The following is a 144,179-nucleotide window of genomic DNA, read 5'->3' on the forward strand; positions in this document are numbered from 1 at the left end:
CGGACCTCCAAGAGATGAATGGAGTAACACACCAAGGAGTGGAGGATGCAGTTCCAACAGAGGACCAGAGGGCCCCTAGATTCCATTGACCCTTCCCTTGAGTTATTTCTGATGAAAGTACCTGGACAGGCTTGGATTTATTAACCTCTCTCCTGGGTGGGGTAAACTGAGGCCGAGAGCCCAGAGAAACCAGATTTGAGAGGACAACTGAACTTTGCGTGCACGGTTGACATTTACTCTTTGAAATACTTTGCCACTGAGGAGGGCGAGAGCCTATGTTATGTTTTCAGAGCAAACTCTGTCTTTCTTTGTCTCTCTGTCCCATACCGGTCTGTTTACATCATTCTGTGTCTCTGTCTCCCTTTGTTTTAGTGTCATTCTCTCTCTCTGTGACCATCTCTATCCAGATCTTATGTCTCTGTCTCTATCTCCCTTTCTATTTCTGTGGTCAATCTGCACCTTTTAACCTCAGTTTTCCTCTGTATATGTCTTTCTCTTTCTGTGTCTACCTCTAGTTCTGTCTCTGGGTCTAGAGGTCTGTTTCTGTGTCCACCGGTCCATCTGCTTCTCTTCCTCCCTTTTTTTCCCTACCCCCCTTTCCTTTCTTTCTCCTCCCTCCCACCCCACCACTGAGACTCCCTTTTAGCACAAGTTAAGACTCCCTTTCTCCCCTTGCTGGCCTAGCTCTGTGATCTGCAGTATTCTCCCACAGCTCAGAGCCATTTCATGAGATTCAAAAGGCACATTAATTACTCTAATGAGGTCAGGAGAGACCCAGAATCCTGTCATTTAGGAAGGGGAGGGAGGAAGGGACTGGGGGGGGATAGAAAAAACATGATCTCCAAATAATCTGTTCTTTCCCAGCCTTCCCCCATCCTGCCTCCTCCGCCTCTTGCTTCTCCCCCCAAATACACGGAAGCGGGGCAGATTCTTGCCGAGGTATTAAACACTCCTCGGCGGCCTTTATTTCCTGCTCCCTTTGCCTGTCAAAGCCGCCAGCACATACACACCAAACTGTCAGAATTAGTGTTGAAGTAATTGGTGAAGCTCTCCAAGGTTAATGCACCATTAGCGAGGAAACTCTCACACAGCTAAAAGCCAAGAAGAGACAGCCTGTCAAAGGAGCATGGGAGATTAAAGACCTGGATTCCCAGTCGAAATTCGGTTGGGCACGTGTGTGGATGTGGCAGCCTGATGCTGGCTCTCCTGTCTGCCTCCCCCCCCCCCCCACACTCAGGCCCTTCCCAGGGCTAACAGCTGGGGGGAGGGCTGGGGGCAGCTTCTAGGGGAGGGGGCTCCTGGGATGGGCTTCTGAGGCCAGGGGGATGGATGATGGAGTGTGTCTGAGGAGCAGGAAGAGAGAAGCTGGCCAGGACCTGGGGATGCAGAAAGTCAGAGATGAAAGGGACTTTAGAACAGAGAACCTGAAATGTCAGCACTGATGGACTTTGGAATATAACACCTGGAACGGTAGAATGGGAATGTCCCTTAGGGCATAGTAGCTTGAATGATGGAAAGAACCTTAGCGCCATGGAAAGTTGGAGTCAAAAGGCTCCTTAGAAAAGAATCTAAAATGTTAGCCCTGACAAGGACTTTGGAAGATAACACCTGGAATGGTAGAATAGGAATATCTCTTAGAACATAGTTACTAGAATGTCAGGTGGGGAAAAAAAAACTTAGAACCTGGAACATGGAAAGTCAAAGTTGAAGGGGTCCTTAGAAGAGAATCTAAAATGTTAGCCCTGAGAAGGACTTTGGAATATAATACCTGGAATAGTAGACATAGTAGCTAGAATGGTGGGGGAAAGAACCTTAGCACTTAGAACATGGAAAGTCAGAGTCAAGATTCCTTAGAGGAGAATCTAAAATGTTAGCACTGATGGAGACTTCAGACATAGCACCTGAGATGGTAGAATGGAATGACCCTTAGAACATAGTAGTTAGGGGGTGGCTAGGTGGTACAGTGGATAGAGCCCCGGCCCTGGAGTCAGCAGGACCTGAATTCAAATGTGGCTCAGACACTTAATAATGACCTAGCTGTGTGGCCTTGGGCGAGCCACTTAACCCCGTTTGCCTTGCAAAACCCTAAAAACCAAACAAACAAGAACGTAGTAGCTAGAATGTTAAAGCCAATGGAGACTTTAGAACATAGCACTTGGGATAGTAGGGTGGGAATACACTTGAGAGTACAATACCTAGAATGCCAGATGGGAAAACATGAAATGGCAGTGATGAAAGGGACCTCAGAACAGAGAACCTAAAATGTTAGTGCTGAGGGGGATGGTCGAACGCAATGTCCTTTAGAACATAGTGGGGAAAGAACCTCAGTTTATCTTGAATATGGAAAGTCAAAATTGAAAAGGATCTTAGACCAAAGAACCTAAAATGTTAGTGCTGATGAGAACTTTAGAACATAGCACCTGGGATGGTAGAACTGAAAAGTCCCTTAGAATAATAATAGCTAGAATGTTAGATGGAAAAGAAACCTTAGTACCTAGAACATGGAATATTAGAGTTGATTAGAACAGAGACCCTAAAATGTTAGAGCTGATGGGGACTTTGAAACAGCACTTGTGGAGAAGCAAGGAGAGAATTATAGGAACTGATGCTGAGTGAAGGGAGTAGAACCTGGAGAACATTGTACATATTAAGAATGACATTTTGAGTTGATCAACTTTGATGGACGCAGTTCCTCTCAGCAGTTCAGAGAGCTGGGACAACCCTGGGGGGCCTGTTATGAACACCATCCACCAAAACAAAACAAAACAGCAGCGACACAAATCACAGAATCTGAATGAACACTATGTTTTGTTTTAAATTTTTCTCTTTATTTTCCTTCCTATCTCATGGTTTTCCTTCTTTCCTCTTGGTCCTAATTCTTCATACAGAAAATGACTGAAATATAAACGTGTTAAACATATACATACAGTGTTCACTAGACTGTTCACTGAGGGGATGGACTGGGAAGGGAGGGTAGAAAAAAATGTGCAACTTATAAATATGCACGTGGATGAATGTTGGAAAACTTTTATAACACGTAATTGGAAAAATAAAATAAAATCTCAACAAAAAAAAAAAAAGAAAAAAGAAAAAGAACATAACACTTGGGATTGTAGAATAGGGATGTCCCTTGAAAAGCCAGAGTTGAAAGGACCTAGGACATAGAACATCAGAGCTAAAAGGTATCTTAGTACAAAAAATGTGTAAGCTAGAAAGTCTTAGGACTTTCTGGAACTAAAAGAGACCCTAGAGCAAAGAATAATAGAACAGGAAGGGAGCTTAGAAAATAGAAGATCAGAAGTGAAAAGGACCTTGAAACAGAAACTGTCAGGGTTAGGAAGAACCTTAGAACATAGAATGTCAAGTTAAATGGGATACTTTTCTTGAGTGATTGTTCAATTGTGTCCGATTCTTCACGACCCCATTTGGGGTTTTGGTAAAGACACTAGGCTGGTGTGCCATTTCCTTTGCCAGCTTCTTTTTTACAGATGAGGAAACTGAGGCAAACTAGGTTAAATAACTTGTTCAGGGTCACCAGCTTGTTCGTGTCTGAGGCTGGATTTGAACTCAGAAAAAAAGGAGTCTTCCTAACTCCAGGCCTAGTGCTCTATTCCTGTATCACCCTGCTGCCCATGAATGGCATGCTTGGATATAGAATATCACAGTTGGAAGGATTTTGCAATGTGGTATACAGCATGTCAGAGCTGGCAGGATCTGATAATATAAAAATGTTAGAGCTTAAAGGAGTCTTAGAATGTTTTTAGGATAGTAAAACTGGGAAGGGGATCCAAACCCTTTCATTTTATAGATGAAGGAAAGGAGACTCAAAGAAATAAAGTGATTTGCCCACGGTCACACAGATAGCAAGGCAGTGTTAATCTGGAGACCAGGTAGCCAAGGTCAAAGCTCTTTCCATGTGTCCTTGGAGACTGCCTGGTTGTGAACGGTTATGAACCAACTTCTCCTCTGGGACTGAGTGCTGGGTGAATGACCCTTGACTCAATAAACCTTGATGACCAACAAGAGTAGTAAGGAAGGACAAGCCTGCTGACTTAAGTGAAGGGGCTGACTCCTCTCTTGCCCTTCCATGAGCCACTGACCTGTCCTGGCACCTTCACTATGTCCAACAACAGTAATTATGACCATGGCCTAGGTGAGACATTCCTGAATCTCATGTTCCCTCCTTTCTTTTTTCCTGAGCCCTTCCTTCATTGACCTGAGGATAGGGGCAGGAGATCAAGGTGTTCCTCAGGCTTCCAACCTAGGAGTCATCCTGGACTCTTCACTGTCTCTCACTTTCTCTTCCACTCTATCATCAAGGTCTGTTCCTCCTGACATCAGGGCCAGTGCTCTATCCATTATGCCACCTAGCCGCCCCTCTTTCTTTCTTTCTTTCTTTCTTTCTTTCTTTCTTTCTTTCTTTCTTTCTTTCTTTCTTTCTTTCTTTCTTTCTTGTAAGGCAATGGGGTTAAGTGACTTGCCCAAAGTCACAGAGCTAGGTAATTATTAAATGTCTGAGGTCGAATTTGAACTCAGGTCCTCCTGACTCCAGGGCCGGTGCTGTATCCACTGTGCCACCTAGCTGCCCCATATCGCCAAGGCCTGCCATCATCTCTCAAAACACATCCCCTTGTTTCTCACAACACTGCCACTCTTCTGGTGCAGCCTCATCTGCCCCAGAACATTGGACACTGCTACATGGAACTGTATCAAGGCAGATAGTACCTCATATCTGGACTACTGCAACCTTATTGGGGGGGCGGCGGCTAGGTGGCGCAGTGGATAAAGCACCGGCCCTGGAGTCAGGAGTACCTGGGTTCAAATCCGGTCTCAGACACTTAATAATGACCTAGCTGTGTGGCCTTGGGCAAGCCACTTAACCCCATTTGCCTTGCAAAAAAACTAAAAAAAAAAAAAAAAGAAATAGCTTATTGGGGGTGGGGGCGAAGGATCTTTCCCCACTCCAAACCACTCTCCATTCAGTTGCTAAGGGGATTTTCCTAAATTATGTCTGATCATGTCATTTCCCTACTCAATAAACTTAAGTGTCTCCCTATTACCTCCAGGATCAAATATAAAATGCTCTCTGGCTTTCAAAGCCTTCACAAACAAGGCTCATTCTATCTTTCCAGTCTTCTTCCCCTTTACTCCTAACACGTTCTTCAATCCAGTGATGCCTGGCCTCCTGGCTGTTTCATGAACAAGACAGTTGCTAGAGTGGGCATTTTCATTGGCTGGTCCCCATGCCTGGAATGTTCTCCCTTCACCACTTCACTCACTGACCTCCCTGGCTTCCTTTAAGTCCCAAGTAAGATCCCACCTTCTATAGGAAGCCTTCCCCAACCCCTCTTCATTCCATTGCTTTCTTTTTTTTTTCTTTTTTTTTAGTTTTTTTTTTTTTTGCAAGGCAAATGGGGTTAAGTGGCTTGCCCAAGGCCACACAGCTAGGTCATTATTAAGTGTCTGAGACCGGTTTTGAACCCAGGTACTCCTGACTCCAAGGCCGGTGCTTCATCCACTTCGCCACCTAGCCGCCCACCATTGCTTTCTTTCTACTAATTATTTCCTATTTAATCTGTATAGATCTTTCATTGTATACATTTGTTTGCATGTTGTCTTCCTCAATTAAACTGTAAGCTCCTTGAGGGCAAGGACGGTCTTTTGCCTCTTTTTGTATCTCCTCCCCTCCCCTCTCCCCCTCACCCCTCCCCTCCTCATCCCCCCCCCCAGTTTAACTCAGTACTTGGCTTAATAAATATTGACTGATTGATTGACTGACCTTCAGGAATTATGGGAAGTAGGGCCAGGAAAGGAGCCTCTCACCCCCATTCTCCAAATCTCAGTCTTTCCTTGACCAAAGCTGAAGAGTTTCCCTTCTAGTTTTTTCCTGTTCTTCGCCTCTATTCCTGGAGGATTGAGTGATACTGAGAGTGACATATTTATTTTTACTGGTTTGATAACTGAGCTTCACCGAGGCAGGGAAGATGGGGGTGGCAGGGCCCAGGGAAGGGGGGGGGGTGACAGAGATGGAGAAAGAGCTGCTCCTTTCTCTTTGATTGGATCTGCCTTGATACAGTTCCATGCAGCTGCCTCCGTTGTTCCCCTGCTCCCCAATCCAAGTTAATTGAGATCTCTTAAGTACAGGTGCCACCGAGGCGAACAGGTGCAGGGACTGTATGCCTTTATCAGGAGCTGATGCAGTCAGAAAAAGGAGGAGAAGGGCAGGGGCAGGGTTAGGAGGGTGGGGGGTAGTGGGGTGGAAGGGGTAATGGCAGCGAAGTCAGAGATGAGGCAGGATGATCTGACTGGTACAAGGAGGCCAAGACAGGGGTCATTCAATTGGAGAATGGAGTGTCAAACAAAGCATCTCCAAACAGCAATGTCAGTCCTGGGGGGGGGGGTCCTTAGAACACAGGATGTCAGAACTGGGAGGACCCTTAGAATGATGAATGTCAGAACTAGGAGGGTCCTCAGAACCCAGAATGTCAGAGCTCAGAAGGGCCCTTAGAAACTAGGGTGTCAGAGTTGGGAGGGCACTTAGAACACAGGATGTCAGTCCTGGGAAGACCTTTAAAAAGATGAATATCAAAGCTGGAAGGGTTCTTAGAACACAGGATTTTAGCACTGGGAGGGCCTTTAGAACACAGGATTTTAGAACTGGTTGGGTCCTTAGAATACAAGATATCAGAGCTAAGAGAACTCTTAGAATGATGAATCTCAGAGTTGGAGGGGTGGCTCTTGCGACAGAGAATATCAGAGCAGTGAGGGCCCTTAGAACATAGAACATGGCATAATAGAGCTGGAAGGAACTTTAAAGCTTGGAACAAAGAATAAGAATGGAAGTGTCTTTGGAACAAAGAAACAGTTGGAAAACACCCTAGAAAACTGAATGTAGGGATAGGTAGGAACCTTCAAGGTCATCTGAACTTCTGACTTCCCTGACTGAGCTTTAGCTCCAGTCCCCAACCTTACATCTATAGATTCTAGAATGGAGCAAGTACTTTCAATTTGCATGGGAAGAAACTAAACTTTAGAGCAGAGAAGTGACTTGTCCAAGGTCATACATAGTTAATCCCTGTTGGTGCCAAGGGCTCAGCTGCAAGCTGGAGTCCTTGTACTCTATGACGGTAGCAGCTAAGAAAACCTGGCTTTACCCAGGTGGGAAGATATTTTTTCCCCCATTTCCCCCAGTTAGATCCCTCTGTCAGGTCCAGTGGGGGCAACTGCAAAGTGGGCTTTGTTCATTAGAGAGGAGCGCATGCCCTCTGGTCCCACTGCTTCCCCTGAGCTCAGCCCATCAGCCTCAGCACCACACTGGGGTTGGTTTCAGGATTGGAACCAGATCTTAGATTTAATTATATCTTTAGGTTTCTCCATAATTACGATTTCCAGGCACTTGACTCCTTCCCTGTTGCAAACTCCATTCTTTAAAGTTGGCGGCTCATAAAACCCGTTTGAAACAGGGGAGAACTTCTGATTTGGTCCAATTTATTCGGTAATGAGAAATTTCTCCCAATATATTTTTAGCTTCTTCCTCTGGCAAACTCACTCCTGGCCCTTTGATGACTGGGAAGGTGTCATCAGCAACATCCCTGGGATTTTCCTTCCATCCATTCCCCTTCTCTTTTTCTTGGATTATTTCTCCCTCCATGACAGACCCCTCTCCTCCTTAGGAAGCCATCCTAGCATAAGGTTGCTTGGGGTGTTTTGGAAATCCAGGATGAGAGCCTAGAGGGTCCTGGGAAGAACAGGAGGGGGAAAAGCCAGAGTTAATGAGGTCGAAATGATGGGGCTGATGCCCAGGAGGAGATGGGTAGCTAGTCCTTGGCCCAGGACTCAGTCTCTGATGCTAGCCCTCTGATTTAATCACAGCACTGATTTTTTTTAGGAGATGAGGCAGAGAATTTGTCTTTTCCCATCACTAGAGACACAAATCAATTCAATTCGATTCAATGAGCCTTTATTAAATGTCTTCTTTAGGTCAAACATTGTGTTAGGCACTAGGGACTCCAAGACAAAAAAAAAAACAATTTTGCTCATAAGGATCTTATATTTTATTGGGGAAGAAGCAGCCTTATCCAGATAAATCCAAATATGTACATATTAAATACAAAGCAAGCCAGAGGAATGAAGGAAGGCCGCTTGAAGGAGGAGGCTCTTAGGATAAACCATAATTCAGACCAGATGTGCTAACACTGGATCAGGAGCATCAACTTTGTAAATAAGGGAGGGTACTCAGCTATACATAGCAATCATAGTTATCAAGGTCCTTTAAACTTTGACAAGTTCTCCTTTCATGCCAACCCTGGGAGACAATCAGCAGTGTTAGTTATAAGAAGTTACTATCCTCATTTGATAGGAGAAGAAATTCGAGCTCACAGAAGAAAGCAGTTTGTTCAAGGACACACAATGATTATCAGAGGCAGAGTTCGAACTCAAGACTGATTTCAAATTGAGTGTCTTCTTCCTTCGATCAGAAGCCAGCGGTTACCATGGAACTGAAGGGGCAGTGCCCTTGGTCATTTCCCAGATATTAAGTCTGCCTCCTAATGAGTAAGAGATCAGATATCTTGATAGTTTGAACTTAGGGGCTGAGCCCTCATGGTCCACAGCAAACTTTGGCTACAACTGGAGTTAGGGAGGTTGTTTAAGTTTTAACTCCTTTAAGACTCAGTTTCTTAGGGGTTGCTAGGTGGCACAGTGGATAAAGAACCGGCCCTGGAGTCAGGAGTACCTGGGTTCAAATCCGGTCTCAGACACTTAATAATTACCTAGCAAGCCACTTAACCCCATTGCCTTGAAAAGTCTAAAAAAAAAAAAAAGACTCAGTTTCTTAATTTGTAAAATGGACTTAATAGTGCCTGTCTTACAGGTTTACTGCAAATGGGATCAAAGGAGAGATACTGTATCTAAAATAGTTTGTAAACCAAGTTTTTGGCAGCTAGGTGTTGCAGTGGATTGAACACTGGACTTCTGACAGAGCCTTAGCCCCAGCCCTGAGCTACAGCTAGAACCTCCAGAATAGGGTTAGAGCATTTTTGATTTGCACAGGAAGAAACTCAGCCCTCAAGCAGAGAAATGACTTGTCCAAGGTCATATATAGTTAGTGGTGAAAGGACTCAGTAGCAGGGCTGACATTCTGTGACAGGCAGCAACTAATAAAGTCTGCTTTTCTCCTGGTGGGAATAAAGACCTGAGTTCTAATTCAGTCTCAAGATACTTATTAGCTGAGTGACCCTGGTCAAGTCACTTAGCCTCAGTTTCCTCATCTGTAAAATGGGAGTAATCATAGCACTTCCCAGAGTTATTGTGAAAATCAAATGAAATAATATTTGTAAGTCCTGCTCAATAAATGCTAACCATTATTATTATTAACAAAGGACTATATTAGGTTGAGCCATTATCATTGTCCCCATGAATATAATATTGTATTGTTTTGTCCTCTTTTTATTTCACCAGCCCTTAGCAAAGTGCCTGTACATGGTAGGTACTTAATAAATATAGGTTGATTGCTCCCTGGAATTGTGAATTAAATATCCACCATGATACCCACCTCCTCCATGAGCTAGAAGCACATGGCTCAGCCAGCTTTTATCCCCTTAGAAATGGCACATTGCTTTATGTGTCTGTCTGTCTGTCTGTCTGTCTGTCTGTATGTGTGTGTACAGGGTTCTGAGCACTCATGGGAGTCCTGTCTTCTCTCAATAGAAGAATTTCATTTCCAGACTCCTCAAAGAAGCTCAGCTTAGTCTGAGAAAGCCCATCTATCATCTTCTTTTATAATTATAATCCTGATCTTTATTTTTTTATTTTTTGTTTTTTTGCAAGGGAATGGGGTTAAGTGACTTGCCCAAGGTCACACAGCTAAGTAAATATTAAGTATCTGAGATCAGATGAGAATTCAGTTCCTCCTGACCCCAGGTCCGGTGTTCTATCCACTGCGCCCCTAGCTGCCCCCTGTCCATCATTTTCTTCCTAAATGGTCAGTCTTTCTCCTGTGTGGTCACATCTGCCGCCCACTCCCCATGTGACCTTGGCCAAGTCACTTTCTGGGCTCCATCAGCTTCATCAGTAAAATGAGGGAGATGGACTAGATAGCCTTCGAGGTCCTTTTCTCTGGGCTCTAACTGCAGAGTAAGATAGCAAGTCCCTGAGCTGTCCATCCGGGGGTGCTGAAGGGACAGCCTCAACCAGCCGCCAGCATCCATCTGCTCGACCATCCATGGTCTCAGCCCTGCAGACAGAGAGATGCCATCCTCTTGTGGCCAGAGGAGGGCGCCCGACAGGTCTCATTGTGATGCAGAATCCTCATCTTCGGTTCTGGTGCCCCCTCCCCGTCTCCCTCCCTGCGGGGCTGGAACGATATTAACATAAACCTCCTTTTTTCCTTGTTTTCTATTCCCACTGAAGGTCAGAGCGGAGCTGAGGTTGGAACAAAAACAGAATCTACCTCCAGCTTTTAACTTTTCCCAACAACATGGCTTGAGGGAGTTTACAGGGAGAAGAGGCTCTGGGAGGCATGGAGTCCCAGGAACAGCCTAGAGAAGCCCCCTCCCCAAATACGAAGCTAGAGCCTGCTTCTCTGACCACACCAGGGAAGGGCCAGGTATGCAACAGGGCTAGCCCTAGCAGACCCCCTGAGGTGGTAGGAAGGAACCTGCCTGGAGCCTCAGGAGCCCCAGGTCAAGTCCCAGTTCTGCTGATTGACTGTGTGACCTTGTACAAATGACTTACCAGTACCATGCCTCAGTTTCCTTCTTTGTAAAATGAAGGAGTAGATGAAGTGATTAAAGACTAAAAAACCACCCCCCCCAAAAAAACTAAAGACTGTTGAGTTTTTTAGGTAGTGCAGAGACTTGTGTTCCAATTCTGCTTCAGACACTAGCCATGTGATTCTGGGCAAGTCACTTCTCTTTTAGCCTCGGTTTCCTCATTTGTAAAAGGGAGATTAATAATAGCACTACTTCCCAGGTTGTTGCGAGGATCACGAGATCATATTTGTAAAGTGCTTTGTAAACATTTTGGGGATTAAATAAACAAATAAAAACAACATAATATACATATATACACACACACATACATATGTATATACATACAGATAGACACATATATCAATATGCCATTTCTAAGGGGATAAAAGCTGGCTGAGCCATGTGCTTCTAGCCCATGAAGGAGGTGGGTATCATGGTGGATATTTAAGCTTACCTTTCTTCTGTCTGACTGGTCTTATCCATCTGAGGCATTATGCTGTATCAGACTATTTTTCTAGACACTCTCCTCACTAACCCTCAGTTTCTTTGTCAGTGAAATGGGACTAGTAATCCCCTGTCCTCTTCTTTAGATTGGGAAGATTAAATGAAAGAGTGGCTGGAAGGGCTTTTTGTAAACAAGTAAGAACTAAGACTCCATTGGTGGAGAGAGTTTTCTCACTGGAAATTACCCCACATCCATGAAATCGCATATCTATATAAAAAAAAACTGCACATACCTACACACACACACAACTGTGTGTTTTGACCTTTTCTAAGACCCTGGGCATTGTCAAGAGTTACGATTTTTATATTGATTAATATGATAGGTATAATGATTTTAATAATAATAATTTAGTTTCCAGAGATTCTTTTCACAGGAAGACTCTGGGCCTGGGAAACAGTGAAAACAAAGTAGTCATTTGTTTTAATCATGACAGGTCCTGCCCTGAACAGTGTTTGCTTGTGTTAAGTGAAGTGAATCAGTATAAACTCTATCGTACACCCCCAAAACTACGCAATCAACCCAGCCATTCCCACAGGACTCCTGCTTGGATGTAAGCTTTGTATTAACCTGCATGGTGGGCTTGTTCTGGAAAGATCACTCAAGCCCCAATCTGATTGTTCTATGATCCACCTTCCCGCTTATGATCACGTATAAAATGTCTGTCTCCACCACAGCAAGGTGGAGCTCCAAGGAATGGAGTCATCCTATGATTTGAAAATCAGTTCCTTGCAAAGAAAGTAATTAAACCACTACCTTATTACTGGTATTCTGTCTCTGGCCTGCTTCGTAAAGATTTGGTTAACAACATAGACATTTTAATGAATGTTTGTTGAGAGAAGAAATAAATGAATATATACTGTTCTTCCCAGGGATCTCAGCTTTGGGAGGGGTCTCAGAACATGGAACTTTAAAGCTGGGACAGCTCTAAACCAATTTGTCTAATTTCCTTAATTTAGGGGAAACTGAGGCCCAATGCCTTCTACTTTTGGGAAACATTTACCTCTTCAGAGAGAAGCCAAAGTAAGGACATCTGAATGTGGTAGTTGCGGGTACCAACAACAGATTAGTGGTGGGAAGGGGCTGAATGGTTTTTGCCACACCGACTCAAGTCTCCCCCCTCCTCACTGGGGTTAGGAGGTTTATCTGTGACTCTGCCTGATCAGAGCCTCTTCCCCACATCCTCTCCCATCTACTTGCCTCCCTGTCCCTAGAATCCTAGAGAGAGGGTGCCAGTTCCAGGGTAGGGATCTGTCCAAGAAGCCTGGGCTGATGATGGAGTCATTAACTTTCACTGGCACTCCCATAGACTCCCCAGGCACCTCCTGCCCCTGACTGTTTGATCTCCAAGCACCAAAAGTACAGCCTTGGGCGCTGACATCCTCAGCCCCTCTGTCGCCATAGGAACCAGCAGGAGGGGTTCCCGCATGGCCCTGTCTCAAGAGGGGTGGGCTGGAGGAAGGGGGGGCATGAATGAGCCTGAAAGAGAGGAACTTCTGTCACAGATAAAGACAAAGGCAGAGGTTATTGGTGTCAGAGAAGTTGCAGACAGAGGCAACTCCGTTGCTTGCTGCTTTGCCTCTGTCAGTGGGAGGGAAGGGGGGGGACATTTAAAGCAAAACCCCTCTACTGCTCTTAGATAACCAAATATGACAGCTGGGAAGAGCCTCAGGACATAGGGATGGTAGAGCTGGGAGGGCCTCTAGGACAAAAATGTCAGAGCTGAGAGGGGCCTTAGAATAGAAAATGTCAAAGTTGGAAATGCCCTTAGAATAATGAATGTCAGAGTTAGGAGAGCCCTTAGAACTCAGAATGTCAGAGCAAGGGGGACTCTTAGAACCCAGGATGTCAGAGCAGGGAGGACCCTTAGAACCCAGGATGGCAGAGCAGGGAGGACCCTTAGAACCCAGGATGGCAGAGCAGGGAGGAGCCTTAGAACCCAGGATGTCAGAGCAGGGAGGACCCTTAGAACCCAGGATGTCAGAGCAGGGAGGACCCTTAGAACCCAGGATGGCAGAGCAGGGAGGAGCCTTAGAACCCAGGATGTCAGAGCAGGGAGGACCCTTAGAACCCAGGATGTCAGAGCAGGGAGGACCCTTAGAACCCAGGATGTCAGAGCAGGGAGGAGCCTTAGAACCCAGGATGTCAGAGCAGGGAGGACCCTTAAAACCCAGGATGTCAGAGCTGGGAGGACCCTTAGAGCCCAGGATGTCAGAGCAGGGAGGACCCTTAGAACCCAGGATGTCAGAGCAGGGAGGACCCTTAGAGCCCAGGATGTCAGAACTGGGAGGGACCATAGAACCCAGAATGTGAGAGCTAGGAGGGCCCTTAGAACACTGGATATCAAAGTTGGGGGGACCCTAAGAATCCAGAATATCAAGGCTAGGAGGGTCTTTAGAACTCAGAATGTCAGAACAGAGGAGGAATTTTAGTATTCCTTTCAACAAGAAATAAATCATCAGCACATATGAGGCAGTATGCTAGGCTCTGAACAAGGGTCCCCTCTACAGTGGACTTAACAAGGGATTATTCAGCCACTGCTAGAATCCCTCTAGGGAAGTTAAAACCTGTTCTCTTCATTCCACTTTGAGAATAGCTCTAATTATCATAGGATCATAAGTCAAGATCCAGAAGGAACCTTAGAGGGCATCTGACCTAACCCACTCATTTTACAGATGGAGAAAACTGAGGACCAGAGTTTCAAGGACTTGCCAAAGGTCACATAGGTTTCAAATCCAAGTTCTGAATCCAGACCTATTATCCTTCCCACTGCACCATGCTGCTTCCCCAAGTGTTCCTTTATATTTTGTCTAAATTTGTCTTTTTGCAACTTCCTCCACTTATTTCTAATTCTATTCTCTGAAGAATCCCTCTTCTACAGGAAAATCCTTCAAATTCTTGAAGACAGCCAATATTCCTCCTAAATCTTCTCACCCAGTTTAAAGATTCCCAATTAGTCCCCCAGATGTCACAGATCTTTAAGGGTCTTTAAGATCCTTTGCTGCCATGCCCACCCTCTTCTGGAGGCTCTCCAGATGATTAACACCCTGCCCCCAAAAATGGCACCCAGGACTGAACCCTATAGTCTAGATCATACCATCTGGTCATGAGCAGCAGGGTACAAGAGGGTTATTGTTTTCTTAGTCCTGACCGGACTCAATTCCTGGATTAATTTGGCCTTGGACAGCTTTACTCTTGGCTGACATAGCTTACTGTTGACTCCACCCTACCCAGATTTTTCTCAGATGACCCACTGTCTAGTCATGCCTCCCCCTTCTTACACTTGTTGAGTTGATTTCATGAATTGACACCTAAGACTTTACATTTATCCCTATTAAATATAATCGTATTAGATTTGGCCTGTCAGGGTCTTTTACAATCCTGACTCTCTCCTCCAACAGGTTGGCGCTCCCTTTCAGCTTTGTGTCATCTGAAAATTTGCAAAGGGTGCTATCTAAGCCTTTAGCTGAGACATTGATAAAAATATTCAACAGTACAGGACCTAGTGCAGATCCCTGAGGGCACTGCAATAGAAATCTCCTTCTAAGTTCAAATCAAACCCTTAATTACAACTATTCTTTGGCACCAGCCACTCAATCAGCTCCCAACATACCTAATTGAGCTATAATCTAAGCTTTATCCCTCTATCTCTTCCACAAGAATAGCATGATTTTATCAAACACTTAAAAAAAAATCTAACAATCTCCTGCTCCAACACAGCTAGTAATCCTGTCACAAATGGAAATAAGGTTAGTCTGGTATGACTTGCTCTTGATGAAACCCAACTGGTCTACTTGTGATCAATATTTCCCTTTTTACTTTTCTAAGAATCATAGACATAGAGGTGGAAAGGATATTAAAAGCTAACTAGCACAGATGAGGAAACAGACACAAAAAGAGGAAATGTTTTATTCATGGTCATACAACTGGTAAGTGACTGAGTTGGGATTTGAACCTAGAACCTATGAGTCCAGACTAGCATACTTTTTACTGTAAAGGGATCAAAGACAAGCCTACTGGTAGACTCCTCTCTTTCACCCAACCACACCTTTTTAAAGTTTCACAACTTTTGCCTTTCTTCCTCTTAGCCCTCAGTGGGGGCAATAGAAGTCATAAAGAGTTGAACCTGGCTGAACAATAACATGGAACTGGCAGAAGGGGAACGATGAGACAGATGATTTGCTATTAGAATCAATAAACATGGAAAATGATTAGAGATCCAGGGTGAGGTAGAGGAAAGTATCATGATGATTCTAAGTTTATGAACTATAGTGCCTGGAGCAATGAAAAGAAACGGGAGTTTGAAGAATATGGACTATCAGAGCTAAGAGAAATCTTGAAACACAGTTCCTAGAACATTGTCTTTTGGGAGGGTCCTTAGAACCCAGAATGTCAGAGCTGGGATGGTCCTTAGAATGTGCAATATTAGAACTGGGAGAATCCTTAGAATTCAGAATGTCAAAGCTAGGGTGGGGGAGCTTAGAACTCAGGATGTCTGAGCTGGGAGGGCTCTTCGAATATCAGAGCTTGGAAGACCTTTAGAACACAGAATATCAGAGTTAGTGGTGGGAACTTGGAATTTAGAATGTCAGATCTGGGAGGGCCCTTAGAACACAGGATGTCAGAGCTGGGAGGGATTTCAGAGATCATTTAATTCAATTCTTCATATTATAGATAAGGAAGAGAAAGAAGTGACCTGCTTCAGTTCACTTAGCAAGTTTGTGGCAAATCTGGGTCTTGAATTCAGCTCCTTCTTTTGATCCCCTCTTCTTTCTTCTCAGTGTCCATCTTGCATCTGACACTTAGCACAAGAATCTGGAAACAGTAGGCTCTGGATATGTGCTTGATAATGAATTGCAAAGAAATAAATGAATAATAGCTTTGAAAACTTCCAATACCTCCTAATAGATCACCATATCACCTCACTCCCTCAAACCCTACACAGTGAGGAGTATTACAAATGGCCTGGGCCTTAACACTGGTGGAGTGGAGAACAGGGTGTGTGTGTGTGTGTTTGTGTGTGTGTGTGTGTGTGTGTGTGTGTGTGTGTGTGTGTGTGTGTGTGGTGCATTTCTGAGCATAAGTTTGTGGAGCCAGGAATAACAGCACCCGGGGCAAATACAGTTGGGAGGGGTGGGAAGCCAGAGCCCCAGAGGCCTCTGCTGAGAAGGCCAGCCAAGTGTTCCTTTTTCTGCCAATCCTGGGTGGAACCCCGTCCCCATCTCACAGGCCTGTGATGTGATGGTGGCTGCCTAGGGCCAGGTAAAGGAGTGATAGGGGGTGGAAAGTAGTGGGGAGGGGTGTGAAGTGAAGGGAAGTAAAGCCAGGAGAGACTTGTAAAACTCAGCGACCTGACCTCAGGAGGAATGTGTACCTGTGAGCCTCAGCAATGCTGAGCTATGCATCCAGGTGTTTTTGTGGGGCCCACACTATCTTTGTGGGCTGGGTGCCACATAGTTGTTTAGAAATGTGTGATGTGTGTGTGTGTGTGTGTGTGTGTGTGTGTGTGTGTGTGACTGTTTGAGCTCCTGCCTCTCTGTGTGTTTGAGTGTGTGTGTGTGTGTGTGTGTGTGTGTGTGTGTGTGTGTGTGTATCTTATAACCAGCTTCAGCCCGGGAAGTGTAATGACGGCCCAGGGGACGCTCCCTATCCCCGGCAAACATGATGCTGTTATATTTAGATGAGGCGATTGCAGGGCCCTCCTGGACACACAAAACTGCCTGGTATTTTTCCCCCTTTTCTTTGAGTTTTAATGATTCCATGATAGGTTGTCCTGCCAACTGAGCAGCCTTAATGAAGTCCTCTGGGAGTTTCCCTCTTTGCCCCTTGACCCTTGGGGAGGGCACTGGATGGAACCCACCCCAAAGGTAGGTCCTAAATAGGTCACCCCCTGGCCATTTTGGGTTTTCCAATGGTACCATCCCAAACAGGGGAACTCCCAGAGACTCTAGGATTCCCAGTTTCCCCTGTTCACTATGCCTTCTGCAATATGATCCAACAACAGTTCAATTCCATTGCTATCCTAAGAGAATGTTCAACTTTGAGAAAAGCCCTTACCTTTTATGGACCTCAATTCTTGCTCTGTAAGATGAAAGAGCTGGGTTAAGTGATCTCTGAGGTTACTGTCTGGCTCTGAAATTCTGGTTTCTAAAGCCCTTCCTAATTTTGACACTGTTCTAAGGGTCAGTCCAAGTCTGATATTCTATGTCCTAAGGGCCCCCTCTCAGCTTTCACACGCTGTTTTCGAAGGGTCCTCCCAGCTCTGACATTCTGTGTCTTGAGGTCTTCTCAGCTCTGACGTTCTAGATTCCGAGGCCCTGATATCCTGTGTTCTAAGGGTTCTTCCAGCTCTGACACTCTGTGTTCTAAGGGTCTTCATAGCTCTGACATTCTGTGTTCTAAGAGACCCTAATGTCCTTTCTTTGTAGTCTCATCCTTTCCCCAGGTCTCTGGGATTGAAATCTGAGTTCTGTGTATAGAGCGCCTCTCTCCACCACCAGGGGGTGCTCGAGGACCAGGTGAGTCTGCCCCCTGGCCAGGCCTTGATTCACATTTCAATCAAAGAACAAAGACAATTAGAAATGGATGGTAGTTAGAACATGGAACATGGAATGTCAGAACTGAGAAGACCCTTATCACACAGAAATACAATTTCAGAGCAGAAAATCCCCTTAGAGCATAAAATATCGAGGCTAGATAAGATCTTAGAAGCTTCTAGTCTAATACTCTCATTTTACAGGTGGGGAAACTAAGGAAAGGATGATCTAGTACCTTGCTCTGGCCTTTAGAGAAAACAAGACTAGCTTTGTATTATTCTTCAACAACATTGTCAAGTCTTAGAAAAGACCCTTATTGCCTCGCGTAGACTGGGAGGCTTGTCCTCTCTAAACTAAAGTTGCCATCGTGAGTGGGGAGGGCAGAGTGTCTAGGACAAGTCTAGTAATGGCAGCAGACACCTAGGTGGGGGCATAAACTATGGTGGGGAGCAGACACATAGGGAAGGAAAGTCTTGGAGTCTAATATCATCCACTCTGGCAAACAGACAAACTGAGGCAAGTGTTTCAGGGTGAAGTTTTCCCTTGGTGCCCCCTCCTTCCCAACACGGTCCATCTCATCTCTTCTATTCAGAGCGTGAACATCTCAATCTCCTTCTACCCACCTCACCTAAAACTCAGGGGGATCATTTAATAAGCTCCTTTAATAGACTTGGAAGGGGCAGAAAACCAACAGTCTTTACTTCCCCTGACTTTGAAAAAGGCATCTGTTTGGGGGGGGGACCCTTGGGACCTACTGTAAAACCAGCCTCAGACTGCTCTGGCTTCTGGACTCCCCGAGTCCACCTGCGCTGTCCTAATCCTGGGGCATGGAAGCAGCTCTGGGGGCCTCCACTATCCAGGACTAGGACCTGGATAGGAACTCTGGCAGAGGTGGTGAGAAAACACCTTCACATTCTCTCTGGTGGGCTGGTTTTGGGGGGTGGGAAGCAGAGGAGGGGGAGAGAAGTGAGAGAAAAGAGCCCCCCCCCCCATACTCCAAAACCCTCTCCTACCAAGCACAGGCAGGGGCTTTGATAAGGCAGGATGACGATAAAACTCGTATTCTGTGTCAGACACTAAGGATTTACAAATAACTCACAGCCCTGGGATGTAGGTACTTTGATTATCCTCATTTTATAGGTGAGGAAACTGAGGTACACAGAAGTTTCCAAGGTCACATAGCTAGTGCCTTCCTTACTCTAGGCCTAGAACACTAGGTATTTAGCTAGTTCCACTTAAGTGTCCTAGGTTCTAAGTAGTCAGCACTCTGTATCAGAAACCTTCTTTTGAGTTATTGCCTTTTACCCCCACCTCCCCCCCCCCCCAGAAACATAAAGTTGTTCAGGTTCTTGGAGGCAAAATAAGATGATTCTTTCTCTCTCTCTCTGGGACTTCGTTGTTTCCTTTTGTGAAATAGGCAGGATGATACTCTCCCTGCCTCTGTTAGGTTAGGTTAGGTCTGTTAGCCTGAGATGACAAAATGGACATACTCAAAGATTTAAGCTCAAATATTGGCCTGTATTTGTGTGACCATAGGAACATCACTGCCCTTTCTGAATCACAGTTTCCTCAGTTGTAAAAATAAGATAACTTAAAATATTAATATATTATTTTATATAAAATATAAAAATAACTCTGACATCCTGTGTTTTAAGAGCCTTCCTGACATTCTGTGTTCTAAGGTCCTCCCAGCAATGACATCTTATGTTCTAAGGGCCCTCCCAACTTTGACATCCTGGGTTTTAAGGGCCATCCCAGCTCTGACATCTGTTTTTTTAAAAAACTTTGTTTTTTTTTTTTTAAATTTATTTATGGCAATGGATTAAGTGACTTGCCCAGAGTCATAAAGCTAGGCAATTATTATTAAGTGTCTAAGGTCAAATTTGAACTCAGGTCTTCCTGACTCCAGGGTCCGTGTTCTATCCATTGCACTACTTAGCTGCCCCAGCCTTGCTCAACTTTGACATCCTATGTTCTAAGTGTCCTCCTAGCTTTGATATTCTGGGTTCTAGATGCCCTCCCAGTTCTGACACTCTGTGTCCTTAGGACCCTGCCAGTCTTGTATTCTGTATTCTGACCCTTCTCCCAACTCTAAATTCTATGATCTTATGGAAATTCCCAAGGGTTTGGCTCTGAAGGGGTTAATCTTGTTGCTGGCCAGTGAAGGGCTATGAGTCTGTTCAGAAAGAGTCCATTAGGGCCAAGCCTCAGTCCCTTCTGGTATCTCCCCCACCCCCACCCCAGTCTGTGGGAGGCCAGTGGGGAGAGTGGAGACCAGGCCGTGGGGGAAGGACCTATGCTGGGTAATGCAGCTGTGGTTACTTCTGGCTTCCTGACATCCCTGCTGGTTAATGGACTTGTCTCTCTTCTTGTCTCCTCCGTCCCCCCTTCCCTGCCCCTGCAGCTGCCCCCTCCTAGCTCCGCACACCCAGAACTTGGCAAGGAGCCCTTTGCTTCACCCGTGGCTTTCTTGAGCAGCAGAGGTCTCCCCCCCCACCCCCTTTGAGTGTGAGTGTGGGCAGGAAGGGGGCTATGTGCTTTGGTGATGGGGAGATGCAGAGCTGCTTTTTGGGAGTCCGGGGTCCTGTGGCAGCCACCCAAACCTTGACCTTTTCCCAAGTCAGAGCCAGGCCTGTTCTTCCTGACCCCCAGATAATGCTGCCCCTCTGACTCCCCTGTTTCAGCCTGGGCAGCCTCACGTACCTGTGTCTTCACCTGGTGCCATCCTGGTGTCCTCTATCAATCAGACTAGCTAGCCCAGGGGCAGACAGAAGGGTTGCCTGCGGTCAGATTCTGGGCCTTATTAACACCAGGGTCCTAGGGGAGCTAGCTCTCTGGCCCTTTCTGTAGGTCTTTATGGCAGATGGGACCCAAGACTGGGAGCTGGAAGCCTCGGTTGGAGCTCTAGCTCGGTCACTAATTTACTGTCAACTATGTTCCATCTGTATAATTAGGGTGTTGGACTGGAAGATTCCTAAACTCTCTTCTCATTCTGACAATCTGTGGACATCTCTTCAAGTCGTTGCTGATATTCTAGGATTATCGAACTCCTCAGAGTCATCTTGCCATCACAGACCCATCAATGCTCTCCTTACATTTATTGATAAAACCCTAGGACTGGGAAAGTTTAGGATCAGAGACTATATCACTATTTATGGGGCTTGGGGAACAATGGGGAATGGCAGAAGAAGCCAGAAGGTTGAATCTAGGCAGTGCAGTGGAGACCTAGAGTCAGGAAGACCTGAATTCAAATTTTGATTTAGATACTTACTAGCTATGTAACGTCTGCTAAGCACTTGACTTCCCCCAGCCTCAATTTCCTCCTCCATAAAATGGGGACAATCATAGCTCCTATCTTGCAGGATTGTTGTGAGGATAAAATGATCTGAAGGGGCTTTGTAACCCTTAAAGTGGCGGATACAATTACTAGCTATTATTGTTCTTCAGAATGGTCCCACAGACTGAACTGTGGATTCCTGGTGGCGCCACTCTGGGAGAGTTAGGATTTAGGACCCGCTGGTTCCTGGGAGGGAATAGAGATGCCTGTAGTTCACCACCAGGGGACATCTACTCTGCTCTTGACTTGTCAGAATTCCTATTTTGGCTTCTAATTTCTTCTTCATTCATTCCTTTGGTTTTTTACAAGGCAATGGGGTTAAGTGACTTGCTCCAAATCACACAGCTAGGTAATCATTCAGTGCATGAGTCTGGATTTGAACTTGGGTCCTCCTGACTCCAGGCCTGGTGTTCTATCTACTGTGCTGCCAGCCGCCCCCATTTATTCCTTTATGATAATTACTCTACCACCTTGGCTCCACCCCCTCCCCATTTATTAGAAAAACTATAGTTTGCCAGCACGTAAGGTCCCTGAAGGCAGGGGTTGCTGTCCTCACTATGTGTTGTTGTTCGATTTGCCCAAGGTTCCACCACTAGTAAATATTAAGCATCTATGAGGTTGAATTTGAACTCAGGTCCTCCTGTCTCAAGGGCTGGTTCTATTCACTGCGCCACCTAGCTGCCCCTGTCCTTTGTTCTCAAACCTTAGACAAACCTCCCTATGTGGCATAGCACCTAGCTTATAGGTGCTTTAATTAGTGCTTATTGATTCATCATCCAGTCATTCTTAAATTCAATTCTTCCCTCATTCATTCAATTTAACAAACATTTATTAAGCCCCGACCATATATGTATACATAGCACTGTGCTGGATAGAAACCCAAATTTAGTTTGTCTTCCAAGTACCTGAAGTCTTTGAAGTGGGAAATGACTTATCCACAGATAACCAAACACAGTGTTACTAGATTGTATGGCTACAATGAAGATACTCTGATAAATAAGAATAGTCTCTGTAGCCCTTTAGGACCCCTTCGGAGAGGGATAAGCAAAGTACTGTGGGAGATTCAAGGCTATTATCAACCTGAGGATCATGGTGGAGGAGATCAGGGCAGGCTTCCCAGGAGGACTGAATTGAGAAGTAAATTAGGGTTGAACTGCAGAGACCTTGAATGCTAGACTAAGGAGTTTGGTCATTATTCAAAGAAATCATGAAGGTTCTTGATGGGGGGGGGGTGATTTGATCAGACCTAGATTTATTTGCCTTAGTTTCCTTTTCCCTCCCCAGGGGAAACTCAAATCAATGTAGTCAGATATTTATTAAGTACCTACTGTGTATAAAGTCTTATGCTGAGAGATGGAGGAGATACAAAGTCTAAAAAAACCCCACATGGGTCCATATCCTCATGGAGGTCACAGTCTAGGAGGGGAAATAAGACATACAGATAATGCTAATATACAACATTACATGGTTAACATGCATTATCGAGGGACAAAGTACAGTAAGGGCCCAGAATGGGGTAGGCTAGGAGGCATCAGGGAGGGAGGGCTTCTTGGCTTCTTTTAAAGTCTTTCAATCAGACTTTAAAAAATGGGTAGGAATCCAACAGATGAAGTTAGGGAAGGGAGAATATTCTAGGTTACAGAAATAGCAGGAGCAAAGACAGGGAGATAGGATAAAGAATACAGTAGTTTAGCTAGAGAGATGAATTCATGGGCCTGAGATGGATGGATTTGGATGTGGGGAGAAGGATAAAGGAAACCAACCATTGCCCACCACCAAACTAGAGTCCATTCCCATTCTGTCTAGAGATTTTCTTAGCTTCTCTCTGCTCTATCCATCAGCCTATCAGCCTGCTCTATCCATCAGCCTTGGATGTTTCCCTACTCTGTCCTTTAGGTCTTTTATCCACCTTTGCCTCCTGTTCAGGAATCCTCTTCTCTCCTGGGTCTGGGGTGGGGGGCACTCCATTTGTCTGCCTTAGAGTCTCCTTCTTCCATATTCCATTGACCTCCTTGGACAAGCCTACAGCTGCATCCCCACCCCAGCTATTGAGGCTTTCTGTCCCTTGCAGGCAATGAAAACAAACCCAAATGATAGACAAGTGGACAGTTTTATGATAGTTTTGCTGCTGACAGGGAGGGAAGGGGGGGAGGCAAGGAGGCAGGGAGGGAGGCTGCCTGGCAGTGGCAGCCTGTCTAAGATAGATTTTGACAGGAGGAAGAGGGGGAGAGAACCAACCCTGGTGGTCTGTAGTGGGGGGCTATTGCATATCCCAGAATGCCCTTCTGGGCCCTGGCTACGGTCTCCTCCCACTAGGAAATCACATAGATTTTTTCCATTCCTCTCTTCCCCACCTCTCCCATTCCAGTGTGTGTTTGTTTGTGTGTGTGTGTGTGTGTGTGTGTGTGTGTGTGTGTGTGTGTGTGTGTGTGTGTGTGTGTGTGTGTTTGGTGGGGGGAGAGCAAGCTTCTGCCCCTAGTGTACAAGGGAAACAAAGGCACCTTCCTAAAGAGGTCCTACCCATAGTGGGAATGGTGGGGTGGGAAGAAGACAGAGAAACAAGGTTGAGAGGAGATGATCTGGTAGTGAAAAGAGTGATGATGATGATGACGATGGCCTTGGAGTCAGCCGATGGGGCTCCTCTACACTCTTTCTTGTGACATTGGGCAAGTCATTTCCACTTTCCGGGACAAAGTTTTCCCATCTTCATTGGGAATTCTTGTACTTCTATGCCACTGAGTCAGTGTGAGAGGCAGAGAAGAAAGAAGAGAGGATTTGGAAACAGAGGCAGAGAAGGGATGAGACCCACAGAGAAGGGATGAGACACAGAGGATGAGGGCCAGAGATCCTGAGAGAAGGAATGGGAAACAAAGAAAGCTAAGGGCTGGGAGGAAACATAGAGGGGATGAGAGGCCCGATGAGAGGCAGAGAAGGGCCAGAGACACAAAGGGACGGACTGAGGGACAAAACAGACAAGGGGTGAGAGGCAGAGAGACGAGATGGGGAGGGAGGATGAGAGCCTAGGGAGCCCAGCTGGGGGGAGGGGGGCAGAGGCACAGTTAAACGGACTGGGAGGCGGGTGGGAAAGAGACGGGAGGATGTGCCCCCAGAGACAGGGACGGAGCGGGCCCGACCTGCCACGCTGGGTGTCGCACCCAGTGGGGGTGTGCGCCGGGGTCCGAGCAGGCTGGGGGGTGATGGAGGGGCAGCCGCCGGCCCGGCCCCGCCTCTGGGTCTGGGGGGGAGGGGAGGGGGCGCCAAAGGCGCTAACACTGCGGCCTTGGCGCAGAAGGCGCTGGGCCCCAAGGGGAGGGGAGAGGAGGGGCGTCCGGCCCCGGGGTGCAGCCGCCGCCCGCGGGGGAGACCGGGCCCGGGCGAGAAGCCCCCTTCGCGGGGCTTGAGGAGCGGGCGCAACTTTGCGCGCCGGGAGGACCCTCGCCCCCCCGGCCGCGCGCTCCCCAGGCCCCTGCCGGGCCTCGGCCTGTCCGCGCGCCCGCTCCCATCCTCAGGCCCCGCGAAGGGGGAGGGGCGGGGCTTGGCGGGGGGTCCGACACCCCCTCCCAGCTCTCCCGCCCGGTTCCCTCCCTCCGCCCCCTCCCCCAGGCCCCGGCCGGACCCGGCCTGTCCAGGCGCTTGATCCAATCCCTGGGCGGGAGGGGCGGGGGGTGGTGGGGGGGGAGGAGGGGAGGGGTCCGGGCGCAGGGGCGGGGCCTGAGGGGGCGTGGCCCCGAGGGGAGGGGGCGCTCGGCCGGTCGCCCCCCGCCCCAAGCCCCCAGCGAACCTGTTGTGGTCTTGGCGCCCAGCGCGCCCCTCGGTTCCCTGCGCCCCGGACGCAGCCGCCGCCGCCGCCGCCGCCGCCGGGTGGGGGAGGAGGAGAAAGAGGCGGGAGGAGGCTGGGGGAGGCGGCCCCCGGCCGGGGCGGGGCGGGGGCCGGGGCCGGGCCGGGCCGAGGGGGAGAAGAAAGAGAGACAGGCGGGAGGGGGAGGAAGGGGAGGAAGAGGAGGAGGAGGAGGAGGGGGAAGGGGAAGGGGAGGAAGGGGAGGGGGAGGAGGAGGAGGAGGAGGAGGAGGAGGAGGAGGAGGAGAGGAGGAGGAGGAGGAAGGGAAGGAAGGGGAGGAAGGAGGCGGAGCGCGGGTCGGGGCGGCTCTGGGACTCGCCAGGATGGGGCCGCCGGGGAGGGCGCAGCGGGCGATGGGCGAGCCGGGCGCAGCGCCCCGGGGGCTGTGAGCCTCCCCGCCCGGGCCGGCCGCTGCAGCTTTCCCGGGGGCGGCCCGACGGGGGTCTCCGCGCCCCCTCCGCCCGCGCCGCCGCCGCCTCCAGGCCCCCTCCCCCGCCCCTCCGGAGACCATGGGCGCCGAAAACTTTGTCTCCGCCTGACTTCTTTCCCGAGCTGACCGGGTCGGCCGCGCGCAGGGTTGGTCGCCACCTGTCGCCGGCGGCCGCCCCCCCCCGCCCCCGCCCCCCACCCGCCTGGACCCGGCCGCCGGCCCCGGGGGGCCCCGGCAGCGCGGACTCCCCGCCCGGCCCCGGCGCGCCTAGGACGGGGCCGGCCCCTGGGCTGGACCGCGCAGCGCGCCCGGCTTGAAGGGCCGGGGCCCCGGGGCGCTGCCAGGCCCGGCGGCGGCGCGGGAGCGAGGGAGCCCGGCGGCGGCGCCCGGCGGCCCCGAGGAGCGGGCGGAGGAGGCGCCCCCTCCCCTCCCAGTCCCCCCGCCCGCCGGCCCGAGCCCCTCGCCTTCTAGCTCTCGCAGGGGCGCCCGGAGCTCGGAGCTGGGGGGAGGCGGCGGCCGGGCGGGGGCGGGGGCGGAGGAGGAGGAGGAGGAGGAAGAGGAGGAGGAAGAGGAGGAGGAGGAGGGCGGCGAGCCGGCGGCCAGACCGCGAGCCGAGCCGAGCCGAGCGGGGAGCGGAGCGGAGCCGCACCATGCTGCAGCCCGGGTCGCTGGCGCTGCTGCCGCTGCTCGCCCTGGCCTGGGTCCGCGTGGGCACGGACGACGCGGCCAAAGTGATCTCCGACCGCTACGCCGTCTACTGGAACCGGAGCAACCCCAGGTGAGCGCCGGCGCCCCCCCGGCACGCTCCCCTGCCCCGGGCGCCCGCCCCGCCGCCTGGGACCCCTAACTTCCACGCAAGTTTTCCTACCCGGGCCGGGGGGGGGCAGGGGCTCCCCTCCCTCCCGAGTTTCTCGGGCTCCTGGAGGCCTCCCCTCCCCTCTTCGTGGAAAAGTCCCCCGGAGAGCCCCGGGGTCCGGGCGGAGCTCTGCAGGACTTCTCCTAGCCCAGGCTCCCCATGCCAGCCTCCCAGCCCCAGACTCTCCTCCGCTGGAGCCTCCCGACTGGGGGGGAATCCGCCCTTGGGGAAGGAGTTCATAGCAACCGGGCAGGCTCTGCCGGGGGCCAGACACACACACTCCAGACACACGGACACACAGACACACACACGCACACGGGCCAGCCTCAGAATGCCCAGGCGAGGTTGGGAAAAGGTTGTTTGGGAGCCAGCGTGTGACGAACGGGAAGAAACCTGAAGGGTTTCCGAAGGGTTCCTGGGGCCGCTTCTCGAGAGCCAGACCTCCTCTTCCAAGGCTGTGGTTCTTGCGCGGGGGGAGCCCCCTTGGCCCTTGCCGTGGAAGGGGTGGTGGTGCAGCTTTCTGGGAACTGGACTGTTTTGGATCGCTGTGGGCCAGGTGACAGTCTGGGTTGGGAGGCCTTTGGCAGACATCCTCCTGCCCAGGGTATGGGATATCCTGAGGGTCAGTGCCTTCCCCACCTAGTTTCTACTAGAGTCGACTGAACCTTTAATGGGAGAGAAAGGAGAAGGGTTAGGCTGGCTTCAGTTCAGGGATTTAGATTGGGGTGGGGTGCGGTTTGGTCTAAAGGCTAAGAGGAACACTGGTACCAGGGGAAGGAATCAAAAAATTTAGATCTGGAAGGGACCTTAGAAATGCTACATCTCTCGTTTTCCCCGTAAGGAAACAGTTACAAACAGGGAAATGACTGGCCCAAGGTCAGGTATCAGCCCCCATTCATTCTCAGGTCTTGCCCCTTCAAATTCAGTATACACCACCTATATTGGCTGCGGTCAGAACTGCTCAGTCTCCCAGTCTGAACTTTGGGTCAAGTTCAGCCTTTCTTCTTGTTTCAATTTGTAGCCACTTTCTCTCTGCCTCTCCATTTTTCTGTCTTAACTTCTCCCTTCTGTCACCTTTATTCCTTCTGGGTCCTTTCTTTGCCAGGCCCAGACTTTAACTGTAAATGGTGGGCACAGGCATCTGAGAACCAGGGAGGCATGACTCTGCAGTCTGAGATATCCCCCAAAAACTAAAAGGAAAGCTTTCTGTGTTGGCAATTAACATCATGTGATTACTGGAGATCTTCCCCTTGGGGCAGGAAAATGGGTTATCTGAATTCTGGGATTCCTAGAGCTTGGGACAGCATCCCCCCATCTGTTTCCAGCCCTTCCTTCTCTTTCTTCAGCTCTCTGTGTCCAATAAACCCTGAGCTGGGAAGCCTCATCTTCTTTCCACTGGGCTATAATGTCAACACCAGGTTTCCAAGAAAGTTTTTTTTTTTTCCCTCTTGTTTTCTGGGTTTCTCCCTCCTTCTACCTTCTCCGATTCAGCACATTTGTTTGTGGACATCTGGCCTCCCGGCCTCAGCTGGCTTTGGTGTGATTCTGGAGTTTCTGCCGCAGAGGCCGTATCTTCTCTGCAGCCATCAAAGTTACTTTCCTATTCTTAATAATTTTGGGGTTTGGGGTTTGTCTTTTTGGGGGGGGTGAAAGAGGTTTGAAATCTCCCTGGAGGACCCATGTTCCCATTGTGGGCTGGCTGTGACCTGAGAGAGGTGTTCAAAATCCCCAAGCTATGGAGGGGCTTCCTAGGAAGTTGGGGGGGGGGGGTTGGTGAGGGAGAGGCCAGGGCTGTGGATCGGAAACATTTCCTGCCCCATTGAGCTGAGCCTGAGAAGGGGGTTGGATTGAATATGCAGATCTCTCCCTATTAGATTTTGGACCCATGTTGTCATCCTGATCCTCCTCGACTGCCTCTCCTTCTCCTTGAGCTTCAGGATCGGTGCTAATATATCAGATTCCTCCCCAAATCCACTAAGGGTGTTCCCCTCCTTACGTCGGGATCCTGGTTGTTCAGCTTACAAGTGTGGGCCGTTAGCAAGAACAGACAGAGGGGGAGAAATATAGGTGAGTCAAACTGTGCACTGGGCACCCTGGGGCATCCCCCCATACATGCACACCTCACTTCTGCCTCATTCTCCCCTTGCTTCTGAGTCACTTAGGGGAAAGATTCAAGTCAGAGACAGGGTCTTTAAAAAAAAAATCATTTCCCATTTGTCTCCCGCCAGTCGACTAGCTTCTTTTCTTCCTGGAGACATCTCTAGTGGAAGTTGGTTGGAAAGTTTCCTTTTGGGGGTTTTTTGGAGCGGAGACTCCAGTGTATCATCGGGGACATTGGGAGGGCAGACCTGCCCCTCCCAGTAGCCCCCTTAGAGGTACCCTTTCAAGGAATCCTCGAACCCCTCTCCCCTAGCTCAGATCAATTTCTCTCCTGCCCATTCCTTCCCTTCCCTTGTTTCCCAGGCTCAGCTGTGAGTCCACTGACTGGGTGCTCAGAAGTTGGGGGGCCAGGGTGACTCCTGCCTTTGTCCCTCTCACTAGTGCTGAGAGCGATAGCTTTCCCGAGGGGTCGAATTCTGTCGCGTATGGAATTTATTATCTCTCTCTCTCTCTCTTTCTAGTGGTAGTGGTTGGGAGGGGGCGCGGGCTGTGGGGAGCAGAGAAGGAAGGGGGATTTTTTTTCCCTCCCCCCTTCTTCCGAAGTTTTTGGTTACAGCTTCAATTCCTTCCCAGCTCGCTGGCGTGGCTGGGCCTTTTGTTCTCACAAATGCCAAACATATGCTGAGACCCTTAAGTAAGGAAGAGACGGGACTTCTCTGTCGGCTGCACGATCTATCAAACTTGGGGATTAGGGGCTGCTGAAATCACGGACCATGTTTGGAGGCCTTCACGTCACTTTGGGTTACAAGAGAGACAAGTAGCCATTTGGAAGAAGGCCCCAGAATCACTCTCTTCCCCCACCTCCCAATTCCTGGTGACTTCCTGGCTGGAGGGTCCCTTGTTCTGCTGCCTCTCCTCGTCGGCTGTTTCAGGGCTGCCTGCCTTGGCACGTGCCCCCCCCTCACTTTTGCCTCTGCCCTTTAGGTGTGGCATTCTTCCCCGCTCTGTCCCCCCCTGTGCTGAGACTTTAGGGGGTGCAGTTAGTGGGGCTTTGTAGGGCAGAGAAACCCCAAAGCTCTCCCTTGCCTTTGGCCCTAGCTCCAGCTGCCACGGTATGGCCCGGTTAGCTTCAGCTAGATGGATTCTTGGTCGGTTTTCTATTTCTGCTAGCTAAGGTCCCGGTTTTTTTCTCCTCTTGGGGTCTGCTGCCTTCTTTCCAGCTGAGGAGTGACAGAGGTCACCGTATTTCTAGGGGCAGGGCCAGTGGTGGTGGTGGGGGGGTGTAGGAACAGGGGGCTGAGTTTCCTCGATCTTTTAAAATGTGTGTGCGAAGGTTTCCCAGCTGTGACAAATTAGAAATAAAAAGATATAATCCCGAAAACATGTGGGCTTGGCTCGCGGGATCAAGCTAATATTGTACGGTGTGAGCAATTTGCCTTCGTTACAGTAATCCACGCTTGATAATTGTACCCAAATTAAAAATCAATTGTCAGATTGGAGGCAGGGGTTTGCCTTGTCCGGAGATCGGCAGTCTTTTTAGGGAGCTCTGACGTCCCTGATGGGTCCTCAGGGGGCTGTTTGGAGCTTTCAGCAGCCCCAGGTGATAGGTTCTCTCTGCATCCCCCACCCCGGCCACAGTGAAGAGACAGGACTTCCGTGGTCCCGCTTGGGGTTGCGGGCCATCCGCTGGGGAGGCCGACGGGAAGTTGTGGCTTCGCTATCCTGAGACAAAAGAGACACAGAAAGACCTGACTCCCTGTGGAAGCAGGGCGAGGTGGAGTTGACTTTTGAATATTTAGGGGGTATCATTGTCACTTTGAGTTATGAAATAGAGAGATAGACCCATAATAACCTAGTTCGGAGACCCCCCAAATAGCTGAGGGTGGGGCAGGGGACTGTCTCTCGGGTGCATGGAGGGACCTTTTTGCTCTGACACCCCATCCTTGCTTGAGCTGTTCCTCTTACCACTGACCTCCACACCTCGCTCTGGTCATTCATTAAGATGGTAAGGGCAGATAACTTGTTCCAGTCCCTGATGCTGGCTGGTTGGCTGAGACTTTGGTTCTTCAGCAACCTGGAGAATTAGATGAAGGCCTGGCCAAATAGCCCAGCCTTCCATCTTCCTGGTAGTTAATGGCATGGGGAAGGGTTTGGGGGATTGGGGACGATGGCCATGGGGCAGGTAAACACCTGGGCACCTCTAGACTTTGACAGTAGCCAGCCAGCTACTTGGAGCAACGGCCAAGCCCATCTCTAAGCATCTCTAAGGAAGCCAAGGGGAGAGAAATAAATATTCTCTTCTGGTTTCCGTGTTCCATTGTACCTGCATATAGGTAATAAGTATGTGGCAGTGTTTCCTGAATTACATTTTTGCCTGCTGTGAAATGCATTTCCTGTGCGTGCCCGCCTGGCCGAGGGAACACTGGTATTTAGACAAAGATAGGGACGTGCCCGTGGTACAGTTTGCTCGGTCTGGCCGATCACAAATGGTACTGGTGGCTCAGGGGGCTGAGATGTCGCCGAGGACTTGCTGGCTACCTCAGGAGGGTTATCTTCTAATTGAAGTGATCTTCCCCTTCTCCCCCTCCCATGCCCCCCCCCCCCCCCTGGCCCCAGCCCTCCTCAGAGTCTAGGAATCCAGTCTTAGCTCAACCAGGGACTGGTGGGCAATGATGAGAAACATCAGGGTGCTGTCTCCAAGGGCCTGGCCGCAATGTCCTCATTGCCTCCTACTCATCTGGGGTGATGGGACAATGACTATTCTTTGCTGCCAGCTGCTTCCTGCCCCCCAAGTTCTCTGGACAGAGTGGGAGAGGGGGTATCTGTGGAGAATGCCAGATGATGGTTCTTGGTGGGAAGCTGGAAGAAAGAGGGTTTGAATGAGTGAGGTGGGAAAAGGTATCTCTGGAGGCAGGAGATGAGGTGTGGTGTCCCTACCCTGTCTTTTTACTTCCCTAATTCCCTAGTCCCGGGGTGGGGGAGGTCAGAATTTAGGCTTTCAGGATTTGGGGCTAGAAACCATTGAGTCTAGCCTTGTCATTTTACAGAGGGAGGAAACTGAGGCTGGAGACATCAAATGGCCTGTAAAGTCTCATTGCTAGTAAAGAGCCAAGCTGGGATTGAATCCATATTACCTGCATTTAAATCTGGGGCTGTTTCTACTAAATCACTCTTAGAGCTTGAATGTCTTAACAGCCCTATGCCTCAGTTTCCTCTCTTGGAAAATGAGGGAGTTAAACTCAATGGGTTCTGTGGTTCTTTCCAATTCTAAATGTTTGGTCCTAGTACTTAGATAAATTATTGGGAGCTGTGTGGTTATGGGGGTTAGATGACCTGCACAGAGGGTTGGGGGGCCGCCAGCTGTTTTCTATCCTGTTCTTCTCTGTTCCTTAGAGCTAGCTCTATACAATGGGGTGCTCTGCTCTGACCACTGAGAAAGAATCTGGGGCTCTTCCTGTCCCCCATAATGACTGGGACATTGAAATCAGGTGACTCTTGGTAGCTGATGCCCCACCATTTTCCTTGCTGTGAGGGTCCAGAAGAGGGAATTTATGTGTTTGTGGAGTGGGGGTGTAGAGAGGATGGTGGCACAAGGCAAATGATGAGTCTGAGCCAGGCAGTCATATAGACCACCCATCAGGTGGGGATTCAGAGCCGGGGAGAGAGGGAGAAAGGGGAGGTTATTCTTGTTAGAAGGTGGGGAGAAGGACCCCGAGTGTCAGGCCAAAGCCCTTTGACTTTTGGACTACAGAAAACATTAATAAAGGAGAAGTTCAGTGGCACCCACATCCTTCTAGGGTCCCCAAGCCAGGTTCTTTAGCCTATTTGGTCATGGGCAGCGCCTGCTTGGAGTGAGGGTAGGGAGATACTTGTGCTGAGGATTTGTGTGATCTCAGCCGATCTGAAGCTTCCAATCCCGTCGTCTCGCCACTGTCTGCCTGGCTGCATGACCCCATTTCCTTCACCTCCCTGTCCATCTCAGCTCTTGGGATATATAATCCCCCCCTGCCATACCTTCTTTCTGAGACCTCCCTACCTTATTTCTCTGTGGCCCAGCCTTAGTATATTTGTTATCTTTCTTCTCACTGTGTCCTTCCAGCCCGGTCCTCTCCTCACTGAGGTCTTCTGGCCTAGTTAACATCTGGCCAGAAGCAAACAGGGTTCATGCCTTTAAGCAGATTGCTACCCAACCTAACCTCTTTCTCCTCTCCTGCTCAAGCTATCTTCTCAGAGATTCTCTGACAGCTGCATGTTTAGCATCCAGATGTGGGCTGATGGTTGTGCATCATTTTGACATCTGGCTGGAACCCTAGGGGCAAAATGTTGCCATTTTTAGGGGGAGCTTTGCTCCTTATCTCTACCAAGTGTCGTCTTCCACCTCTTTCTTCCCACTTGTACAGAGGCTTATTTGGGGGGGAGGGGTATTCAAGGAGTGGGGTTTGTTTCAGGCAAAGAAGGGAAGCAGTTATGAATTTGGGAAGAAGAGGGGAAGGATCTTGATGGCAGTGGGTCTTTGGACCAGACAAGAGCAAGGACTGATTGACTTAGCCAAACTAACCAGACTGAGCTTTGCCAGGGTAAGGATGGGTGTTCCTGGTGGTACCAAAGGGATTCTGGAGGGGTACCATATTCTGCAAAGGAACAAGTGGCCCAGTTTCTTGGAAAATGGCGGAATCAAAACTGATTCTCCTCTAAGATGGCAGAGGTACCAGGTGCCAGTTGGCACCATTTCTTCTCCCTGTCCCCCCGTATCTCCCATTGAATCGACATTCTTCCAGGTTCAGTGTGGTTAGAGAGGTGCCCCTCCTTACCTTTCCCCCTTTTACCTGTATGTATGTTGCATGTTAGAGTATTTTAACATGTGTAATTGTGTGTACAGTGGTGGGTGCATGGTAGATCTGAATTTCACCTTCCGCCTTCTGGAAATGTGGGGGGAATTAATGAGCTTGGAATGGCACTCTCTCTCACCTGCTTTTAGGGGGCCTGTGCTCTACTCAGTGGCAAGGGGAAGGTCTCCGGTCCTCCTTGCTGAGCAGGGTCCAGTTTTACACAGAACGTTCAAAAGAAGGGAAGGCGGCTTCCTTGACGCGGAAGGGAAATAATGACTTAACAAAGTACCTGATTTCCCCTCTTCTTCTGAACCCTTGGTCTGTGATAATGGAAGTTTTGGGATCGGCTTAAACTCATGAAGACCCAGTCTTATGGGGAGGTGGCCCTGGCCCTGAGAATGATTCTGGTCTGAGACCATCATTCCTGTCTGATGTGATGTTACTACAGAAGGGGACCACTTTGCAATTGGTGGCACATCATCTAGGTGGGCAGCCACTATCACACATTCAATTACATGTGTTAAAAATACTCTAACATGTAATGCACACACATACAAGGAAGGGAAAGATGGGGTCTGGGGCATCTCTCTAACTACATCAAACCTGGAAGAATGCTGATTCTGTGGGAGCTGAGGGGACCAAGAACGGAGCAGCTAGGCGGTCCAGATGGTAGAACACCGGGATCAGGAGTCAGGAAGACCTGAATTCAAAATTAAACTTCAGGCAACTGTTTGACCTAGGGCAAGCCACTTTACCTCTTTTCACCTCAGTTTCCTCATTGGTAAAAATACGCATAATAAACAGCATCATATCCCCAGGGTTGCGGAGAAGATTAGAGGAGCTAATAATTGTAAAGAGCATCGCACAGTGTCTATCTTGCACATAGTAAGATAACTGTTCCTGTTAACTATTATTATTAATTATCATTTCAGAATTTGGGCCTGGGGCAGGTAGAAATACTTAGACTGGTTGGGAACAGTGATGAAGGAGGGCAGCATCATTTAGTAGACAGACCATTGGAGATAGCAAGGCATGAATTTGAATTCCACTTCAGACATTTGCTGCTATGTGACTCTGGACAAGTCATTTCCTCTCTTTCAGTCTCAGTTTCCTCATCTGTAAAACTCACAAGGTTGTTTTGAAGACTAAATGTTATAATGAATATAAAACCCTTTGCGAACCTTACATGTGTAAATGCCAGATCATCTCATGTTTTTGACAAGAGTTCTGGTTGTGGTTGGATAACATATTATCTGTTATTATTATTGTTATGGTTATTATTATTGTTATTAATTATCAGCTATTTAGGGCCTCAGATAAAGTCCTAGGTATGTTTATTACTTGTGTGACCGTGAGCTAAATTTCCTTCTCTCCTCAAATCTCAGTTTCTTTATAAAATGAGGGATTTGGATGTCTTTGATTGCTTTCCGATTCTAGAACCCTTCCAGCTCATTTTCCTGGGCACTTTGAGAAGACCCTCATGTTGGACTGGGGTCTATACTATCCATTCATTGACTTTCATAGGTTACCAACTCCTAGAGGACCCTGAATTCTCAGGAGGAGGAAGAGGAGGAATTCTGCCTGACTCCAGACCTGTGGGGACATAGGGGTGACTTAAGCAATTCAGAGGAGAGGTAGAAGAGGGGTGTCTGGAATTTCTCTAAGGAAAGGATGACCTGGCCTTCCCTGATGCGGCTCCTTCTGATGAGTGAAGATATTGGTTGGCATTTGGGCCTGGGTTGCCTTGATTCTGGAAATTGGAGTTACTGTCCATCCAAGTAGGGTTACCCTCTGGCTTTTACTGGATGGAAGATCTCTGAGGGAGGGAGAGTGGACTTTGACCATTTGGCCAAAGGTTACTAGCAATTATAGCCTCCTCGCTGGAGAGGCGGTAGTGCTCATAGACTTTGACCCTTCGCTCAAGGTCAGGCAGGAAGAACTTCTTGGAATCAAAATTCTAACCCCTAGTTCCTCTGACTCCAGATCTCTCTCTCTCTCTCTCTCTCTCTCTCTCTCTCTCTCTCTCTCTCTCTCTCTCTCTCTCTCTCTCTCTCTCTCTCTCTCTCTCTCTCTCTCTCTCTCTCTCTCTCTCTCTCTCTCTCTCTCTCTCGGTCTCTCTCTCTCTCTCTCTCTCTCTCTCCCCCCATCATATTTTTGATATGGGAGTCACCTTGTCAAAGAAGAAAGGTTCTGACTGATGGCAGAGGTTGTTGAGAAGGAATGGGTGCTAGACAGGCTGGAGGCTGGTGATGATGACCTCCAAATTTTCTTTTAGCCCTGAGATCCTACAAATTGGTGATTTTAATGATTCTTGCTTGGATTGTATGTAGTATCCATCGTCCCCTCTTCCAACTCCTCTCTTCTATGTGCTCTTCTTTTCAGTGCTGAGGCTCTATATTGTGATCGGGTCAGTCTGTACTTGGATCACATCTGGAATGTGGGGATGACCCCCTCATCCTTTGACTGTCTTTCTGCTTAGCCAAAGAGCCTTGGTCCATTCCTGAGCCCCTGGAGCCAAACCTTTCCTTTGGGATGATGAGGCTATTTCAGGAGAATGGATCTCAATCCTCAGTGGTTGAGGTGGACAGTGGCTGGCTGCTTTCCCATGAATGAGGGTCTCCATTGGGCAGGTCCCTAAATGGAGATAGAAATAAAATTGATTAGAATATCAGGGAAGATTCCCCTCTAACCATGGATGCCGTTTTTGTCCCCGAGCTGTCATTCTCTCACCAATGTGAACACCCTTTTGAGAGGGATCTCTTGCTGAGTTTTTGCATTAAAAAAACTCACATGTACAAAAAGATTTAAAAAAATAAACCAAACCCCTACCACAATCCAGTGTTTAAAGGGATTTTGAAATCTTATTTTCTCACTATTCATTGGAGAGGAATTTTCCTTGATAGAAAAGGAAGATAGAGGGGGTCTTGGATTTCTTCTGACCAAGAAAGGTTTTCTTTTCCTCCTCTGTCTTTGTTGTAGGAATTTGTATCATTTATGCAAAGAGTCAAAATATTTTCAACATTGCTCAGTGGTAAGGATGGCACTGAAGAAGGAACCCTGAATTTGGAGACCTGAGACTTGGATTTTAGAACTTGACTCTGTTACTTAGTAGTTTGGTGATCTCATTGGACCTCAGTTTCCTCCTTTGAAAAGTAAGGGGGTTACTAATAATTGCTAATATCTCTGTTTTTTATAAATTTTACATGCTTTTTAGAAATGGTGATTTAAGAGGGAGTGTTTAGGAGATCAAATGGAAGTGGGGTTCTTGTGTGGAAAGGGGAGAAGAGAGATTTCTTGGGTCTTCAGAAAGTCCTGTGTGGAGAGGGCAGCAATCTAGGGCATGGAAAGTGTTCTCTAGGGTCTCATTCTGAGCTAGCAACCTTGAAGCATCCTGAGTTTCAGATCAGACAGGACCAGGGAGGGAAAGCTGACTTTAAAAGGGACCCTTCATTGAGCTAGAGATGTGAATTTCAAAGGAGGAGGACATTTGCAGAGGGATGAGAAGGACCAACTTGCAGGATGGATACTGGGTCTCAGGTGTACTTTCTTCCCTCTTCAGATTTTTCTGACCTGATCTCAGGTGGTTTGTTCCAGAACTGTGAGAATGGAATTCTTGGAGACAGTCTTCTCATCTCAAATAGGTAGGGAGCTCGGCAGATGAGTTCTTTACCCTGGATGGGACTGCAGAGGATCCCCTCTAAAGGAGTGGGCCTTCTGTGTTAGAAAGGGAGTCAGGGGTGTATGAATACATTCTATCTGACCCACTCATCATCCTCTTTTCAAACGGGGGAGAGCAGATGGGCAACTTCCTTGTTCAACACTGAATGGTAGCCTTTCAGGAAGTACCCGCTCCTCCTGTGAGTGTATGCAAACATGTATGTGAGGGTATGTGTGTGTGATGGAATGTATGAGGAAATATGTATGTTTGTTTAAGCACCTGCAAGTGTTGATTGCATATTCTCATGTGTATGTACATGTGTATGTCGAATGTTGGCTCTTGTTCTACAAGACCAGTCTTTGGCCCATCCTTCCCATCACACACTACTGGACCTGGGCAGGTGGTGAATAGTAGTAGTATGTTCCTTTTCCTGAGGAGGAAGCCTGGGTCTGAAAGGTGGGAACAATCAGTTTTTCCTTCACTGCCACTTTAAGACATCCATGGCATCATTCACACCCTCTTCCCCCCCAAGAGGGTGTGAGGAAGTGAGATTGAGAATGGAAAAGGCTTGAACCTCTCCCTACTTTCTCTGCTGGCCCTGGACACTGTGAGAGGTGGGCCCAGGCTCCTTGTCCTTGCCCTACTTTGACCTGCTCCTGAACTACCCGGAACCATTGCCATTCTTCTTTCTAATGCTGGGCGGCCGTCATGCTTGGGATCTAAGCATCCCATAGAATTGGATGACCCCTCAGAGATATCAGTCCTAACTCTTTTGGGGATGTATCCATGTACTGGATTAAAATAATTGTTTTTACATCATCCCAAGATCTATCTTGGAATAAAATTTAAAAAGGAAATAAATAATGGAGAGAAAAAAAGAATAAAAAAAGCATTTCAACAAATGAAACTAACATGTTAGGTAGTCTTAAGAGATTTTGCAGTGATCCATAGCCATAGTCCCACACCCCCACAAAGAAATGGGGAGATATGTTTACTTATCTCATCTTAGGGGCCAAACTTGCCAACTTCCTTATTTTAAAGATGAGAAAAAAGACCTAGGGAGAGGAAATGATGCCCAGGGTTTCTTCAACTCAACCAAAATACAGTGAAGCTAGCTTTAGAACAATTAAAGCAGGGTGGGGCCAAGGATGCAGGTAGGGATGTACCCGAAGAAGCAAATGAGAACCAGCATTCTGAATCTGGATCAGAGAATTTCTTCCTTGAAACCAGAGTTATCAATTCTAGGGATTGTTATATTATTGTTAATTTTTTAGAAGACATTATATTTTGTGCCTTTTGTAATCATATTACAATCATTTCTGTTTAATGTTTCTCATTTCCCTCAAAGAAAAACATGAGAAAAAAAGAAACAAAAAAATGAGAGCAATTGATAAATGACCTCATCTAGGTTGAATAATGCTGTCCTTGTGATCATTCTTTCTCCAAATCCTGTGGACGTGTGTTTTATCCGTTCTCCTGGACCAAGATTATTCAGCTTTCGACTTCCTTTTCATATTCTTTTCTTATTGTTGTTGTGATCCCCACATTGATCATGCTCCCCATTCTTGCTTTGACTTTGCGTCGGTTCATATGAATCGGCCTGTGTTTTTTCCGAATCTCTCACCTTTGTTATTTATGACCTGCCAATGTACCATCTAATACCAGAGTTTGTTCAGCTGTTTCCCCTGTCACGGGCACCCACTTGGTTTCCTGTCATTTGGTACCGCAGAAGGTGCTGACCGGGACGTTTTGGTATAGATAGGACCATTTGTCCTTCTTCTGACCTCCCCGGGGATAAATGGCAATTAGTGGTATTGAGTCAAAAGATCTGAACAGGTAGCATACCTTTGGTATGGTCTCCCAGGGCTTGCCCAGAACTGACACCTCAGGCCGTTATTGGGCAGAGTTTGGACCCTCTGCACTCACCGTGTAGCTTTGGATCCAGAACACAAGTAAGTCATCATACATGTATTGACAAGGAATTATGAATTTTTTCCTCTCTTCCTTTTCTTCGACCTGGCGCCAAAAGGATTCTAGACCCTAAAGTTGTAAACTAGTCCAGTTTTTCAACATGGGGAGAAGGAAGATTGGGTTTAGGTGGCTGTTCTGGGTGGCGGCATTGCCAGGGCTGGGCAGAAGACAGTTAGCTTTTGGACTAAGAGGGATCCTGAGAAAGACATGAGGAACTCCCCAGCCTTGTGCACCCCCACCCCCCCAAAAACTTCTACTTGGTTGGGGAGGAGTTCAGACTTAGAAAAATGGCCCATTGATGAGGAGGTGGGTGGACACACAGCTCATTCAGACCTGATGAGTTAAGGATCTGAGAACCTGCAGTTACCACCATTCTCCCTACCTCCTGCCCCCATCTCTGTCTTCTCAGTCACAGTTTCAATTCTAGTGGACACACCCCACCTTGCTTTTGGTTATTGGTCCCTGACTTTGGGACTTGGCCTTGAAGGTGGGGAGGGACCTGGGGAAGGAGAAAAGGGGAGGCAGGGACCAGACCCTGCCTGCTTCCCCATAATCTCCCCTTTTGAAAGGACTTTTTTTTTTTTGATCTGGGAACAGAGCAGAAGGAAAAAAAAAACTATCTCCTTTCTCTCTTCCATTCCTTTCTGTTCTCGGCTTCTTTGCACAAATGGGCCCCCCTGCCTTTGTGTCTAGAACATTTCTTCTCTTTCCTCTTTGCCGTTGGAAGCAGGCAGGAGTAGAGAGGTTTAATCCATCCTTTCGTTGGTGCTTTGTTCCCTGGTCCTCAGCACAAGGGGCTGCCTCTCCCTCGAGTCCATTATCTCCTGGGGCCTGTAATCCCATCCCTCCCTCCCCATGGTAGGCGCCTCCTTGCTCTTGCTCCTTGATACTAGTGCACTTAGACTCCGACCTCCCCACATACCCCAAAGCCTGAAATGTACTAGATGTTGGGAGAAAGGGGACCTGGTCCACTTCTCCTATCCCCACAGCTGGTATCTGGCATTTTTCTTCCAGGTTGAGGGCAGGCCCCTCTCCAGAAATCTGAGAGGTCTGGATGATACCCCGATTTTCTTGTATTTGTGGATGCTTTGTGTAGGTTCGAGCAATAATTGTCATTAATATTATTATTGCGTAGATAACATTCCCAAGAGAGAGCTTAGAGAGGAATATTATCTTGAAATGATGAGAAGCTTGAGCCTGAGATTCAGAATCGGAGGACATGGGTTTGCCTCCTGGCTCTGCCACTCATTGCTAGTTGGATCCTGGACAAGACAGTCGATCTATCTGGACCCTGGGTTTTGTATCTGTACAATGGGAGAGGATGAGCTGGGGTTGGACCAAGAGGTGATCTTTAAGATCTCTTTCTGCTCTAAATCTAGGATGATAACATGATGAGAGCGTGCAGAAACAGCAAGGCATCGCTAAAAGAGCTCTGGATTTTAGAGGTCCAATGTCTAATTCAAATCCTGGCCCTGTGGATTGCCTTGGACACATCAGTACCTTGCTCCCTGCGTCCCTTTCTTTCTTGGGGGAAAAAAAATCAATCAGCGCCCATTTTATTTGATGTTTGTTAAGTTCAGAATAGAAATTTGTAGGGGTGGCTAGGTGGCGCAGTGGATAGAGCACCGGCCCTAGAGTCAGGAGTACCTGAGTTCAAATCCGGTCTCAGACACTTAATAATTACCTAGCCATGTGGCCTTGGGCAAGCCACTTAACCCCCTTGCCTTGCAAAAACTAAAAAAACAAACAAACAAACAAAAACCAAACAAACAGAATAGAAATTTGTAAATGAGAAAAGAAATGAAAACATTAGTACTAGGTTCAAGGAGTACAGAGACAAAAGCCAGGCCCCTGTCCTCAAGGAGCTTCTACCATCCACAGGAAGATACAATATAGACAGAATATTTTCAAAGTAGATACAAGATAACCGTAGTTAGAACTGAAACTCAGAAGAAGCAATGTGGGTATCTCCTTACTTAGCTCACTTAGAAACCCACAAATTAATATTATCTGCATCGTGCTGTATTTTTATTTACCATTTTTACCATATACCAAATACCAAATATTTACCATATTTACTATTATTACTATTACCAAACATCTACCAATCACTCAATTAATTTCCCAGTTACTGAGTTAATTAATTTCCTTGATTAATCTGGTTGGGGCATTCCATTTTGACAACTTCTTGCCCACATTTTACAAAGCAGGAAATTGTGGTTCATTGAGGTTAAATTACTTGCCCAAGGACACACAGTATAAGGGAGATCTCAGTCTCCCAATCCAGTGTTCTTTTCATTATACTGCCCTGGCTACAGTCTTTAATTGGGATGGAGGGAGATCCATCCCTTAGATAACATTATTCTACATCCACATATCAATAATAGATCAACGTCCAGTGTTGCCACCACATTCTACCTTCCCTTTGTTGGGTCCCCCCGCCCCCCCCCCCCCCCCAGCTCTGACATCCTGAACCATAGGGTGACCCTTTTTGGTTTGACAGTGTCTTGTCATTGCAGAAAATGGGGGGGTGGGGAGTACCTTTTGCTGGTATCCAGGTCCCTCCCCTTCCAACTATTCCTCCTTGGGGCCAAGCTTCCCAGGGTGGGGGGGGGGGGGAGAAAGAAAATCTGTGTTTTATTATTCTCTAAACTGTGTTTTATTTTTAAAAACTATTTATCTGAATGCTTCTTCATTGCATTGCAGAACTATTTCTTCCTCTCCCCCGAGTTGATTCTCAGTGACAAAGGCAAGACTTTTGAAGTTTTAGCTTTTAAGGAATGCTCTTCATACCCCCTCTTCTCCAGAAAAGGGGAAGGGAGAGAGAGAAGTAAACATTTTGTCACTATTTTATTATTAATTTTGATTTATCTTTTTGATAGAAAGGTGAAGTAGAAAGGACAAAAAGGAGAGACTTTCTGGAACCTTCTGGGTCTGCTTGCCAGGAACTAGGATGCTTTTATTATAGATATATGACAGAGAGAGAGAGATTGAGAGAGAGAGAGAGAGCGAGAGCGAGAAGCAGTATTTATAAAATCTTGAACCTCATTTGAAAGGAAGCCTTTTTGTACTCTGTCTGGTGTACCATCCTGACTTAGTGGATCCACGGTTATTTACTTCTCAAGATCCTTCTTTGGTCCAGTCAGTTGGAGGATGATCCATGGAGGTAGTTTGTAGGTCACAGGCAGGCCAGGGGAGAGGGATGGTATCCCTGGGTCCTGGCCTTTAGAGCATGACTGTCTCTGTTCAGGGTGACCCAGAGCTAGAAGTAATCAGGTCAGGTCTTTCATTTTACAAACTGGAAAACTGAGGCTCAGAACAAGATAATATCAATAGAAAAAGATCTTAGACCACAGACTATCCGAGTTGAGGGAGCCTTTAGAACATAGGATGTCAGGCCAGGGATCTGTTCACTAGGTTGGGATCTCTCTGGCATCTCTCACTGGGGGCTCTCAGCTCATGCTTCTATCAGAATAATATTGTTGTTTTATTATTTTTAGTAAGGTTTTCACTCTTTGGACCCTATCTAGGATTTTCCTGGCAAAAATACTGCCATTTCCTTCTCCAGTTCACTTTATAGATGAGGAAACTGAGGCACACAGGGTGAAGTGACTTTTAAAGCTAGTGAGAGTCTGAGGCCAGATTTGAACCTAGGGCTTCCTGACTTTAGGCCCAGGACTTTATATACTGAGCCTCTATTTTTTCTACTGTCCTGGACAAAATCATACTTGGAGCTGGTGTTTTTTAAGTAGAGACTTGGAGCAAGTATCCCTACCACTCACAGTGGAAAGGTGATGGCTACCTTCTTTGGGAGTGTCACCAAGCTTGGCTTGAGGGAGATCCCAATCTGGGGCACAGCAGGGAGCTACACCCATATCCTAATCATGGGTCCTATAAAGTGCTCCAGCCCATGGGTGTTTGTAAAACTGACCCATCCTTCCTTTATGAGATGCATCACTGTGGCAAGATGAAACTTGGCCCTTGAATGAGCAGGGGGTGGGAAATGCAAGGCACCCCTGGATCCTGACTGTTCTGTAGGCTTTGGAGCTTAGAAGGGATCTCTAGGACTTATCTAGGCCAAATCTTTTATTTCTCTGAAAAGGAAAGGGACCTGTCCATGATCCTGGAATTTGGAATTTGAACCATTGGATTTTAGGATCCTAGCTCTAAAGCTGAATAATGGATAGGATTTCATAGGACCTTTAAACCATCTCCATTTTATAGAAAAGGAAATGGACACCAAGAGAAACGAAGACTTTGCTCAATCAAGATGTGGTGAGATTGGAATCCAGGGCCATGATGGAAGGGATCAAACTGGCCTCAATGGCCAGTGGTACTCCCAAGCATCTCAGGGCAGGAGATGTCACCTCCTGACCTTCCAGGGGCCCATCTCTGGAAGATTGTTCTGGAAGAGACCTGGGCTGGGACTATCTTTGGAGAGTGAGTCATGAGACTACCCCTCATGTCTTTCCTGATTCATTTCCTGACCTTGGCCATGGTGTGATACAATGGACAGAGTCCTGGGTTCAGCTTATGAGACTGATTCTTCTTAGTAATATAACCTTGGACCAGTCTTTTAATCTCTGGGGTTTCCAGTTTCCTTCTTAGGAAAAAGTGATGATAATAACTATGTTCCTCCCCTCATTGCTATTGTGAGTAAAGTGATCATAAATTTTTAACATTAACACCTTAGAGAAAGGGGATCTGGGGATAGCTCTGGAAAAGGATCTTGGGTAGCTTCTAGTCTTTTTTTCTTTTCTTTTTTAATATATATTTTATTTTACTAGTCTTTTCTTTAAATTTTTTTTATTGGTGTCTCTTGCTTTTTACATTCCAGACTTTTCTGGATAAAAATCCTTTCTCTACCTACTTCAGAATAATAATCAAATCATCAACAAAACATTTGTATTTAGCACTTGCTGTTTGCTAGACACTGTGCTAAGCACTTTAAATTATCATCTCCTTTTGTCCTTATGACAATCTTGGGATGTAGGTGCTGTTATTATTCCTATTTCATATTGAGAAAACTGGGGCTGACAGAAGTGACTTGTCCAGGATCACACAGCTAGGAAGTATCTGAGGTCAGATTTAAACTCAAGGCCCAGCAGTGTTTTCATTTGAACCACTTAGAATGAAATTTTTCTTTATGAAAAAGTTATCCCTCCCTGGCTCTCCTCTCCAAAAAGGGCTATTAGACAGCAACTACATTCATCTGATAATGCATGTGATATTCGGCCTTGGTAGCCCCCAGCCTCTGTGATGAGAATGTAAATCTGTCATTCTGTCTGAGTGCCCTTCCAGCCCCAGCTCCTCTGAGCATCCTGCCAGTGGGCTGAGGAGTTGGGGAGTTGGGCTTCCAAGGAGCTCCAGGCAGCAAGGTCTGGTCTGCTCTGTATCCTGATTGGGCCAGTAAGAAGGAAGGAAGAGAGCCTGTGTTTGCTGATTTGGACTAGGTCCAGTTCTCCTTCCCACCCCTGCCCTCCAAGAATTTGGGGAAAGGGGAAAAAGCCCTGCTGTTGAAATCTCAGGAGAGAAAGGGAGAGGAGAGAAACAGAGTCTCTGCCAAACAGAACTTGAACCAGAGCCTACTATGCCCAGGGCTTCAGGGCCCCACCTTGGGCACACATACCTCTTGCCCCACCCTGGACACATACCAGGAGATCCACCAGGAATGTCAGAACTTTGAAGCATAATGTAAGAGAGTTGGGGGAAAAGAGGAAGGCAGCCCTTAGATTATATTAGAACAGAGAATGTCAAAGCTGAGAAGGCCCTTAGAACATGGAATGTCAGTGCTGGGGAGAACCATAGAACAGAAAATGTCAGAGATGGGGGGGGGAATCCTTTCAGAGGTTATTGTTCAGTCCCTCTCCTCTTGTACAGAAGATCTGAGACCTAGATAGGAAAACGGAATTATCCAAAGTCTTTTTGCCAGCAAGGAGCCAAGCTGGATGTGGATCTCAACCAGAGGTTCTCCCCAGTGCTGTGCCCCAGAAATCCGAGGAGCTTCTGAGGTCAACTTCCCGCTTTACCTGCTTTATCCTGGCAACCACAGTGTGCGTTATTGTTAGCTTTATAATATATAAATGCAATGTGTGCTATACATAAGATACATTTATTGTTATCTATGTATATTTGAAATCTCTGTCCTGGGAATGTGACCCCTCTCCAAAGGTGCTGGTGGGCTGGAGAGAGATAGAGCTCTGTTAGGACGGAGGACTACTATTTTCTTCCATTTGTTTATTCATCCAACAAATAGTCACAGTAACTGTCATTTCTTTAGTATTTTTATGTTTGCAAATCATTTTACAGTCATCATCTCATTTGATCCGTGCAAAAATCTTGGGAGGTTCTGATTTTTTACAGATGAGGAAACTGAGGCTAAAAACAGTTACCTGACTTGCTTCGGGTCACACTGTCCAGCTCTTTTGTACTCTAAATTGAAGGTCTCTCCACTCTGCTCTGCCACACTGTGCCCATTCTGTGCAGAGCCTGGTGTTGGATCTTTGAGGAGGTACAAAGTTTCGATGACGTTATGCCCTTGTCCTCATGAAGCCCACAGTGTCCTAAGGGGATAAGACAGATGTGTCTAACTACAATATGTACTCTTACATTAAAGAGGGGCAAAGTAGTGTGTCAGCTAAATGAGGTTACATGGGGGAGGCCTTGGCATCTGAGAGTGTTTCCTCTGGCCCTATCTGCCACACCTTCTTCTGGCAGGAAGGTCTCAGAGCAGGCAAGGGCCCATCTCCACTGGCCTGGGATGGGAGTGGCCCAAGAAAGATGAAGGGCATTTCCTGTAGAGCGTGGCCTGTGCTAGTCTGTCAGCTGGCTGCCTGGCCAAGGTGCCTTTTCTCTTTGATGAGCTCAGCCTTCCCCTGGGACCAGGGAGGATTTATCATAGAATCAATGGATTTAGAGGTAGGAGGGCCCTTAGAACAGGGAATGCCAGAGCTGGGAGGGCCCTTAGAAGAGGGAAAGTCAGAGCCATGAGGGCCCTTAGAACATGAATGTCAGAGTAGGAAGAGCCTTAGAATAGAGAACGTCAGAATTAGGAGAGCTTTTAGAACAGGGAATGTCAGAACTGGAAGGGCCTTAGAATACGGAATGTCAGAGCTGAGAGGGCTCTTAGAACAGGGACTGTTGGAGCTGTGAGGGTGCTTAGAGTATAAAATGTTAGAGTGAGGAGAGACATTTGAGTATAGAGTTGTTGGTTTTTTTTGTTTGTTTTTTGTTTTGTTTTTGCAAGGCAAATGGGGTTAAGTGGCTTGCCCAAGGCCACACAGCTAGGTAATTATTAAGTGTCTGAGACCAGATTTGAACCCAGGTACTCCTGACTCCAAGGCCGGTGCTTTATCCACTACGTCACGTAGCTACCCCTGAGTGTAGTTTTGAAGCTGAACGAAAGTTGTAATATTAAAGGGGAATTGTTAGTTCCACTACTTACCCATTTGATAGCAGAGAAAACTGAGACCCAGAGCGAATAAGGGAGTTGACTAGGTCTCACATAGGTAGTAAGTGGTAGTTCTGGAATCTCAATTTACCTTCTTCCATTCTAGTATTTCCATTATTCCTTGCTGCTTCCTCATTAATAGAAACCCAATGTATCTAGTGCTGATCCTGCCATCTGAGTTTGTGTGGGATTTAATTTTCTTTTGACATTTAGAATCCTTTCTCTAAGGGACTTTGGGCAGTGGTGGAATTCAACGGGCTTGCATTGGCAGAACCGATACCTAATAAGTTCGGCAAACCAGTTGATAATTTATTTGAATCCCACCACTGGATTCAGGGCAAGGATAAGCTGCTCTTTGAAGGCAACAGAATGGAGGAGATTTGACTAATGTCTCGCAGTGAGCCATTGTCCAAGAGGAGGCTTGACCCCAGGTCTCTGGAGTCCCCGTTCTTTGCTCTCATGCCAGCACATGGTGCTGGTCTTTTTCCCAGATGGAGCAAACTCGGGGTGAGAATCTGTTTGTTGCTTATATCTGGGGCTCTCCGAGGGCCCAGAATCTGCTTGGGTCCAAGAGTCTGCTACAGCTTAGAGCCTTTGGGGATGATTTTTTCCCTACCTTTTCACCTCCTTTTGAATGTCCAAACAGCAACTGATTGAGAAAACACACGTTGAGAAAAAAAGCAACTCTGAATTCCCTATGACTTTTAAATAAATTTGCATTTTGTTAATCACAGGAGCATCTACATACATTTGAAAAATAGTCATCTATATATGCAAGACATTATTTTATTCCATCTACAGAAGAGATGTTTGCTTATTTGTTATACTGAGTCGTGCTGCATATTTTGTTGGAACAGAATAAAGGTCAAAATGACAGAGCTTGGTATGCATATGGAATCAGGGATTCCATGTGATACCTCTGCCTTTGGAACCCCTCACTCCTAGTAATCCATGACCCACAGCTGGGGGAAACACTGGCTTAGTGCCCTTTGTGGCTGTGCCCACTGACTTGGCCTGGGAGTCATGAAACTTGGGTCCCATGTCCAGTGATTCCTTGCCTGTGATCCTCCTGCTTCTCTGGGTCAGTTTCCCCATTTGTAAAATGATTGTTACATTGCTTGACTTCTAAAGTTCTACCCATTTGATTCTATATTCTAATTCTGTGTTCCCTGTGCTTTGAGACTCTTCTGAAAATGACATTCTAGGATCCCTTCCAGTTTGGACATCTTGTGTTCTAAGGACCCTCCCAGCTCTGACATCCTATGTCCTAAGAACCCTCTCAGTTTGGATGTTTTCTTTTCTAAGGGCCTTCCTAGCTCTGACACTCTGTGTTCTAAAGACCTTCCCAACTCTGATATCCAGTGTCCTAAGGACCCTCTTAGATTAGACATTTTCTTTTCTAAGGGCTTTCTAGGCTCTAATATCTTGTATTTTAAGGACCCTTTGAATTCTGATATCCTGTGTTCTTTTTTTTTTAAAGGTTTTTGCAAGGGAATAGGGTTAAGTGACTTGCCCAAGGCCACACAGCTAGGTAATTATTAAGTGTCTGAGACTGGATTTGAAATCAGGTACTCCTGACTCCGGGGCTGCCCCTGATATCTTGTGTTCTAAGGGCCCTCCCAGCTCTGACATCTTATGTTCTAAAGGTCCTCTTAACTCAGTCATTGTTTTGTTCTAAGGGCTTTAACAGCTCTATCATCTTGTATTCTAAGGGCCTTCCCGGATCTGACATCCTATGTTCTAAGAGTCTTTCCAGCTCTGATATCTTATGTTCTAAGGACTCTTCCAGTTCTGAAAGTTCAAAGATTTTCCATGTTCATCTAATACAACCCATAATGGATTGATGATATAACTGACAAGTGACCATCCAGGCTCTGTTCAAAGACAACCAAGGAGAGGGAGCCCACTGCCTCCAGAGGTAGCCCATTCTCTTTTTTGACAGCTCTAATTGTCCAGGAATTTTCCCTGACATCACTCTTAAATTTTTCTCTTTACCACTTTCACCCATTGCTACTAGTTTTGTCTTCAAACAGAATTTAGTTATCTCCCTCTTCTACCCCTTTTAAATACTCTTATGGTAGCTATCTTCTCTATTCTTCCTCAAATCTCTTCTTGACATTGAGGGAACCCTTAGTTCCTTTAACCAATTATCTGCTATGGGTTCAGGCCTCTTTACAGTCCTGCTTGCCCTTCTCTGCTTGATGAACCCTCTCTAATTTCTTTGTTTTTTTTTTAGTTTTTTTTTTTTTTTTTAACAAGGCAATGGGGTTAAGTGGCTTGCCCAAGGCCACACAGCTAGGTAATTATTAAGTGTCTGAGGTCAGATTTGAACCCAGGTCCTCCTGAATCCAGGGCCAGTGCTTTATCCATTGCACCACCTAACTGTCCCTCCCCTCTCTAATTTCTTAAATGGCAGTGCCCAGAACTGAACATGATATGAGATGAGGTCCAATGGAGAAGGAGGACGATGGGAGTTTCCTTCTTCCTGGATGCTGTGCAGCCTTGAATAGGAGAGATGTTGTCGAGGGAGGAACAGCAAGATCTGACATTTCATGCTATAGTGTGGGGTGAGGAGGAATGAGGAGTTAAGGATTATGCCAAGGCTGCCAACCTGTGAGTGACTGAAAAGATGGCAGTGCCTTCAAAAAATAGGGAAGACTTGGCGGGGAAAGATGATGACTGTTTTGGACATGTTGAGTTTAAGACCCAACAGGCTCTTGACAATGTTTGCCTGGAGATGGGGGAAAAGATTAGGTTAACCTTTCTAGCTGGCCTATCAGACTGCTGACTCATATTCAAACCATTAGTCCACCAAAATTCTCATATAATTTTCAGAGGAATTGCTGTCTAGTCAACCATGTCTTTTTAATCTTCATTCGTGAAGACTATTTCTTGAACCCAAGGATAAAACTGTACATATACTCCTATTAAAGTTTAATTCAATCCTTTGTAAGAATTTTCTTGGTTTGTAAGAATCTCCTTGGATTCCTTCCAGCATTGTCACTGGCAAATGTGATCGTATGGCTGGCTATTCCTTTATCTGAATTCTTGATAAAACATTAAAACCTAGAAATGATCCCTAGGGCACTCCACTAGAGACCTTCCAAGATGACAGAGAACTATTATTAGTAGCTGTTCTACATTCTGTGTTTCAGGGTTCCTCCCAGTTTTGACATTCTGTGTTCTAAGGACCCTTCCAACCCTGACTTTCTGTGTTCTGAGAGCCTTGTCTCCCAATTCTGACAGTCTGTGTTCTAAGGGTTCTCCCATTTTTGACATTCTGTATTTAACATCCTGGGACTTCTTCATTCTAACATTTTGTTTTCTAATGTTCTGTCTGTTTTAAGGTTCCTCTCAGCTTCCACATTTAAGGTTCTGAGATTCATTCCCCTTCTCTGGCATTCCATGATTGAGATAATCTATGCCTTACACCTCTTGCTGGGACCTGGTTTCTCCACAGCTGATGGGGAAGGAGAAAAGGGACCCTAAGGAAATGGTGATGCTAGCCAGTGTTGGGAGCTGCCTCATGGAGAGAGAGCCAGGCCTGCCTCCCTTCTCCCCTTCCCCCTCTCTGAGGTGAGGTCACAGCTTCAAACAGCTGTGGGACCACCCGGCCCTAGCCTCGGGTCACTGACCCCTGCATGCTTCTACATGTTTCCTGCCTGGGCCCCCAGGCATCATAGGAGGCGGGGGGCGTGGAGGAGGGAGGCCCTGCTGCCTCTGGGAGGAGATCCTGCCATTTGCAATAGGGGACCCTCCTGGCTGATGGGAGGCTGGGGCAGCAGCAGCTGCCTCTGATCCTCTGACCCCCGACCCCAGCCCTGTGGGGTGCTTAGATAGCTCCCTGGAGGTAGAGAGATGGAGGGAAGGCTGGGCCAAGTTATTCCATAATGGGAGGGGGGGATGGCTCCTTAAGGAAGTAGGGAACAATGTAACCTCTCTCCTTCCTTTTCTCTTTCTCCCTCTTCCCTTTTCTCATTCTTCCTTTCCTTTTTTCTCTCTTTTCCTTTTCTCTCCTCCCCTTTCTCTTCATGTTTCCCCTCTTCTTTTTCTCATTTTCCTTTTGCTTTTCTTCCCTTCCTCTCTCAATCACCCTTTTTCTTTCCTTTCCTTCCTTTTCTCTCTCTTCTCCCTTGTTTTCTCTTCCTTTTCTCTTCCTTCCTTTTCCTTTTAGCTCCCTCTTTTTTCTTTATCATTCTCTTTATTTCTTTATCATATCTTCTTTCTCTCTCTCTATTCCCTCCCTTCTCTCTCTCCCCCTCATTCTCCTACTTTTTCCTTTTCCTCTTCTCCCTATTCTTCTCTCTCTTCTCCACACTCTTCCTTTTCTCCCCTCTTCTCCTTTCTTTTTCTTTTCTTTTCCTTTCTCTCTCTTCCCTGCTCTCATGTTTCTCTCCTCTCTCCATGACTCTGTAGGTGAGTGTGAGCCAAGGAAAGGACTGGAGAGAGCCAATTGTTTGGGATTAGGAGCTTAGAATGTCAGCAGAAGAGACTGGAGAAATTGCCTTGACTAGCCTCCACATTTTACCAAAGAAGTTCCTGAGACCTAGTTAGTCATTCCGGGTTTTCCACATCCTGCCCATACCCTGTTTTTCATCCTTCTCTTCAACTATTACTTCTAGCCTTTATGGCCACACTAGATGGCTTTCAGTTCTTGGGTTTGGAAAATTCCCATCTTTGAGTTGGCTGAATTCTTACCCATCCTTTGGCTGCTTTCTCTCCAACCCTTCCCTTCTCCTATGGCTCCCCCAACACCCCTACCTTCCATCCCCATGAAACCTCATAGAGCACTTTACACCTCTGATGCAGATAGACTGAGTATTGAGTTTTAGAGACACTGTGAGACCTACAGAGAAAAGCAAGCAGGAGAGTCCCTGTCCTCAAGAAGCTTACTTTCTAATTGGGGAAAGACAACAAAAAAAGAGGAGCTGTTAAGTCTGGGGTGGGGTAGGGGGAGGAAAGGGGATCTAAGCTGGGATAATGGAGTTGACAAGGAGAAAGATTTCAGAGAGAGAGAGAGAGAGAGAGAGAGAAGGCCCCTCTCCAAATGGTGGTCTGGTAGTCATCAGTAAGGAGGTTAAGACTTTGGGGAAGATTCTTTGGGTGGCTATGGTGTTGAGAAAGAAGATTCTATAGGGAGGGCAGTTCCCTATAAAGGAGTCACTTACCAAGTGTATCTTGGGTATTCTGGCAGCCTGGGTTTGAGTCTTCTCCCATTGGTAGACTGTAAACTCCCTGAAGGCAGGGGAACATCTCTGACTTTATTTTCTTATTTCTGTCTCTCTCCTCCTCCTCCTCTCATCTCCCTTCTTTCTCTCGGTTTCTTTCTCTTCTTCTCTTTCTTCCCTTCTCTCTCTGTCTCCTCTCTTCCCTTTCCTCATTTTTTTTTTGCTGCTTCTTTATCTTTCTTCTCCTCCCTATCCTCACTTTCTTATTTTTCTCATATTTTATTTTTATATTTTGCATGATTACAAATGTATACCTTATCATTGTTATTGTCTTGGGAAAGGGAGAGAGAATGAAGGATAGAAAATTTTACAAAAATGAATGTTGAAAACTATCTCTACATGTAATTAGAAAAATAAAATAAAACATTGAGATTTTAAAAATAAAATGAGGGTATTGGACTAAAAATGAATATTGAAATTGTCTTTATATGTAACTGGAAAAAATAAAATGCTATTAATAGCATTTAAAAATAATATTAGTATTAAATAATATTTAAATAATAAAATACTATTAATAGCATTTTTCCAATTACATGTAAAGATAATTTTCAACATTCATTTTTTAAAAATTTGAGTTCCAAATTATCTCTCTCCCTCCCTCACCACTCCCTCAAGACAGCAAGAATCTGATATAGGTTATGTATGTGCAATCATGTAAAACATATTTTCATATTAGTCTGACCTCATTTCTAAATCTCCCTTAGTATCCAACCCTGGACTTTGCACATAGTAGGTACTTAACAAAGATTTGAATTGAATTTAAACATCATAAAGAACATCAATGGCAGTCAAGTCTCTTATTCTTAACCCATTTTGCCCCCCCCCTCCAATTTACTTTTTCTAGGTGTAATGGAAAAGTCACTGACTTGGGGACCTCAACCCGATTCCCAGCTCTACCCAGTGTGCCCTTGAAGTTGTCACTAATTGAACCTCTCAGGGTCTTTGTTCCTTCCTCTGTAAAATGAAGGATCCCCCTCTGATCTCAATTTGGGCTCCAGCCCAGGCTCCTTCTAATGAAGCCCCAGGCTCTGCTCCCCAGCTGTTCTTAGTGCCTACCCAAGGTGTTCGTAAGACATGGGCTCTCTTGAGGGAGGGGGTTGTAAGTAGAAATATTATCTCCATTTTACAAATAAGGAAACTGTATATCAGAGCTAGAATTTGAATTTGGATTTGATTTCCAGTCTTCAGGCCCAGAGCTCTATCCATTTTACCTTTTATTCCTTTATCATTATTGTTCATACAGGTCCAACTCTTTGTGAACCCATGTGGGTTTTTTTGGCAAAGATCCTGGTGTGATTTGCCGTTTCCTTCTTCAGTTCATTTTACAGAGACCAAGGCAAACAGGGTGATGTGACTTGCCTGTGGTCACACAGCTAGAGAAAGTGTCAGAGGCTGGATCTGAACTCAGGAAGATGAGTCTTCATCCGGGTCCAGCAGGAATTCTAACCACTCCATGCCTAGCTTCCTTTTTACTTGAACCATTATTCTGGACTCCAGCCAAACAGGTCTCTACACCCTTTCCATCACCACCACCTCCTCCCCTCTCCCCCATCCCCCACCCCCACCCCCACTATGTATATGTATCTGTCTAGCTATTTATCTTTCTATCTCTAATGTTTGTCTTTCACAATGTCTTCACTTGTTAATATGCCCCCTGCCTGGAATGTTCTCTCCTTCCACCCTTCTCCTGTTGATATCCTCCCATTCTTCAAGCCGCACCTCAACGGGAGACAGAGATAGGTTAGATTTGATCTCTGCTTTCCCACCTAAGACTCAGAGCTTGGTGAGGGTGACAAGATGCCTCCAGATTATAAGGTTGGGGGAGAGGAGGCTAAAAGACACTGAACTGGGAAGGGGAGTATCTTTGGTCACTTCTGACCCCTAGCTCTTGGGATTCCCTTTATTTTAAAGATGAAGAAATTGACCCAGATAATCTGGACTTCTGTTTCCCTATTTGTAAAATGAGGGGGTTGGGCTGCGTGTCCAAGAACACTCTTTGCCCTCAGCCTTTTGACTCTCTCTTATCTTTCAGATGGGGAAACTGAAACTCAGAGAGGAGAATGGTCTGCCCAGAAGCTCAAGAGTAGTAGTAATAACTAGCTTTTATATAAGGCGGACGGGAATAGAACTCTGGCCCTGGAGTCAGGAAGACTCATCTTCCTGAGTTCAAATCTAGCCTCAGACACATTAGCTTTTTGACCCTGGTCAAATCGCTTCACTCTGTTTACCTCAGTTTCTTCATCTGTAAAATGTGCTGGAATAGGAAATGGAAGATTGTGCTAGTATCTTTGCCGGGAAAACCCCAAATGGAATTATGAAAAGTCAGACAGGATTGAACAATAAAGTTTTAAGATGTACAAAATGCTTTCCATAGGTTTTCTCTTTTGATCCTCACAATGAGCCTGTATGGTAAGTACTATTATTATCCTCATTTTATAGATGGGGAAACTGAGGGAAGTGAAGTTAATTGATTTGCCCAGGGTCATTCACCTTGTAAGTGTTAGAAATGCGTTTTGAACTAGGGACTTCCTGACCTCAAGCCCAGTTCACTCTTCACCTCCAGTGAAGAAAGTTGTACTGCAAGAGAGGGGAACCCAAGTCCATTTGTTAATATCATCGACTTAGAGCTGAAAGAAACCTCTCTTAATTTTAGAGATGAGAAAAACAAAACCCTGAGATGTTTAAGGGACTTGTCCAAGGTCCTATAGGTAGTCAAGGGAGCTGGTATGCTGGGAGAGGTGGGGTTCCACCTCAGCTGTTAGAACTTCAAGTCTAGCTTTCTATCTTCCACACCCTGATTCTGGGAAAGGATAGGGCAAGAGGGTGTGAGCAAAGAAAGTGGAATGTCCACCCTAACTGGTGTGTATGTGTGTGTGTGTGTGTGTGTGTGTGTGTGTGTGTGTGTACACATAAACTATAGAGAAGGAAGGGCTTTTAGGCATATTCTACTCCAACCCTTTCATTTTATGGAAGAGAAAACTGAACCTCTGAAGTGGGAAGGTTCTCATATTTAATCAGAATGATAAGGGCTCTCTACTTTTTTCTGGTTTTCTTCCAATCTCAGCTAAAGCCCCTTCTTCTGTAAGAAGCCTCAGTTTCCCTTCATACTAGTGCCTTTCCTCAGAGTGTATCTTCAGTTTACCATATATACACATATGTGGATATGTATATGCATACATACAAATATAACATATTTATATAATATTATATAAAATACATATATATTATATATGTATATGTATATTCACAAATAACAACCCTGAAGTTAGGAGGTCCTGAGTTCAAATTTGACCTCAGACACTTATTGGCAATGGGACTTTAGGCAAATCCTTTGATCCTGACTGCCTCGCATCCAGGGCCATCTCCAGTCATCCTGATCCTTATCTGACCATTGGACCCAGCTGGCTCTAGAGGAGAAAGTGAGGCTGGTGACTTGGCACAGTCTTCCCCCTCTCAAATCCAATTCATGTGCTTGTCATGGCATCACCTCCCTGATGTCAGGGTCTTCTTTGAGAATGAAGGACAAATGTCATCATATACATACCTACATATAATAAAATTTATACAAATATACACCTGCACACATGTATAATATATACAGTTATACATGCATATATAATTATACACACATACATGCACACTATGAATTTGCATATCTATATATGTATATATATATATATATATATAAAATAATATATACTCCCCCCCACTTTCTCTCTTTTTCTTTTTCTCTTTCTTGCTTGTACTTAGATGTTTGCATGTGGTTTCTCCTGAGCTTAGCAATGCCTTTGCTGAATAAGTGATTAATAAATGCTTGTCACTTTGGCTCCAGATTTGCAAAGCAGTCTTTTTCCCTTTGCAATGACTCTGCAGGAATTATGAGTATTGCTGTTTCACAAGTGGGGAAACTGAGACACAAAGTAACCTGCCTAGAATCACTTAGGTAGTAGGGATTCTGATCTAGGGCCTCTATCTTCAAGCTTGGCACCCCGCTGAGTTTTCATCAGACTCTGGTGAGCCATGAATGCCAGGGTTTGAAGTTGGTGAGGGTTGAAAGAGTTGGAGATGGTGAATGGGGTGGGGCAGGGTGGGAAGGAGGAAGGAAGCATTTTTACTGGGGGACAGACATTCTTGGTTCCAGAATTGTTGGGACCCACAGGGAGTTTGGCTCCCTATTGGGAGATTAAGATAAGATAACCCAGTTTCACTTGGAGAATGAGTGTGCCGCATCCTCCCATCCTGGGACCTCCCTGGGAGGGGACAGAGTATTGGTGACTCAAGGGGAACAGGGTTGACTTTTGCTCTGGGAGGGGCAGATTCAGAAAGTAGTTATAGAGTTAAACCTGGAGAGGACCTTTGAGGGCCTTTCAGACCACTTCTCCTTCACTGAAAGGAAAATTTTAATAATTTTTTTTGTTTTTAAATCACTTTAATTTCCAAATATATTCCTCCCCTCCCCTTCTCAGAGAGCCATCCCATGTAAGAAAGAATTAAAAAAAGCAAAGAAGGGGGAAAAAATAGTTCAGCAAACCCAACCAATGCATCAACCAAGTCTGACAGTGGCTGCTTGTATTCCCCTCCTACAAGTCTGTGAATTTGTGCCTCCCTCCCCCTTCTCTTTGGCAGAACACCGTTCCTCTCTCCTCCCCTCCTTATTCTGCAGCTCCAAGCCAGTCTAGCTCAGTCAGCAGTTCTGAAGCTGCCGACCCACTATGTTCAAGGTTCTCCAAGATGCTGGGGCAAAAGAGATAAACAATCTCATCTTCATGCACCATTATGTCCTTATTGTTTGTGAGAATTGCCTTGAGGGAGAGCTGGTTTTGAAGCCAGAAGGAGCTGGGTTCAAGTTCTTCCTTTGACATTATTGGCTGTGTCACCCTGGTGAGTAACCCACAGAGTTAATCTGTCAATGCCTCTAAGACTATGGATCAAGGATGGCTACTGAGGGGAGGGAGGCAGAGTAATGCCCAGGCTGCATGCCCCCCCCCCATATCCTGGTCAGCCCTTCTCCATGTTCCCCAAAGTGTCTGGGATCTTCAGCTCTGGAGGTGGATTAGATTATATGGATTCAGGCCTCAGTAGAGGAAGAGTGCCCCTCATCTACCTTCTTTTTTCACAGAGGGGGAAACTGAGGCAGAGAGCAGTTAAGTGACTTACCCAGGGTCACACAGCTAGTTGTGTCTGAGGCAGGATATGAACTCTGAGTCTTTCTTGACACTTAATTCTAGTGTTCTCTCCAGTTCTCCTCTTATAGATACTTTTGGGCTAATTTCAAGTTCATTTGAATGAGTTTCCCTACTATGACTCTCTTTTTGAGCATCTTTCTCCTTCTGGCCTAGTTCCTGAACCCTCAGCCCTGCTGCAGCCCCCGGAGTTGGGGGTGGGGAGAGAGGGGAGAGGAAGATCCTTTGTTCTTTGGGGCCCTCTGAGCTGCTTATCCTGGCCTTGCTGGAGAGCAAGAGGGCACTGGTGGCCGGCAGTTTCTTCTCCTTTGACCTGAAGGGTGGAACGGGCTTGATCCCAGAGAGCAAGGGGCTGAGCTGCCAGTCTCGCTTCACTGCCTCCACTGTCCGGCTCTTATCCCAAGACAACAGGATGGTCCCTGCCTGGGGACTCTTCCACCTCCCCTTGTGCTGACCTTAGGGCAAGTGACTGGGGGTGGGCTGGGAAAGGAGGGGCTCCTTGGGCTGGGGTCCACATAGACCTGAAACTCATCTACATAACAGCCAGTCCAGGATTTCTTTCTCCCTCTTCCCCTTTTCTTCCCTTCCCAATGCTCCTGTGGGACATAAGAATTACTTAGCAATGAATAGGACCTTAAAAGATAGAACAGAGAAAGCCGGAGCTGGAAGGGACCTTAGAACAGAGAGTATGTCAGAACTGGGAAGGTCTCTAGACCATAGAACAGAGAATATTAGAACTGCAAGGACCCTTAGGATATCAGAACTTAGAAGAACTTAGAGTTCATTGAATTTTTAAAGAGGAGGCCATGGCCTAGAGAGAGGAAGGAATGTGGGTGCCTCCCTTCCTGCCTTCCTCCCTCCATTCCTTCCTTCCTTCCTTCCTTCCTTCCTTCCTTCCTTCCTTCCTTCCTTCCTTCCTTCATCATTCAAGGTCACCCAGTGAATCAGGATCAGAACGGGACTTGTACCCAGATCTGCTGACTCTAACCCCAAGGCTTTCCACTACAGTGTATGTGACTTCTTCCAGACAATCTGGATGCTTGAGACTGCCCCCCCCCGCCCCCGCCCCAGGAAAAGTCCCAAGCTAGAGGCAGAATAGAATAAGGATAGAGAGAGGATGGAGGGGTGGGGAGATGGGAGGAGGCACTAGGAAGGGAAGGAGAGGCCTGTCTGGCCTCATCTGTCTGGTCTGCTCCCTCTGGCCTTATTTGATGTTGAATGTGTCCCAAGCATGGGACAAGGACTCTACAGTCAAAGGAAAAGAGATTTCCTTTCTTGAAGGAGGAGTCAGGGCTGTGTTACCAAGTGGCACCATCTCTGAGACCATGTGAATGAGGAGCTTAGAGTAAAGTAGTTTGGTCCTGGGGATCTTTTTTTCTTTCTTCCTTTCTTCCTTTCTTCCTTTCTTTCTTCCTTTCTTCCTTCCTTCCTTCCTTCCTTCCTTCCTTCCTTCCTTCCTTCCTTCCTTCCTTCATTCCTTCCTTCCTTCCTTCCTTCCTTCCTTCCTTCTTCCTTCCTTCCTTCCTTCCTTCCTTCCTTTCTTTCTTTCTTCCTTCCTTCCTTCCTTCCTTCCTTCCTTTATTTTTTATTTTTTGCAAGGTAACGGAGTTAAGTGACTTGCCCATGGTCACACAGCTAGGTAATTATTAAGGTCTGAATATGAATTTGGGTCCTCCTGACTCCAGGGTCGGTGCTCTATCCATTGCACCACCTAGCCGCCCCTGTTCTGGGATTTTTTTCCAAAGGAGCTAGACCTTCTTTTAAAGTCAGCCCATAAGAGACCAAGTACCAAGAAATTAGAAACTGAGTCATAGATTGATATAAGGGAAAGAGTGAGCCTCACCATCAGAGGCAGGAGATCCTGCCAGGTTCTCCTGCTAAATCAGCCATGGGCTTACTGTGTTATTATAGGGCACATCCTGGGCCTTTTCTGGGCCTCAGTTTCTTCATCTGAAAAATGGTTGAATTGATTCAGTCAGAGATTCTTTCCCTGGGCTCTAGAGATAGATTTCAGAGGTCCTTGAATCTCAATGAGGGGAAAAAAAGACATCTTTACTTTTCACTAACTTCTCACTGGAATATAACACCTCCTGCAGTTATCTGACACGATGAGTCTGAGAAAGGGGCCATGGACTTTGTGAGACTGTCTGCCAGCACCGGCCTGAGCTCCAGGCTGAGAATCCCTGGATTCTGTGATCTTCACTGGGACCTTCAGTGATCTGAAATGGGAGAACTGCTTCTCTCAACTGCTGTGAGGTTCCAGATTCTGAATCTTTGAGTATCAGACTGGATGTGTCTTTGCGAGTGTGTGTATGTGTGTGTGTGTGTGTGAGAGTGGTTGTGTGTATGTATGTGTTTGTGAGTGTGTTTACATGTGTGCGTGTGTGTGTATGTATGCGTGAGAGTGTGTGCATGTGTGCATGAGTATGTGTATGTGTATATGTATAAGAGTAAGTGTGGTTGTGAGTGGTTGTGTGTATGTGTATAAGTGTGTGAGTGTGTGTGTATGTGTGAAAGTATGTGTGTGTTTGTGAGTATGTATGTGTGAAAGTTGTGTGTATATGTATGAGTATGTATGAGAGTGTGTGTGTGTTTGTGAGTGTGTGTATATGTATGAGAGTATTTGTGTGCATGCATCTGTGTGTGAGTGGTTGTGTGTATGTGTATGTGAGTGAGAGTGTGTGTACGTGTATGTGTGACAGAGTGTTTGTGTATATGTATGCGTGTCAGAGTGGTTGTGTGTGTGAGTGTGTATGTAAGAGTGTGTGTGTGCGTGTAGGGACAATTACTACCCTGCTCCAGGGGCCTCTGGAACACAGTGAGGGGGCCAGTCCTCCTCATCCTAACTCCCCGGGCTGGCCCCTCTTGTCAACCTCTCTGCCTTCCCTTCTCCCCCGGCCTCACTCCATGTGGTGCTCCCTCTGAGGGTCTGGTTCCAATCAAGGCCGGGGAAGAACCGAGGCAAGGGAGGCCAGTGGAGGGGAGGGGCTGCCCGGGCCCAGGCCCCCGGGGATGCTGTTGGACATGAAACATAGCCTGTTCAAGAGGCCTGTCGGATGCCAGGGGTGAAAGGGCCCCAAAGGGGGGGCCGGGTAGGATGGGAGGAGAGCCAGTTCCGGACTCTGTGCTGGGAAAACTCCTTCCTCTGTTCTCTTGGCCCCCTGGGAGCTCTTGGGCCCAGAGGCTGTGTGTGCATTGTTGTGTGTGAGGGGCTTTTAATGGGTGAGTGTGACTCCTTGTGTGTGTGTGTGTGTGTGTGTGTGTGTGTATCAGTGTATATATCCATGTGTGTATGTGTTGGAGTGTGTATGTCTGTGTGTGAGTGTGTGTCTATGTGTATTGTGTGTGTGTAGAGTTGGTTGTTTTATTCTTTGTCTTTGCCTGGCCCATGGTAGATGCTTGTTGATCAACTGATTGATTGTGTGGTATGTGGATCCATGAATGTGTGGCCTGGTCCGGGCTCTCTCGGACTGCGAGCTCCTGGATTAGTGTGTGGGTGGGTCCCTGGGTCTCCATGGAAAGGGGTGGGGGTCTGAAGGCTGCTTTGTTCATTCACAAAAGTGACTGAAGAGTGGCATCTGCTCTTTCTCACATACATGGGGGTCTCTGTGGGTTGTGGATTTGTGTTCATTTCTGTGGGGGGGGTTGTGTGGCTGTGTATGGGTATCTCTGATAGGGGCAGGACATCTCTGCGTGTTTCTAATGCTGGTTTCTTTTGTTGGGCATAACTTTGGAGGTCTAGAACCCACTTCCTTTGGCTTCCCATGCTGTCCATCCAATGTATGACCCCCACTGGGGTGTCAGGGGTAGTTGCTGTGCTCCCCACTGTGGGCGAGATGAGTTAGAGCTGGGGGGATTCCTGTCCCTAGGGTGCTCACTGACTATGGTGGTGGATGAACCCTAGACAAGAGATGCTGACAGCCATATGAAATGTATAGATACAAGGTCAGCTCCGAAGACTCAGGGAGAGAGATCATTCTGGGCTGGGGGTAGGGAGGAGGTGGGGCAAGAAATCAGGGAGCTCTGTCTTCATGGAGGAGGCTGTTATTTGGGCAGAGTAGCAAAGCATCGTGACCTAGTGGCCAGAATACCAGACTTGTCGTCAGAAATCTCTGTTTAAATCCATCTCCGATGCTAGATGTGTGACTGTAGTTAATCAAAGCCATCTCCTAAGTTTTAGAAGGGAAGGGCAGGGTGGAATGATGCCCAGCTTCGTCGTGTTGATTTGGAGACTGGGGGAGGTGGCAGCAGCTGGCCTTTAGTTTCCTGCCCCAGTTGTTTCTTGCTCCCTGATCAACCCTACAGTGGCCTGTGACCCACTTTGGATGATTGGGATGCTGTAAGACGTTACCCATGGGGTTCTGGCATTGGAGGACGGATGAGGGGAAACAAAGGCCCTTTAGCCAATAAATGATCATCTTACACTTCAGAATTTCCCACTCCCAGAAGTGGGTCAGGGCAGTGCCATGGACTTTGAGATGAGGAGGAGCTGGACAAGAGGTCAGACACCCAAATGCCATTCCTAACCCTTACCACAGTGTAAGACCTCATGCTCTTTCTATTTGCTGAGACACGGTTTCCTTCTCTGTTCAATGGGAAGTTGGGATCGAATGATCTCTTAAGGATCCTTCCATCTCTAAGAGAATGAACTTTTATAGCCTAACGATAGCCCATCACTGACAGTACTCATGTGGCTAACTCACTGGCTAATTCTCTCTTTGTGCCTCAGTTTCCTCTTTTGTAGTTGAGGTTAATTATCCTACCTCTCAGACTTCTTGTGAGACAAAGGTTTTATGAACCTCAAAGTACTGAGCAATGGAGACCTATGGAACCTCAAAACACAATTTGTTAAGAAAGTCATCTTCCATATTGTGTTAAATGGGATAAATTTTGGGGGGGGGAGCAAAAATGTTAGGGAAGGGTGCCTTCTTTTTTCCTTCTGTTTTTTTTTCTGCCAGTAGATCCTTCCCCAAAGCAGTTTATTATCCCCTGGTTCTTTCGGGGGCTTGTCCCGGCCTTTGGAGCTTCGGTTGGCATTCTTGGGATGGGGCGTGGAGGCTGCCATCGTCCTCCCACTCTAAGATCGGTTTCCAGGAGCCCAGGCCCAGACTGGGAAGGCAGGAGGCTTCTAACCTTGTGCCTGGAGCCAATTAAGAAGGTCTTTCCGTGGAGACCAAAGCAAGCGGGCCGGGCCCCTCGGAGCCGCCGTGCAGTGAGAGGCAGCCGCTCCAGCCGCCTTTGATAGCACAGAAAAGGTCTTCTCTGGGGGGCCTGCCCGCGCCTTTCAAAAGCCCCCTTTCATTTTTATTTTTAAGTGGCCGAGTTAAAGGGAACTGAGGCTCCCCCTCTCGTTGGCTCCCCCAGTCAGCCCCCTCCCTTCCTTATCCCCTGTTCCCTGTCCTCTGTCCCCTGTCCTGCCCCTCCCTGCTGGGGAGGTTGAGAAGGAGGGAAGACCCCCCCCTTTTTCTGGGGACCCAGGACTTGGCATTATTCAGGGGACTCCAGGGGGAGGGAGGGAGACAGCCTAAATATAATAGAAAGGGCCTTGTCTGAAATTAAGAGGCAGGAGACCGAGGTTGGAGCTCTGCTTCCACATGCTAGCTGTGTGGCTCCTGGCAAGCCCCTTGCCCCCTCTGGGCTTCCGTTTTCTCATCTTTGAGATGACCTCTGGAGCCCTCTCTAACCTGGATGTCATCTCCGTGAGACTTCCAGACATGGGGGGGTGACCAGTGTCAGTAGCAGTAGTGAAGATACAGTGGGAATCCCTAGAATGGAGACTATTTCAATGGGAGGGAGACTTTGGAATGTTTAGATGACTTTATTTAGTAAACTGTTGGTTCTGGAAGGCTCACTCAGTTGTTATGATAGGTTAGCCCATTTCTTCCTCTGCCTCAGTTTCCTGTTCTTTAAAACAAAAAGATCTCATTTCTGGGATTCCAGACAGATCTCTGTGAGGTAGCAGCTTGACTTGTGAACCTGGTAAAACGGGGTAGCCCCGGAGCCAAGCAGGCGCAGACAGTGGTGGCCAGAGCTGGGGGCCCTGACAAATGAGACTGGCTGATTTGAAGGAGGGGAGGAGGGGGTTTGCTGAGAAGGCAGGGGCTGGGAGTCAGTGTCAATGTCAGCTCTATGAAGGGCCTCAGACAGACAGTCTTTCTCCTTTCTCTCCCCTTCCCCCTCCCCACCCCAGTACCTTGAATTCACCCATGCCAGCCAACGGATGGGTGCCTGTCATCAAAAAGCCTGGCCATGCCTCCTTAAGACAGTGAACAAAGCTGAGAAAGTGTGAGGTACTTTTTTTTTTCTTAGCTTTCATAGCTGATCCCTGCCTGGGCTCCCCTCCCCCAAGATGGTTGGCCCCTTTCATGCCCTCCCCAGGCCTTGCTAAAGTTTCCCGCCCTCTCCTCTCCCCCCCTTTTTTATAGAGTCCCCAATTCATTTTTCCACAGTGAAATTCTGTGAGACAGCCTCTGATGAATTATTCATGGGGTCCCAGCTTCCTCTGCCTCCCCTCTGCCAGGGAGAAGCCCCCTCAGCCCCCGTGTCGAATGCATTTATGAGCTCCGATAGGCCCAATTGCATTTTCAATCCTTTTTTTTTTTTAAAGTTTGGGCTTTTTTTTTTTCTTGGAGAGGGGAGAAATGGGGCTGCCTCCATCCAACCCCACAAAGTAAAGGAGGGGTGAGACGCTGAAGCTTTGTTGAAGGAACAGCTTCTGACCTCACATCCTCAAGACCCTGCTGCCTTGCGTGTTGGGTAGATTTCCCAGGAAGACTCAACAATAATATTGATAATAATTAAAAAAACCCAAGAATCCCAACATTTTGGGAAGCGATATTGAGAGAATAACCCTGATTTTGTTTTAAATTTGCTGAGTGGCTATGGGTATTAGATTAAACAAAACCTAAGATATCTCCTAACTCTTAACATTCTGTGCTCTAAGGACCCTCCTGGCTCTGACACTTTGTGTTCTAAGGGCGCTCCTAGTTCTGACATTCTGTGTTCTAAGGGCCCTCCCAGCTCTGACATTTTATACTCTTAAGGTTTTTCCCCCCTTGCCCAGCTCCCATATTTCATTTTCTAAGACTATTCTTCCCCTTGAAATTTTCTATTCTAAAACTAGTCCTCCCATCACTGACATTCCGTATTCTAAGGTTCCTCCCAACTCTGGGTTCTAAGGTCCCTTCTAGCCTTGACAGAAGGCTCATCCTTACCCTGACATTTCATGTTCTAAGAGTCCTTCAACTTCTGACATTCCAAGTTCTAAGGGCCCTCTCATTTCTGATATTCTCTGTTCTAAAGTCCCTTCCAGGTCTGACATTTTAGGATTCTGTGATTCACAGTATGCTCTAATGATCTCGGTTTTATGTGTCGGATAAGAGTAGTAATTAGCTATTTGCTATTAGTGAGCTAATGACTTAGCAATTAGTACTTACTATAATCTAATTAGCATCAAGCAGGGTTGGATGGCAGGGAAAAGTTTCCTGGAGGGGGAAACTGAGGCCCAGAGAGACCTACTCCCTGGTATCCAGGAATTGATCCCACAAGAACAGTTTCTGCTATGGTGCTTTGAGCTCTTATCATTGTAAGTGGGTTCTAAGCTTAGCTTCTTGCAGAAGCCTAGGTTCCATTCCCCTCCCTTCCCCCTGATCCCCTTGTATCTATATAGAGACACATAGCTATCTCTCCACGATCTCCTTGTATCTAAATTTCTAGTCTGCACCCTTTCAGAAGGGTCCCAGCCGGCTTCTTTGACATCCAACTCTCTGAACTCTTCTGTCTTTTCCTTCTCCCTGTATTCAGAAAAATGAAAGGACTTGGGGTAATTCAAGGCTGTCATAGAGATGTTGTGTGCGTGTGTGTGTGTGTGTGTGTGTGTGTGTGTGTGTGTGCGTGTGTGTGTGTGTGTGTCTCCAGAGCCTACCCCAAAGCTCAATGTACAGTAGACACTCTGTATATGTTAGTGGATTGATTCCTTGAACAATAACAACTTCCCTGTTATTAGAATTTTCAGACTTATATTCCCATTTTATAGGTGTATAAACTGAGGTTTTAGGAGAAATGTGACAAAGAGTTAGGGTATGTCAGAGCCAGGATTCCTAACTGAGATCTCTGGGCTCTCCGGTCCACCAGCCTCTTTATTGTGGGGTTGGAAGGATTCACCACAACTAGAAGAAGTTGTTGGGAGCTCATCCTCTCTCTTCTTTCCCCCCCTTTTTTTTTCTTTGCTCTCAGCAAAGAACCTAACCTCCTTTTCCTCTTGGTCTGATGTTCTAGTCAGGATTCAGTGTCATACTTATTCTTGGATACCACTTTTAGCTTTTGGGGTTCGAAGTTTTGACCTGTTATAGCCCTCTTAGCTCTGACAGTCTTAGTTCTAAGTCTTTTTCCTGGTTCTATGTTCTAAGGGCCCTCCCCACTCTGACATCTTGTGTTCTAAGGACCCTTCCAGTTCTGACATCCTGTGTTTTTAGATTTCTCCCTACTCTAACATCCTGTGTGCTAAGGACCCTTCTAGCTCGGATATCCTGTGTTCTAAGGACTCTCCCCACTCTGACATCCTGTGTTCTAAGGACCCTTCTAGCTCTGACATCCTGTGTTTTTAGATTTCTCCCTACTCTAACATCCTGTGTGCTAAGGACCCTTCTAGCTCGGACATCTTGTGTTCTAAGGATTCTCCCTACTCTGACATCCTATGGTAGAAGTTTCCTTCCACTTCTGATAGTCTCTGTTTCAAACTTCCTCCCTGTTCTGACATTCTTCGTTCTTAGGGGACCTTTCCAACTCTGATAATCTGACTTCAACATAATCATATAACTTCATGAGAGATAATATATATATGTATATATATATATATATATATATATACATATATAATGCTTTGCAAACCTTCATGTGAGCTCTCATTATTATCATTATCATTATGGATGCTAGGCAGTTTGATTGAGTAGCTAAAGAGTTGACTTCATCCTCAGGACCCCTGGGTTGAAACCTCACCTCTGATATATAACATTGTGTGTGACCTTGGATAGGTCACTTCACTTTTCAGGGAGCCCCCGGCATCTCTCTAAGATTGTAGGCGGCAGAGCAGATGAGCAGATGCTGTCTTGTATTGGTAGGAGTATTTCCCCAATCAGGAATTCTTTGCACCAATGAAGTCATGGTCCAGACCCAGAATTTCATCCTCCACTTGAGCATCCCTTCTCATTTGCTCTGTTGTTCTCCCATCTTCAAGTTCCACTCTCCCAGGTCTACAGTCTCAGGCCCCTCCTGGTGTGGCTGCCTTCTGATTGTATGATTTACACTTTGGGCCGAGTTTCTGTCAGCTCCCATTTCCCCAGCTGACCTGAGGGCTTAGGCTGAGGCCTAGACAGCAGGGAGGGGTGGGAGTCTCAGTTAGGGTTGAGTCCCTCAGTAAGGATTTGGTTGTGATTCACGGGAAGACATCAACGTGTTGGCAGTTCAGCTCCTGGGGCCAGATTGGATCCCTAACTGCAGACACAGCACCTGGAAACCAGGGCCTATTTTAAAATTGGGAGGGGAGGGAAATAAAAGAGGATTAAACGGGTTCTTTAGCTATACTTTGATATAAGGCACTCGGGGAGACCCACATCCTAGTCCTGGTTCTGTACCTATCTGGCTGTGTGACCTTGAACAAGTCCCTTCTCTCTTGGCTTCAGTTTTCTTCTCAGAAAATAGTTTGGACTCACAAAGATCTGTTAAGGTCTTTTTTTTTTTTTTCGCCTCTGACAGTTTAAGAGTCCATGAGTGAAGGCCCGGGAAATCTGATGGGAGCTGTCTCTCTCTCTCTCCTTGCTCCTTGGCTTAAGGCCGGGAGGAACCCCAGGGAATAGCTCGTGGTCCCCCAGACCAATTCCTGCCTGGGCTGGGAGCTGGGAGTGGGGGTGGGGTGGTGGGGAAGGGTGTGGAAGGAAACCAAGTGTGATGAGGAGACATAATTCTGTGGCTGGACGGCAGCCAACAAGGCTTGTGAGGGGCCAAGGCTGTGAGGAACTGTCAGTGAGCTAAGCAGGTGTAACCAGACGGGCGGGCGGATGAGCAGGCAGGCTGGAGTGATGATGAGGAGGGAAGACTGAGGCAGGGGAGATGGAGCCCCACCCCTCCTGTCCTGCTGAGAGAGCCCTGAGCCAGGGAGGCACTGCGACTATTAACCTTTTTTTTTTTTTAATATTTTTATATATACTCAAGTTTCCAGGATTTAATGAGAGCAGTGGTTTGTTCCTACCAGACCCTCCAGAGTGAATCTGTCACATAACCCTTTTTAAACAAGGTAGAATATCACGAGTTGGGAGGGACCTTCAGGATCATTTAACTCAGCTCTCTAATTTTAAAGATGGTCATAGTGGTGGAGGGAGAAGCTAAGGCCTAGAAAAGGAAAAGGATCTGACCCAAGTCACAGAGGGACTAGGGAGTGTGGACTAGAATTCTGGTCTGTCCAGTGGGCACCTGAGCATTGTGGGAACTTTGGGACTATGCTTTGTGGTTTGTAGGACAACTCCCAGGATGATTGGGAGAAAAGGTGAGAAGGGATATGGCCAGAACCTTATGGCAGATGAGAGACTGAGGATCTAGATGGACAGTTTGTTTCTCAGAGATCTTACTGGCATTGAGCTCAATTTTTCTTGAAATGGGCTGAGAGAGGGAAGTGACTTGATCACGATCACACCAATGGCAAGTCCAAGTTAAGACTCAGACAGAGATTTAAATTGAGTAATGGCATGTCAGAGTTGGAACAGACTTGAGAGTAGTTCCTAAGCCCACATTTTACTATTGGAGAAACTGAGGTCCAAGGAAGGGAGATGACTTGTTCATGGTCACATGATGATGATGTTTGGTCCTTCATTCTCGAAGAAGACCATGATATCAGGGGAAGTGACACATGACAAGCACATGAATTGAATTTGAGTGAGAGGACTGTGCCAGGTCACCAGCCTCACTATCTCCTCCAGAGCCAGGACTTGACCCCATGTCTTCTGGTTCCAAGCTGGCCAGTGCTTTGTTCTCTAAGCTTTCCTACTTATTCTCAGGTAACTGGGAAGATAGAAGACCACTGGTCTGTGGCATTCTAGAAAGGATTCCTACTCAGGGAAGTGTAGTTTAGAAAATTTCCAACATCTTTCTCAATTCTGGCACATTGAGAGGAGAAATGTCCTACCTTTTGGGTTGATACACCTGGAGATCTCTAGCCAGCATGCAGGATTCCCAGCAGGTCCCCGGATGGAAATTATCTGTTTCTTGCTTCAGTGTTTTCACTTAGTGTTAGTAATTCAATAGAGACTCCTCTAGGGATCAAGGTGTTTTGGTGAGAAAGCACACAAAACAGGGAGTCATAAGATCTGGTTCTAATACTCACTTTACCTATCTAATAGGTCCAAGTTTCCTCTCTGGGCAGTAGTTTCCTCTTCTTTAAAACGAGAGGATTAGAGATGATTTCTAAGGGTGCTCTCAACACTGACATCCTGTGTTCGAAGGGTCCTCCCAGCTCTGACATAACATGTTCCAAAGACCCTCCTAACTTTGACATTCTGGGTTCTAAGGTCCCTTTCAGCTCTGACATTCTGAGTTCTAAGATCTCTCCCAGTGCTGACATTCTGGATTTTAAAGACTCTCCCAGCTCTGACATTGTGCTCTAAGGGCTCACCCAGCTCAGGTATTTTAAGTTCTAAGGTCCCTTCCAGCTCTGACATTTGGGGTTCTGGGGGCTCTCTCAGTGCTGACATTCAGGGTTCCAAGGGCCCTACCATATTTGATGTTCTTTATTCTTAAGGCAATTCTAACTCTGACATTCTAGGGTCCCCTTCCAGATCTGAAATTCTGTTTTAGGGTTCCCTCCAGCTTACAGATTTTATGTTCTAAATTTTAAGGTCCCTTCCAGCTCTAACAATCTATGAGCCAATAAAAGCTTCTGTATCCACCACCAAAATACTTGCCTGCTTTGCAAATCACTATATTCTGGGCCATGGCAACCAAAAAAAATTTTTTTTAAGCTCTCATTTTATTCCTTAGGGGAGAATTGGTTGGTACAAATTTGGAATGTCGTTTCAGAAATGGGATCTTGTTCCAGACAATGGGAGATTGCGATCTCAATAATAAGAACATTAGGAGTGGAAGGGGAAAAGTTATCAAATCTATACCCCTTCATTTTACAGAAATTGGACCCACCCAGAGAAGGGAAGGGATTGATCTAGAGTCACACTTGGACAGTGGCAGAGTTAGAACATTAAATCTAAGACTCTACTGCAGGTCTTACCTGCTTATCAGGGCTCTCTTCTGCTAAGTGAGAGCTGAAAGTGACTGTAGAGTTTAAAAAAATCAGCCCAGGGACTTTCTGAGATATTGTCTTTCATGCATGGTGGCCTTCTCTCTGTTCTTCCATCTCCCATCTCCCATCTCCAAATCTTTGCAAGTCCTCAGTTCTGGAGCCTACACCCTCCTGGCTCCTGTTTTTTAGAATCTGTAGATGCCTTCAAGAGTTAGCCCAAAAGAGACATTTCCTGGACCCTCAAATGCCAGTGCCCTCTCACATAAAAAGCATCAGGAATCTCATATATAAATATATAAATGCCCCTTCATTTTACAGAAATTAGGCCCACCCAGAGAAGGGAAGGGATTGATCTAGGGTCACACCTGGACAGTGGCAGAGATAGAACATTAAATCTATATAAATCTATATCTATACCTATATTTCTCTCTCTCTCTCTCTCTCTCTCTCTATCTATCTCTCTCTCTATCTCTAGATTTCTCCTCAAGGACAAGAATTGTTTCTCCTTTGTCTTGGACCAGTCATAGTGCTTATCACAGAAGATTGGGGGGGGGAATCTTGGATCATAGAATATCAGAACTGAAACTGAAACTCAATTTCATATAGTCAAGGGGTTCTTAACCTTTTTTTTAAAATTTTCTCATGGGCCCCTTTGATAGTCTATAGACCCTTTGTTATGATGGACAATATTTTCAGCCAGTGATTGGTCACCTGGAAGTCCTGCCATCCTGGAGCCTGGTGGATCATTGAGTCTTGGCATTCTCAGCTGCTCTAAGGCTGAAGCTGATCAGATGTCTTTTTGAAATCTGGTATCATCTGGTAAGCTCTTGAGATTGCTTAAGGAGAGGTAACCCAGGTTGAAAATGGAGTGGGATCAGACCTATGAGTGGCTCAGTATGCTTTTGGACTGAGTGAGATTAGGAAAATCCAGTCTTGGGGAGAAAAAAATACTTTTCAAATATATACAATAAAACATTTAAGATTACAAAGGCCACTTATTTTGTCCTCAAATTTTACAGATGGGGAAACTGAGGTTCAGAGAGAGACCTTCCCCTAGGTCACACAGGGCATGTGCTTACTCCCTAACATTGTAGAATGTCAGACCTGGAAGGGACCTTAAGATATAGAATATTAATGCTGGATGGCGCAGTCGAGATCATCCAAGCCAATTCCCAATTTTTATTTTAAAAACCTAAGCCTAGGATATAGGTCTCCTAGCTCCCAGCCCTGGCTCTTTCTCCAATGTAGTTTAAATGGCAAAGCGGAACCTAACGCTTTCCAAATTAAATCCTGGTGTCGGTGGGCTTCCTTGCCTTGGGGCAGGTCTCTAGGGGAGCCCCCCGCCCCCCCATTCCCTCCCTCCCTTATTCTCCACCAGCTCCATCCTCCTTCCATCCCATGTTTAAACTTCAGCACACAAGTGCCCCCGCTAGGTTTAATTGTTTTCTATCCATCGATTTGGCCCTGATCAATGGGCCTTTCTATTTGGCCGGGGAATGGGGGAGGGCCAGAGGGGAGAGAGCGAAAATGACTTTTCAGAAAGCCTTGAAACAATTCCAGCATCGATCAGAAGGAGGTGGATGGGAGGGGTGGGGGGGTGGGGGAAGGAGGACAGACTAGGAAATCAATTAGGCCAGTCATTAGTGAGCCCCAAATGGAGGAGCTGAGGTCTTGTTTGTGTTTTCCAAAAGGGAAGGGAAGGGACCTGGTGGGAGGATGATGGGAGAGAGCCTTGGGCCTGGGACCCTTGGGACCCTCCAGAATAGGCTTAGCTCTCCTCTTCCTTGGATCCTGAGATGAGGAAGGGGGAAGGGAGTAGCACTACGGTCTTTTGTTACAAGAAGAATCTCAGCTATATTAATTTGGATGGATTCATTGGAAAGGGGTCTAAAAACGGGGAGCATCATGGGATCTGAGCTTTAGAGCTGGGAGGGTCTGGACTCCAAACCCCTCGTTTTGTAGATAACTAAAACCACACAATGATTTGAGATGAGATTTGAACCCAGTGCTCTATCCACTGTTCCATTTTGACTCCCAAGGGAGGAGCCTTAGACCAAAGAATATGGAGCATTAACCTGAGAATCGACCTTAAGATGTAAAATATCTGAGTTGGACCTCATAGACCATAGGCTATTGATTAAAAGAGCTCCTAAAAGAATGAGAGTATTCGATTGAGGGAAGGACATATCAGAACATAGATTAGAACTGGTCTCCTCAGAGCATAGATCACTTTTCTGATGTGTACATATATATATATATATATATATATATATATAGATAGATAGATAGATAGATAGATAGATATAGTTTCTGCTAGGCAATGGGGTTAAGTGACTTTCCCAAGGTCACACAGCTAGGTAAATTTGAACTCAGGTCCTCCTGACTCCAGGGCCAGTGCTCTATCCATTGTGCCACCTAGCTGCCCCATGTCTTCTTTGATATTGAAGGACAACAATTACTACAACAGTACTACTACTACTACTACTACTACTACTACTACTACTACTACTACTACTACTCCTAACTCCTAACTCCTATTAGAACATGAAGTATTCCTATTAGAATAGACCTTAGAACATAGGACATCAGAGTTGGACTTAAGAACAAAATGTAAGGGCTGGAAGGGCCTCTAGGATGTAAAATAGAAAAGGTGGGAGGATCTTGGGAACACAAAACGTTCAAGCTGGGAGGACTCTTAGGACAAAGAGTATTAAGAACCAGATCGAACTTTAGAACACAGATCATTAACTTATTTATGCCACAGTTAATCTCTCTGAAGCTTAGATTGGTTTGTGTCAGTACTACTCAACAATCTTTAGTGGTTCCTGATTGCTAACCGCTATTCAGAGCTCTTCACATCATACTCTACCTTTTCAGTTTTCTGCTCTCCAGGACTTTACTTCCTTTGTAGCTTTAGTCATATCGTTCCTTAATTCTATAGTGTCCACTCTCCTTCCTGTTCCCCTTCCTCACTCCCATTGGAGTCTTACCAATTCTAAATATTTGATTCTGTGAATGAATCTTTCTTCTGATGCTTACTAGCAATGGATCAATCTTGCTGAATCTTGGTTTCCTCATCTATGAAATGGAGCTAATATCGTTAGTGCTTCCCTCACAAGGTGGTTGTGAGACTCAAATGAGATAATGAACATTAGAGCTTTGGGTCAATGAGTGTCAGTTCTCATCATTCATACTGTTATTATCCTCATCATTCTAGTTATCTGTCTATGGTTGTGTGTGTGTGTGTGTGTGTGTGTGTGTGTGTGTGTGTGTGTGTGTGATATTGCCCTACTGTGGGATAAACTTTGTGACAGTAGGAGTCAAACTTTGAGTCTCTTCTCCCCCCCAGTTGTTTGCACATAGTAGGCAATTGATAAGTGATTGTTAAATTGAATTGAACATAAAATGTTAAAGATGGGAGATGGGAAGGTCCTTGTAACAGGGGTGTCACATTCAAATAGAAGCAGGGACTGTTGAAGAATAACTAAGAATCTCTGCAAACCAAATGTTATTAATATGATATATATATATATATATATATTCTATTGCATTTCTATTTTTTGTTCAATATTTTTCAGTTATATTTTAATCTGGTGCCAGATACAGGCATTCTTGTGGGGGGTATAATGTGGTTTGTAGACTTCTGCCTTAGGATACAGGATGTCAGAACTAGGAGGGTCTTTGAAAAGCAGAAGGTCAGACCTGAGAAGACCCTTTGAACACAGAATTTCAGACCTGGAAGGGTCCTTAGAATACAATATCAGAACTAGGAAAGTTCTTAGAACATAGAATGTGAAGACTTAGAGGCCCTTTGGAACATGGGCAGTCAGAGGTAGGAAGACCCTTAGAAAACAGAATGTCAGAGCTGGGAGGACCCTTAGAGCTCAGATTGTCAGATTTGGGAGAGCTCTTAGAACTCAGAATGTCAGAGGTGGGAGGGCCCTTAGAACTGGACTGTCAGGGCGAGGGTGGTGGTGGTACCTAAAAGCATAGAATATAAGATCTGTAGTAATAACAATAATAACTCAGTTAACAAGCATCTAGGAAGCCCTTAATGTGCTTTCTCTGTCCTGAGCGCTGGGCATGCAAAGAAAGGCAAAAAACCCCCCAAAAGTCGCTCTCAGTCTAATGGAAGAAACAAGGTGTAAATGGCTGACTCCATATCGTGTAAACAGAAGAATCTCAGAGGGAAATCACTTAGATGTTGCCTTCAGGTCTGTTCTCTCACTTAATTTTCACAGATACTATTAATTATCTCCAACTGGTGAAATTAAGGCTGAGAGAGGATTAAGTGACTTGCCCAGGGTCATGCTGCTAATCAGTGTTTGTGTTGAGAGCTGATCCCAAGATTTCCTGATATCAAGTCTAACTCTCAAATTGCTGTACCACTCTGCCCCAGAAAGGAACTCATAATAGTAGCAATAATAAAAAAATAATGGTAATGTCAACCCACATTCTAGAACCTTATATGTTATCTTACTTGATTTTCATAGCAGTCCCAGGAAAAGATAGGTGCTACCTTGATGGTATGACCTTACATTCTCTTTGAGCCTTAGTTTCCCTCTTGGGTCACAAAGAGGAGGTGATGGTAGAAGACCCTGAAGATCCCTGCCATTTCTGATGTTCTCCAGTCCAGATGCAAGGGTAGAAGAACAGAGTCCATAGGTGCTCTAGGGCTGGGTGAGAGGTGGGGATGGAAACCTCCTTCCTTTCCCTCTTGCTTTCCCCTTCAAGCTGCTGTCTATGACCCCTGCTTCTCCCTTTCCTCTGCCCTCTCCTGCCACCCCCGTGTGGTGTCGGGGTACCCAGCATGCCCTCTGCTCAGCCTGGTTCCTTTCCAGTCACGTCTGGGCCACCCCCTCGGGAGGGCAGAGAGAATTAACAGCGGTTCAGATCTAAGGAACTTTATGACACGTGTATGATAGGCCTGAACCAGGGCATAATTGAATGACGGATGAGCTTCCAAGAGCCACATTTCCAGGGAGTAATGAAAAATAGAACTGATATTGACGAGAGCAGCTTTAACCGGCTGCTTGGGGCCGGTCGGGATGAGCAGCCGCCGGCAGGGAGAATGCATCAATACGGCGAGTAATAGCTCCGTTATTATAACTCGGGAAATGTCATTCAGGCCTAACCAGAAAACACTAGCTATTAACCAGGCTTAAAGAGAGTTGAGAGGAGGAGGGAGGCGGAAAGAGGAGAAAAGAGGAAGGAGGAAGAGGAAGAGAAGGAAGAAAGGAAAGGGAAGGAGGGGGGGAAAGGAGGGAGGAGGAAAAATGAGGAGGAAGGAGAAAGGAAGGGGAAAGAGGAAGGAAGGAGGAAAAAGGAAGAGGAAGGAGGAAGAAAGAGGGAGGAAGAGGATGGGGAAGAAGAGGAGGAAGAAAGAAGAAAAGGAAGATGAGACTTGTTCTCATTATTTCCCTTATCTCCAGGCATGGCCCCTCAGGTGAGCCCTCCCAAGCTTGATCTATTTGGTAATGGATCCTCATAGTCTGGGTGAACTTCTCAAAATTGAGAAGGTCCTTGAAACACACATTATCAGAACTGCCAGGGCCCTTAGAACCCAGATTGTCAGATCTGGGAGAGCCTTTGGGGCACAGAATGTCAGACCTGAGAGGGCCCTTGAAATACAGAATATCAGGACTGGGAGGGCTCTTAGAACATGAAATGTGAGAGCTGGGAGGCCCCTTAGAACACTGAATATCAAAATTGGCAGGACCCTTAGAACATAAGATGTCAGAATTGGGAGTGCTTTTAGAACAAGGAATCATACTGATAAACTAGGGATCTATGTTTTTGTCCAGGATCTTCTGACCTGATTTCCAGCACCACCATGACTTGGGAGGATGTTTAGAGTTTCTGTAGCATCCCACAATAGATAATCTGTAGAGGAGATGATAATAATTCCCATCTTCCTGCTATTTATTTTTTTGGTTCACAGAGCATTTTGCTGCCAACAACCCTTTGGGGGTAGGGAAAGTGCAAACATTTTTGTCCCAGGTGAAGCGATTTACCCAAGTTCACACAGTTAGCAAGGATCCGACTGGCTTTTAAGCCAGAGTTTCTGATTTGTTAGGGACAAAGTTTTTTCCTTTTTAGAATTTGGAATGTAGCAAGGCCTTTGGAGCACACAACACAGAATATCAGGATCACAGATTCTGAGACTTCTCAGCTGCTCAGACCTGCTCTAGCAGGAATCTCCTGATAATACAGTCAGACAGTGTGGAGTAGAGGAAAGAGTTGGGGGACATGAGTTCAAAGCCTAACTCTATTTCTTACTATTTGTGAAATCCTCGGTAAGTCACACAAGCCTTCCAAGCCTCAGTTTTGTCATCTGTAAAATGAGGGTCTCCTAAGACCTCTCCTAATTCTGGATCTTTGATCCTGTAGTCTTTTCTGAGGCTGGATTTGAATTCAGGTGCTCCTGACTCCAGGGCTGATGCTCTATCCACTGCGCCACCTAGCCACCCCCATCCTGTAGTCTTTAATCAAGGGTCATGTGAAGTCAGTGAGGGGAACCCACTGCCTTTAGGTGTAACACTGGAAGTATGGAAAGGGACCAGCCCATGTCATACCTGAAAAAAAAAAATCCCACTACAACATATCTAACAAATAGTCCTCCAGCTTTGATTTAAAACTGATCTCAGAGGCAGAAAACCCCATGTTCAGGTCTCTCCTCTGACCCATCGGGGCTGTTCTAACTCTGGTCAGATCACTCAGTCTCTGTCCCAAGTCTCTCTTGTAAGGCTGTCTTTTACAGAGAAGGTGCTGACCTGCATTGCTGAACAATGTTTACTCACCCCCCTCACAAAGAAAGTTCAGTTCTTGTCCCTTTCCTAATGGTCTGGAAATTCTTCCTTGTATCAAATTTAAATTTGTGTTTTCTAAATCTTTCCTCATGGCTCCTACTTCTGACCTCTGGGGAAAAGGATAAGTCAAGGCAGTCTTCTTTGTACCAGTCTGGCTCACACTTGACCCCAGCTGCCATCATGTCCCTCCCAAGGTTTCTCTCCTCACCTCTTCCGCCCATCTTCATATGGATTGTTTTAGACTGCCTCTTCTGAAGATCATTATTGCCCTTTCATGGTCTTTCCTGAACACCATGTGGCAAATGTGGTTTAATCAAGACAGAAGGCAGTGGGGACTATTGTGGTTCAGTACAATGCAACAGAACATTCCATAAGAACCTGCTTTGTATCAGGTTCTGCGCTTCTCACTAAGAATTCAGAGACAAAAATGAAAATAACCCTTGTTCTCAGAGAGCTTTCATTCTACTAGGGGGCATGTATCATAGAATACCAGAATTTGAAGGACTTTAGAACCTAGAACTTAAAGTATGTCACAGTTGGGAAGGCCCTTAGAACATTGAACAGTGTTAAAACTATGTTCTAGAACAGAACAAATTGGGAGGACCTTTCGAACACAGAATGTCAAGGCTGGGAGGACCCTTAGAGCACAGCATATCTCATTTGGGGAGGATCTTTAGAGATCATCTTACCTAAGGGGGAATGAGGGCCCAAGAGAGCCAGTGCCTTATACAAGTGTGGGTGTTATTGGGCAACCAGCCTATGTAAGGGAAAAGATACAGGTTGCCCATGAAAGGGCTTTACCACCCGCCAGAAGGCATTTTTCCCGATGCCTGCGAGCCCTGAATTGTAGGATGTTGCAGCATTTGCAGAGGATAGCCAGAGCATGGAGCTGTTAACACCTTGGGAGGGTGTGGAGGGGAGGACCTAGGAGGAGAGAGGAGAAGAGAGTTTGAAGGGGCTGAAGGTAGGATTGGCATGAGCTGTGGAGTTCCAGGGCTGATAAGTGGATTGCTACCCTATGAGGCCAGAGAAAATCCATTCTGGATGACTTGCTACTCTTCCTCTAAGCTCTCATTACACCATGGGGGTCCTTGCCTGGCCCATCCCCAGGCCCTCCAGCCTTGGAGTCAGGTATCAGCAGCCTCTGCGCCAGCGTAGATGCTGGCTATGTCTAGCTTTGGGACTCTTTTCTCAGAGATATCATGCAAGAAAGGTACAGGATGGGCTTACTGGATGACCTCAGAGGACATCTTGTCCAAACCCCCCCCCCCCATTTTACAGCTGGGACAACCAAGAACTAGCAAGAGAAAGGTACTTTGTGAGCTAAAATCACTGGTAGTAAGTACCAGCCGGACGTCCAGCCCATATCTTAGATCGGAAGCTGAAATGGAGCTCACAGGGATTTTAGACCTTATTTTACAGAGAAGAAAACTGAGACCCAGGATGGGTTCAGTGACTCATCCAAGGTCACACAGGTGGTAAATGTCCCAGGCAGGATTGGAACTCAGGATTTGAACTCAGTTTCTTTTTTTTAAAATCCTTTCTTTTATCATATTACCATAGAGCTTTTGATTCAAAATCGCTTTGTTTTACATTGCTCTATTAGTTTCCATTTGTGTGGCTAGAAAGAACTCCAACAAATATGTAATGGTGTACTTTAGAAGACATAGAAGTCGGCCCCCTTCCTCACTTTACAGATGGGGAAACTGAGATCCATTCAAATAAATGTCCTTCCCTTCTGTGTCATTCTAGTACACCAAAAATCTGATTCCATCAAGCTGTTGTTGCTTGGACTATCCCAAACTCTTTTAGGGAAAAATCTTCTGACCCACCAACTTGGAAAATAAACCCCTCCAACACCCTTTGTTTAGGACCCTATATGGAATTCTATGTCTCCACCCTAATCTGTTTCTAATATATTCGACAGACCTGTCTCCCATTAGTCTTTTGCTTTTTCAAAAAAAAAATAAAAAGGAAATTTGCCACTCTTAAGGGGATTCCAGAGAATTTGATATTGGCTTTGATGGGAAATACCTCCAAGACAGTAGATGTGCACCGCATTCACATTCCCACCCCCACCACCATGAAAACCTGATATTGTGAAAATGGGCTGGAGCTGAAACCAGGAGACCTGACTTTGTTCTTTCTGGGCACCCAACTTTGGGCAGGTCATATATCTCCATCTCTGAACCTCAGTTTGCTTATCTGCAAAATGGGAATGGCAGTCTTTGCATGTCCTGTCTGAAGTGTTATGAGGAAACCACTTGTAAACATTTCAAGTGCCAGGGATAGTAGACAACAATAGATCCATCTCCCAGAGATACCATGACGTTGTGGCTTAAAGAGACCACCAGGAAGACTGGTGTTCAAAACCACCTTTCTCACACTTTATGATCCTGGACAAGTCATTATCCTCTCTGTATTTAAGGTGATTCTGGAAGACTTAAAAGTTATTCATGGAGGGACTAGTCTCTTCTGGGAGTTCTCTATATTGATGAAATCACAGGTCTGTTCCATCTCCCTATAGTAGCAATTATTGAGTATGTATTATAATCAAGATAGAGTACTGGACCTGGGGTCAAGCAGACCCTTCTTCCTAAGTTCAAATCTGAACTCAGATGTGTGACCCTGAACAGCTGCCTCAGTTTCCTTATCTGTAAAATGAACTGGAGAAAGAAATGGCAAACCTCTCCAATATCTCTGCCAAGAAGACCCCAAATGGGGCCACAGAGAATAGTACACAACTGGAAAATGACCCATCTGCATTATAATGGTGGAGGGTTGGATTCAAGTCTTTTCTCTGATGCTGTATGACTTTGGGCAACTTAAAGTTTCCACCCTTCCTCCTCCTCCCTGCCCCCGAAGGAGAATTGATCCCGAATCCTGAATCAGAGGGGGTTTCCATAGCTCTAAATTATTTTTTATTCATAAAACATTGCTCTTGTCCTCCCCTGGCCCCACCCCATCCATGGAATCCTCCCTGTAGTGGAACCCCCAGGCTGGCTGCAGGCCTGTTTCACGAGGCCCCATTCTCCAGCCTCCCTGCTTCCGAAGCCGACTTGTTCCAACAACAGACAATTCATTCTTCAAGAGTGAGAGCAGGGGAGGAAGAGTGCAGATCTCAGAATCCCTGGGTGATTTCTATCTCAGACTCAAAGGAACTAGAGAAGCTGCCGTGTGGCCAGGCTGTGGGGATTTGCCGGGGATAATATGTTCATGTTTTCCTAACGCCCGTGCTCAACGCTTCTCGACCATTCGTCCTCGGCGGGACTTGCGGCGCTTTGCTGACATGATCCTGTTCATCTGACTGGTTCCCCCAGAGGTCAGTCTGATGCTGTTTGAGCTAAGTAACCTGGATGGGGAAACTGAGACCCAGAGTAATTAGGTGATTGTGGTTTCTCTTCTAGAGGAAGGAGTCCTGTAGTGGAAACCTGGCTTCTTCCACTTTTTAACTCTGAGAGGCAAGGCTTCCCCTTCTCTCTCTTATCCTCAGTTTCTTCAACTGTAAAGTGAAGGATCGAACATGAAGATAGAGTGGGGACTCAAATCTTTTTTTTGTGTCATAGATCAGTCAAGTCTGGGGAAGTTTGAGGCCCCTTTTTTAAAACCGCATTTTTAAATTCATAAAATGAAATACATAGGGGCCACTATACCTAGCCGTGTGGCCTTGGGCAAGCCACTTAACCCCATTGCTTTGCAAAAACCTAAAAAAAATGAAATACATAGGTAGGATTACAAAGGTAACCAAAGATTAATGAAAATAAGGATGTAATTTTTTTCCCTCATACCCAAGTTCACAGATTGAGAACACCAAATATAGAGAGGAATTTTAGGGCTGGAAGTATCTTAGGACTTCGAACGTCAGTTATCTATTTTATATAGATGAGGAGACCGTGCCCACAGTAGGGAAGTGACTTGGCAAAAGCCACAGAGTGAGTCAGTGGGGGGAACCACAATGAGACCCTAGGTTCTTGTCATACAGCATTTTGCAAATCTTAAAGCATTAAAGATTTTCTCTCTGCTTAGGAGCATCTTCCTAGGTGCCCTTATTCTTCCTTCCTTCTCCCAGTATTGCCCAAACCACCACCCATCCTGCTTTGGTGGCAGGCATCCAGCTGGGGCGCCGAGGAGCCAGGTGGCCGAGCCAGAGCAGACGAGTAGACGCAAGAGAGCCAGGCGTCATGCCCAGAACCAGCCCCTGGGCTGGGGTGGCAGGTCTCCCAGGACTGGTCAGGAGTTCCCATCTCTGCCTTCTTTCAATCCCAAGTGACCTCCAGTGTGATCTCTCAGCTGTTTCCCCCTGCTAGTTCTCCTGCGCCTCTGGGGGACCCCTGAGGACCCTCTTCCCTGCTGGATTCCTCATCTTTGGACCCGGCAGGGGATCCCCAGCTGATAGACTCCAGCAGCCCCCCTTGGCGTCCTATGTGCTAATTATTGAGCTCAGCGTGGGAGCCCCCAGGTGGAGGCGGGGAGCTAGGCTGGGGGCATAGGAGCTGGCACTGCCAGGGAGTTCTTATCAGTCCCAAAAGCCAGCAAGGTGGCTGGCATCAAGGTGAGATAAGGGTTTGTGTGCCCAACCTGATAAAGCTAGGGAGATCTCAGCGTGGCAGTAACGTGTAACTGCTAATGCTGTCTGCATCAGATTGGCGGAGCTCCCCGCTGTACTCCCGGTCTGATGTGTCTCCTCTTCTGCCTCTCAACTCTGACTAGACTGGCCCTTTTTTGGGGGGGAAACACCTGTTGCTGTGCCCCTGTCTGGCAGCAAATGGGCGAGGAGGAGAGCTTAACTACCCGGGTTTGACCCACAGAGTAAAGGAAGCATTGGAGTTTGTATCACTTGGATTTCTTCTTCTTTGTGGACTCGAGGCCCTGAAAGGGGAGCCAGGAACCAGTCTAGCTATTTATTACTTGTTTGCTATGAACTGAAACTCTTTGGCCCTTATACTTTCCTCGTCTGTAAATTAAGGGATTGCACCAGGTCAGGGATTCTTGATGTTTGGTGAATCATGGACCCCTTTGGCAGTTAGTTTGCCAAAAAGTCAATGGATGCCTTTTTAGAATAAGGTTTTTAAATGCATCAGATTAAATATATTCAATTACGAAGGAAGCCAGTTCTCTTAGAATCTGGTTACTAGTCTTGGATTCTAGACCTAGGTCATGGAATATATATTAAGAATCTGGAGACCAGAAAATTCTTGTGCTTCAAAGTCCCATGATCCTGTCTCTGAATTGCTGTGGAACTTGAGGTGTGTCTTGTCTCCCCTCTCCGGACCTCAGTGCTCACAGAATCTTTAGGGTCCATTCAGAAACTCTCCTAGTTACAGAACAGTCTTACCTATGGACCTCATTCAATCCTCACAACAGCCCAGGGACACAGATGTCATTGTTCCCAATGCACAGACGTAGAACAACTGCACTGAGGGGAAGGGGATGGGTATGATTCTCTCGGTAAAATGGAAAGAATGTTATCTGAGAGTCAAGGGATGCTGGTGTTGGCTCTGTTGACTGGTCTGAATAAGCCTTCCCATCCATGAGCCTCACTTTCCCTCTCTGTAAAGTGTATGTGTGTGTGTGTGTGTGTGTGTGTGTGTGTGTGTGTGTGTCCCCGTCCCCTAATTGCATCTTTGAGTCACTGAAGCTTGCCCAAAGTCATACAAATGTGTTTCTAGGTTCATTTGAGGGTGACTGGGAGCGGACCCAAGGTGGGATAAGGGGATGGGAATTGGAAACTGGGGTAAAGGGACCTGCCTGGGACAGGAATGGACCAGTTTGTATGTTTATTTGTCAAATCAAAGGGTTACATCAGACATCTGGGAACATAGATGGGGAAAAAATTCCATGTTTCTTTTCATTCACCTTTGGTTTTCATTGTAATTTGATAGAATTTTATTTTCCATATTTTCCAGACTGACAGAGGGGTTCAGGACAGAAAAGATTAAAAAATGATCTCTAAATTTCTTTTTAAGTTAATGACCCTCTTAGCCTGGACATTCTAGGTTCTAAGGTTCTTCCATGGTTGCCATCCTGTGTTCCAAGTTCCCTCTGAGCGCTGACATTCTGTATTCTAAAGACACTCCCAGGATTGACATTCTATGTTCTTTTTTCTCTCCCAGGACAGACATTCTGTATTCTAAGATCCTCCTAGGGCTGATATTCTATGTTTTAAGGTCCATCAGAGGGCAGACATTCCATGTTCTAAGTTCCTTCCCAGGAGACATTCTGTGTTCTAAGGTCCCTCCTAGGATAGACATTCTGTGTTCTAAGGTCCCTCCTAGGATAGACATTCTGTGTTCTAAGGTCCCTCAGAGGGAAGACATTCTGTGTTCTATGTTTTGAGTCATCGATCTTGATCCTAGCTCATAGACTCATGATGAGTTCTGGGCACCACATTTTTGAAGAGATTGGGGCAAGTTCATAGACAAAGCAGTTTGCTGTTTCTAATTCATGGAGAGCCAGGGCTGAGCAGTGGGTGGAATTGATTGGCAAGTAGCTGTCTCAGCTTTAGGGCAGGAGAGAGACAGAGATAGAAGAAAAAAGAAAGGAAGGAAGAAAGGAACGGGGGCCAAGGTTCCACCGGAGGCAAAGGCTGAGTGTAACAGAGCCACCTGGGAGAGGCAGACAAGAACAGAGGCAGCAGCAGGAGTCCTGGATGAGGAGGAAGGAGACCTAGGCTTCAATCCCAACTCCCTCTAGCTGTGAGCTTCATGACCTTGAGTGCTACCCTACCCCTCTACTCCTCAGTTTCCCTGTCTATAAAATAAAAAGGATCTTGAAGCCCTTTCAGCCCTTGCATTCTAAGGCCCCTTTCAACTCTGACATTCTTTGTTCCCAGGGCTCTCCTAGTTCTGACATTCTCTGTTCTGAGGACCGACCCTCCCAGCTCTGAAATCTTGTGTTCTAAGGGCCCTCCCAGTTCTGACTTTCTAGGTTCTAAGGGCCCTCTCAGCTCTGACATTCTGTGTTCTATGGTCCCTTCTAGCTTTGACATTCTGTTCTAAGGACCTTCCCTGCTCTGATATTCTGTGTTCTCTCTTTTAAGGGTCCTCCCACCTCTGGACATTCTCTTTCCTCAGGCCCTCCCAGTTCTGACTTTCTATGTTTTAAGGGCCCTCTCAAGTCTGACATTCTGTGTTCTAAGGTCCCTCTCAGCCTTGACATTCTGGGTTCTAAGGGTCCTCCCAGCCCTGACATTCTGGGTTCTAAGGACCCTCCCAGCTCTGACATCCCATGTTCTAAGGGCCCTCCCAGCTCTGACATTCTCTGTCCAAAGGGCCCTCCCAACTTTGACATCCCTTGGTCTAGGAGTCTTATGGACCTGGAGGGCGTTTCCCCACCACTCCCTTGCCTCCTCAGGGACCTCCTGCATCTCTCTTCTCAGCTCACCTGCAGCCCCTGTCAGACAGTTGCCTCTTCATCCTTTCTCCATGCCTGTGCCCTCGGGCACCTTGAGTGGCATCTCTAGGGGCCGGAGGTGGCAAAGGCCCCATTTCTTCTTTCCAAGTCGAGGTTTCCATTCCTCCCCTTGCCCTGAATTTAATTGTCAGAAAGACAAACAATCTTTAGACCAGATTAGAAAAAAGCTGAATGGGGAGGGCTGGGAGCAGAGCCCACTGCTCTCTGCCTTTATGGCGAAGTTTAACCTGCAGCCTTCCCGACATGCCACCGGGGCCCACGAGCTCACAGGCCGCTTTTATGTGGAAATGAGCCTCTCTCTCTTTTTTTTTAATCTCTGACAGCGAGTGTGCCGTGTTTACATAACAGAGAGCGTGGGGGACTCTAGAGAGGGCCTCTGACAGCTCTGGCAGGAGATGTTAAGAAAGATCTAACATTTCTGATCTCTGTTTAGCCAGAGGCAGAGAGAGGCGGCCAGGGGGAAAGGTGGAGGAGGAGGGGAAGGAGGGGATGTGGGTCCCGAATGGCCCTTGTGACTCCAGGGGTGCACCCTGGATGGGGAGGACAGAGACAGAGAAAATGGGAGCAAAGGTCTGGAGGGTGGGTATATGGCTTTGAGAAGCAAGAGTCCTGGCTGCTGCCCACACCCCTAAGGTGCTTTCTGTTTGGGGTGGTCCAAAGAGTGTGGTAGGGGGCCATGCTTCCACTCTCTGCTCTCTCACTGACCTGAGTTGTGATCTTAGGTTGAATCCTTCACCTCTCTTTACCTCAGTTTCCCTGGCTGTAAAATAATAATACTGGACTAGGTGAACTCCAAGGCAATTGCCCCTCTTGTAAACTGTAAAATGCTATAAGAATGGTGGATATTTGTCATTATTATTCTTTTATTATTTATTCAGGTTCCTTCCTTCCTTTTCACTTTTTTTGTTATAAGAGAAAAGGTACAGCGAAGTTCTCTGTCCTAGGGGCCCTTCCAGGCCTGATATTCTGTGTTCTAAGAACTCTCCTAGTTCTAACATTCTGGTTTTAAGGACCGTTCCAGTTCTGACATCCTGTGTTCTAAGGACTCTCCAAACTCTGACATTCCTGTTCTAAGAGTCCTCCCAGCTCTGACACTGTTCTAAGGGCCTTTCTAGTTCTGATATTATATGTTCTAAGAACTCTCCCAGTGCTGACATTCTGGGTCCTAAGGCTCTCTTAGCTCTGACTTTCTTGGGTCTAAGTTTCCCTCCTCATCTGATATTCTGTGTTTTAAGGGCCCTACCAACTCTGACACTATTCTAAGGACTCTCCCAGTTCTGAAATTCTATATCAGACCCTCAGTGCTGATATTCTGGGTTCTAAGACTCTCTTAGCTCTGACTTTCTTAGTTCTAAGATTTCCTCCTCATTGAACATTCTGTGTTCTAAGAACTCTCCCAGTGTTGACATTCTGGGTTCTAAGGCTCTCTTAACTTTGGTTCTATTCTGAGTTCTAAGGTACCTTTCAGCCCTGACACTCTATGCTCCAATGCCCTTTCTAACACCAATCTCATGCATCCTTTTGGCGGAACAACAGGAGTAAAGAATGAAGTGGGCCCAGGTCTTGCCCTCCTGGAGCTGTGATATTGGAGACATTTAATCTTGGGCCTCTTTTCTGTGTCCTTGTCTCTTGTATCCAGGAGGTGAAATAGTGAATGGAGGGCTAGATTTTGTAGTTAGAAAGACCTGAATTCACATCCTGCCTTAGACACTTCCTGTCTTTAGAACCAAATTACTTAACCTCTTTCTTGCCTTAACTGTCTCATCTGTAAAATGGTGGCAATAATAGTTCCTAACCTCCTAAATTTGTCGTTAAGTCTAAAGTGAGATTATATAGTGTGTCTAAAGCACTTTTCCAACCCCAAAGCACTGTATAGGAGGTTAGCCACTGTTATTATTGCTATTATTATCATAGAGGGTTAGCCACTGTTTATTATTATTAATTATTAATATTATTATGATATAATATATGATATATTATGATATACTAATATTATTATGAAAGTAACAATGATAACAATGTCTAATCTCTATGCAGTATGAGAAGTAAAACGAGAGAGCTGGATTAGTCTGTTGCTGAGGTCTTTTTTCCACTTCTAATCCTGAGTTCTCAGTTTCCCTATTTTCAAAATGAGGAGTTTAGATGAGATGACTGCTAAGGTCTTCCCAACCCTGAAAAAGTCCATGATTCCAGGGACTGTTAGAAGCCCTTATAGGCTGGAGTTAGGGATAAGACCACCATTCACTAGGTGGGCACATTTTGACCATGTCAGACCCTTGGGACCTCAAGATGAACACATCTCTTTCCTTAACTCTGTAAGGGATCTCTGATTTGACCTGGTGGTGGAAAAGGCAGCATAGAACTTGGGACAAGGGAATAGACCTCAACTAGAGTTCAAGCAGAGCCTGGCAAAATGGGGTTATGCCCATAACCTAGCTTTCTGTCCATTTCTATGATTTCTAGACCTCCCCTGGTACCCATGGGATCTAGCCTTGTTGTACTAGGTCCGGAGTGGACAGAGGATTTGGGAGGATTTCTGCTTTAGGGCAAGTCCTCCTTTAGAAAACAGAGCATTCATCATGTCCCACCTCTCCTCAAACCATGATTAGCTCCTGTGGTGCCAGGAAATTCCCTGGTCCCTAGGAACATTCTCTCTTCCTTCCCCAGGACACCCAACTATCCTGCCCTATACCCCCTCTTTTCCTCATTTGTGCCTCAGTCCTGATAATGCAAACACCTCCATGGCCCTGGCAGCACCCCAGAGCTGCCCATCTCATTCCACTGGCTAATGGATTCTGGAGCAATAGTATGAATCAATAATTAATAGCAGATGATGCCTTTCACCCAGCCTGGCTCCCTGAGCTCCTTCAGGAAGACTTGGGGAGGGTGGGGGGAGCAAGTGTGATTAGGGTAGGAGGGGATGGGAAATAAGGGGGGATGTGGCATAAGTGTGATCTAGAGGTTTTGTGTGTGTGTGTGTATGTGTGTATGTGTGTATATATGTGAGTGTATGTGTGTGTGTGTATGCATGTGTGTGTGTGTGTGTCTGTCTGTCAATCCTGCCTTCCCAGAATCCTTCTAATAGAACCTTTGAAAGAGACTTCTAGGTTCAGTTTAGTGCATCCAAAGAAACAACCTTTTTAAAAAATGCAATTTAATTTTTTTCAATAAGCAAAATTTTATTTTTCCTTTCTCTTATCCTACTTCCATGGGGAAAAAGAAAGAAAGAAAACAAAGCCTTTTAGCAAATAAGCAATCAAATAAAACAAATTCTCCCACTGGTTATGTCCAAAGAAATGGATGTCTCCATCTGCACTCTGAGTCCATCCCCCATCTCTTTGTCTCTGCTGTCTTCTTCACTTGATCCATCAGAGAGGCCCTGGAACCTCAGCCTCTCATTATAGAAATGTGTAAGCTAGGACTTGATGTGAGATACATAACAAGATTAGAACTCAGCTCCTGTAACCTCTATGACAGCAATCTTGCCAATTCTTCCCCCCACCCCCATTCAGTCTCAGTTTCTCAGTAGTTCTGGATAGGTCATTGTCTCTGCTGTACATGATGAATATTTCCCATTATGCCAAACTCATTCCCTGCCTGTGAAAGACAGTGTTAAATAGGGGAGAGAGGACTAGTTTCAGTTGTAAGACATGAGTTCAAATGCTACCTCTTTCACTCTCCTGAGTGATTTCGGGTAATGCATTTAACCTCTTGGCCTCAGTTTCCTCAGTTGCCTATTGAGAGACTTAGACTAATTGGCCTCTGATATCCCTTCTAAATTTAAATCCATGATTCTATAATCTTTAGACCATCAGTCAAGGTTACCTGTGAGACCTTAGAACCCCCATTCCAAAGAGGTCACACCAGAAATTCAAAAACCTGAACAGAAAGGCAAGAGACTGAGCTTCTACTCCTCACTGACTATTTTTTACTATTTACTATTCAACTTTGGGTAAAGTTGCTCTATTCTCTGGACCTTAATTTACTTATTCACAAAATGAGAGGTGGGACATGATGAACATTCTGTATTCTAAAGTTCCTTCCAGGTCTTACATTGTCTATTAATGTCCCAAGGGCCCTCCCAGACCTGAAATCCTCTACTCTGAGGTGCATCCCTCTACCCAGCTCTGATATTGTATGTTCAAACCCTTCCTGTTCTGGTCTTCTCTGTTCTAGTCTTTCTCAACTCTGACATCTTCTGGTCTAACTCCCCCCACCCCCACCCCTGCTGCCCCCAGCTCTGACATTCTATGTTCTAAGGACCCTCCCTGCTCAGGTATTCTCTGTTCTAATCCCATTTTCTCTCCCAGATTTGACATTCTATGTTCTAATGGCCCTCTCAACTTTGACATTCTGAGTTCTCAGGGCCCTCCCAGCTCTGTTATCCTATGTTCTAAGGGTTCTCCAAGCTCTGACATTTTTTGTTCTATGACCCTTCCTGCTCTGACATTCCATGCTTAAGGGCTCTAGAAATGGATGTCCCCTCTGGTATCTGTGAGTTAGTGATCCAGATAGATACCTTACTCCAGAAGGAGGAAGGAGGAGAAATTTAGGATCCTAAGCTCTAGAGTAGACAGGAACTTTAGAAATCATCTCATCTTTCTCCCTCCTTTGACAATTAAGTAAACTGACCAGCACCTAGAGGCTGCATCATTTACCCAGTGCTACAGAAATAAGGGGTGGAAGTAGGATTTGAACCCGGGTCCTCTGGTTACAAAATTGAACCATCTTTTTTCCTACACAGTGAAGACAGAGGAAGTAAGCATTGGCATTCTGCCTGTGGCCAGGCAGCAAGCAGGGAGGGATGGATCAGGGTAGTGCAGGTTAAAGCGCATTAATTCCAGAGGCCATTAATGGCCATATTGATTGGACTCCAGGCCTGGCCAGGGCTTCTCTGTGTTAAGGAGGACTGAGCTGGAGGCTTGTGTGGATGCAGGGGCTGATGAAGATGTCATAGATGTGCTGGGCAGGCATGGCAAGAAGGATGGAGATGACGACAGGTAACTTCCCTAGCCCCCAGGAGAGCGGAGAAGATGATGGAGGTCAGGGGACAGACAGAAAGGCAAAGCAGCCGCAAATGACTGGCTGAGGTTGGGGGCCCGAGAGGAGCATCAGGAGAGAGCACCAAGAGGCCTTCCACCATCCAGTCCCTCACCACCTGTGGGAGAAAAATGAATCGACTCTTAATGGTGAAGAGCCAACCCTGCTGCTTACAAGTCCTGTCTGCTCCATAGCTCAGGCTCCTCTGATCTGTAGAACGACAGTTGTCATTTTGAAAGGTCTCGGGATCTAGGGGACAGTGGTGAACTTGTAGGAGTCTGGAAAAGTCAGGTTTGATACTTCTGGCTGTGGGACCTCAAGCATTCACAACCTCCAGGATCCACAGTTTTCTTAGCTGGAAAATGATGAGAATGATAGCAAGCTCATCACGGGAGTGGTTGTGAGATCAGATGAGCTAATGTTTGTAAATCACTTTAAAGACAAAGTATGCCAGCTGTGCTGATCTGGAGAAAATTTTAGGGGGAAAGACTCTTAGAACACAGAATTTCAGAATTAGGAGAGCCCTTAAAACTCATAGTATCAGAACTAGGAGAGCCTTTAGAATACAGGATGTCAGAGCTGGGAGGACCCTTAGAGCACAGAATGTCAAGACTGGGAGGGCCTTTAGAATATAGAATAGAGGTTGCCAAATCAGATTCCCAGGTCCCCTCCCCCCCCTCAAAAAACTTGACTTTCTTTCTTTCTTTCTTTCTTTCTTTCTTTCTTTCTTTCTTTCTTTCTTTCTCTCTCTCTCTCTCTCTCTCTCTCTCTCTCTCTCTCTCTCTTTCTTTGTTTCTTTCTTCTTTTTCTTTCTTTCTTTCTTTCTTTCTTTCTTTCTCTTTCTCCCTTTCTCCCTTTCTTTCTTCATATTATTTTCCAAATCTACCTCTTCCTCATCCTCCACTCAGCAAGACATTCCTTAGAACAAAGATCTAAAACGAGAAAGCAATTCAACAGAACTAACCAACACAACTACTGGATCTGACAGGACATACAGACATCAATAAACATTTATTTTGTATCTTCTCTGTTCTCTATCAGCCCTGTGTTAGATACTGACAATATAAATATGAAAAAGTAGTCCCTGTCTTTAGAAAACTTACAGTCTAATGAGGGAAGACACCTAAAAGGAAGCTGAAAAGGGGTCAGGAAAGGGGATCGAGGGCATGATGGGGAAGGCCAAAGGGTAGGAAATGAAAAGAAGGCTGGTTGGGTGCCCTCTTGGAGTGGAGGTTGTAGGAGGAGCTCTCAACCCTGTCCTCCAATCAGAGAGGTCTCTCAGTACCTTTGCAGAAATGGAAGGAAGGTGCATTTTTTTCCCACTTTTTTCCTGGGGTCAAGCTTGGATATTGTAATTATTCTGGGTTTAGCTTTCTTATTTTTAAATTTTCCTTTCATATTTCAATTTCCTCATTTTACATAAGAGGAAACTGAGGCTGCGAATATATGAGGGACTTGCTTAAAATTTTCAACTTACTCTGTATTATTCTCATCTGATCTCTGAAAGGCTATTGTACACTTCATTATGTATTTCAAAGTAAGGAAGCTCTTTCTGATGTTTAGGATTGCTTAGCAGCTGAAAGGGCCACCTTGGGAGGTAGTGAGTTCCCTGCCACTGGAAGTTTCAAGAAAGAACTGGGTGACTTACCCATCAGGGAGGCTAGAAAGCTTAGAGGGGAGATTGATCTAACTCCTCCTCCACTCTAGGGTTCTGTTGTCTGTGGAAAAAACACCAAGTTCCAATTAGTCACATCTCAGAGGCCAGCACGTCTATTATATGTGAGTAGTTTTTCATCACTCACAGTAGGAGAGGGGGGCAGGACAGTAGATATTTTTTTTTAAAGCTAAAATATATGAATTAAAAATATCAGATCATTTAGAGTTGAAAGAAACTTTAGAATATGGAACCCAGAGCATCAGAGCTGGAATAGACCCTAGACTTTAGAAGACAGATTAAGTAGCTCCAGAGTATCATCTGGAAGGGATTCTAAAATATAGAACCCAGAGTGCCAGGCATAGAAAGAACCTTAGAACATAAACCTGAGAGTATCAGCTGAAAGGGACCTTAGAACATAGAGTCCAGAGTGTCTGAGTTGGAAGGGACTTCAGTTAGAAGACAGAACCAGGATTAGAATGATCCTTAGAACAGAGTTTCATGTGTCTGGGTCAGAAGGGACCTTAGAACAGAACTTAGAATGTTCAAGATGGAAGGAACATTAGGACTTAGCCTACCATGTCTGAGTTGGAAGGTACTTTAATTAGAACATAGAATCTAGAGAATCAAGATTAGAAAGAGTCTGAATCTGTAAGCCTAAGAAGGAACCAAAAAGATCAAGTGATTTTTTTGGGGGGGCGGGGTTCACATAAATAGTAAGAACAGAACTGTTTTTTGAATTCAGGACCTTTGACTCCAAACTCCTGAGCTAGGGCTCTTTCCAGTGTTCCCTAAATGTCAAAAACCCCCAGAACAAAGCTGCCTTTCCCAATGGGTCATGGCCTAAACTTTCTGATTCCAAATGGGTTTTCTAGAGGCAGATCAACAATCCTGTTCCTAGCATTTATAAAACACATTCCGTTCAAATACCAAACACTTATCAGGTATTTTTCCATTCTTAGGCTTATGGGTTGAGAGCTGCAAGGACCCTTAAGAGTCTATCTATTCCATTTTACACATGAGTTGACTGAGGTTCGGAGAGATTAAATGATCTGCTCAGGTTCACACGGCTTAGTCAATGTCGGAGATAGGATTTGAACCCAAAGCTTTCTGGCTCCAAGTCTGCCACCCTGCCTCTCTCAATTCAGTTCAACAAGAAGTTATTAAATGCCAGGTTATGTGCTAGTCTCTAGGGGAGAATGAGAAGGTAATAATTCTATGCATAATAATGAGAGGCATCCTAAAGCAATGAAGTGCCAGCTGACTTTGGAGACAGCAAGATCTGAGGTGAAGTCCTGCTTCTGCAATATATTGGCTGTGTGATCTTGGGCAAGCATTCTAGACAATTCTTTAACACTAGTTAAGTGTTGTTTTTCCCGTTATTTTGTCATGTCCCACTCTTCTGATCTTGGAGTTTGCTTGGCAAAGATACTGGGATGATTTGTCATTTCCTTCTCCAGTTCATTTACAGATGAGGCAACTGAGGCACACAGGGTAAAGAGACCTGCCCAGGCTTATTACAGCTAGTTTCTAAGACTCAGCACCACACAGCTACCTTAGGCTAAGAAAGCAGGTGCTAATCTGCATTAGTAATTAGAGTTTCTGCACTGAACTCTATCGTGGGTTGGGTCAAAAACCAACTTTCATTTACATAGCAATTTCAGGTGTCCAGATCATTGTAAATAATAATCATAATCATAATCATAATCATCATAATAACCACAACAGTCCTAATCACTTCCCTTCAACTCAATTCAACAAATCATTCTCAAGCTACCGCTGTTATATGGGACACATGAACTTGGTGTATGTCAGTTCCTTATTCCCCCTTATATCAGCCCTGCCAAACAGGTACTCTTGATTTTATTTTATAGATAAAGATAGTGAGGGTCAGAGATATTTACCACACAGCTAACAAGGGCCAGAGTCAGACTAAGACCCCAGATTTCTATGGCTCCCCAAGTCAGGAACTTTATTTTATTTTCAGGTTCATATTCTTTCCCATCTTTCTCTTTGCCTCTTAGAAAGCAAGAAAAACAAAATCCCCGTTACCAGCATGTATAATCTAGCAAAACAAATTCCCACATTGGCCAGGCCAGAGCATTTTCTGAAATGAGACATGGTCCTAGCCCTCTGGGAGCTGCCTGTCTAGTGGAGTTGATGAGACTGATTCATGGGAAATGTTATTAGAGTTATCAGGACTGGTACCTCATTCCCACATCTGTCTCTCTATAACTCTGTTCTTTGCTCTGTGGGGCCAGGCAGAACAGGCCTCTTACCTCTACAAAGTGACAGCCCTTCAGATGTAGGAGGAGAATGTCCATGGCTCTGCCCTTCTCTCTCCTCCCCTGTCTTGGCTTCTTTGACCTTAAAGATCCCTAGATCCTTTACCAGTTCTATATGACTTTATCTCCTATTCTTCTTACATCCCATTCCCAACTCTGATATTCCATGATCTTGGGGCCCTCCTGTCTCTAACATTCTGAGTACCAAGGGCTCTTCCATTTTTGATATTTTGGGTTCTAAGGGCCTTCTCAACTCTGACATTTTGTGTTCCAAGGACTTTCCCAGCTCTGACATTCTACTTTAGGTTTTTGTAAGGCAAATGGAATTAAGTGGCTTGCCCAAGGCCACATAGCTAGGTAATTATTAAGTGTTTGAGACCAGATTTGAACCCAGGTACTCCTGACTCCAGGGCCAGTGCTTTATCCACTGTGCCACCTAGCCACCCTGACATTCTACTTTATAAGGTCCTTCCCAACTCTGACATTCTGGGTTCTAAGGGCCCTCTCAGCTCTATTAGTTTGCATTCTAAAGGCTCCCCCAGTTCTGGCATTCTATATTCTAAGGGCCTTCTCAGTTCTGACATTCTGGGGTCTAAGGGTCCCACCAGCTCTGATATTCCATGATTTAAGGGTCCTCCTAGCTCTGATATTCTATGTTCTTAGGACTTTCCCAGTTCTAATATTCTGGGTTATAAGGGTCTTCCAGCTCTGACATGTCTTGATTTCAATGATGATGATGATGATGATGATACCCTGTCTACTTTGCCTCCTCTAGCACTCTACCCTCCTCATCCAATAAAGCTCTAGGGGATGCCCATTGGATAGAATCCAACAGAAAGGTGCCATCTTCTCAGAAGAAGCCATCTCTGACATTAAGCTGTATGACCTTGAATGAATCACTGTCCTGTGTAGAGACTCAGCCTCCTCAGAGTCAGTACAGGGGGCCAATAAGCTCCTCCTTTCACCACCTCCTTCCTGGGGATGCTTGGGGTTCAGAACTAGGCAGTCTCTCTGAAATACAAGTTATTTTCATCCCCACCCCCAAAACAGGGAGGTAGTATGTGCTCATCAATGATGATCAATGATGATCTTCCTTTCCTGCTTCTGAGTCTCACTTCCCTCATCTGTGAAAGGGGGGTGGTGGTATAGTTCTGCCATCACTCACTCCCATGCACTTTGTACATCTACCCTGGAAGCTCCCCTTTTTTTGTCCCTGTGCCCCTTCCTCTAATTGGTGATTTCCTTCCAGCCTCTCCCTTTTAACAGCTAGCTACTGTTCACTCCTGCATTTCTGTCTCTTCACATGCTTTTCTGTCCCCCTCCCAGCCTTCAACTTCCTTTTATGCACTCTTTCCCCTATTTAAAAGTAAGGTCTTTGAGCAGTCATTCTTTTTGTTTGTATTTGTGGGCCAAATTCTTAGCTCAGTAAAGACATAATAAATATTTGTTGACTTGATTTAACTTCCAAGTTGTCTATAGAAATAATTAGTGCAATTAAAAATTAGACAGTGTTCCCTAATGGTTAGAATAACTTGTTTCAGAATCAGGAGGAACTGATCAGCCAGGACAAGCCCTGTTTCTTACACCTGCTGGCTCTGGAAGGAATCTATGATACTTAGTTCACACTCTTCATTTTACTGACAAGGAAACGGAGGCTTTTCCAAAGCCACACAGCTAGTAAGTGTCAAAGATGGGACTTCAGGACCCATTTTCTATTGCCCCCTCTGGCATGTCACAACTTTACAGTTTCCTTGAACAACTCTCTAAGTGTTGATGAACAGCTGGTTTGCATTAATGGAGAGGATTTCTACACTGGAATCCCCCTTATAGACAGTGGAAGCTCGGAGACCAGCTCAAAAACAAATAAACATTATTTGCTCCTGGTTTTTGGAACAGAATGGGGGGACATGGCTGGTGGCTAAAGGATGAGGTTGACAGGGGGAGGATTTCAAGGAAAGCTGCTCCTTGAGCTGGCTTGAAGGGCAGATAGGATGTATTAGGGCAGATGGCAGGAAGGGAAGAGGATATTCCAGATAATAGGAATCAGGGAGGAGTTGGTCCTGGCTGGAGCTAATGGTTCAAGCGGAATAAAGTTAGAGATGGGTGCGGAGGCTTGGAGATGAGGAAAATGAGTTTGGAACAGGATGGAACAGGGAGATCGGGCTGATTTTGGAGTCTAGGATGAAGAAGCTGACAGTCCCTCTGTTTTCTGATACTGGGGTTCCATTTGGGCCACGGTATTTTAGGAAAGACATTGACTGGCTGGAAAGCTCAGAGAAGGTTGATTAGGATGGGCAGGGTAGAGGAGACCAAACCATCCCAAAGTCCATCAAAGAAGCCAGGGGATGAGAGGATTCCAAGGGGCCGTGATCCTTTTCTTCAAGTAGTTGGAGGATTTGCCACATATGGGGAGAAATCAAGTTTTGTTCTATTCAGTTCCAGAGGGTAGGAGGAGGAGCAAAGAAGAAAAGAAGCAGAGAGGAAGAGTTTACTCAAAATAAGAAGCTGTTTTCTGAGTTACTACTGTCCAAAGAGAAATAGTGCTTTGGAGAATAGTGAGTTCCCTGTCAGTGGAGGTGTTCAAGCAGAGGTTGGTGGAGATGTTCCCAACTTGAGGATAGCTTGGACAAGGTACCTGCTGAATGAAATCCCTTCCAGCTCAAACTGTGTGGAGAGACATCATCGTGATCTTTGTCATGATGAGTTCCTTAATCCAGAAGACTCCATCGGAATACATTCTGACGTGTGGACCATTTGGTCAAAGGGCTTAGTGGTGGTAAATGACTTTGGGGCCAGGAATCTCCAGGTGAGCTGCCAAGTGTCTACAAGTTGTATCTTCAGAACCTTTGTCAGAGCACGAGAGTTGGAACATACTGAGAGACCAGATGATCATAAGTGATCGTCAGCAGGCCCTTTCTCATCTGTCAGCCTCAGTTCCCTCATCTGAGAAAGGGGGGGGATTGATTCTGACATCACACATCTTTCATGGTAACTGCCTGGAGAGACAGAATGGGAAAAGAAGTCAAAGATGCCTCTTAGGTAGACAGCTGTGTTTGCTACCGTGTAACTAACTCATAGGCAGGTGTAGACAAATATATCCTAATACTCCATTCTCAACATACTCTGTGGGGATACTAGAATCTTAGATTTAGACCATGGAAGGGAGCTTTGAGTTTGTCTAATTTGATTTTTTTAAGGTTTTTGTTTTTTTTTTTGCAAGGCAAACGGGGGTGAAGTGGCTTGCCCAAGGCCACACAGCTGGGTAATTATTAAGTGCCTGAGATTAGATTTGAACTCAGGTCCTCCTGACTCCAGGGCCCATGCTCTATCCACTGCGCCATCTAGCTGCCCCCGTCTAATTTGATAGGAAACTGAAACCCAGAGAAATTGGCTTTCCCAAGGTTACATAGCTAATAAATAGCAGGGCCTTGTCTTCCCATGTGGTTCCTCTGCACCTGGACCATTTCATAGGCTTCTGCCATAGCAGGTCAGAGGATTCAGATCTGGAAGGTGTCTTAAAAATCCCCCTTCTTTGGGGAAACAGGCACAGAGAAGGGGAAGTGTCTTGTTAAAAGTCATATAGGTAGGAAGTCTAAGAGTTAGGATTTGAACCCAGGGCTGGTGGTTCTTAACTGCTACCCCTTGATAATGGGATGGTTCCAGGGCAGCCTTATTGGCTCCCCTTCTCCCAGGGTAGAAACCAGAGGCCCTTGACTGGGGAAAGAGGCCGCCAGCATCGGCCAAGGAGTATTTCTGCACACTGATTTGCATAGCATTACCCACAATGCTTGGTTGGGGCCAGCCAGCTTTGAAAGTGTCTGCGTGTGCCGTTTCCCGTCTCCCCCAGCCCGCCGTAACCCCATTGTGTCAGCAGGAGATAGCTGATGGCATTAATATCACCCACCGGAAAGTTTGAAAAAGCAATTTTTTTTTATTATTATTATCATTTAAAGTGACTCTAGAAAGGAGAGTCCTTCACTCCCAGGAAGAATATCCCAGCCTGGCAGGGGGGATCCGGGAGGGGCTGAGAGCTGAACCAGGCTGGAGAACAGTCTGGCAGGCCCGGCTTTCCCAGTCGGCCCCTTCCCATGGCTTTGGCCCAATTACCTCTCTCCTTGCTTCTCAGGGACCCTGTTTTCTGAGTGTGGAAGAAGTGGGAGCTCAGGGCTTTGGGTTTGCCTTTGCCATGAATCCATGGGCTAACACTGGGTCTATCATTTAGTCTGTCCGAAGTTCAGAGGCCTGAACTGTCACACTGTGGGGGGGGGGTCACAATATTTGAGGGCCAGACTGTAGTGGATCCAGAAAGGGAGCCTCGATTAACTCCAGATTCTAGCTTCTTAGAGGGTAGAGGGGGACGGGAAGGCTTCCCAGGGACTGCTTGGAGTTTGATAGGTCAGGGATCTGACCAAAAGAAGGATGGGCTGACTTCCAAGGGAGGGAGTTTCCTGTCCTGGAAAATATTTAAGCAAAGAAGCAAAAATCTGTCACATCCCTGGGTGAGGATCATTTGAAATAGATGATCTTTGTGGTTCCTCCCCACTTAGAGAGGTAGAGTCAACCCTTGCTGCCACACCAATGGCAGCCCCCCCCCCAACAAATCTGTCTAATTCCTAAGATAGTGAGGGTCGGATTCATGCCCCCTCCCTGTCAGATCTGTTGGAAGGAGAGCCCTTTGCATTCTTTCAAACAGAGAGATGAAAGCTATTATTATCTCTAACCAGATCAGCCAGAGAAAGACCTTCAGAGCCAAGGAGGACTTTTAAGATAGAATGTGGGTAGTTAGTAAGCTCTTCATGTGTGTTGACTGGCTTTTAGAGCTGGGAGGGCCCTTAGAACAGAGAATATCAGCGCTGGGAAGGGGTCTTAGAACACAAAATATCAGTCAGAGATGGGAGGGCCCTTAGAATATGGAATCTCAAGGCTGTGAAGTGAGAGAGAGAGAGAGAGAGAGAGAGAGAGAGAGAGAGAACACACATATACATACATATATATATGTATGTATATATATATATATCTATATATATTTATCTTTTTTGATCCTCTTAACCTGGAGAGGTAGATGCTATTATTACCTCCATGTTTCAGGTGAGGAAACTGAAGTAGGTAGAGGTCAGATGACTTGCCCAGGGTCTCACAGCTAAAAAGTGAGGCTGAAATTTAACTCAGTTCTTCCTGATTCCATGTCCAATACTCTAACCACTTAGCGATCCAGCTTCTTGGATAAGTTATTTCAACTGCTTGGGTCTTAATTTCCTCATCTACAAAAAAGAGGGGATTGGACTAAAGTGACTCAAAGGTTTCCTTAGCTCTAAATTGGTGACCCAGTTTCACATCTTACTAAAATCCCTCTTGGCTGGGATATATTTGACCTCCTCCTCCAATCTGGATTCTTAGCTCATGATGGCCCCACCCTTAGAGAGGGGAGGGAAGATAGCCCACTTGTTCAAGTAGGGAAAGGAACCCTCATCACCTGTAGGTTTGCACTCAGAAAGTCAGACTCAGCATTGAGCCCATATGGATCTTCGGCATCCACAACATCATTGGTGTTCTGGATGCTGCCTTGTTCAGGAAGGTAGTGAGCTCTCAGTCCCTGCAAGTGTTCAAGCAGGATGAGCTTCACAGGCAAACTACCCCCACCACAGTAATCCTCCTGTAAATCGATCTTATTACCTGCCTCACCAAACATTTCTATGTCCTCCATGAAATCATAGAAGTATTAGTTTAATATTTAGAGCCTTGGACAATCTCTCCTTTCCTCTCCCTCCAGCCTTGGGGCCCTTGTTTCCTTATACATTCGAGCAGAAGTGAAAGACTAACTTTTCCCCATTGTCATTCTGTCATTGACACAGGTCATCCCCCTCCCTGAACTCCAAATATACCACTTATCTCCTCCACCATCCTTCTCTTCCCTCAAGACTCACCTAACTCAGGTACCATTTTCTCCTCCATGATACCTCTCCTTCGCCCTCTCCATCTGAAAGTCTTTTTTCCCCTCTTCAAGCCTCCTGCACCCATCCCACCCCTTCTTATGGCATACTATTTGGGCTACTTTCCTAATCCCCTTCCCCCATCTTTAGGAGATTATAAACTCCTTGAAGACAGGGACTGAGCGTTTTTTGTATAGTTAGGTGATGATCATAATAACAAATATTTTCATAATGCGTTGTCAGCAAAATTCTTTACAAATGCTTTGTTTCACAAGAACCTTGGAAGATGGCATGTTATCCTCATTTTACAGAAGAGGTAACTGAGGCAGACAGAACTTAAATGATTTATCCAAAGTCACATGTAGAAAGGCTGAATTTGAACTCAGGTCTTCCTGCTTTCCTACTTCTAGAGCTAGTCAACCCTTTTATTTTACAGATAAGAAAACAGAGAAGCAGATAGATAAAGTTATTTCTTGAGGGTCACACAAGTAGTAAATCTCAGAAGCAGATTTGAACTCAAGTCGGGAACCGGTGTTTTTTTTATACTGTCCCATAAGTCTTTATAACCAAGTACTGAGGGCAGTGCCTTGGCTGTCCAAGGCACAGGTGCTTAAGTATTTGCTGAATTAAATTAGGGTATGACATAGGAGATAAGGCCTTAGATGAGGAGACAGGAGGAGCTGGATTCAGATCTCACCCTAGACCCTTACTAGCTGTATGAGCTGAGCAAATTGCTATATCTTTCTGTGCCTCCATGTTCTCATCTGTAAAATCTGGGGTCTGGGCTCAAAGCCTCTAAATCTGTGAATCATCACAGTGCCCATGGAGGCGTGATAGATACCATAGAGGCGATTTTTGCCCAGGGAGGAAGGCGATATTGGATCCCTTCTAAAGTCCCTTCTAGCTCTGAATGGTTCAGGTTCTCAGTTGAACAGCTGATAACCCCCCCACCCCAATTGCCAGGGGACCCAGTTTCCTTATCTCTACAATGGGACTGACTTCTGGCTCCCTCTTGGGGTCTCATGAATAATTCAGCTAGAGACAGTGGAGGTGTGAAAGCAGGCTAGGATCCCCTTACTACTTTGTTTGTATCCCCTATGCCTTCCTGTCCTGACACCTGTTTTTTCTCCCTCTTCCTCACCCCTCCCCAGCCTCTGCTTTATTTTTTTAATTAGCTGATGAACTATCTTCACACCTATTGAAACCCTAGCTCAAGAAACCTCATTAGCCCAGATCAAAAGGAGGCTTGAATGATTTATGAAAGTGCCCTGGTTGAGAGAAATGAAATAATTAAGGGGACCTGTGCCTGAGGCTATCCCAAAGGCCCCATTAGAGATTTCCCCCAGAGCCATCTGTATCTCACTTCAGGGTCATGGGCTTCTACACTTTGACCCTGAAATAAGGGATGCCCTCTTCCTTGAAGCCTTCCAGACTTTGTAGCCTTGAGGACACAGGACATAAGGTCACAGCTGAGAGGGACCTTAGAATCTCGAGAACTTAGAATGTTAGAGCTGGAAAGACCTTGGGAAAAGAAAATGTCAGAACTTAGAGGGAGTTGAGAATATAGCAAATCATAGCTAGGAGGGACCTTAGAACTCAGAATGTTATAGCTGGGAGGGACTGTAGAACATAGAATATCCAGGCTAGGAAGGCCCTTAGAACTGGGAATGGCAGAGCTTGGAGGGCCGTTAGAATTAGGAACATCAGACCTGAGATGGCCCTTAGAATCCAGAATGTCAGAGCTGGGAGGGCCCCAGAATACAAAATCTCTGAGCAGAGATATTTTAGAGATCACCTGGTCTATCCCCCTCATTTCACAAAAATGTGAACAAGTTCAAAAAGGGAAGCCACTTGCCTACTGTCACACCAAAGGTTAGTCACTGACCTTGGATTGGAACCTAGATTTTCACCTCTTCTTTTATGATCTTCTTCCCATGTCCTTCACGGACTTTTCCCCCAGGTTCTTTCTTCTGAGGATCTCTGAGTCGCTCCACCAGTTTCAAACCCACTTACCTATCTTTCTATCTCCACAAGCAAACTGTGAGAAACTTTGTTAAATGCTTTGCTTAAATCTGGGTAAAAATATCTACAGGCAGATCCTTTGATCTATGGACCTGATAACCCTGTCTGTCACATGAGGAACTGAGGCTAGTCTGCCTGGCCTTGTTCTGGATAAGGCCCTGCTGATTCTCCAGGAGAAGGCTTCCTTTTTCCAGCATCTCATACCAGCTGTGCTTTTAAACAATGTGTTTTTAAATACTTATGAAGGAGCAAGCAGTGGATTAGGTGTTGAGGAATCAGAAGACAAAAGTGTGAAATAGTCCCTGCTCTCAGGAAGCTTATCCTCTATCAAGGAAAATAGTGTACACAGACCACGTGATTTCCTGGATGATGAGGTGGGGTTTAGAGAAATATGGAGAGGCCTAATGAGGCACCTGAGCTGAACTTCGAAGGGAGCTAGAGATCCTAAGAGATAGAGGTGAAGACACGAGGGGTGTAAGGGGAACCCCCTAGGCCAGTTTGATTAGAACTACTTGGGAAGAGAGATAGTATGGAATAAATCTGGAAAGGTGGACTGTGTTCTTGGGGTCCTCCCAGCTCTGACATCCTGTGTTCCGAGGGCCCTTTCAGCTCCGCCACTCTATGTTCTAAGAATCCTCTTAACATCCTGTGTCCTAAGGGCCCACCCACCTCTGACCCACTTTTTCTAAGGACCTTCCCAGTTCTGACACCCTGTTGTCTAAGGGTCCTCTACTTCTAACGTGTTCTAAGGACCTTTCCAGCTCTGACATCCTATGTTCTAAGGACCCTCCTACCTCTAACGTCTTGTGTTCTAAGGGTCCTCTCCCTTCTGACATCCTGTGTTCCTAAAGATCCTTCCAGATCTGACAGTCCATATTCTAAGATTTCTCCTAGCTATCTTGCTGATCTAGATTTCCAGGTCTTACTTAGCTGACCTGATCTATGTTTAAAACCCCTTCTAACATTGATATTCTCTGTTTTATGTGCTTAAAGCGCCTTAATCCTTGTTCATTCTTTGGCTCTTTATTATTGACTGACTCAGTCAGTCCAGGGAGGATGAGGAAGATGGTGGTTCCCTGAACCAAACATAGAAATCTGGGGGAGGCAGGACTTTAGATCTCAGATTTGGAGCTGAAAAGGAGCTCAGAGACTGTCTTGTGCAACCTTCTCATTTTCAGCTGAAGAAGTTGGATTCCTGAGAGTGAAATGACAGATTTGCCAAATCCTATATAGAGTAAGCGGCTGAGTTGGGCCTTGGTGCCAAGAATGAGTTTGCTTTGGAACATTTGGTTTGGAGTTGGTTTGAGGTGAAGGTAGAAATGTCTTCCTCAAGGTAGCTAGGAATGTTAATCTGAGCTCAGGAGAGAGTTGGAGTCTGGAGACATCGATGGAGGACTTGTCTGCTTAGAGGAGAGAAGGAAAAATCCATTTAGGAGCAACCTTATGACACAGTATAGAGAATGTTGGACCTTCTAAGATAGAACATAGACTGTTTGAACTGGGAGGGATTTTTGAATATAATAGCAGAGCTGGTCTAATTTTTTCATTTTAGAACTGAGGAAACAATCCTAATAGAAGTTTTGTGTATAGGAAATTTATGTCTATATAGGACTGGAAACATGATTTTATTATTTTAAATTATTATAGATAAATAAATATGGTTATGGGTCACATCTTTTTGGTTATAAAGTTCATGGTTGAGAATACAGTTCTTAAGTATAATTGTGTTCCTGTGGGAAAGTGTGATTTACAAAAAAAAAGAAATGCTAAAATAAACAAACAAAAGGTAGGTGATATTGAAATGTTCAATCAAGCTGTAACTAGTATTGGAAGAATGGGGCTTTGTGCCAGGGTACCAGCTTCCTCACTTGCACATTGTATAGCCAGCCTGGTCACCCATTGCAGGATCTTGTCACCATGACACCCCACTCCTGGGATTCACCCAGGGGTGTGCCAGAGAGCCTGTTGTTAAATTTTCAACGTGAGCATTTAGCCCCAGAAATCAGCAAATGTTATAAATCAGAACTTGATTTATTATTTAGCTAATTAAGGAAAAAAAGAGAGAAAATGTTAATATTGTACCTTAAACTTAAAAGTGTGTTGTATACATTTTTGTGTGGGGGAGAGCTGGTTATTAAATATTTAACTAGTGCACTCCCAGATCTGACTTTCCCTGTACTTCCAGCAGTGATGAATGCTGAATTCTTAGGACTTGGGAGGGAGATAGAGCCTCCCACCCTCACCCCATGACTAGACCTGCAGGTGGGATCATTCTCGGTGTTCTAGGTGTGATAATTCCTAGTTTCAACTCTGGTATTCAATGCTCTTCCTCCAATAATAGTAATAATACTTTTTATTATTATAACAACAACACAAATTGCTAGCATTTATGAAGCATGTTAAGGCTTGCAAAGCACTGTACATATATTATCCTATTGGATCTTTTGTAATCTATAAATAGGGAAAATTAATCTTTTGTCTCCATCCCCACTCCTCAGGGCACCCCCAATTATTTCTCTCGAGTTAGATTAGTCTATATATGCATGTATGTTCTTTCACATCGGATTATAGATGGGAAATTACAAAGTGCCTTCGAAGCTGCTTTCTTCTTTTTACAAAGGAGGAAACAGGTCAACAGAGGTTAATTGGCTTATCCAAGGAGGTCACATAGCTAGCTGATTTCTGAGGCAGTACTTGAACTCAGGTCTTCCTGACTTCAAACTCAACCATTGCACCTGGTTGCCTGAAAACCCATTTGGAGATAACAGAAATTGAACTTGGGATCCCAGACATGCAATGCATAAACTCTACTTCTGACCTTAATACTAACAAAGCCAATATTTAAGTAATATGAATTTTGCAAAGCATTTTGCAAAAGTTATCCCATTAGAGTCTCACTATGTCCCTGGGAAGTAGGTACTTTTTTAAAATTTCCATTTTGCAGATGAAAAAACTGAGGCTAGAAAGCTTAAGTGACTTGCTCATTATCACACCCATAATAAATATGTGGGTGGGTCTTCCCTATTCCACATTCAGTGTTCTCTTCATTTTGCTAGCTAATCATTTCATGTATCTGTGTATTTGTAAATAGACTCATATCAGAGTTTTTAAGCAAGCAGGTCATGTCAATTGGTATCATGATTTCCTGACCAAGTATGTTCCTTTCACATTTTTTCCAAGATATATTTTGGGTAGTTTGGGTCTTTTTGTTTGTTTGGTTATGGTTTTTGGTTTTTATGAGGCAATGGGGTTAAGTGACTTGCCCAAGATCACACAGCTAGGTAATTATTTAGTGGTTTTGAACTCAGGTCCTCCTGACTCCAGGACTGGTGCTCTATTCATTGCACCACCTAGCTGCCCCCCAGTTTTGGCCTAGGAAATAATCTTTCTCAGTTGTGCCCCAGCAGGAGTATGGGCTCTCAGGTAAGGGCCAGCCAAAGCATCAGGAGCCTAGTGGAGCCCAATCTCTTGGCTCTCAGTCTTCCTTGGGGATGCTTTCTGGGGTGGATGGGGCCACCCCTGAAGTCTTGGCCATACCCAGTCAGACATCAGGGAGGTGGTCTGTGCACAGGCCATCTCTCATTAGCAACATCTGCACCAAGCCCCAGTGGAGACTGAGAAGGCAGTAGGGATCTCTCCTGTGCTGTTCAATTCAAGTCAGGTCTTAGATTCACTTTTCACCAAGCTCCTAGACCTTTAGCCTCATCCTATAAAGACGATGGAGTCAGTGTTCTCAACTCCAAGGAAGAAACAGGTCAGAGGGTGAAAGCCTCAACCAAGGTTCCACAATAAGGGACAAAACTGAATCTTGAACCCAGATCTTTAAATTCCAACTTCAGGGTTTGTCCTAAGGAACCACACTTTCACCCAGGCTTTCTCCTGTCACCCTTTCCCCCACCCTGTATCATCCCCTGTTCCTTGCTAGGCTAGGAATGTAATCCAGCCAGATGGGTCTGAATCCTGGTCTACCCGGTTTATTCCACTGAGGCAACCTCCTCCCTGTCTGACATTAAGGACTTTCTCTCTCTCTCTTCTCTTCCACACCCCACCCCACCCCATGCCAGGGGCTGAGAGCAGAACCACATTTGACTAACAAATGGCCAAAGAGGACTGCACATCTGGCTTCACGGTGCCTCAAACATCTGGACGGAGTGGGACCCAAAGTCTGGTTCAAGAACCCCTGAACATCTGGACCTAAGGCTCTTCTAGCATTTGGCTTGAGCATACCCAAACATCTGGCCCAAGGTCTTCCCTCCTTTGTCCCCCAAACATCTGGCCTTAGGTTGAAAACTCATCAGTTTTCACAGGGGCTGGTCATTGGTTCTCAGCCCAGTTCCCTGACACCAATCCATCAGGATCAGGAAAAGGGAGAGACCAGACCAAATGGGGACTAATGCTCCAATCCAGGGGAGAGGTGGAATGGGTCTAAATTAGGGGAGCAGAGAAAGGAGATTATGGAGAGCTCTCAAAGTGGAGTGAACAAGACATGACCCTCAGATAGCCACCACCCCCACTGTGGCCCTTTTCTTCTTTTCCCATGTGGTCTGTATCTCTGCCTTTCCAGGCCATTTTCCATAGAGGTACCAAACCCTTGATGCCAAGGCACACCTCTGACTCTCCCTGCTCTATTCAGAATTCTCCACTGGCACCTGTTGCTCTAGGATTCAGATTCAGACTATTTAGTCTGGCATTCAGGGTCCTCCCTGATCCATCGTCTGCCTATCTCTGCAGCCATAAGTACCCCCTTTCAGCTACTATACCTTAGATCCCCTCCCTCATCATCTCCACCTCTGGAAATCCTCTTCTCTCAAGACTTGGTCCAGGAACCCCCTCCTCCATGAAGCTGGCCCAGATCTCTCCAGTTGTTAGTCTCTCCTCCTCGCATTACTGAGCTGTGTCCATGTGGCTCGGAATGGAAGCTAGGAAGACACAGAATCTCAGGGTCAGAAGGCAATGGTAACTTTTTCTTAAGTCTGGGTCTCCCTGTATCCCCCAGTCTAAAAGAGCAGATGATGGTTTTATTCACAGCTAAGCACCTAGGTGTCCCAAGGGGATAGAATGCTGGACTTGGAGTCAAATAGACCCAAGTTCAAATCCTACCTCAAACACTGGCTAGCTGTGTGACCCTAAGTCACTTCACCCTATTTGGCTCAGTTTTCTCATCTGTCAAATGATCTGGAGGAAGAAAAATGATAAATCACTCTAGTATCTTTGCCCAGAAAACCCCAAATGGGGTCATGAAAGAGTCAAACAAGACTGAACAACAGCAAATTATTATTATTATCATTGTTTATATTCATTTTTCCCTTTTAGGACACAGTCTCCATCCTGGCCACCCTCCTTCAGATGAGGGATCTTAGAAGGACTTGGACAAGTCTCAGTAGACCTGGGGTATTCTAGACCAAGGGCCATGTCCCTGACCATTGCTGTCTCTTCTCTCCCACCAGATTTCACCATGGTGATTACACAGTAGAAGTCAGTATCAATGACTACCTGGATATCTACTGCCCCCATTATGAGAAGCCGCTGCCCCCGGCTGTGCGCATGGAGCAGTACGTCTTGTACATGGTCAGCGACGAGGGCCATGCTTCCTGTGACCACAGGCAGAAGGGCTTCAAGCGCTGGGAGTGTAACCGGCCCACAGCGCCCAATGGACCCCTCAAGTTCTCCGAGAAGTTCCAGCTCTTCACGCCCTTCTCCTTGGGCTTTGAGTTCCGGCCAGGACATGACTACTATTATATCTGTGAGTGTGGGGGTCCTTTCTGGGGAGGCTGGAAGGGCAATGAAACACAAATCTCCATCACTGATGACTAGCTTGCATAGGCTTTATAGATCCAGAGTTGAGAGGAGACTTAGATGTCCCCTAGTCTGTCCTCGACAAATGACAAAATAGCTGCTAGGAGCATTATCAGATGCATTTTACAGAGGAGGAAACAGATTCACAGAAGTGTAGTAATTTACTCAGTCACAAGCACTTAATATACATATATATATATATATATATATATTATATGTATATATAAAATCTTATTTGAGACTTAAAATACCCACCCCAGGAGGTAGGTACAACAGACATTATGTATTTATGCACTGTATAACTTATTATATTATTATGTATTTTATATATATTTGTGTCCCTTTTAAAGATGAAGAAACTGAGGTTTAGACTAGCCCAGGAACACAACACTAAGAAGTGCCTGAGGTGGTTTCTCTGTCTCCAACACTCTTCTGTTTGGTATTTAAAATTCTTTGCTTTTAAATACCTTCAAAGGCTCCTCTAGCTGGAACAGAAAGGCATGAGGTGTTATGCCATGAATAATCTAGAAACGTAGGGAGAATGTAGTTTAGTTGCTGGGGCTGGAGGAAATGATGCTTCTTCACAGAAGAACTATAAAAACAACCACCAAGGGATAACTCCCCCAAATGCTTGGGTTTGGGTTTCAGTCGGAGGTGACCCATTGGCTCGTCAGCCCCTTGAATGACAGCAGGGATTTGTTTTTTGCCTTTTTGTAGCTTCAGTTCTTAGCACGTAGTAGGTGTTGATCAATGTTTATGGACTAACTAATAGACTGTCATCATCATTGCACAGGACAGAATTTGGGGTGGGTACTGAAGATTCCCTATTGCTGATTCACTCTAAATTTGGGGTTTGGGGTTTTTTTGGTTTTGTTTTCTGGCTGATACTCAAAGCCAGTTTGGGGAGCTGTCGGAATTGGGAGGAACCACAGAATATAGGACATGAGAGTGAGGGGGGGGGCCCTGGGGACAGAGAATGTCAAAGGTAGGGTTCAGTTTCTTCACAGACACATGCTTTTCAGCCTGGGATCACTGTGAACCTCTATGCAATCTATGTCACACATATATCTTTGGCATGTTGAAACCTGCACTAGTCTTTGTATGTATCCATACATCCATAGACAAAATGTGTCACCTTGAGAAACTTGACTGTGACTTTAAACACTTGAGGCCAGGGTGCTCTAGGGACTCTTCTCTCTAACTTGCCCCATGTTTCCCCACTTCCATGTCATATAAGGTCGAATAGCTATATGTGAATATACTCGGCAGACCAGATAACATGCAAGTCTGTGCGTTTGAACATAAATGTATAGAAAATACGACACTCGGTATCTGTCACCTCGGGAGGCCTTGGCACAGGGAACTTTGCCTCTCCTTGCCCTTCCTACATGGATGCCCTCCCACTGAAGGCCTAAAGGGGGGCACTGTCAGGACCCCCTTTCTCCAAAGCTCCCTACCCCCCTTTTTATGACTCTTCCCTTCCCCCCACCTTTCACCGGGGAGATAAAGATAAAAGCTTGTAATAAAAATAATATTCGTCACGAGAGATAAGACGAATAATTACAATAATTATCTTTATGAAACTCCTGTCTTGGAATGAAAAATGTAATTTTTCTGATATTAAGGGAACTTAATTTAAACACCTTTTTTTCTTCCCTGAATTAAAATAAAATAAAATAAAATGGAAGCAGGAAAATCGCTCCCAATAAAGTTTAATTTGAAACTGCGGGAGCCCCGGGGGGGGTGGGGATCTCCAAGTCTCCCTAGAGCATGGTCTTTATACTCAGAGCTATTCCTGCCAGGGAGGAGGGGTGCACAGCCTTACTGACAGGGGCTGGGGAAGGGGTTAGAAGAGCTGAGCTCTCAGAACTGGAATGGACCACAGGGATCCAAGTCCTTCATTTTACAAATAGGGAAACTGAGTCCCTGAGCAGTCAGTGTCATGCCCAAGGTCACATGAAGCAGAGGGAGGATTTGATCTCAAATCCAGTTCTCTTTCTGCTTCATTACTCTTCCGACCCAGGGGAAAAGAGATGATAGAAGCAGGCAGACATATGACTCTGAAGGCTGGGACCTGGTGGCACAGGGTGTAGAGAAGAGCTGGCAGAGAAATTCTAGGCCAAAATCAAGACATAGCTTTCTTCGACTTTTGGATGGGTCAATATGCATTTCTGTTTGTTAGGCATTATGCTGACTTCCTCATGGGAATGAAGAATCATAGACTAACAGCAGTAAGAGACCCTCCTCCCTTTTTACCTCTTCCCACCTCAGATGAAGAACCAATACCTTTCCCCTAACAGACAGTTGTCAGTGTCAGAACACAAGGCCCCCCAGACCTCTTTTGCCCTTTCTATAAAAATGAAGGGATTAGACTAAATGACCTAGAGGCAGTAGAAATGATCGTTAAAACAGAGGAGGCAACACTCAAGTTCTGGGTGTGAATCTCACTTCTGACGCTACTTGTGTGACTTTAGTCAAGTTATTCAAGCTACTTGGACCTCAGTTTCCTAAGTTATCAAATGAAAGGGTTGAACTAAGATCTCTGAAGACCCTCCTAGCTCTTGAGTATCCCCATGGGTCTCTTCTGCCTATAATTCTTATAATTCTGTGAATCTTGGTGACAGGCAGCTCACTACCTTTCAAAGCAACTCATTATGTTGTGCAAGATATCTCATTATTAAGAAATTTTAACTTCTATTGAGCCCTTTTTTCCCTGTAACTTTCTCTCATTTATTCTTTTTCTGTGCTCTGGGGCCCAGCAGAACCAATTCTCTCCCCTCTATATAAAATATAAACTGCAGAGAACCGAATATATTGCTATTGAGAAGCTAGGGAACAAACGGGGGGCCTCAGAGGGCAGAGATAGGAGCAATGAGTAGAAGTTATGAAGAAAGGAGAGGAAAAAAGGAAAGAAGATAAAAAGGAAGAAAAGAAGGAAAGAGGGAAGGAGGAGAAGAAGGAAAGAAGGAAGGTTGGAGGGAAGGAAAGAAGAAAGGATGGGATGAAGGAAAGAAGAAATGTAGGTTCCTAACAATTAGCGCTATCCTCTGCATTCAGGGCAATCTCCTTTCTTACTTAGCCTACTGAATGGACATTGCCTCTTTTTTTTTTTTGACTAAAAGTGGTCATTCTTTGCCTTATTTCTTTTTTACCTAGCTCACAGAATGGGGCCATTTCCAGTCCCCTGATCTATATCTGGCCACTGGACTCAGATGGCTCTGGAGGAGAAAATGAGGCTGGTGACTTTGCACAGCACCCCCCCCCCCCCAATCCAATTCACGTGCTTGTCATGGTGTCACCTCCCTGATATCATGATCCTCCTTGAGAACAAAGGACAAACAACAATAAAGACCTGTCCTAATTTGGAGTGGGTCACCTTCTCATTCCTTGGAGATCTCCAGTTTGAGGTGAAGTGACCACTTGTCTATTATGTGGTGGCTATTCCTTTCAGCTAATTGACCTTGAGATACTCCAACTCTCAAATTTTGTGACTGAGTTTGTTGCCCCAGAAGGGCCAAGTAGCAGGCTGAGGGGAGGACATTGGAAAGAGATCATGCTAACATTCTAACAGTTATAGCTCTCTAAGGGTGGAAAAAGCGTTAGAAAAAGGGACTGCTTGGAGAGGGGGCATTGGGTCCAGAATGAGGGAGAGATGACCAACCATCTTGTTGTCCACGATGACATCTGCTCTGGGTAGACCTGAGTGCAGTGTGTGGGTTGGGGACTACAGTTTAGGATGGATATTGACAAATTGGGGCATGTCCAAGGATGGGGAGGGGTCTGGAGGCCATGTCTCACGGGGAACAGTGATGGAAAGGGGAAGGTTTAGGAGAAGACTTTGGGAAGATAGGGTACTTTCCTTCAAGTATTTGAAAGGCTAGTGTGTGGTCTGCTTGGCCCCAGAATGCAGAGCTAGGAGATGCGGTGGAGAAGAGTGGAGAAAGGTCAGGTGGGAGGTCTCTATCACTAATGATCTTTGAGAAAGGCTGCTGGCTTCTCAAGCGCTGCTAAGAGGATTCTTGCCCCAATAGGGGTTAGATTGGCTGCCCTCTGAGGTTTGGTGATTCTGTTCCTTCTCCTAATCAAACTTACCTGATATGGGAATGGGCCACTGAGGAGTCAGTGAGTTCTTCATCCCTGGGGGTACTGAAGCAAGAACCTCTCTCTCCAAGAAGTTGTTAGAAAAATTCTAGCTCAAGAGAGCTAGATCTCCACTCACTAGGTCCAGATCCAGGGGTGAGCTCTCTCTGAAACAGGAACCTCCTGGGTAAACAGTGTAAAACCAGTGGTCCCCAAACAGAGGTTTGAGCTTCTTCAGCAACCTCTGTATCATTGACCAGGTTCCTTCTAAGACTTGAGTGGGGGAATGTGGAACGAGGTCACCCCAACCTTCCAGAACTAAAGAGGGTCACTGTTAGTTGAAGGTACCCTAATGTTCCAGGGCAGAAGGGGGCAGTATCAGGTGAGGGCAGTCTAATCTCCTAGCTTGGAGAGGGGCACTATCAGATGAGGGTACCTTTCTCTTCGAGGACTGGAGAGGGGCACTATCAGATGACAGTACCCTTATCTTCCAGGGCTGGAGAGGGGCATTATCAAGTGAGGGAACTCTAATTTCCCAGGGCTGGAGAGGGCCAATGTCAAGTGAGGACATCCCAGTCTTCCAGGGCCCCCAAAAGGCCTTCAGCCCCAAATGAACTCCCCTTGCCCCCCATCTGTATCCCTGCTCTTCACCTTGACCTAGAAGTTGAGATAGCAGATGCCACGCAGAGCCTGCGGGAGGAAGAGAATTCCAATTTCCAAGCTAAGGAAGGAGGTAAACGCCCTTTTATTCTTCCCACTAAAGTCGGATTCCTCAAAGGGGCGGAATTTTGAGTGGCAAGTGTGCCCTGAATCCTAAGTAGCTGAGGCCCGAGACTGGCCTGCCCAGCCACTCCTGGGTATGTCTGGCTGACATTTTCACACTTCTTGTGATGTCCAACTTACCCTCATGTAATCAAGCCAGGCTTGATGATACTGGTGTCTGGAATCTAAGGAGGGGGGAAAAGAGAAGTAATTAAAAATATGCTGCAGTCGGGAGGGAGTCTCGGACACCAGTTTCTTTTTACAAAAGTGACATTTTCCGACCCCTCCTGAGAAGTGGAAATTTAATAGAGATTAAGACACCAGATGAAAATAGGCTGAAAATGGAAGTTTGAGAGCAGGGGGGAGGATGATCATGGACCCCACATGCTCAGAAAAGCATTTTCTATTCTATGATTTCTCCCAGAAGGAATCACAGAGACTGTTGTAGATTTGGGGCTGGAAGAGACTTGAGTAGCCATCTCATTCAACCCCCTTACTTGAAGCTGAGGCTTGTGGAGATTCAAGGTCAGGTAGGGTCAGAGGAAAGACTTGGAGGCAGGTTGCCTGATTCCTAATCTAGCACAGTCCATCAGTTTGATTTGAACAATAGAGAACAGAAAATAAGAGGGAAAACAACTTAGAACACTTGAGTTCAAATCCAGCCAGAGACATTTACTAGCTGTGTGAGCCTTTCAGCCTCAGTTTCCTCATCTGTAATGAGGGCTTTGGAACCCAGGACACTCCAAGCTCTAAATCTATAAGTGAAGTCAAGCAATCTGGATTCAATTCCCAGCTCTGACCTTGGTTGACTCATTTCTCTAATCCGAGCCTCAGTATCTCCATCTAATCAAATGAGGGATTTAGAGAACTAGGTTGACCCGAAGGTCCCTTTGGGCTGCTAGCTGGCTGGTTCAGCTCATGCATGGGCCCTTCATCAAAGGGCAGTTGGATGTCGTTGACTTTTGTGCTTGGAGATGGTTTCTAATGCCCCAATCTCTTCCACTGGGGGTGGAGATGAGCATCTGCGGGAGACACAAATGTCGTCTTTGGGGCTCCCGCCGGGCTTCCCGCCGACGCTGCTAACGGAGCTTGAAATTAACAGCACATCGGGCTCAGAGAAGGCACTTTCCACCCCAGCCGACCTGAAGCTCCCGGCTCCCGGCACTTAACCAGTTGATGATGAGTCTGGGAAATCCCCAGGGAGGGAAAGCCTCATCTGTCACACAGTTGGGCTGTCATGGTGGTTGGCAGTTTTTCCCTTAGGCTTTATAAGACCTTAGGCTAGTCCCTTCCTCTCTCTGGGTCTCAGTTTCCCCATATGTAAAATGAACACATTGGTTGTGTTGACCTCTAAAGATCCATCCAGTTCCAGTGCTTATGATTTTGATAATTTCTATAACACAAAAATTCTCAAACTTTTTGGTCTCAGGACCCCTTTACGTTCTTAAAAAAATTATTGAAGACCTCTTCTCCAAAGAGTTTCTATGTCTTCTATTGGTATTTATTGTATTAGAAATGAAATATTTTTTAGGGAAATGGTTTTGATCTCAGGGATCCCCAAAAGGGTCTCAAGACCTCCCAGGGGACCCTAGACCACCCTTTGAGAACCACTGCCTACAATGTCTACAAAGTAGGTCTTACACCACAAATCCTGTGAGAAAGCAGTTTCAAGTATAATTATTCCCATTTCATAGATAAATAAACCAAGGCTTAAAGTGGTTAAATGACTTGTCTCAGATCGCACAACAAGTAAGGGTATATATCAGATTCAAACTCAAGTCTCTCCCAACTTCAATTTCAGTCACTCTCCATTATTTTGTCAATAAACATTTGTCACATTTCTACTGGGGCAGTAAGGGAGTGCAGTGGACCTGGAGTCAGGAAGACTTGACTTCAAACCAACCTTAAACACTAACTGTGTGATCCTAGGCAAGTCATTTCACCTAATTTGCCTCAGTTTCCTCATTGGTAAGATGAGCTAGAGAAGAAAATGGCAAACTACTCCAGGATCTTTGCCAAGAAAACTCCAAAAGGAGTCACTGAGAGTTGGGCATGACTGAAAAATAATTGAATAGCTACTGCCTCACTGCCACCCCCACCTGGTCAGCCACTGCTGCCTGTTGCTATAGATCCCCAACCAGATTGCTGACCTTTTGGCCTTTTGCCTCCTCCAGAAGCCCTAGAATGAGTGGTCAGTGAAGTATCAGAATCTCTTAATGATGACAAATGGTTGAGTGTTAGAGGTACCCAGGAACCTCTCCTTCTCCTGATGGAAAAGGGGAGGGGAGAAGGTGTGGCGGACAAGCTGTTTGATTATTTATTTTTCCAGCTCAGCTGCATCAGCAGGGTCCCCAAAACAGGCTGAGGCCCCTGCTGCTTCCTTCAATAAACAGCCTGCCATGCTCTGTGAGGGAGCAGGAGCCCAGCTGGGCCTGTGGGGCTGCCTGAGGAGGGGCTGCAGGTGAGAGGGGCTGTGTACATGGTAGAGTAAACAACCTTGTCGACTGGTCTGGCGGCTGCTCATGTCCATCCCTTACTAAATCGGCTGACTTTGGAGACTGCCATCAAGCCTGTTTCCTCATCTGTAAAATGGGGATATGGACATTGTATTCCTTATCTCACAAGTGTGATGAAGGATGATAATTAACAAGGGCTTTGAAAAGTGTTTTATATATATTAGTTCATGAAGCCCATGAGGTGTTATTATTTCCATTTACAGATGAAGAAAATGGGACTCAGAGACTTGCCGAGGGTCATGCAGCTAATTGGTGTAAGAATGAGATTTAAACCCAGGTGATCTAACTTTTTCCTGTATCCAGCCAATAGTCTCCTGTATCCAGCCAATAGTCCAAGAAGAGATGAAATGCCAAATATATACATAAGAATATGTCAGAGAGAATGATTGGGGCCACAGTGGATCTAGATGGACTATTCTTAGGATTATGAAATGGGAAAGACGACTGTCGATTGAGCTGTTAGCAGGATAAACTCCACTCTTAAGGAGCTGTGGCCCAAGAAGATGGCCTTTTAGAAGGGCCAACTGATATCATAGACTTGAGAAATCAATTCAGATCAAAAACGATCTCTGAGAGATCCATCCTTCTAGGAAGGGAGAAGTTGAGGAACATGGTTTTGTCATGGTTCCCTTGTTGGCTTTGTTTCTCTGCTTTTTATGTCTCTCATCTCTCTAAATCTCTAGTTTCATTTCTGTATCTCTGTCTCTGTTTCCTTTCCCTCTTCCACTCTGTCTCTGTCTCTGTCTGGCTTTGTCTTCCTTTCCTAACAGTAATTGAACCTTCCCTGTTTTGGATGTCCTGTTTGAGTACAACCTGGAATATCAGAAAAAACCTTGAAAGAAGCCTAGTCAGGAGATCTGGTTTTGGTATTTCTGGCCAGCTGGATGACTTGAGGCAGCCCTTTTTCCATCTGAGCCTCAGTTTCCCCATCTGCAAAATGGAGGAGTTGACCTAGAGAGCCTCTGATGTACCTGCTTCAGCTCCAGATCAATGATTCTTTGGTGTTCTGGTCATTTTTTTAAACTACCTCTAATGCCCAACCATTTGTCTTTTTTTTTTTTAAACTAAAAGTGGCCATTCTTTGCCTCATTTCTTTCTTACTTAACCTCCTGAATGGGCATTGCCTCATTTTTTTGACTAAAAGTGGCCATTCTTTGCCTCATTTCTTTCTTACCTAGCCTTAATCACCATATGGGAGTTGCATCAGTCAAACTGAGACCTGTTAAAGATCTTAGACTGGAAAGGCCAAGGTCTCCCACTACATCCAGGGCCATCTCTAGTCCTGATCCATATCTGGTCACTAATCTCAGATGGCTCGGGAAGAGAAAGTGAAGCTTGTGACTTTGCACAGCTCTCCCTCACTTAAATTCGATTCCCTTGCATGTCATGGCATCATCTCCCTGATATCATGGTCCTCTTTGAGAACAAAGGATAAACAATAAAAGCGCCCACTATGGGCTTGGTGTTGAAGGAGATAAGAATGGATTCAGTTCTTATCCTTTTGGAGATCATGGTCTCACAGAGAGACTTGGCTTATTTGCAAGTTACAATAATCATAACAGATGATGGGGTAGGAGGCTTCTCGGAGGAGGTGGCATGTTTTTGGTAGGCAGAGAGAGGGTAGGGATGGTATCCCAGGAAGAGGGAAAAATAGAGGCAAAAGCCCCAAGGCAGGACTTTGCAGGATACAGCATACTAGACAGAAGATTAGCAAATGGATGACACTAGCACTTACTGTGTGATAGCACATGGTAAAACAATGGCAATGTCCACAGTGACGGAATCTCTAATCCTTTCATGGAAAGGACCTGGGTTGATCCTTGGTGCCCCTCCCAGTGACCCCTGGTGATGGTCCTGTCTAAACCTGTAACTACCTCATCTTCCTTTTTGCTCTTGTAGCTGCCACTCCCCCCAACATGGTGGACAAGTCCTGTTTAAAACTGAAGGTTTACGTGAAGCCAACAAGTAAGTCCAAAGTCTGGGCAGAACTAGGGGTCTGGGCCGGGGAGGGATGGTGCAAAGGGGATGGACATGCCCTTGGTTTCCCCTCCTTCTGAAGGGAGCTGAACCAGGAGGCCTGGATCCTGGACCCACTGTGGGAGGGACCTTGGGTGAGACTCTTCCTCTCTCTGGGTCTCAGTTTCCCTCTCTGTAAAATGAGGGGTTTGGTCTGGAAGACCCCTTCTATTCTCTAATATTCTGTGAGATTTGGTGAAAGTCAGAGGGAGAAACAAACTATTTTCTCATGAGAAGATGCTTTCTCTTTTCTTTTGTCCCTTCTCTCTGTCTCTCTAACTCAATCTCTAGTTTTTTTCTGTCTCTCTGTCTCTCCTCCCTTCCCCTTCTGCTCTCTCTCTGTCTCTCTGTCTCTCTCTCTCCTCTCTTTGGTAAGGGTCTGTGTTAGGGGTCAAGTTGAGGTTATGGCCAGAGCCAGATGGGAGGAAGGGGTCATTGTTAGACCTGGGACAGGCTCTGGGTTAGGGGTCAGTATTTGGGCCAGGGGGCTTCAGGTTCCAGGCAGGGGTTGAGGTCTGAGTTGAAGCCAGGATGGGAATCCAGACTTGGGAAGGAACCCCAAGGAGTCCCCTTTTTCAGTTTCCTCTTCTCCCACCCTAGCATGACCTTTGCCTTTCTCCCCTGACAGACGATTCTCTGTATGAGTCTCCAGAGCCCATCTTCACCAGCAATAACTCCTGTAGCAGCCTCAGGATGTCCCAGCTATTCCTCTCTGTGGTGCCCGTCTTTTGGACCATCTTCACCTCCTAGCCCCCCGGCTCTCCAGCCACCAGGCACCGAGGGATCGGCATTGTTCTAGGTGGAGCCGGGGAAGACAGAGGGAACCCCAGGGGGATGGGGGGCAGCCCTGCTGTTTCCTTTACTCCTTGCCACCTGTTTAGAAACCCCCCTCAGCCCCTGTCTGCCCCTCCTTTGGGAGGCCAGAGAGGAAGGCCCTGAAGCCGCCAAGCCAGACTTCCACCTTCGGGACCACACAGAGAGGACTGAGGAGGAAGCAGATGGTGTCTGCCAGGGACTGAGTTCATGGCCGCCCAGGAAGGTGACCTCCAATCCTTGAAGGTTCAGGCTCTAGGGAGCCTCTCCAGGGCGGTAACAGCTGCTCCCCAACCCTGGGGCATGGGAACGAGAGCTGCTTGTAGACCAAATAGAGAACGTCCTTCTTGTTTCGATTTGGTGCTGTCATCCCTTCCTCCCTGACCCTCAGACCTCTGACCTGCTTAGGGGACCTTCACAGAGATAGAAGAGGCTGCCATTGATCATTGCCACCCAAACTGCTGCTCCTCCTTTTCCCCTCCACGTCGCCCCACCCACCCACCCAAAAGATGGCAGTCAAGCTGTCATTTCAGGACCAGAGACAGCAGGGGTCGGGGGGAAGGGGGTCCAGACCCTTTGGTTCTATCCCTTTCCTGACCATCTATCTCCTTGCCCTGACCTCACTGTCTAGCCCTTATCTTCCCACCAGACTGAATGCTGCCTGGACAGAGCTCATTGAAGACTTTTGTCCTTGAGATCACTGGGGAACCCATGCCCTGGGGGGGGAGGGGTTATCAATGCTGTTGGCCCATGGGTTCAGGAGTAGATGCCTGGAGAGGAGGAGGGAACTGGGGAAGACCTACCAGAAATGCACTGAGATCAGTACTCTGACCCATAGGACTGTTAGAAGACGCAGTAAAAGACTTCTTTGGGATATATGGGCATGGAGAGAGGACAAGAGGCAGGCACCAGCCACCTTAGCCACTTGCTGATGACTGTGGGTTGGGGAGGGACGGGGTAGAAATACCTCTCAATTCTTTTTTTTTTAAATGTATTTTCATTGTTTTATTTGAGACTCTAGTTTTTAATTTATTCTACCACCTCACATCCTCTGATCCAATTAAGACTTTGGGGAAGGAAACAGGGGTCCCTGACTGTGGATCTGATCCCTCACTCCTGATTTGCTCCCCAATTTCTTTCCTTTCCCCAGCCCCTATTCATCACCTTCTCTACTCTGTGATCAACCAAAACACTCAAATAAATATATCCCGAGTCCACAACCTTGGGAAAGCTGCAAGCCTCCCTGGCCCATCTCCTTCCCACTATGCTCTTTACCCCATAGATCATAGGGGTTTTCCTGATTTCTAGGTTCCATCTCTGACTTTATCCTCCCTTGTCACCCTGAACAAGTAAGGTCATGGCTGCTCCAATGGACCATCTGGAATCTCCTAGATCTAGGCTCCAGGACTGTCGGCTTTTTTTTGGGGGGGGGGAGACACAGAATTGGGGTGAAGGTGGAGGTGGCACTTGGGGACCTGCACATGTGGTAGACTTTAGGAGAGATAGCACCCCTTGTTATCTTGGTGCTCTCTTCCTATCCCCACTGGAAGCCAAGCTTCTGAGGCAAGAGCCTGGAAAGGAGGGAAGGGTTCGAAGGGAGGTAGTTGCCAATGCTCTTCCCAGCCAGACCTGCTGCACTGACCCAGATCCCCAACTAAGGCCACTGGCTCCTGGATGCCTTCAGAGGAGACTCTAGGAGGTTCTAAGAAAATAAGAAACCTGATCCTCACTGCCCTCTCTGGAGGAGACAAAGCCTCCCCCCATCTCTTACCCTGGTTTCTGTCTCCCTTTCCAGTTCTTAACCTTGGTGTGGGCTTGAGTCTCCCCCCAGGTCCCAGAGAGAAAATCTAACAAGTCCCTCCACCAGGCCACAGTTCAGCACCCCCTTCTCTGCCTTCCATTGAAGCTGGGCCTTTTTATTAAGGACCCTGTTGTTTCTTTCTTTCCTTTTTTTTTTGCAAATGCAAATGAATCTACCAATTCTATTGCTTCAAGTAATCTGTCTCTGAGGAAGGGAGCAGACGTTATATTTCTGTAAATAGAGCCCGCAGGTATATACTGTGATTTATTTTTAATGCAATGCTGAGAATGAACTCGGTGGAGGTCTCTCTTTCTCTCTCTCTCTCTCTCTCTCTCTCTCTCTCTCTCTCTCTCTCTCTCTCCCTCTCTCCTCTCTTTCGTCTTTATTTTTCCTCTGTCTCTTTCTTCTCTCTTTGTTTCTCTTCTCTATCTCCCCTTCCCCAGTCTCTGTCTATTCCCCCCTGCCTCCCTCCTCTCTTTCTTTCTTTTTCTCTGTCTCTCCTCTCTGATCCTTTCTTTTTTCTCAGTCTTTGTTTATCTTTTCTCTGCTCCCTCTCATTCTCTCCCACTTCTCTCCCTTTCTGTGCTCAATCCCTCTCTCTCTGTCTTTCTTCTCTCTCCCTTTTTCTTTTCTTCCTTTTTCAAGGGGTTGGGGTGGGTTTAGAATAGAAACTATAACTTGCAATAAGCTCATTTTGTCCGTCGGAGTTTCTCCTCCATCTGTGCCCTCCCTCCCCTCATAACAGTTTCTAAGAAAAACCGACAGACAAAAATTGAAAAAAAAATCCTTCAGACATTTTAATGGAGTAAACACATTTATACAGATTTCATATTTCTATCTTCCTTTCCTTAATCTGTGTTTTATATATATATATTATATATATATTGTGTATATCAACCACGAGGCCCTAAGGACACAGTGAGAGGAAAAATGTGGAAGGAGAATTTAGGGGACATGGTTTCCCCCACCGTGGTCTGGTTTGACAGGTGTGCCCTGCCCCACCCCCTGTCCTGGTGGTCTCAAAGTCGTTGAACATCGTCCTCGGTTCCCCTCTGCCTCTTCCTCCAACCCATTGTACGGGATCCCACTCCTGGCCCCTTCCCTACAGCCCATCACCACCCAACTTTGGAATCTGTATTTTTTTATAATAAAATAAAAATAAACCTTGTGGGATTTGAGTTTTTCAGAGTCCTGCTTCATCTTCCTCAACCTGTCCTAAGTCCTTTCAGCAGAAATTTTCAAGGGATGCTGGGTATAGACTCCAAGAGTATTTTAATGTTGACAGATGTCTTTGCACACTGTCTCACATGATCCTCACTATGAACCTGCGAGGTGGGAGTGCCATCGTTACCACCATTTTATGGATGAGAAAACTGAGGCATAGGAATACACGACTGCTATGTGTCAGAGGTGCAATTTGAATCCAGGTCCTGCTGAGTGCAAGTCAAAAATGCTGTCCACTTTTGCCAGGCTGACTCTAAATTAGCCTTTTTGTGTGTCCTGGACTCCGTTTGGCAGTTTAATGAAACTTGGGGATCCTTTCTCAAAATAATGTTTTTAATGCATAAATGAAAACACTTAGAAAGGAAATTGATCAGAAGGAAGGGATTAGAAAGGAAATCAATTATATTAAAATGCAGTTTTCTGATATAAGAAGAAAACAAGTTTATGAGCTCTAGATTTAGAAGCCCTCCTTTTTTTATATTTTAGGAATAAGGATGTATATCCTGAGGAGAGAAACCATTATTTAAAGCTGAGCCCTCTAGCATCTTCCCCTTAATTAATAATAATAATAATAATAATAATAACTCATATAATTCTGATGCTTAACAGGCTTATGGTGATAGAATTCTTGCCTCCATTTTTTCAGATGAGGAAATTGAAGTTTGATGGGCCTTGATAAACTCACAGGATATGAACTCTAACCATTAATTTATAACACTCTAATTAGACACCTTCATCCCAGACCGTATCTCCCATCATTCCAGACTCTTATTCCCTTCCCCTCCATATACTTTGTTTGCAAGGCAATGGGGTTAAGTGACTTGCCCAAGGTCACATAGCTAGTAAGTATCAAGTGTCTGAGGTCAGATTTGAACTCAGGATCTCCTTATGTCCAGGGCATACCCACTGCACCACGTAGCTAACCCCCATATACTTTTATATGAGTGAGATTAAAACTCTAAAAATTCTAGAGATTAGTTATCTTGAATTTGTCATTTAGTTCATTCCATTTCAGTAGTGAATGGCCCAGGAAACAGGCAAAAACCTGTCCCTTCTCTCAAGAAGTTTGGTACATAGTAGATGTTTATTATGTTTATTTCAATTTATTTTGATAAATGTTTATTGATTGATTAATAATAATTAGATTTATATGGCACCTACTATTAAGGTACTAAGTAATCAGTACTAAGTGCCTGAACTAAGAAAACACTTTACATTGAAGAAAGTGAGGCAGAGAGGTGAAGTGACTTGCTTGTGAATTGTCTGAGGCTGGAGTTGAATTCAAGACCCAAAGTTCTATCCATGGTGCCACCTCCCAGAGGAAGATTTGAGTTCAAGGTCTTTCAATTTTAAGACTTAACCAGTTCCTCTGAGCACAAGGGAAATCACTTGACCTCTCTTTGTTCACCACACATAATACAATGAAGTAACATTGGAATAAGTGATTTGTGAGGTTTCAAGACCAGGAGTCTGTGAGATAGCTTGTCAGGGTCTGGCTCCCATCAACCCTTGCCTCATACCTCAAGGAAAGGCAGATCCAGGTGGGTCTCACCAGTCTTCTTACTCATCCTATCTTGTTCCCCAAAGCCATATTTCCAATCCAGTTGAAGGGAAGGCAAGATGCTTTCCCAAGATGTTCTGAGTTTTGCCACTAGAATAACCACCCTGACTGATCCCCCCCAAGGGATTATCTCTACTTTTATTGGATATGCTTTGTTCTACAACATAGTAATACCAAATACTACCAAAAAGGGTCATAATGATGACTGGGTTTTGAGGAACGTGAGAACAACAGGAGGATAAAGAAAAGAACAATAAAAAGAGTCACTCCTACTCAGTCCGATACTGGGATACAGTAGGCATTTAATAAATGCTTGCTGATTGAATGGTTCATGTTCATGTAGCACTCTAAAGTTTTCAAAGCCCTTGGTCCCAAGTGGAACTCCCAACATTCCAGCTGTTATTGCCCCTTTTTCATAGGTAAGGAAACTTGAGTTTCAGAGAAGTCAAGTATTTTTTCAGAGGCAGGTCTTTTTTTCTGCCCCATTTATTTTCTATTTACTGTAGAAAGACTACATGGTGGGGAAAAGAGCTTGGCTTGAAGTAAGGAAGATCTGAGTTCAAATCCTGCCCCAGCCACTTACAAACTGTGCGACTCTGGACAAGTCATATGATCTCTGCCTCAGTTTTCTCATCTGTAAAACGTTGATGATGTTTTGTGTTCTTTGTTCTCAAAGAAGACCCTGACATCAGGGAGGGCATATCACGGCAAGCACATGAACTGGATTTGAGTGAGGGGGTGCTGTGCTGAGTTACCAATCTCACTTTTTCCTCTCAAGTCATCTGGGTCTGGACAACCCTAGATAAAGTCTAAACTCCAGAATAGAGGAGAGTCTGAGTTCAAGGCTTACCAGCTCCTATGACCACAAGGGAAATAACTTGATCTCTGACTTTTCTTATAAAATCTATAAAATCAGGACATCTGGAGATGGCCCTGGATGTGAGTCAGAGTTAAGTGACTTGCCCAAGGTCTCACAGCTAGGAAGTATACGAAGTCACATTTGAACTCAGGTCCTCCTGGCTCTGGAACTGGTGCTCTACCCACTGTACCACCTAACTGCCCAGTCTGTATTATTATTATTTATTATTATCTGCGAAATGTAGATAATAACAGTACTCACCTCCCAGGGTTATTGGGATCATATTTGCAAATCTTAAAGTTAACTCTTATCATTGACATCAGTGTCCCTTATCCAAGCCAGGGAGGGACTGAAGCTTGATCCATATCCCACACTAACTCCCCGCTCTCCCTGGTTTGGGGACTACCAGTTCTCAGCACTTACCACCTGTCACCAGGAGCTTGGGTGATTCCGTGTGGTCCTTCTCTCCATCCCACTGTTGGAGACTTTGCTCAGTGTAGTTCAGTGGGCACAGTAAACAGACAAACAAGCTGGGGTCCAAGGGCAATGATGTGGTAGAAAAAGGGGGACCAGAGCCCCAAACCTCCCACTCCCTTCCTTGCCCTCTCCCCTACTCCATGTCATGGGTTCTTCTTTTAATTAAATCCTCCCCCCCCCAGTCCCAGTCAATGTGTGTCTGCACACGTGTACCCGTGTGAGGGTATCTATGTGGTTGGGTTCATTGCCTGGGTTTATTGCATATTTCAGCTTAATTAGCAGAATGGGAACAATCCGCTCTTAATTAATTCGGGCCTAATACGCTGGAGCCGAGCCTCCCAAGTTTTCTGCAAGAGGGGGAGCGACTCATTTTGCTTTTTAATGAGGGCTGCGGACGAGGAGAGACGGGTGAGCCCTGGTTATCCCAGAGTTCCTTGGGTCAGCCCCCCCCACTCTATTCTCCTATTTGACTTTGGCCTCTGCTCTGGTTTCTCAGGAGCCTTGAAGAGAGTCATTGAGCAAAATCATGAGATGGAATTCTTATATCTACGACTGCAAATCATAGAAGCTTAAGACTCAGGATAATGGAATCCCAGATTATGAATAATAAAATTCTAAGATCAGAATTCTTAAATCCTGAATCTTGCATGTAGTTGATCTCACTGGATTTTCCCCATGATGTAGATAGTCTGAAAATTTCCATTTTACAGATGAGGAAACTGAGGCAGTGGAATGTGAAATGGCTTACTACATTCCTGGTCTTAGGATTCTGTTCTGGGAGAGGAGAAGGAAGAGGAAAGTCTAGAAAGCAGTTCTCCAAAGAAACAAGCAAACTTGGGGTGGGGGGGTATATTCCCAGTACTTACCATCTAGAAGACACCTATAATATCCATTGACTGACTGTATGAGTCAACGGTGTTCTAGCAGTTTGAAAAGCAGGTGGAATCTTAGGCTTCCTTATCAAAAGAAGATCTTCCGGGGCCACAGAGATGATAGTCTATTCCTCTGTCCTGATCACATCCTCAGTAGAGAACAGTACAGGAATATACTTGGCTATTGGGCTCCCTCCCACTTCTAGATTTGTGTCCGAAGAGAACTATCAGAGCTGAATTTGGAGTTAGGAAGTCCTGAATTGGAATCCTGCCTCAGACATTTTGTGAGACCCTAAACAAGTCGTTTATTTAGCTGCTAAGTGCCTCAGTTTCCCTATCTGAAAAATGAAGATAATAGTAGTATCTTCCTCATAGGGATGAAAGGCAGTAGAATGCAAAGTATTTTGTAAACCTTAAAGGACTAAATAAGTACTAACCCTTCCTATGATTCTAAGGGCCCTCCTTCATCTGTTATTCTGTGTTTTAAACTCCCTTCCAGCTCTGACATCCTGTGTTCTATGATCCTCCGCAGTTCATCATGTGTCCTAAGACTTTCCCACTTTGATCCTCTGTGTTCTAAGACCCTCCCAGCTCTGCCCTTCTGTGTTCCAAGGGTCCTCCCAACTGTGACATCCTGTGTTCTAAGGACCATCCTACCTCTGACATTCCGTGTTGCAATGGCCCCTCTAACTCTGATATTCTAAGTTCTAAGGTCCCTCCTTAGTCTTGACACTTTGTGCTCTGAGGTCTCTCATTTGTAATGCTGCATGAGTTTTTTGAATCTGAAGACCAGACAGGTCCATTCCCAAGGCTATATGTCTGTTCAAGTCCCCGGGCTCAGAAAAGGCTGTGAAAGGCCGTGATCCTTGCCCTGGAAGGGTCACCGAAGCTCCAGTGTCCATGACAGCTACCTTCCCACCCTAGAGGAGAATACTAAAATTGACTCATGGCTACTAGGTAGCTGTGTCCTGGACTCCTGAGTAGAGCCTTGGGGTGGAGTTACCTGGAAAGAAAGAAGACTGGACAGCATCAGGGTGATACCACCCCCATGGCCTGAGGGCGCCAGCTGACTACGTACCCAGCTTCTGTTCTTGTGCTCCACTATGCCCGGTTAGAAGGACTTCGAGCTGCTAGACCTGAGTGCGCTTCTCATCTTAGACTCAAATTGTCCCAAGTCAAGTTAGGAGAAGGGAGGGGATCATATGAGATAGGGGGTGAGGGGTCACTCCAGTCAAGGACTAAGGGTAAACAGGGGCCTGGATGGAATTTCAAAATCTGGGATACTCCTTGAGGAGACAGACCCCTAATCTTTGGGGGAGGAAAGGTCAGGGGCCTACCTCCCAAGCTGTTTAACTTTGCCCATCCTAGGTCAGAAGAAGCCTCCATCTCCCTTAGCATGCCCATGAATGACAAGCAGAGGATGTAACAGTATGTCTCCACATCTGTGACTGTCTGGCAAAGTACATTTCCACTCATGACCCCCCAGAAGCATTCCTCCCCCCCCTTTCTTTTCACCTGGGGCAAGGGGGTAGCACAGGGACCACTGAAGTGGAAAGAATAGGAGATTGAGAGGAAAAGAGAATGGAACCATTTCAACTCGTTTACTGGCCAACTGGGTAGTCTTGGGCAAGTCCCTTCTTCCCTCTAGGCTTCAACTTCATCCTCTGAAAAAAATGGAAGGTTTGATCTAGAACCTGGACTCTTCTGTATCCTGGACCCCTTTGGCCATCAGCCTGGTGAAGCCCATGGCCCTTCTCAGAATCATGGAAGAAACAGAACAAGGACCCAGATTCTTCTGAAATCCAGGGGTAAAAATATTCAAAATAACAAATTAAGGACCTTGGCCTAGAGGGTCTCACATTTCTTCCAGTTCATTCTCTAGCATTGTTTGTTCTATATTCTAAGGCGTGTCCTACCTGGCACTGGCAGTGCTATACTGCACTATTAAGGGTCCTCCCAGTTCTGACATTTTGACTTCTAAGAGCTCTCCCAGTTCTGACATTCCCTGTTCTTAAGACCCTCTTTGCTCTGACACTCTGGGATCTAAGGATTCTTCTGGTTCTAAGATGCCTCCCAGCTCTGACATTGGATGTTCTAAAGACCATCCCAACTCTGACATCTTGTGTTCTAAGGGCCCTCCCACCTCTGACATCCTATGTTCCAAGGACCTTTCCAGCTCTGACATCCTCTCAGTTCTGATCTTTTGGGTTCTCTAGACCCTCCTAGTTCTGACATTTTCTATTCTAAAGACCTTCTTTGCTCTGACATTCTGGGTTCTAAGATCCTTTCCAACTTTAACATTCTGGGTTCTAAGGTCCCTTCTTGCATGTATATTTGCATAAAATTGACTGTCCCTATAATGATCTGGTATATGCAGTTCATATGATCTATAAATGCTCTCTCTGGATCTCAGTTTCTTCCTTTGTAAAACTAGGAGGTACCCTGGCTAAGGGCCCACAGAAATCTGTGAGGCAGGACTCCAATTCATGACTTAACTCCCAATCAAGGGCTTGTACCAATGAGTAAGTGGGGTGAGTGGTGGTCACGTTAGCGGCTGTGGTCATTGATGAGCTACCCTGAAGGACAGAGAATTGTCTCTAGAAGGAAAGGAAGAACGTGAAGAGACTCCTCTATCCACCCACCCCACCCCTTATTATCAGATCATTTAATTATCTGTTTAGAAGCTTATGATTTGTTCAAGAAAAGTGGACCTGGAGACAGGGCCAGGGGCAAGGGAGAAGAGTAAGTTTGGAGGGAAATGGGTCCTGTGTGATTTCCATGTCCTCCCTGGGTCCCACACTTTAGAGAGAGGAGACCGTCCCTCTCCCTGGCAACCCAAGGATCTTCCTGCTGCTGTTAGCAGGTGAACTTGGTGATTGGCCCCCTGGGAGACCTAGAGCTGATCAAGGGCTTACCCACACCTCCGCCCAGCTCTCCTTAGCTCTCTGTCTTCCCCTAATTGACCTGGTGTTCCCTGTGAGGGAATCCGTCTGCCGACTCCACCGGGCCACCTGTCCTATTAGCCATTGATGGAAAGCACTGGTAATGATGGCCCATCTCTCCTAGGAGGGTCAGACTGAGGCCAGATACACACACACACACACACACACACACACACACACACATTCACATACACACATTCACATGCACACACACACACACACACACACACACACACTCTCACAAGCCTGGATTAGATAACAGGAAACCCTGCCTCTATTCTTGGCTTTGTCACTGGTTCCCTGGTTGACTCGGGGCTGGACCCTTCCCTTCTTGGACCTCAGTTTCTGTGTCCGCCAAACAGGACTTGGATTAAATGGTTCATGAAGGATCTCCTAACTCCAAAGGTCTATTTCTGTTCTTGGTGAGAATCCTCCTCAGGAAGGAAAAGGAGTGCTTACCCTTCATCACCGCACCCTTATAGGGGCTGCTTAAGTTGATCCACTTCTCTTCCCAATGTCCTCACCTTCGTACTGCTCCCGGGGACAATAATACAAGATGCATCTTCAAATCAGCTTCTCAAGGGGTCTGGCAGGGGAGGTGGGGGTGGGCTGCCCCAACAGGGGAGAAACTCATCTGGGATGGGAGTGGGGAGGAGGGAGGAAGGAAGCAATATCTAATAGTTTCCTACTTTATTTAACTGAGTGCTAAACTCAATATTTGCTATCTTTTTCTATAGCAAGCACTGTGGCGCCCTCTAAATTTTGGTACCCTGCTGTAAAGTTCCAATTGTCCTGTTCTAGTTATTACTCTGTTTTGGGGGAGGTGGGGAGGAAGGAGAAACAGAAAACAGAGAAGCAGAAATAGAAGTACAGGCAGAGTGAATGGATAAGGGTACCCGACGCTACTTCGATTTTGCATCTAGTCTCCCCATCCCCAATGATTTCGGAGAGTTAGGAACCATTTTCCAGAAAGTTCCATCCCTGATTTTTTTCCTTTGAATTTTGACCTGCCTGAGTAGGGAGTGGTCCTCCCTGACCTGGTGGAGCAGAAGCCAAGTGTCCCATCCTTCCTCCAGGGGCCTGACCCTAAACAGAGGGGTGGGAGTTCCAGAGGGGGAATTACCCATAGTCCTCTGCACAAAGGTCTCCTTTTGATCTGGTAACCCAAGTGGCATTTTGAAATGTTGTCACCCTGTCCCTCTCTAGCTCCCTCACCTTCTTCCACCCAGTCCTTCACCCTCAGCCTCCCGCTTTCCGGTCCCCCCTCCCTCTCTTCCCCTTCCTCCTCCCCTTTTTCCTCACCCAGAGCTCCAGCTGCAGCCCCATCTGGTCCAGCCTGTTTCTGTGGTATTTCACATGTATTATATGCATTACCTCATTTGAAAGCCATAACAACTTAGGGATGGCAATACTAAAGGCATTATTACCCCGGTTTACAGAATAAAGCAGTGAAGTATCAGAGAAGTTAAATCACTTGCCTGTGGTCACACAGCTAACACATGTCAGAAGTTGGATTAAAGCTGATCTTTCTGCCAATTCTGCTGTACCATGCTCCTTAACCCCCCTCCCCCAGCTTCACCATCCTCCCTCCCTCTCTTTGGGCCCTTTCTCCTCGGAAGCTGGGGCTTATCTGAGTCCATGAACGGAAGAATTATCTATCCTTCTTCCCAGTAACCTTGGAACCTTTAGGAAACACTGCCTTGGTCCAGAGAATGTACTAGAGGGGCGCTGGGCACCCTTGGGAGTCATTCACTTCAAGGAAGAGAGGGATGTGGAGTGGGGGGTGGAGGGGGCTCTCTCTGCCTTCCTGATGCCATTCCCTTGGCACCATCAGATTTCCTCCCTGGCTGTGCTCGCAACCTCCATCCTTCTCCGGCAAACACAGCTTCCTGGCACCCTCCTGAGCCTGGAGCCTCAAGGGGCCATCCATAATTCAGTATCCCCAGCCCCAGGCAGACACTTTGCACTTAGATAGCTCTTGTCCCCAGGGAGCCCTGGGCCCCTACTTCCCGGGAGAAGATCCTGCCATGGTGTGTTAGCTCACTTAGGAATCCTCAGCAGAAGCTGGGAACAAAAAAGGGAGAAGCTTTGGGCAATAGGCAATAGGATGAGGGCAGGAGGGAGGACCAGGCTTCTGGGCTGATGGCCAGCCTGGCCTAAAGGAAGGAGAGCCAGGGGAGGGAAAGGTGGGTTGCTATTGTTTGTCCTTCATTCTTGAAGAGGACCACCACATCAGGGAGGTGATGCCATGACAAGCACATGAACTGGAGAACTGTGCTAAGTCACCAGCTTCATTCTCTCCTCTGCAGTCATCTGGGTCCAGTGGCCAGTTATGGATCAGGATGATTGAAGATGGCCCTGGATGTAGTGGGAGTTGGGCACGGTAGGTAGGGTGGGTGGATGAGGTGGGGTGGCAATAGGGTAAAGTAATTGGGGTAGGGGGGCAGGGGAAAACCTGAACATAGGCTGTAAAGCCTAAGGACCTGAGTTCAAATCTTTCCTTTCAATTGACAGCATTGCAGCTAGGTGGCATAGTGGAGGACCTGAGTTCAAATCCAGCCTCAGACAATAAATACTTAGCAGTGTGACCTTAGGCAAGTCACTCAACCCATTGACTTTGAAAAACCAGATAGATAGATAGATAGATAGATAGATAGATAGATAGATTGACAAAATGTTATGATGAAGAGTTCTAGATTTAGGGCCAGAATATCCCTACCTATGTGACTTTGGATAAGTGCCTTAATATGTCTGGTTCTCAGTATCCTCTTCTGTAACATAAAGAGCTTGTATTAAAGGAAGTTGAAGATTCTTTCCAGGTCTATGTAATCCTGTGACCTGGACTTAAGTCTCTGCTCCTCTGGGAGAATCACTTAACTTCTTTGGGTTTTAAAGCATTTCCAGAGTTAGAAGGGACTTCAGTGCCCATCTCATTTAATACATCCTTGAAAAAGAATCTTTCTTCATCCGTAACCCTATGATGAACAAGAGACTGGATAAAACTCCAGTGTTCCAAAGAAGTACATTTCGGAGGAAGTTGAGTAATCTTGGATGGCTTTCCCCTGTGTGTCTCTGTCTTCAGAAAGGATTCCTGGCTCCTGGGGAGGTCCCGTTCATTGGCCTGTTTCAAGCCACCTGAGATGGAAGGCACAGAGAAGATGGAAGAACTGTGCCATGATGATGGGGTCGCTAGGTTCAGGGACAGCTACACTTTATACTTTCCTCTATACTTCCCCTCCTTTCTCTAGTGTGCCTGGGTCAGGGGTCATAGGACTCAGGCAGAGCAGGGTTAAGTGGAAAGAACTGTTGACTCTGGAGTCAGGTAACCTGTTGTTTTTGTGGCAAAGTAGACAGAGAGTGCTGGCCTAGGAGTCAGGAAGACGAGTTCAAATCTAGTCACATTAGCTGTGTGACGCTGGACAAGTCACTTAACCCTGTTTGCCTCAGTTACCTCATCATAAAGTGAACTGAAGAAGGATACATAGCTATGCCAAGAAAATTCCAAATGAAATCAGAGAGCATCAGACACAACTGAAAACCACCAAGCAACAAAAGTGGGTTTGAATCTCACAGAGTAGCCCACATGCTTTGTTTGTGTCCATGAATAAACCCTAAAGCCTCTCTTGGCTTCAGTTTCCTCATCTGTAAAAGGAAGTTTGACTAGAACAGAGATTTTTACCTATTTTTGTCTTTTGACTCCCTTTCACAGTCAGTATGGTGAAACCTGTGAACTTTCAGAATCCTGTGCTTTTACATGCATAAAATTAAAGAATAAGATTGCAAAGGAAACTGCTTGTAAGGAAATATGTTGGTCAAAATATGTATAGGTATATATCTATCCATTTGTCTATCTATCTGCCTGTCTGCTTGTCTATTTGTCTGTCTTTGTCTGTCTACCTGTCTAATTATCTCTCTGTATGTCTGTGTCTATCGCTCCACTAGATGTCTTTTTGTCTGTATCTATCCATCTTTCTGTCTACCTATCTATCTAGTTATCTGTCATTGTATCTACATTCTGTCTGCCTATTTATCTGTCTGTTTACTTATATTCATCTATTATTTTAATTTAATTTTTTTATTTTTGCAAGGCAATGGGGTTGAATGACTTGTTCAAGATCATACAGCTAAGTTAGTATTAGATGTCTGAGGTCACATTTGAATTCAGGTCCACCTGATTCTCCAGGGTCAGGGCTCTATCTTCTGCACCACCTAGCTGCTCCTATTTCTCTCTCTCTCTCTCTCTCTCTCTCTCTCTCTCTCTCTCTATATATATATATATATATATATATATATATATATACATATATATTCATCCATCCATCCCTCTTTCTTTATATGTATCTATCTCTCTATCTGTCTGTCTGTCTATCTGTCTATCTATCTATCTATCTATCTATCTATCTATCTATCTATCTATCCATCCATCCATCCTTATGTTTTAAAAACCCAACAAGGTCCCAGACCACAGGTTAAGAGCCCCAGTACTATAAGGTCATCTATGACCTTTGAGCCTATGACAGTTTCAGAGACTCAGGTTTTACTACTCTGATCCTGCCATTGTTCAGATGAGCAAAGTGAATCCCAAAGAAGGGCAATGACTTATGCAGGGTGTCAAGAGAGTGAAGATTTAGGATTCAAACCCAGGTTTGAGATACTGGCTTGTAGTCCCTCACTGTTTCACTGCTTGGGGTCTCTTGAGGGGAAATGAGGATTCTTAGAAGAATGATCAGAGACTTTTCCATATGTTCTCCAAGGCCAAAAGGGAGTGGACATTTTGGCTTTCCTTTGCATCCTTACTAGCACATACCTGCAAGGCTGTCACTTTCCAGGATCCTTGCAAAGGGGTTCCTGTGTACACTTGAGAGGGCCATGGAGACGTGAGCTGCCGGTCTTATTAATAAAGCCGTTCCTGGCTGCCCCCTCCCCCTACAGTCGCTGTCATTAACTCAGCTGGGGCTGGCCCATTGGTATGCTGTCCCAGCCAGTCCTTTTCCAGCCCAGAGCACCTGAATGGGAGCGATTTCCTGGGAGCTGCTGTAGGCCCAGCCGGACTCCCCCCTCCAGCTTCGACCTCGCCAGGGTGGGGATGGCAGCGACAGTGGGGGCATTACCTCCGCCCCAGCGACTGTCTGCCAGTCTGCCTGTGGTGGGGCTTCATGAATGAGGCATGGCCAGCTCCAATGCTCAGCATCTGTCTGACTTGTCTGCCCCTCACACCTAGGGGGCCCTGTGGTGAGGATGGGGTTCCACCATCAGATCAGAAAGGACCCTATCTCCTCCCTCAGATGGGGGGGGGCGCCCCCAGGCAGGACCCAACTCCCTTTCAGTTCAGGGACTGCCCCAGGAACAAGCTAAGTTTCTTCCCTCCCATGGGGGGGGGCAATTTCCCAGGTAAGACTTTGTCTCCCCCTGGGATCAGGGGTTCTTTTATGGAAAGGGCCATGCCTCTTTCCTCAGATGAGAGGCTTCTCTAGGAAAGACCTGACTTCCCCCTCAGATCAGAGGCTCTTCCAGGGAAAAGACCTTTTCTCCTGACTCAGACAAAAACTTTTCCCCAATTCTCCCCTAACCAAGGATTCATTGAGAAAAAGACTGGATTTCCTTCCTCAAATGGAGGACTCTCCCAGGCAGGACCACATCTCCCCCTCAGACCAGTAGCTCCCTGAAGCAGTGAAATTTGTTAAGTTTGGGGCTAGTGTCTCTAGTCTGAGCCTAACAGTAACTCTGAGGGAAGGCATGAGAAGGAAGACCCAGGGAAGACAGCTGGGGGGGGGGGGCAGGGCTCCACTTCCTGAGAAGGACTCCCCTCTTGTCCATTCCCTGGAGCCTTTTTTAGTACCCTGACTGTCTTACTCATAACTCACTTTTACACTGACTTCACAGTTACAAATGCACTCTCACCTCCATTATTTCTCTGCATCCTCGAAACAGCCCTTGGAGGAAAGCTAGGTAAGGATTTATGGGGGGATTAGCCTGGATGATCTCTAAGGTGCATCCCAGCTTTAACTCCTTTGGTAGAGGACTAGATTTGTGGTTCAGGAGACCAGGTCCTGAATCTCAGCTCAGACACTTTCTATTTGTGTGACCTTGGGCAAGTCATTTCTATGGGAACTGTTTCCTTGCCTAAAAAAAATATGAGGGGGGTTAGATTCGATTTACTGACTAGATTGCTAGATATTTCATCTCTACATCTTTTAAGGGAAACTCTGAATATTCTTCCCATAGATGAGGAAATGGAGGTCCAGAAAGTTTTATGAAACCATACAATGAGGTAAGTGATGGAAGGGGCATTGGAACAAATCCTTCTGTCCTGATTGAAACCTATCTTTCTTGGCTAGCTTGGGGGGTGGGGATGGGTAGGTGGCTGGCTTATCTCCAAAGGTGGCAGAAAGAGTTGGAGGGGGAGGGAAGAGGAGAGGAAAAGGTGACTATTTACAAGGTGACTTTAGGTAAACAAAGTATATGCAGTGCGATAGTTCTTCCCCATCTATTTTTGCAAAAGTGGAAACTAAGGCTTGGAATCCCCCCCCCCCCAAAAAAAGATAAAAGAAACCCTCAGCAAGCTTCTAGTACAGTTTTACAAGAGAAGAAAAGCAATTGGTCATTCAAGCTGGAGTAAGTGGCAGAACTCCGGGGACGTGTGCAGGGTCAGTCATCTGGCAAGGGTGGGCAAGGCCACCCTCGAACCCAGGCCTTCAGCATCCGAGGCCGCCCAGCCCACCCTGCCGGATGGATGGGCTCTCCTTGCCTCAGTTAATATTTCATGGCACGCGGTGAGCGGAGACACTCCTATTTAAATGATTTATTAAGGACGCACACACGGAGGTTTCCGATGAAATATGTCCGGCCCCTAATCCCGACAGCATCGGGCGGAGGGGAGGCGCGTATATTACCCGCCGGCCGCCGGGATCTGTCGGACAAATAAAAAGTGTGTTTACAGCCCGTGGACGTCTCCCGGGAGCGATCCATCAGCCGAGACAAGACGCAGCCAGGAAATTAAGTGGCTGAGGCGAAGACAGTGGGACCGACGGGCGGGCGAGCGGGCGGGCAGCCGTGGGACAGCCCGCCCGCCCGACGAGGAGGGCCGGGGCGTGGGGGGACCGAGAGGGGACCTTCACCGTGCCTAGGACTGGAGGGCTCCCCGCTGCCGCTGGCCGAATTGCCCCCCTCAGTCCCTTTGTGTCCCCTCTGGTGCAACCTATGGATCCCTTCTCAGAAAACGGGTTTTTAACGCTTAAATAAAAAACACACCCCATCCCCAATCACAAAGGAAGTCAATGATATTGAAATACAGTTATCAGAATATTAAAAAACCGGTGTTTTTTTATATAAAAAAAAACAACCCTGATTTTTGAAGTGAGGGGAAATTGTCCTTGTCACATCCTTAGGGCTGTGGGGAGGCTCAGAGGAGGTGCCGGAAGGGAAAGTGGTTTCAGAATGGGAGGGGGCAGAGCGCCATCCATCTGTTTGAATTTTGTTTTGTTTTGTATTGTTTCTGGTGAGGCAAGGGGGGGCTAAGTGCTTTGCCCAAAGTCACACAGCTAGTGAGTATCAAGTGTCTGAGGCTGAATTTGAACGCATCCTCCTGACTCCTTCTAAAGTCACCAATCTCCCTCTTCCTGCTCCATCCCCCATATCAAGACAGGCAAGAAACAAAAGGCATGTAGCCTGGGCAGAGTCCCTTTCTCTGTTTGGTCCTCAGTTTCCCCCTCTGTTAAATACAAAGGTTGAACTGAACATTTATCAGTTCTAAGATCCCACAGTCCTCTTTTCTTCCTCCTTGTTGCTTTGCCTTCACAGTCAACCTAACCTGGATCTACCTCTGACACTCTCTCTCTCTATTCACCCCTCACCCTTCAGCATCATGGGATTGCTACAACTGGCACCATGCAGGAGCTGCCTTCCTTCCTAAGTTGTTCCACTTGTGGCTGTTGAGGAGAAGACAAAGGGAGAAACTGATTTGATCTGGGTTCCATATCTCAAAGCTAGAAGGTGTCTACATCAGTCCATACCTAAGCAGAAATATCCTCTGCCACCCTTCACTTGAATACTGTCACTCATGGGGAACTCACTATCAAATCAGGCTGTCAGTTCTTCTGTTGACAGTTCTAGTTGTCAGGAAACCTTCCCTTATATCAATGCAAAATGCTTCTCTCTCCACCTTCCACTCAGTGATCCCAGACTTGCTAATGGCCACTCCATTCTTGAGGCCAATTTCCCATGTCCTCGGCAGGGGTTGGTATTAGCGGAGCCTCCAGACAGGCTGAACAGCCATTGCTGGGGCGGCCACAATCACGCTGACATGGTCAATAATTACCGGGTAATTACCAAGTTATTACATGGCTCATTGCTCCCTGTGAAACAGCCAGCGAGATACCCAGCCCAAATTCTGTGCCAGGGCCCATCTCTGCCACACAGCCTGGCACCATGCTCCCATTTGCTGCTGCAATGAAACCCAACCAGCTAGAACAAGAGAAGGAGGTCTGGCCTGGGAGTCAGGAGACCTGGGTTCTGGGCTTTAGTGTCTGATTTTAGAATGGTTATATCTCCTGCTTGGGTCTCAGTTTTCTTTTCATTTGGCTCAGATGATCCCGAATGTCCCCTCCTCTCTGATACTCTCTATAACCTAGGTTCAGGGTTTACTTCCAAAGGAGTGAAATGGCTCAGTGGATAGAGTCCTGGGCCTGGAAGACCTGAGTTAAAATATGGCCTCAAACACTTCCTAGCTGTGTGATCCTGGATGAGTCACTTAATGTCTTAATCCACTGGAGAAGGAAATGGCAAACCACAGCAATATCTTTGTCAAGAAAACACCATGAACAATATGGTCCATGGAGTCATGGAAAGTGGGACACACTCAATAGCAGGCTGTTGACTGATGTACTATTTTCTAAGGTTATTTCTAGAGTCAGACATTTTGTATGGTGAGGTTCCCTCCAGCTCTGACATTCAGTGTTTATATTCTTCACATTCTAATAATAATAGTGATAATAATCACATCTCAACACTTTTCTTCAATCACAAAACCAGGCATTTTATCTACCTTTGGAATAGAGCTCAAAATGTTAAATATAAAATAATGACAAGATAGTAACTCTCCCCAGGATGGTTTCCATTTGAATGCTATCAAAAAAAAAAAGAAAGAAAGAAAAGAAAAGGCAAGAGAATAACAATTACAACAATAATGACAATGACAATAATAATGATATTTCTATTGTACTTCAGCTTACATACATTTTTCTCCTTTGATCTTCATAATGAGCCTGTGAGACTATTACCCTCATTTCACAGATGAACTAAAAATTCATCAGAGAGGTTGAGTGACTTGTCCTGGGCTACACAGCTAGAAATTGTTACATACAATCTTTGAGGCCAGGTCTTCCTGACTCCAAGTCAATGTTCTATCCTGGAACACTACCTGTATCTCTTCCATTTTGAATTCTAAGGTTCCACGCTACCCCATCTCCCCCTCACACTCAGACATCTAGAATACTGAACTCCTGGGCTTAAGGGTTCATGGTTCCTTCTCTATTTCTCCCATTCTTCTACACTGCCCTGTTTTTGGTCCATCCATCCCTCCTCCTCTTTGTTTTTCTTAGATTAAAATGTTTCTGTTTGCTGAGTCCAAATTAGAAGAGAAAATTTATTCTTAAAAAATGGGTAGATTGGATTAGATGAGCTGTAAGGCACCCAGTTTTAGTGGGACTCTTAAGCTCAAAGGTCTTCTGACCAGTCCATCGTGGAGGGGATGGGGTTGCTGGGAAAGACTCTTGGGATAGTGAACCCCAGACCTTCACCAAAGTAAAACTGGACAATGATGTTCAGCACCTACTTTACTGACACTGACACTCAGGAGAGTTGGGGGGGGGAAGAAAAAAAAAGAGAAGTCACTACTTCCAAACAAGTGGGGAGGAGCTCTCTCACTTTTAGGACTCACTGAAAGGCATTGTGAAGAGCTGAGTTGCACTCTTGAAGTCTAAAGACCTGACTGCAGTAGACAGACCATTGGGACTGATTTTAGGACCTAAGTTTGAATCCAGATTTGAAAAGATTGTTAGGAGCACAAATCGAGATGGTTAATGCTTGTGAAGCTCTTTGCAAATCTTGAAGTCCTTTTAAAATGTTAGCTGTGAGTCAGGGGTTTTTTTTGGTTGTATGACCTTGGCCAAGTCACTTTCTGGGGGGCAATGTGATTTGCTCATGTTCTTAGCTCATCTGATTTATGAACTAAGTAGACCAGGTGTTATTATCTTCATTTAATTGATGGATTGATGTTTGTCCTTTATTCTTTTTTTTTAATTTTTTTAATTTTTAATTTTTAGGTCTTTTTGCAAGGCAAATGGGCCACACAGCTGGGTAATTATTAAGTATCTGAGACCGGATTTGAACCCAGGTACTCCTGACTCCAAGGCCGGTGCTTTATCCACTACACCACCTAGCGGCCCCTGTCCTTCATTCTTGAAGAAGACCATGACATCAGGAAGGTGATGCCATGACAATCAGAATTAAGTGACTTACCCAAGGTCACACAGCTAGTAAGTGTCTGAGGCTGGATTTGAATTCCCGTCTGCCTGCCTCCAAGGTCAGGCTGTATTCACTGTGTCACCAAGCAACCCTTATCTCCATTTAACAGGGGGGAAACTGAGGCTCAGAAAAAGACAATGACTTACTGATAACACTCACAGCACCTCGTAAAGGTCAGATGGTGGACTTTGATCTTCCCCTTGGGGTTCTTTCTATTTTCCTTCCTTATTAAAATCCTAGCTCTGACATATGACGTGTGTGTCTTTGTCCTGGAGTCTTGATTTCTTCATCTATAAAATGAGGGGGTTGGACCCTATAAGAGTAGTCCACCATCCAGATCCCTACTTTCATTGATTCCTCAAATGAATCAGTCAATCAAAGGTAAAAGTTGGTGAAAAACAAAGATTAATCATTGAATAAAACCAGATAACATCATACAGGGAAAGTATTGGAACTGATTATAAGAATCAAATACATCTCGGGGCTATGTGTCTTAGAGTATTCCAGCAGGCATACTGGAGCAAGAATATTCCAACAATGGGCCAGGCTAGTGAAAGTCAAGGGAGCTGCCCTTGGCATTAATTAAGGGTGGAGACTTCTCTCTCTCTCTCCTCATCCCAAGACCAGAGAGAATTTGGTCCTTGCAAGATAGTCTTTTGGATTTCTCATCTTCATCAACAGCATCTTCATTGGGAACTGAGAGATGTACTGGAGAAAAACTCGATAGACTGAGGAAAGGAAGCTTCAGAATTCTGCAAGGGCACCAATCCTTGGAGCCCATCAGAGAACCACACCTATCAGGGTAACTTCAACTATGAAGGGGAGAATGAACTTGAAGCAACCATAGACCGTGAATTCATTCACCTTCAGTCACCTGTGCTCTCTAGGTTTGAGCTTGCTTCCACCGGGGACCTTGTGTAGGGGAGGGTATGCCCTGGTTTGGGAGAAATGCTTTATATCAATTTTTCTTATTATGTCATCTCAGTGAATATCACTTTGTCAAAGCTAATTAACTCTGACTAATTGATAATCAATTGGGAACACTCCCGATGGGGGCTCTTGAGTGATGGTAAGAGTCACTCCCAAGTCCTCTGAGTTACCCCTGGAATTCTGGGGGGGGAAGTAGCAAGCCCTTCCCTGGAGCCCTAGCCTGCTCATGTGGGGGAGAATTGGAAACTAGCCCTGGGAAGGAAGGGGCTACACTGTATGGCCCTTAAAAATCTTCTTTATCTCTATGTTTGTGTGCCTGTGTTGCTACATTTCTATTCTCTGATTTCCCAATTCTATGCAGACTTTATCCCATGATTCTCATAGCTCGATGCTATAATTAAAATCCATGATTACTCAGTTCTGTTGGATGGTTCTCGGATCATGGGAGGTCCCGTTACTTCCTGCTGGTTGGTTTGATGACAGACCTAATGAGAGAAGAGCGAAATGGGGCGCGATGGAGATTGGGGAAAACATGTCATTGGCCTGAATAAGATTGTTCATCATCTTTGCACTGACTTCCTCCAGAGCCACCACAGAGACAGACTCCCTCCCTAAGGGGATGGTCAAGCCAATGGAGAAGAAAAGAAATCACAGAAAAGAACAGAACCATGACCATTCCTCCTTGGAAGGATGTAGATCCCAGGAAGTCTCAGTCCCAGAATCCAAAGGCAATATGGGTGGATAATTTTTGATGCTGGGGTGAGATTTGTTTCTTCATATAAATTTTCATATATATATGTATATATATACATATATATATATATATGTAGTGAAATATAGTGGAGAGTGTGCTGAGGCTGGAATCAGGAAGATATAAGTTCAAATACTGCCTCAGACACTGACTTGCTGGGTGACCCTCCCCCCCCCAAATCACTTCACCTCAGTGAATCTGTCTCCTTATCTGTCGAGAGGGAACAATATCTATAGTGCCTATCTCACAGACTTGTTAAAAGGAAGTTCAAATGAAATGTTATATAAAGAGCTTTAAATTCTAGTTGTCATGATTTCCAGTTGCCACCATCATTTAGGCTGGTGATTACTCTGCAGTCACTCTCTCCTCTTGTCTTAGAATGGTCAGGGAACCTGTGGAAGAGTGGACAGTGGCCATATGCTCAATATGATCCTCAGCACAATACATGAGAGTATTCTGGAAATTTAGTGGGTCTTTAATCTTACTATTATCGGTTCTTCCCTCTTGGACTCCTTGGAGTCCCTTGGAGTCCTACCATTACTACTACTACTACTACTGCTACTACTACTACTACTACTACTACTACTACTACTACTACTACTTCCTAGCTGGCATTTATGTAAATTGCTTTATGTATTATCTCATTTGATCTACACAACAATTCTGTGAGTTAAGGTACTATAATTATCACCATTTTATAGAACTGGAAACTGAGGCTGAGAGAGATTTAGAGACTTATCCAGTCTCTAAGTATCTGAGAAAGGATTTGAACACGGGCCCACACATTCTTATTTTGCCTGCGATTCTGAATTCATTCCTTCCATAACACCTTAGTGGAGGATCTACCTTCCATTTTGGAAGAATCTTTTTGGATCTCTCAATGTTTCTCTTACAAATGTGACATTGTGGAAATTCAGGGTGAAGATGGTCTGCAGGAACACTAGGTTAACTGATGGTTTATCGATACTGACAGACAAGCACAGCATGGAGGCAATGGACAGATGGACAGCAATTCAGTAAGGGATGAAGTCCCAGGTGGACTCCTGCGCCCCCACTGTCCCATGGGGCAGCATGCAGGATGGTGGCCCAGATGAACAGCAGGACCTGGGCTCTGATGGAAGGCACTGAACTGTTGGGGGTCCAGGTTTATATGGGATTTTCAGACAAAGGGCCTGCCGTGGCAGCTGTCATGTCATTGGTGGGGCAGTGGGGTCAGTGAACATGGACCAGTAGCCAAAGGTGGGCAAGGGGGGAATGGTTTCTAAAGATTAACCAGGAAGGTCTAGTCAGGATGAGGAGGGTAGGATTATAACCAGGCCCAAGTAAGCAGCTTGGGATTGTTTCTGAGGCCAGATCTAACCACAACTTTGTGTCCCTGTGCTATGGAAAAGAAGCTAGGAAGGGTGGGGCCAGAGACTTTTCTGGCTAGTTGCATGGGAAACGAAGAAAAGCAAAGCTTTCTACTCTGGTTATTGCTATTTCTTGGGGAAGTTTAACCAATTTCTAGAAAAATGAGGCCAAAAAACTTAGCAAGGAAAGATACTTGGTCTTCTTGACAAATAGAGAAGAAGCAAATAGGCTTAAGAGACCTAGACTTAGAACAAAGAATACAAAATATCAGAGCAGAAAGGGCCTTTAGAACCTAGAATGGCAGAGCTTGGGAGCCCTTAGAATCCAGGATGTTGCAGCTGGGAGTGCTTTTAGAACCCAGAATGACAGAACTGGAAGGGCCCTTAGAACTCTGAATGTCAGAGCTGAGAGGGTTCTTAGAACAGAGAATGTTAATACTTAGGGGGACCCTTAGAACATGAGGATAAAATCTGAGAGGGTTCTTAGACTACAGAATGTTAATACTTGGGAGGGCCCTTAAAACCCAGAGTATCAGAGTTGGGAGGGTCCTCAGAACACAAAATATTTATACTAGGAGGGCGCTTAGAACAGAGGATGTCAGAACTGGGAGAAACCTCAGAACTGAATGTCAAAGGTCCTTAGAACTTGGAACGCTGAATAAAATGATGGTCCTGAAATGATTCTAAACATTGCAGAATGCACAGAGATGCTAGAAGAGTTGGATTGTGGGCTGGGGATCAGAGGTTGATGAGCTTTAGAGAAAGAAGGGATTGCAGCAATCACCTGCTTCCAGAATCCCGGCCTCAGAATTGGAGGGGAAGCACAGGTTTCCTGCCCTTTTGTTCAGCACATGTATAGACTAGAGTCTTCTGGACCATGTGCCTGATGAAGAATCATCCAGCCCTTGCCTGAAGACCTTCCCAGACCTGGGAGCTCACTGGCCCCTGGGACAGTCCATTCCAATTAGAAAACTTCTTTTCACTGTTAAGTTGTTCCTTTTCTCAAGTCTAAATTAGTCCCTTTGTGGCTTTCACTCATTGCCTTCTGGGACCAAACAGGATAGTTGTAATTCCTCTTTTTCATGTGAACTCTTCACCTACCAGTGTGTCCTTTACCAGATCAGGTGCCCACCCCTCCCACCCACCCCCTAGAGCAAATGAATCTAGAGTAACTTTGGGCAGAGGCATGATATTCAATTAAAAAAAATGTCCTGGAAGCCTCCCCAGGTGATCCCTTCCTTGGAAAATTCCAAGGTTGGCTTTAGGTCTGTGGCCTACCCTCATACCTCATGCCTACTTGCTTACTGCCCACTCTTCTAAATGGTTTAACCCGTAGACCAAGGTGTCCTGCTTATTCTAGGAGATTGCATAATGTCTCAGGGCAACCTTGGGGTCCAGCGGCTGCATGGGGCAAGTGTGTCTCCATTCTGCTGTGGTCTGGAGTCAGTCCTTTCTGTCAAGCCCACAAAGAATTTGAACCTGGGTACCCCAGAGAAAGGGAATCTCGATGACCTGTTGATTACTGGGTCCTTAGATGACATTTAAGTTTCCAGGCAGCATCAACTCACGGAACCACACGTGAAACCTTGTAGGACTATAGAGGACAATAGAGGAATTAGACGTCTTAGAGAGGCCCCATTGACTGCAACACTCACCTCTGTCTCTTACAGCCTCTACTTCAATCCAGGAACTGGGCTAGCTGTTTTCATAAATATTATCTCATTTGGTCCTCACAAAACCCCCTAATTCCAATTTATAATTGAAGGAAGTGAAGTAAATGGAAGTTAAGGGTCTTGCCCAGCATTGTTGTTTTTCAGCCATTTCAGTGGTTTTCCACATTTTATGACCCCATTTAGAGTTTTCTTGGCCAAGAGACTGCAGTGATTTGCCATTTCCTTCTCCAGCTCAATTTACATATTGGGAAACTGAGGTAGGTTAAGTGACTTGCCCAACATCACACAGTTAGTAAGGGTCTGAGGCCAAATTTGAGTCCAGGTTTTCCTGACTCTATCCACCACACCCACCTGCTCAGTGTTACACAGCTAATAAGTATCTGAGGCTAAATCTGAATTCATCTCCCTGACTTAGGTTCCAGTGCTATCCACTGTACCAGCATCTGCCTTATAAATATTACTCATTTGATCTTGGAATATCTGCCTTTCTTCAAGGTTTAACTCAAATTCCATCATCTGCAGGAGGCCCATCTATCATCTCTTTCCCCTCTTCCTTCTTTCTCTCCTTCCTTTTTTCCTTTTTCCTTCCTTTCCTCCTTTTTTTCTCTCTTTTCTTTTCTTCTTTTCTTCTTCCTTCACTTCCTTTCTATTATTTCTTCTCTTCTTTCCTTTCTTTCTGTTTCTTTCTCTTCCCTCCATCTTCCAACCTTCCTTTCTTCCTTCCTTCCTTTTTCCATCTTTTCTTTCTTTCTTTCTTTCTTTCTTTCTTTCTTTCTTTCTTTCTTATCTTTCTTTCTATTTCGTTACTTCTTTATTTCCTCTTCTTCCCTTCATCTTGTTATTCTTCTTTTTCTTCTTTTCTCTCTCTCTCTCACACTCTACTTTCCTTTCTTGGCCTTCAAAAATACTATTTGTTATCTGGGATAGAGGAGTAGAGGGACACTGAAGAAAACTATGGTGATTTAAGAAACAAAAGATATCAATAAAACTTTTTTTTCAACAACAATTAAATTAAACAAGACACCTATTAACATGACACATTTTTAAATGCTGGAAATTGTTATGGTTTGTCTTTCATTTTTCAAAGGGAACCAGTGATATCATGGGCTGGTGTCTTGACTCATGTGTGACCTGGTGCCCCAAGTGGTCAGTCTCACTCTCTCTCTCCCTCAGAAAGTAAGTAGTTGAGTGAGGATTCAAACCCGGGATCTCTGACTTACCATTCATTGCTTTCTTTCCTATTGTGCCCTAGGGAAACTTCCCAGTCCTCTGGGAAGAGAACAAAGAAAATGTCTCCCTACCCATATCTTTCCACTTGTTAGAATGGGCCTCCACTCTCCTCCATCCCAGTGGGGTTGAGCCTAGGATTCTCATGTGGTGAACAGCAGGTAGCCTTGCCATCTGGGGCCAGAGGACCTCCCTCCTCCCTTGGCTAATCGAATTTCCCACCCCCTACCATGCCACAGTCACTCTTCTCTTTCTGAGCCTCTTTGATCTTTCTGAGAAGATGTTCAGGAAGAACCACCCTCCTCATCCCCATTCCAGCTCAGTTCTGAGTTAGTCTGAACTCTTTTTTTCCCTTTAGTTCTCTACTTTCTTCTCTTTCATTCACATGGCTCATCTCTGTCTCAGAGCAGAGGGAGTGAATCTCTCTCTGACAATGGGTTCCCTCAGAATGAAGCCAGGGGCTCTTCCTGTTGTCTTAGATTAGATATTCTGCAGCAGGAGGTTGGAAAATGAAATATTCATTCCTAAGGAGTAGGACAGGGCTGGACAAGGGAGCATCCCTCTCAAGAATTCACCTCAGTGTAGACAATGACCCTTCAGGCTCTAGAAGCAGATGCGGTCGGGTTACACTGCTACCTTCTACCCCAAGAGATGACAGATCTTGTAGTAGATGCAGGAACTTACCATCAGGACCCTGGAGAAAGGATTGATGCACTGGGAATGATGGTTTAATGTTGAATGATGGAGTCTGAATAATTTTATTTCAGGTAGGGTGGGAATCATAATGTAGAGAATCTAAAGGCATTGAATTGCCCAATCAAATAAAATATGCTCCTCTAAATTTCAGTGCCCTGGGTCAAAATCCCAGTTGCACAAACCTAGTTACACCTATGGTCCACATAACCATCCTGTGCTTATATCTGCAGGGAGACTCATAGTGACAGCCTAGGCAGGTAACTCTCCCTTTCTCTCTTGGGCCCAGGCCCAGAAGGCCTTTAATCCATTCAACCTTTCTTTGCTCTTCACTTTTCTCCTGCCCACACTAGGAGGGTTGCTCTGTGTAATCCTGGTATTGTCCCCGGCTGGTTTTACATACATTTATAAGCTTTTCATAATAGATTTACTCTCCTCTAGAACACCCTGCACAGGGCGATTAGACAGCATAAAGCTGTCTATAATTGAAACCTCCACTACCCACCTCCCCTGGCTGCTGCTTCTTCTCTACCCGCTTCCCCTGAGAAGGAGATCCAGGCTCTGGAGTGCAGGGAGAAACCCCCAAGACAGCTTAGCGGGATGTTCTGTTCTCACAGTGCTGACCTGCAATGAGAAGGGACGTTAATAATCATCTTTTCTATAATAACAGCTATTCATAGGTTTCCCAAATGCTTCCCATAGAAATCTCTGCGCTTCCTCAGGAGGTGATGAGCTTCTCTTCCTTGGGGGTCTTTACTCAGATGCCAGATAGCCACTTCTTGGGTAGCATTATAGAAGGGATTCTTTGGGGAAAGGGGGAATGGTTTGAACTAGATGCACCCTGAGATCATTTTCAAGTCTGATTTACTGTGATATTATGTATACCCCCCATTAGGCAGAAGGGCAAGTTTTATTGTTATCCCCATTTTACAGATAAGGAAAAGGAGGTTCAGAGAAATTAAATGATCCCACATTCAGAAAGAGCTATAGATGGAATTTATGGCCTCTCCTGATGCCTCTCCCTGCTATTCCCAAGGCAGACTCCACTTTTCATTGTTTCAGCATAGTGTAAAAGCCTCATGATGTCACCCCCTCCCTATGACAGTAGGCAATTTTATATGGGTTCTACATGTACATTATGCAAAATTATTCCCTCTCAAGGAGAGTTTTCCAAAAGTCCTTGGTCTGGTTGCCTTTGGAGGTGGTGA

The 144,179-nt window shown here is 45.9% G+C and overlaps 1 protein-coding gene across 1 annotated transcript; it reads left to right on the forward strand.

The window, feature by feature from the left end:
- The first annotated feature begins 26,028 nt into the window (after nt 1–26,028).
- Nucleotides 26,029–119,054, forward strand: EFNA2 (ephrin A2). The gene is made up of 4 exons (XM_074204559.1): nt 26,029–26,172; nt 105,553–105,848; nt 115,159–115,224; nt 115,904–119,054. Exons 1-4 carry the CDS (start codon nt 26,045–26,047, stop codon nt 116,023–116,025), a joined length of 612 nt encoding a protein of 203 aa, XP_074060660.1. The 5' UTR covers nt 26,029–26,044; the 3' UTR covers nt 116,026–119,054.
- The last annotated feature ends 25,125 nt before the right edge of the window (nt 119,055–144,179 follow it).

The sequence above is a fragment of the Macrotis lagotis genome, chromosome X (assembly GCF_037893015.1).
Source record: "Macrotis lagotis isolate mMagLag1 chromosome X, bilby.v1.9.chrom.fasta, whole genome shotgun sequence".
Taxonomy (NCBI): domain Eukaryota; kingdom Metazoa; phylum Chordata; class Mammalia; order Peramelemorphia; family Peramelidae; genus Macrotis; species Macrotis lagotis.

What these genes read in the sequence shown, in the direction of transcription:
- EFNA2 (XM_074204559.1), top strand. Translation starts at nt 26,045, where the DNA reads ATGCTGCAGCCCGGGTCGCTGGCGCTGCTGCCGCTGCTCGCCCTGGCC. An exon ending in ACATGACTACTATTATATCT is followed by an intron (nt 105,849 to 115,158) that starts GTGAGTGTGGGG and finishes TTGCTCTTGTAG; the next exon opens with CTGCCACTCCCCCCAACATG. An exon ending in GGTTTACGTGAAGCCAACAA is followed by an intron (nt 115,225 to 115,903) that starts GTAAGTCCAAAG and finishes CTCCCCTGACAG; the next exon opens with ACGATTCTCTGTATGAGTCT.